We start from the raw sequence: 144,179 nt of genomic DNA on the forward strand, positions 1-144,179 counted from the left end.
AGCAATGGAAAGGAAAACAGCAATCAGACTGAGAAATTAAAATTGGTTGAGGTATGACATGCTTTACCGATACTTAATGTCACATCACAAAATGAGACCTACATAATTACTTAGCACAGTGCTTGATGTAGAGTGGACACTCACCAAAAACCACCTCCCACTGCTGCCCCTCCTCCACACACCCTTAACCTCCATACGTGTTTCGCTGTTTGCCCTCTCTTATGGAGTATGCTTCTAGGATTATGAGTGCCAATTATGAACGCTGAAATTAACAAGTCTGAAAAACCTGTTTGGAATATGGCATACATTGCCTGGATTATATGCACACTTAGAGTGACAATTTAGCCACTAATTTCTAATTACATTTTAAGGCTGATCAACTTAGATATTTTGAAAATAAGTTGACATTTGTCAAATAAGTCCTAATGACAAGTGAAGCATGTTTTTGTATACTGTGTTAGAAAGCAATAGAAACACTAAATTCTTGAATGATCATTAAATTAATTAGATGGATTATGAGTACTTTATGTTTTGTTCAAACTAATTCATTCTATAAAAAGGCTACAAAACATGGATTCAATACCCTACTGAAAAGAAGAGAAGCTTGAGAGTAATGGAAGCTCTGAGCACCTTTCTACAAATAGCCCAAGAAAAAAATAAATAGATTTATCAAATTGCTGCTTATTTGTGGATAATGAGAATTTTTAAAAAAATACAGATTCTAAAATACCTTGGAATCCAACTTACAAGGGATGTGAAGGAACTCTTCAAAGAGAACTACAAACCATTACTCAAGGAAATAAGAGAGGACACAAGCAAATGGAAAAACATGTGATCCTCATGGATAGGAAGAATCAATATTGTGAAAATGGCCATACTGCCCAAAGTAATTTATGGATTCAATGCCATTCACATCAAGCTATCATTGACTTTCTTTACAGAATTGGAAAAAAAAACTACTTCAAATTTCATATGGAACCAAAAAAGAGCCCGCATAGACAAGACAATCCTAAGCAAAAATAACAAAGCTGGAGGCATCATATTACCTGACTTCAAACTACACTACAAGGCTACAGTAACAAAAACAGCATGGTACTGGTACCAAAACAGATATATAGACCAATGGAACAGAACAGGGGCCTCAGAAATAACACCACACATCTACAACCATCTCATCTTTGACAAACCTGACAAAAAGAAGCAATGGGGAAAGGATTCCCTATTTAATAAATGGTGTTGGGAAAACTGTCTAGCCATAGGCAGAAAGCTGAAACTGGATCCCTTCCTTATACCTTATATAAAAGTTAACTCAAGACAGATTAAAGACTTAAATGTAAGACCTAAAACCATAAAAACCCTAGAAGAAAACCTACACAATACCATTCAGGACACAGGCACGGGCAGACTTCATGACTATAACACCAAAAGCAATGGCAACAAAAGCCAAAATAGATAAGTGGGATCTAATTAAACTACAGAGCTTCTGCACAGAAAAAGAAACTGTCATCAGAGTGAGCAGGCAACCTACAGAATGGGAGAAAATTTTTGCAATCTATCCATCTGAGAAAGGGCTAATATCAAGAATCTACAAAGAACTTAAACAAATCTACAAGAAAAAACAAACAACCCCATCAAAAAGTGGGTGAAGGATATGAACAGACACTTCTCAAAAGAAGACATTTATGCAGCCAACAAACATATGAAAAAATGCTCATCATCACTGGTCATTAGAGAAATGCAAATCAAAACCACAATGAGATACCATCTCACGCCAGTTAGAATGGCAATCATTAAAAAGTCAGGAAACAACAGATGCTGGGAAGGATGTGGAGAAATAGGAATGTTTTTACACTGTTGGTGGGAGTGAAAATTAGTTCAACCATTGTGGAAGACAGTGTGGTGGTTTTTCAAGGATCTAGAACTAGAAATACCATTTGACCCAGCAATCCCATTACCAGGTATATACCCAAAGGATTATAAATCATTCTACTGTAAAGATACATGCACACATATGTTTATTGCAGCACTATTCACCATAGCAAAGACTTGGAACCAACCCAAATGCCCATCAATAATAGACTGGATAAAGAAAATGTGGCCCATATATACTATGGAATACTATGCAGCCATAAAAAAGGATGAGTTCATGTCCTTTTCAGGGACATGGATGAAGCTGGAAACCATCATTCTCAGCAAACTAACAAAAGAACAGAAAATCAAGCACCGTAAGTTCTCACTCATAAGTGGGAGTTGAACAATGAGAACACATGGACACAGGAAGGAGAACATCACACACCGGGGCCTGTCAGAGGGTGGGGGGAGGGATAGCATTAGGAGAAATAGAGAAATACCTAATGTAGATGATGGGTTGATGGGTGCAGCAAACCACCATGGCATGTGCATACATATGTAACAAACCTGCACGTTCTGTACATGTACCCCACAACTTAAAGTATAATTTAAAAATACAGATTCTCTGAAGTAATTTTCTAAAATGTATTACTTGAAATTTCCAAAAACTTCTTAAAGATGAATATTGTATAACCATCAATAACAAAACTAGGAATTCTAAACTGTATGGTTATCAGACTTATATGTAAATTATGTTATCTCCTAAACTAACCAACATTACTGAAGTGCTTTAGGCATATCATTACAAAATGTAATGCACTTTTATTAAAAGTCCCTGGACTTAATTGAAAGGTGAAAAATGTGGTAAATCTGTCTTTAAAAAAAAAAAGTATTCTATTCTTCAACCTCATAACTTAGCAGTAAGTTCTGGGTATCCAAAATTGGGGGAGTTTGGCTTATTAATCAAAAAGGGCAAGTTCTGAATTCATTTTTGTCTTATCTACAATGTTCTCTCATTTCCAAAGGAATAAATAATATTTTTATTATACTTAAAACAGCTTTATTTTAACTATTCTTAGCATTTCGGAGGGGGTGAGGCTCTCCCCATTTATATGAATAATGTTAGATATATAAATTTCCTGATGTAAAGGTTTGAAGAGGACCAGCTTTCTAAAATGTACTTGAAAGCAGCAAATGTTCAAATAATGTACTTTTCTAAGAGGAATGCATTAGAAGTGCTCTACCTTTTAAACAAGATGCAACAGACAGTATCATTATCACCTGTTAGTCTAGAATTTATAATGGAAGAACTAATAAAAGGTAACTTAGTGAAGAGGGAGGAAAAATCAAGTATGAGTTTGTTTATTTTCTCCTACTAGAAATAAGGACTTTCTACAAATCTCATGGAACACTGGAAAGTGGTTTTCAACTTGGAAACATAGAAAGTAAAATAGGTCAATATCCACTGCATCTATTTTCAATTACTGAGACATACAGTCCTTAAGCAGCCAGAGTCAGCCAGAATTGTCTAAGACCTGGGCATCATAATGAAAATATCTTATAGTAAAATGTATTCCCCATAGGTTAAAACGCAAAATGAGAACCCAACTTTTTATTACTCGTTAAATGAAATGTGCAGTCTTTTTCCCCTTTTAAGGTCAAGTATGCAATATTTTGGAAAACAAACCATAAAAACATGATTAGAGAGAACAGAGGAAGTCATTATTTTCTCCAGTCATAAACAATGTAGCATCATTCTATCAATCTAATGTATCTTTGTAACGGCAGTGGCAGCACGCAGCAGTGCTTAAATTGCAAATACAGTATTTAAGAAAAAGCGTGGATTAAAAGAGCACTCAGATGAGCTGGAAAATAGCCACACGGATTATAATATTTTTATAAATTCCATTTCCTTTTCAAAGCACCACTTAACATTATATATTGCTATATTATCTACCTACACAGAAATAATATACTCATCGGGCCAAAATTCATAAAGTAAATCCAAGTGTACATAATTAATGGCTAATGAAGATACAGCCCATATTGTGATATATGGTGAATGTAAAATCAGTGCAGAAATATTGAACCTGAATCAATACATGTATATAAATAACATCCCTTGATTTGGTTTGCCTTTTTGAAAACACTTATAACACAAAATTTGAAGATAGTAAGATGCGCCTTCTCAATGTTAACATCAGGACAGAATTCACACAAAAGCTTACCACAAAGGCAAACATTTCAGAGCATGTGGCTTTTACAAAGCACAACTTTATTGCTGAGACAATTCCAACCCAGTGTCAGTTTTTCAGCAACAGTTGCTATCTATCTGTCATATTTAGGGCAGTTATACTTTCAATATGCTCCACTAGAGGCAGCTGGATAAACTTGAAAGCACTTTTAAAAACATGTTTAGGAAAGTAAAGGAAATGACCTGTAACATGGTAAACACACCATATTGTACATGAGATTCTCACTAGTCTAGCTTAATCAAGTCAGGATATCTAGGATGGAATGAATGTTTAAGCCAACACTCATGCTCAGGATTTCACGTTTCAGGACTTAGTGATGGCTTCCATTTCCAGTCGGTCTTCTTTTAAATGCTATTTGGCATTTTATGTGGGCTTTGGTTGTCAATAAAATAAAATAAATAAGAAGGTAAATTCTACTAACAGCTTAATTGTCTGCAATGTAAGATGAGCAAAATCTAAGCAGACACTCTGACTGAGAGAGGGCATAAGACAACTTGGAGATTCTGCCAAATCCATAGGAGAGGACTTTTTGTTTGGTTGGTTGGTGGGCTGATTTTCAGCTTTTTAAATATTTTTAATAGAGTGGAGATGTTGTAACCCTGTCTTATAAGCTAATAGAATTAGGAAAGCTGCCTCCATCCACAGCAGTTTGTTTTTCATCCCAGTGGTTTGTCAACATAATGAACTAGATAAACAATCTGCACAAGAAATAAAACTGTCCTTACAGATAGGCTAGGGAAATGTCAGGCCTCACTTGTTACTGAAAACTCAGCAGAAACTTACAAAGACACAAGAACAATTGGGAGGATGCCAAACACACAAGCCAAATAAACTGAAGATTCTCCTTCAGGCTTCAGTTTCTTTGCTTTTCCTACACACATCTCACCCAGCATTTGTCTAGGCACTCCTAACTAAGAATGTTGAGGTCATCAGAAAAATTGGCCTAAAAGAAATCAAGATTTATGATCTTTAAAAGCAGCCCTTTTGTTTAACACCCTTAAACTGATGTTCACTACACTCAAAGTTGGTTGTCAGACTGAAAACCAGAATATTTTATGTCTTCAGCTTTTAAAAAAAAAAAATGCTCCTTTTCATTTGGCATTTTAGAATTATTTTTAAACAGAATAAATCCTACCTCAAAGCAAATTGGGAAGATGATAGTGCCAACTCTTCCTCTGAGTCCTTCTTGGTTCATACATGAGCCATTCATTTTCAAAGGGAGATGCTAATGAGCAGACAGACACCAACTAAGGTGTCCTGGTCCATAAAAATGCATCTGTGCAAATGCTAAGGACTCTACACTGCCCACCCCACATCTCCCACACCAGCTTGAAGTGAAGTAGTCAAGGGGCTAAAATATTCATGTAAATGAGCCAGTCTTGGTAATAATATTACATACGAAGTGAATCAGTGCTTTCATTTTGCATGAGATCATATTCCGACATACAAAATCTTGGTAGGTTCAGTACACAGTTATTATGTTAGACATTCTGTTGACCTAAATGATAATAATAATTATTATTCTCATGTATTCCCTGCACTGCTGGATTCTGATTTTTCATGTTAATTTGATATTGCAGTTAAATGAAATGTACCTTCAAGAGGTCAAATGTGCTGGTTGAATATGCTGGGTGACTGATGTACACAAGGCTAAAAGCTGATGAAAAGAAGAGTCCAACAGACATGCACTTAATCATTCATTCAACAAATATTTTTGAGCACTTGGCACGGTTAAAATTGTTAGGTATATACAGCACTTAGGAAATATTTAAAAAAAAAACTTTGCCATCATGGAAATTACGTTCTAGAAAGAAGAAAAAGAAAATGAACAAGACTGATAAGTAAAATAAGTAGAATATAAGTAAACGTATAAAATACACAGAATAAAATCTCTCAGCATTTGCTTGTCTGTAAAGGATTTTATTTCTCCTTCACTTATGAAGCTTAGTTTGGCTGGATATGAAATTCTGAGTTGAAAATTCTTTTCTTTAAGAATGTGGAATATTGGCCCCCACTCTCTTCTGGCTTGTAGACTTTCTGCCGAGAGATCAGCTGTTAGTCTGATGGGCTTCCCTTTGTGGGTAACCACCCTTTCTCTCTGGCTGCCCTTAACATTTTTTCCTTCATTTCAACTTTGGTGAATCTGACAATTATGTATCTTGGAGTTGCTCTTCTCGAGGAGTATTTTTGTGGCATTCTCTGTATTTCCTGAATTTGATTGTTGGCCTGCCTTGCTAAGTTGGGGAAGTTCTCCTGGATAATACCCTGAAGAGTGTTTTGCAACTTGGTTCCATTCTCCCTGTCACTTTCAGATACACCAATCAGACGTATATTTGGTCTTTTCACATAGTCCCATATTTCTTGGAGGCTTTGTTTCTTTTTACTCTTTTTTCTCTAAACTTCTCTTCTCACTTTATTTCATTCATTTGATCTTCAATCACTGATACCCTTTCTTCCACTTGATTGAATTGGCTACTGAAGCTTGTGCATGTGTCACGTAGTTCTCATGCCACGGTTTTCAGCTCCATCAGGTCATTTAAGGTCTTCTCTATGCCGTTTATTCTAGTTAGCCATTCATCTAATCTTTTTTCAAGATTTTTAGCTTCTTTGCAATGGGTTCAAACATCCTCCTTTAGCTTAGAGAAGTTTGTTATTACCAATCATCTGAAGCCTTCTTCTCTCAACTTGTCAAAGTCATTCTCTGTCCAGCTTTGTTCCGTTGCTGGCAAGGAGCTGCTTTCCTTTGGAGGAGAAGAGGCAGTCTGATTTTCAGAATTTTCAGCTTTTCTGCTCTGGTTTCTCCCCATTTTTGTGGTTTTATCTACCTTTGGTCTTTGATGATTGTGACGTACAGATGGGGTTTTGATGTGGATGTCCTTTCTGTTTGTTAGTTTTCCTTCCAACAGTCAGGACCCTCAGCTGCAGGTCTGTTGGAGGTTGCTGGAGGTCCACTCCAGACCCTGTTTGCCTGGGTATCACCAGCAGAGGCTGCAGAACAGTAAATATTGCAGAACAGCAAATGCTGCTGCCTGATCCTTCCTCTGGAAGCTTCATCTCAGAGGGGCACCAGGCTGTAGAAGGTGTCAGTCGGCCCCTACTGGGAGGTGTCTCCCAGTTAGGCTACTCAGGGGTCAGGGATCCACTTGAGGAGGCAGTCTGTCCATACTCAGATCTTAATCTCTGTGCTGGGAGAACCACTACTCTCTTCAAAGCTGTCAGATGGGACGTTTAAGTCTGCAGAGGTTTCTGCTGCCTTTTGTTCAGCTATGCCCTGCCCCCCGAGGTGGAGTCTACAGAGGCAGACAGGCCTCCTTGAGCTATGGTGGGCTCCACTCAGTTTGAGCTTCCCAGCTGCTTTATTTACCTACTCAAGCCTCAGCAATTGCGAGCACCCCTCCCCCAGCCTCGCTGCCACCTTGCAGTTTGATTTCAGACTGCTGTGCTAGCAGTGAGCGAGGCTCCGTGGGCATGGGACCCTCCGAGCCGGGTGTGATATATAATCTCCTGGTGTGCCATTTGCTAAGACAGTTGGAAAAGCACAGTATTAGGGTTAGAGTGTCCCGATTTTCCAGGTACCATCTGTCATGGCTTCCCTTGGCTAGGAAAGGGAATTCCCTGACCCCTTGCACTTCCCAGGTGAGGCAATGCCCTGCCCTGCTTTGGCTCACACTCTGTGGGCTGCACCCACTGTCCGACAAGCCCCAGTGAGATGAACCTGGTACCTCAGTTGGAAATGCAGAAATCATCCATCTTCTGCATCGCTCACACTGGGAGCTGTAGATTGGAGCTGTTCCTATTCGGCCATCTTGGAACCTCTCCCCCAATATTTATATAGTTTCATAGTACTTCCCTACAAAATCCTTATTAATTACAAAGGGATAAAGAGAATCTTCACAGTGGAAAAACCTGACTGTACCACTTTAATAATGGTCATGATTACCAGCAGTGGGACAAATCAACACTGAGTCCCAGCTGATAGGATTCAGTGAGAATACGGTATCACTTCTATAATACTCCTATCAAAATGCATAACCTGAATCAAGCCATAAGAAAATATCAAAGATACAAAAAGTAAGGAACATTCAACAAAATAACTGGTCTGTCGTCTTTAAAAGTTGCAACACGAAAGTCAAGGAAGACTGAGGAACATTCTAAGCTGAGGGAGACGGCAGAGACATGATAGCTACAGGTGATGCATGATCCTTTACTAGATCCTTTTCTCTAAAGGACATGATTGAGACAATTGGCCAAACTTAAATTGAGACTGATGAGATGGTAGTAATTTATCAGTGTTGACTTCCTAGTTTAGATGTTGGAGAATTTCCTTATCTGTAAGAATTACACACTGAAATAGTTGGAAGTGACAGGGATTTACATTAGCTACTTACTCTTAAGTGTGTCAAGGGAAAAAAAAAGTTTTTTATGCTACTCTACGGTCTTTCTCCTGGTTTGAAATTATTTCATATTAAAAAATAAAACTCATGTGCCAAACAGTAGTGCAGACACAGTTGAGTGAATTATTTGGAACCTAGAACAGAAACTGTTTTAAAACAAATGGAATGAAAATATTGGACAAAGACAAAGAAAGTGAATGGAGGACTTCAGAGTTAAGGATTTCAAAGGGCCTTACATTGTTTCAGAGCAAGATAGATGTGCTATTTAACTTCATAATTTAAGAAGTCACATAAAAATTTAAAGGTAATATAGAGTAGAAAAAGAATGAAAAATTTTCAGGCTCATAGAGGAGAAAATGAGTAATAACAAAAACATGATCCATGTTCTAGAAAGCTGCATGGAAGAAGAAAACCATAGAAATTGAAAAAGTATGTAAGTGTGCTTAAAAAAATAAAAGTTGGCAACACTATAATAAACATCCTTGGATATAAACCTCTCTGTCTTTCTCTCCTTCTCTCTCTCTCTCCATACATATATATATTTAATGTACTTAAAATTATATAATATTTGATATTAATATAGTTTCAAAGTATAAATGTCCTTAGACATTATATAAGTGTTCCATGTTTTATAAAATGTCCTCAGAATCCCTGGAAATAGAATTGCTATGTTAAAATTACAGACACATTAATGTCTCAATACATTAACAAGTAAACAAAGGTTTTACTTAACAAACTATAACTTTTCTATTTAAAAAATGTAACTACATTTACTGTGCTCCACCCTATCAATGAGGCTACACCACACTATCCATCTACCTACTCTCACAACAGGCCAACTTCTTTCTTGCCCTAGGGCCTTTGTAAATGCTGTTCCTTGCGTCTGGATTGGTCTCCCATTTTCCCCCATCCTCCCTTCCCTTCATAAACTCACTCCTTTTGGTCTTCCCATAAATGCCACCTCCGCGGTGAAGTCCTCACTGACATTCCTGGGAGATCACCTCCTATGCACCCCATAGCCACACTTTGTGCAAAAAAACGTTCAACAATTCTCTCCTAAAATTGAGGAGTTTAGTGTCATCTTCTTATGTTAATTTTTATAGAGCAGTCTTTCTCTTGTGACACACTATATTCAATTTTTTTCTTTCATAAGTCAAGCTGCTAAGTGCTAATAAAACACGTAATAAAAAGGTAAATGGCCTCTGTATTAATCTTAAGTACTGCTGCCTGTAATATGATTTTTAAAGCTATATTCTCAAATTACATAAATCCCATGGGGCTGATTGTCAATGTCTTTCATACATAAGAAAGCCTCACTGTGGCTGTCATATAACTTATGCCAAATCTGTTTTCTTCTCCTTAAAAAAAAATGTTTTTAAAAACTTTCTGTAAATATTTTCATGAAGTTAGTGCTGGTCAAAGGAGCCACACTAAAGCACTCATAACCTCAGCTTAACCACGGGAAAAGCAATTTCTTATAGCATTGATCAACCTCACATTTATTTCAGAAAATCCACAGTTTTCTTATAAACAAGCATCTAACGCTGGTGAAAATTGTTGCCATTTCCAGCAGGAAGTGACCTAGGACTCCTAGAAAGCAACTGCTTTTAAGGGTCTGGTGATGACCACTGGGCATGAGCTGGTGAGTGATTAACATTGTTAGATTTGTCCGTAGTATTTAAGATGTTCAGAGTGTTTTACAATCCCTTTTCTTAGTCATAACTCATAGGCTTGTGAAGGAGGCAGCTCCTGTCATTATTGCTTTGCTATTTGGATGCTGATCCACAGAAAGGTTAAATACCGTTTCCAAGGTCACGGAGAGTTTTCCTGACAGAGCCTACTTAAGCATTCATTGCCGCTGACACAGGGCTCTAGGGAAAAGGAAATAGAGGAGGCGAGGAAAAGCCCTAGGCTACGATGAGAACACAACATCATAAGCACATCACTGGGGATAGCCTTTCTCATGTGCTACTAAAGACCACTATGTCAGCAAACATCCAATTATGTCTGATTCTTGCTAATATTAAATAACATTCTCAGGATTGCTGGGAAACAGCAAAACTATACACTGACATAGAATGGGAGGGGGATGAAAGTACATTGACTTTTTCATACCTACCCAGATGTACTGTTTATTTTCTATTTATAGTATGCTAATACTAACACGTGTAAGCTTATATTTTAAAATGCTAATGGAATCCTGTCATATGTGCTGAAAACAGTAGGCATCATTTAGTTTTTCTATCTAAGGGTCACAAGTAGGCTTTTATTGTCAAAGGAAGACTCTCACTTCTCAGAGTACAAGTTGAATATCCCTTATTCAAAATTCTTGGGACCAGAACTCTTTCAGGTTTCCATTTTTTTTTTAAATTTTGGAATACTTGCATATAAACGGTGAGATATCTTGGGGTATCTAAAGTCAAAACACAAAATTCATTTATGTATCATATACACCTTATATACATATCCTGAAGGTAATTTTACACAATATTTTTAATAATTTTATGCATGAAACAAAGTTCTGACTGCATTTTGGCTGATATCCGTCACATGAGGTCAGGTGTGGAAATTTCCACTTGTGACATCATGTCAATGCTCAAAGTTTCAGATTTTGGAGTATTTCACATTTCAGATTTTTTGATGAGAGACGCTCAACCTTTAGCACACTATGTTCAGAAAGGTTAACATCACACAGCTATTCAGTGCACCTTTCCACCAGCTCAGTGCTCCTCCGTCCCAAGCGGTGTGTCTCCCTGTGGCCATCCCCTGCTGGGCATTACTGATACATGTAAATATGTGAACAACAACATCCATAAGGAAAGGTTAATTTGGAGAAAGCCTAAGTGGAGGAATCTATCAGCAACAAGAGTTAATAATCAACTGCAGGTGATTTGGGTAAATGTGAAAATAGCCTGAGATCACATAGTCCTTATGACATCACCTTTAAGGACAGGAACTCATCATTGCTCAGTAGTCACCAATCTCAGTTTACTTCTTATCCTGAAAACATGGACAAAGGGGAGATTGGAAACCCAGACTGGCCCTGGAGGCCGGCCAGCTGTGAATCCCATTCTAGGCTCTTAGTCCTTATAATCATTTGTTTAATGAGACTGCCTTCTGCACATGAAGGGGGAGTAATGGCTATTCCTCACTTAGAAAGCAAAGTAATAGAGTACAGATCAGCTCTCTAGTCTTCGTTCCAGATACTGACTTATTTTCCGTACATTGTGGTTCAAGAACACATCGATCATAAAAACGTGGCAGCTTTAATGAGTTAATGTTGTCTAAACTGGAGTAGAAAGAATGCCAAGACAGAGCCTAGGGCTTCTGAGTAGATTTGGACCTTCCGTAAATTTCTTTCAGTCACCCCGTATTCCAGACAGAGGCCAAGAATGGCCCTTTGATTCCTGTCTTCAGCAGCAAACCAAAGACGTTTTCAATGTGGGGTTTTGGGGTTTGGTTTGTTTTCCCTAAACCCTGTGACCATGACTTTCCTAGCATGTGAGAGCTCATTGTCTTTCTGCTGAGCTCTCCAATTGGTCCCCACAGAACACATTTGGCACCCACGGCAACAAAGGCAGACCACAAAGTCTCCAGAATGAGGAAATGTTGGAAGCAAATAATATATTCAGCTGAGCATTCTTCCTGGCAGTGGGAGCAGGAGCCTGATTTGGACCTTAAAACCTTAGTGGCAACAACAAATAAGCATTGGCCTGGAAAATCCACCTCCCATCAGGCTAAACAAGGCAGGTAATATGAAAATAAGTTTGATGTACTTACAAAGTCTCTCTAAATTTTCTTTTTACTGGTCGCACTCTCAGGCCACTTTCATGGAATCATTCAGTTCTGCATCCCTTGTGTGGGATCCAGAGCTCTTTGTATCTTTGACTGCCTCCCAGCACCTGAGGGTCAAGTATCCCACTGAGAGCTTGGAAACAGAAGCCAAGAAGATTTGGAGCTGGTGCGGGTGACTGTCGAGCGCAGATGGCCAGTTATCGATGTAATCTGTGTATCTGGGAGGCATGTGCTATAAGAAGGCAGCTGCTAAACCAAATGAATCAAGCCACAGTTTTTAAGAAGGAAAAGTGTAGATTGGAAAAGGATAAAAGTTTTGAATTTATGCAGCTGTGCAGGGCTATGATCAATGCTTTAAAAATTAGGATTATATGCACTGATGGAGGGTTTTCCCAAAGTGCAACTCTAAGTGAGGTCAGAGTGATAATCCATTTCACTTCACTGGCAGAGCTGGGAGAGGGCATGTAACAAGGTCAGCTTTAATACTGTTTTCCTTGTATGCTGAATGTGGTTTGTTACTGTTGATGCTCTGTGTTTTGGAATAAGGTTGTAAGTCTAGGTTTAAAAGAAGGTATTGACCTGTCATTTTCCTATAAAAGTGGAGCAGAAATTGCTTTTATTCCATGTATTGATCACTTAGATGTGTGACTTAATCTGTATGGCTGGATAAATTCTGGATTTTCTGTCTATCCATGGTTTAACCCATAATGTTACTGGAAAAGGAGCCAACATTACTTTGTTCTGGCTGTGTGCACAGCATTGAATTCTAATTGTGTTTCTCAATCTAAGCCCCAGAATGAAAACTGCCAAGATCAATTCATTTTGATAAATTAACTGTTTCTGATGGCTACCTATACTGAACTGCAGCTGCTGTGTTTTTTTTTCCTTAACAAAATGATTATGAAGTAAATGTGCTCCAACTATTGCTCACATTGTTTTATTGAACTAATGAATTGCCCTGGGGAGCTCTGTGAAGACTTTTGATCAATTATTGTGTGCAAATTGTTTAAAAGGAAATACATCATAATTAGGCTAACAAATCTGCATGATGCTGCCTCTCCTGATGAATAAATTTTGTGTAGATAGAGGGGTAGACACATAGGGGTACTTTGCATTTTTCTCTTTATTGATTTTCATACATTATAATATGATGGATTAACCAACATTGGCTCACAATTGTTCTTTGTCCGAAGTTTAATGGAGGAAAAAATAATACCTTTTAATCCCTTTTAAAAATCTCCTATAAGTGTGAGACAGATAAGCATATGGTCATCAAGCAATACTACTGAGAACATTCACCTAGATCAAAATGAGGAAATGTATTTCAGCTGTCACTGCCATGTCATTATAGCCCCCCCTTAACTGCATTTATGTTGCCAAGAGGAATCCTCACCAGATCAAAATGATTGGAATGAGGCCCAAGACAGCTGTGGCCTAGATAAAGAAAACCAAATGATTTTCAGTCTCCTGGATACCAAGAAACAGGATATGTCATTGATGGCCAGTTAGTGATCTTGTTCTACACTCAGTACTGCTCATCTGAGTGTGACACTTTCTGTATCGTCATTGGACTACTGTCACTCATTACAGTTTAAAGAGAAAATTATTCCATTTTCTTTAAAGCCTTCTACTGCAAAGTTTGGGACTCAGACACCAAGTAATACAGTCAGAGAAGACTTCAGGTGTCTATACAAAGCATCATTAATTCAATCAATGACAATGCCCATTGTTCTAATAATTTAATTGTTCAAAAACTAAAGATAAATTGGCATGGAAACACATACTAGACTAGAGACTACCAAATAACATAGAGAGTACGTGTGTATGGATATATATATAGAGAGAGAGAGAGAGTACGGATTTATTAAAATTTGACCTTATATAAGAGGGGGAAAATGACTACATGAAGATAAAGGTTTTAGTCAAGCCTCTCACAGGAAGTTTTGGGCATTGATAAGAAATTAGCCCTTTGTAGCTACCTATCTTTAAAAACACTGTTAGTGTTATGCTCTATGAGATGAAACTTCATGAATTAAAAAATATGTGGTGCCAGCCACAGTGGCTCACACCTATAATCTCAGAACTTTGGGAGGGTGAGGCAGGCACATCACTTGAGGCCAGGAGTTCCAGAACAGCCTGGCCAACATGGTGAAATCCTATCTCTACGAAAATATATATATACACATACATACATATGTATGTGTATATATATATATACACATACGCAAAAATTAGCCACAGTTGGGGGTGCATGCCTGTAATCCCAGCTACTCAGGAGGCTGAGGCACAAAACTGCTTGAACCTGGGAGGCAAAGGTTGCAATGAGCCAAGATCACACCACTGCACTCCAGCTTGGGTGACAGAGCAAGACTCTGTATGCAAAAAAAAAAACAAACAAAAACAAACAAACAAACAAAAAAAACGATGTGGGTTTGATGAGTGTTGGCATGATCAAAGTCATTGGGACTCTATGTCCAAACAAATAAAAGGGAGTCTCTGAGACTTGGGGATAGTATGTTTCTTAGGAAAAATCTGTGTAACATCATCTCCTGTCCCCAAAAAAAAGGTTGGCGGGGGCTGGGCATGGTGGTTCACACCTGTAATCCCAACATTTTAGGCAGCCAGGATGGAAGGATTGCTTGAGGCCAGGAGTTCAAGAGCAGCCTGGGCAACACAATGAGACTCCATCTCTATAAAAATATAAATTTTTTAAATTAGCCAGATGTGGTGGTGCACACCTGTAGTCCCAGCTACTTGGGAGGCTGAGGTGGGAGGATCACTTGAGCTCTGGAGATTTATGCTACAGTGAGTTATAATCACACCACTGCACTCCAGCCTGGGTGACAGGGAGATCCTGTCTCAAACAAAAAAGCCAAAAAGAGTTCCTTTAAGTGAACTTCATTTTCCCTGGCCAGTGAGTGATCTTGTTCTTTTCAAAAGGGCTTTCCCTAAGGAACTCTCAAGCCTCCTGGACTTTCTTATAAGAAAGTCCTAGAGTTTCTTATTCCTCTAAGTTCTTCTCCTTCTCTGTAATAAAGCGTCTCTCTCCCTAAAAGATATCATATATGCAATAACTTTTTTAATGTGGTGTCTTTAGAAGACCAATATTTTAAAAGTCAAACCACTAGTAACCTAACAGTTTGCCTAAGCTTTCTTTTGTCATAGAACACATGAAGTTTATGTTTGCACAGACAAGTTGGCTTGAGGTCAGGGCCTCAGGGCCTCCCCCACTGAGGACCGAGAGCATAAATACCTCAGACACACTGTAAGCCATTCATGTGGGAAGGGTTGCTGTCCAGTAGAGGTTGCTTTTTTTGTCATACTATCTGTTGACATCTATTAACCCCTTCTCAGAATATTTTTAAATGCATGAAATAAAATTTATAGGATAGGAAACTGATTATATTGAAATACAGTTAGCAAACACTTTAAAACAAATGTATAATAATACAGGTACTTCTTTTTGAAGCATCAATTAAGATCAGTGGCAACTTCAAAGTAGTTGTAAGTATAAGTAATTTTCCATGTATTTGCAACCATTGCATTGTAATATGAAAATATTTTTTGTTTCTATTAGAGACCCAGTCATGGGTGTTGCTAATACTACAGAAGTTTGTAGCCTATATTTATAGTTGAGGGAGATGACAAATTTTGAGCGAAAGTAAGGATGCAATTTTTTCAAATGCCAACTCATGGACCCCTAAGATTTTTTCCCCTAAGAAAACCCTGCTTTAGAAGAGGAAAGCTACAGGAAAATGTTTCTATTGCACTCTCTTCTTCCCTGTCCCCAGACTTTTCCTGAATCACTCATAATCCCTTTACCTATATTCTTTTTTCCTTCAGTTTTATCTATATTTGTTCTCTTTGAATTCGTCTTTTTTCATTATTCTCTTCCAAATTCCTTCCCTTCTTTTCCTTCACTTCATTTCTTTTCCTCCCTTTCCACAATTCATTTCTCAATACACTTAGCACATGAGCAGCTCCATCAGGGCAAGCCCTTGAATGAGTCTGTCCATAGCACACAGTAGAAGTTTGAGCAAAGAGGGAAATGCACCAAGAAATGCAGCCAAGGTATAGGAGGGATTCACCTTGCTCCAAGCCAGGCCCTTTGTCATAAGTAAAAAAAAAGAAAGCAGTTTTTACAGCTCAGGATAAAAGTGGGCAATTGTCTGTTTACCTTAGCCAATATAATACAGTCAGTAAAATTACCTAATCATCAAAGTAGAATATTTGCAGTCATTTTTATCACATAAATATCAAGTTCTTCCTGTAGATTAAGGTTCCATTAGTTAATCTCATATCTTAATAGAAGTTATTATCATCAACAAAACCCTAAAAATATTTATAGACAGTCAAGATTATAAGAAAGTGCAAGCATTTAAAATTGTTCTCCACATACCTCAAATATACAACCATACATTGGCATTGAAAAATGTCATAACACCACACTCATTTACCACCCTCCTGCTCAAATAATATTCTAGATAAAACTTGTATTAGGCCGGGTGTGGTGGCTCATGCCTGTAGTCCCAGCACTTTGGGAGGCCGAGGTGGGTGGATCACGAGGTCAGGAGTTCAAGACCAGCCTGGCCAAGATGGTGAAACCCCATTTCTACTAAAAATTAAAAAAAATTAGCCGGGTGTGGTGGCAGGTGCCTGTAATCCCAGTTACTCAGGAGGCTGAGGCAGGAGAATCGCTTGAACTTGGGAGGCGGAGGTTGCAGTGAGCCAAGATCGCGCCACTGCACTCCAGCCTGGGAGAAAGAGTGAGACTCTGTCTCAAAACAAACAAACAAACAAACTTGTATGATTATGCTCTTAGAGGCCATGAATTATCTGCTTGATCTCTTGGGGCTGCCACTGAGTAATCCAGAAGACCATTAAATTCCCCAGTAAGGGCCAGACAAATCCCAGCACTTTGGGAGGCCGAGGCAGGCAGATTGCCTGAGGTCGGGAGGTCAAGACCAGTCTGGCCAACATGGTGAAACCCCGTCACTACTAAAAATACAAAAAAATTAGTCAAGCGTGGTGGCATGCACCTGTAATCCCAGCTACTCGGGAGGCTGAGGCAGGGGAATTGCTTGAACCAGGGAGGCAGAGGTTGCAGTGAGCCAAGATCATGCCACTGCACTCCAGCCTGGGTGACAGAGCAAGACTCCGTCTCTAAAACATAAAAATAAAATAAATTTCCCAGTAAGTAGATGAAGAAAAATACTGAATAAATATGGAAACAATAGAAAAACAAAAGATTCATAAATGAAATTTATTTTTAAATTGTGCTGGATTAGCCTTACCAATAAGGAAAGGGAATTCATTAAATGTTAAGTCTTTCATTTCAGTAAAGCCAATGTAACAACATCTAATATAATTGTGTGTACGACCATGTGAGCTAATTTTGCCACAAAAAACAGCCACCTGGGTAATAAACTGTCTGAAAAAAATAATGATAATTTATAAAAATGCCAATTGGGGAAAAGCACTTAATATTATGCTGTCTAGCCAAAGAAAATGAGATCCACCCCAATTATTTCAATACTCTGACATGAAGCATTTTGTGTTACTTTGATAGTCATAATTTATCGTGAGGAAGGGCTGATCAGGAAGTGTACAGAAGCATCTGTATGGAAGCCACACCTCAGTTCACAGGCTTTTTCAGGTGACTCACCTGTTTCCAAGCTACCTAGCTCTCCCTGCTGATTGTTTCAAGTGCAAATAAACATGCCGTATGATGCAAATCTTGGCTTCGCTAACCAAATGTGTGACCATAAGCAGTCATTATATTTTTCTCTAAGCCTCAGTTTCTTCAAATGTAATATGGGGTAATTCATAGAGCAATCATGAAAACCAAGTTAGACAACACATGTTAAGTTGCTAGTACCCAGCCTGACACAGAGTAAGTTCTCAATCAATAATATGGTGATGGCCTTTAGCTGATCCAAGCAACTGGCCAGATAATACTTTGAACTCTAAGAAGAAAATATGGTTGAATTTTATATGATGTGTAATGCCTTTTACCTGTTTAGAAACCTATTTTTTCTTCTTCTATTTGGTGCAATACATACCAATGATGAGCTAATGCTGTGGTATTTTTCACACACCATAGTGGAAGTATTACTTTAATGTCAAGTGTAAGCAGCTCATGTTATGCTTAAGACATGACATCTGCCTTGATATAGCGTAAAGAAAAATCACATCCACCTGGAGAACATGAAGATAGCTATAGCATTGTTTCTATAGGGGGAATAAATTAAAATTTTGTGATTTCTTTACGTTAAAATTTGAAGTACATTGACTTAGCCTGGGGATTTCCAAAATAACTTTTTAAGAAGTAATAGGGATCTTTAAAACAAAATGATTAAAAATCCATCTATTTTATTTGGCTCATTCAAATATAATATCTATAAAAGCTTTGTGTTGTGGTAATAATCCCTTACTATTTCCCTCTCTCCTTGGTCTTTTCATTTATTCATTTCCCATTAATCGTAAAACTGAAATAAAAAGAGAATGAATTTTTTAAAGTCACTTTCCATTCTACAGCTTTGTTAATTTCTTCTAAGTGCACTTTAGTGCTGTTTAATTTGTATCTAGGGGGCAGCGCATTGTTGCTGCACTATTTGCTTATTCCTCCAGACAGAAGCAGTTCACTGGGCTAGCCAAATCCTCCACCTGGCCACCATCAGCATATGCACAGCACCAGGAGGAAACAGGCAGCTGAGTGTACCTTTGGGCCTGTTTCCTTTGGTATTCAAATTCTCCACTTTCTCCAGTGGGCCCACAGTAGTGGGGGCACGTTTATGGAACTCAGATCATCTCTGATCCTAATCCTGGCAGACAATGAACATAGCTGTGTTTCCATTCTGATATTTTAGTACTAAACAAAGCTCTATCTATTTAAATCTATTGCACTGACAGATAAGGAGTCTCTAATGTGCACTTCCGAATTTAACATTAGTTGTTACTGGCAACTCACTGTTTTGTTAATGTTATATAAGAAAAGTCTAGAAAGAAACAGGAGTGATCTTGCTGTAGCTCAACCAGGATTATGGATGTCCACACTTTGGAAAATGTATAGATGTTAGACTGTGGTGATATGTTTTTTAGGGTCACTGGACAACTCCATACCCCTTAGAGCTAGAATTTGGTATGTTAAGTGTAACTTGGTAATACATACATTAAAAATGGCTTTTATCTTGGATGATAACATCACTAGTTTCTAGGCATAGCATTTTTCTAATGTGTAAGAAGTTTCACTCCATGGATGTCACCTGATGATTGATCATTTTGATGTAGAAAAGTTTGAATTTAAACACCAAATCATGCTTTATCTGAGAATCTGTTACCCAAGAGGGCAGATATTTTTAACTAAGGATGTATCATGCTACATTGAACTGAAACAAACACTAAGCACGTTGTACAAGATCAGTAGTGGCAGTAAATGTGCACAAATGACTAGGATACAGCACAGTATTTTTATTCCAAATGAAGTACTTGCAATTAGCTTTGTGTTTTTTGAACGATATTTCTATAGATTTCTTTATGTTAAATTTCAACAAAACATGTAGGATCCAGAAGACCTCATCTTGGAGGTCTTGGGATTTTCACCTTACAGAATGATTCTTCTTGTCCTTGGTCATATTTTTCTTGGTCTTAGAACCTGCTAAATACCAAACCCACAGATGATTCAGAAAAAAAAAAAAGAAAAGGCCAACCAAGCTATTCTATCAAAGAGCTGAAGAAAAGCCCTAATGATCTTTAAATCCAGTAACCAAAAGTTGCCAGCTACTTCTTCTAAAACAAATTAACATTTTTTTTAATTAGTTGGGAAAACCATCTGCTACATACCTTCTTTCTTTGCTGTGTACAACTTGAACTGCTGTTCACACCCATAATCTACATGCCTAGCTTAGCGCCTGGCACATGAAAGGTATCACATAAATATATTTAGAATTCGTAAGAGTCTAGTTTAGTGAATTGAATGAATGAATGAGTGAATGAAGACCATATTCTAAGTCTTAATCCTTATCACTACTAATTTAGCAGAAATGTCCTGAGAAGTGCTGATTTTCACATTCCTCCTCATCACATTTTTCCTATTGATACTGTTAAAAGTGGCAAATGTAGAACTCCACTCCAGATTTCTCCAGTGTAGGAAACCAGGGAGCAGAGCAAATCAAAGCAAGGGAAGTCTTTCAATCTTTTAGCATCTCTGGTAAATTAGTAAGGTATCCTCCTGCACGTTGCTCTGGGTTTGAAAAGGTTTTAAAACAAATTACTTTTTTCTCTTGGCCTCTCTCAGGAGCAACCTAAATCCTACTTTTCAAAGGTTGAAATGCCCTTAAAAGGGAGGGGTTGAAATGATATATTCAAAGAATCAGTTTTAAAGAATTAGATTGCTAGCTCTCCTCACAGCAGATAGTCTGGAAATGACAATTGCTAGGCTTTTTGGTGGTATTAGCAGAGTAGTAAATATAATGTATATGTCATTTTTATTCCAGATGGAAAGACTAGTAGTTACTAGTGAATGACAGTAAATTGTACCAGATGCCAAGTAAATTTTAACAATTTTATAGATGCTTTTCTCATATTCATATAGTCATTAGTATTTCAATGTTTAGGTACATAACTAAAGGTTTCAATATTACACCATGTAAAAAGAAAATTACAAAAGTGTCTACAGAACAACATTCCACTCTTCAGACACAAATCCATAGTTTGGTCAAGAAATTATTCTATATCAACCCAAGAGAAATGAAAATATATATCCCACAAATACCGATATGTGAATGCTCATAACAGCGGTATTCATAAGAACCAAAATGTAAAAATTATCCAGATGCACGTGAACTGGTAAATGGATAAAAAATATGTGGTTGCTCCAGACAATGGAATATTATTAAGCAATAAAAAGGAATGAACTACTCATAAATGCTACAATATGAAAGAACCTCAAAAACACTGTGCTAAATGAAATAAGCCACATACGAAAGATCACACATTATATTATTCCACATATATGAAATGTCCAGAAAATAAAAATCTATAGTAATAAAAAAGCAGGTCTGGAGCTCAGAATGGGAGCAGGAATTGTCTGCAAAGAAGCATGAGGAATATTTTCAGGGTGAGAGAAAGAGTCTAAAATTGGATTTTGGTGACAGTTACACAAGTTGTAAATTTACTTAAAAACTATTAAACTGTACACTTAAAGTGAGTAAATTTTATGATATATAAACAATAAAGCTGTTAATAAATGTGAGACCAAACACTTTTGTTACAGATGAAAAGCTTGATTAAAATGCTTACCTATGCAAAAAAAATCACCTGTGAAATATAAAATACTTTTACTAATATGTAAAGCAATTGTCAATGAGAAGTGGTCTTTTTCTCTAAACAATATGATAGAAATATAAGAACAGACATTCCCTAAATTGCCCTACATTCCAATATGTTCTCTCAACAATGTCACTGGGTAGATACTTACTGGGCGCCTCCTGTGTGTCAAGTATCATGTTAAGTTCTTAAAAGTGAAAAAGATTGAGACAACTTTAATCAAGGCCTCCTTTTTTTAATTAATGTATTTATTTATTTATTTTTGGCTTTCCAGCCATAGACCTTCTTTACCCTCACTGATCTAGAGACTGTCTCAAAAGGCATGGACAAGCACACTTGTAGATTTATTGTTCCAGTTCCAACATCGGCTGAGCCATCTATGTGAATCAGTATATGCCCTAACCCTTTGCCCAGATTTCACTTTCCTCACACTCCCTTCCAGCCACATCGCTCCATTGTCTGCAAATAACCTTGCCTCTTACTTCAAAGAGAAAATTGAAGCCACCCTGCAGAAAATGCCTCTTTCCACTCACCCACTGTCAATTCCTCTCACCTCCCAACCCTTCAGCCCCTCCTATTCCCTCAGGGGTCAATATTCAACTCTCTCTAGTATATTTAACCTCTTCTTAATTGGTACTTTTACCTTAAGTTACAAACGTGTTCAAGATCTTTCACTATTTTGAAAGTATTCTTAAAACTTACAAACTCCTCTAGCGACTTTCCTCTTTCCCTCTATGCCTTCATTGCCTTGAAAGATCTGGCTAAAATTCCTGCTTCCTCTTCTTGAGGCCTGTCTAAGATCAGCAATGACGTGCCAGTTGCTATATCACTGTTTCTTCATCAATATTTAGTTTACTTGCTGTTTCAGTAGCATGCTTTTGGGCCTTAGAGTTGATCCTGGAAAGGACTGAGACTTTGGAGAATGATGGAATGGAGTGAATATATTTTATACCTTCACCTCTCCAAAGACCCAGATCATCATTTCCAACTGCTTATTGTACATTTCCACTTGGATAACACATTGACTTGCAGATTCATATACTGTATTTCATCAGATCTAAATTTTCATCAATTATAACATAACCCATTATTTTATATACCACTAAGAAAAAAATGCCACTAATTTGATGATGCTATGCTATTCATTGTGAGAATCATAGCAAATTGAGAGATGTTAAAAATTGGCATCTAATTAAACTAAAGAGCTTCTGCACAGCAAAAGAAACCACCATCAGAGTGAACAGGCAACCTACAGAATGGGAAAAAATTCTTGCAATCTACTCATCTGACAAAGGGTTAATAGAATCTACAAAGAACTCAAACAAATTTACAAGAAAAAAACAACCCCATCAAAAAGTGAGTGAAGGATATGGACACTTCTCAAAAGAAGACATTTATGCAGCCAACAGACACATGAAAAAATACTCATCATCTCTGGCCATCAGAGAAATGCAAATCAAAACCACAATGAGATACCATCTCACACCAGTTAGAATGGCCATCATTAAAAAGTCAGGAAACAACAGGTGCTGGAGAGGATGTAGAGAAATAGGAACACTTTTACACTGTTGGTGGGACTGTAAACTAGTTCAACCATTGTGGAAGTCAGTGTGGCGATTCCTCAAGGATCTAGAACTAGAAATACCATTTGACCCAGCCATGCCATTACTGGGTACATACCCAAAGGATTATAAATCATGCTGCTATAAAGACACATGCATACATATGTTTATTGCAGCACTATTCACAATAGCAAAGACTTGGAACCAACACAAATATCCATCAATGATAGATTGGATTAAGAAAATGTGGCACAGATACATCATGGAATACTATGCAGCCATAAAAAATGATGAGTTCATGTCCTTTGTAAGGACATGGATGAAGCTGGAAACCATCATTCTGAGCAAACTATCACAAGGACAGAAAACAAAACAGCACATGTTCTCACTCATAGGTGGGAATTGAACAATGAGAACACTTGGACACAGGAAGGGGAACATCACACACAGGGGCCTGTCATGGGGTGGGGGTAGGGGGGAGGGACAGCATTAGGAGATATACCTAATGTAAATGACGAGTTAATGGGTGCAGCACACCAACATGGCACATGTATACATATGTAACAAACCTGCACGTTGTGCACATGTACCCTAAAACTTAAAGTATAATAAATAAAAAAAATTGGCGGGGGATAGGAGGAGACAGGGACCAATGAAGTGAAGGAAGGATTCAATGAAGTGAAGGATTCAAGGAAGTGAAGAATTTAATCAGCAAGGAAGTAGAGGATTCATCTTCAGAAAGAAAGATGTTTCAAGCAGCTGGGAGAGCATGAGCAAAGTCACAGCTGTTTAAAAATGCCTGGTCTATTTGGAAAACTATGGCATCTGGAAAGACCAAGGCCAACATGTGACAGTCTGTTATCAAAAATATCTCAGTAATTAAGCAGATTTTAAACTGTAGGGAAAGGAATAATAACCCCCATACGTTCTTAGTTGGAACAGACTCATTACAACAGACAGATTAACAAGAGAAAAACAAACAGAAGTTTGTTAACATGTATATTTCATATATAAATGGGCGACACCCAGGGAATAAGTTCTCAAAGTGTAGCTTTGAATTCCAGCTTATGTAACATCTTCAACAAAGAACAGCAAATTTTTAGAAAAGTAAAAAGACAAAGGAAAAGGACTTGGAGTCTCTAGGGACAGCAGCTTCGGGAAGACTAACAGAGAAAGTTTAGTTAGTAAAGCTTGTTAATGTGGATTTCTCTGGCATCACCCCTAAGCCTATAAATTGTGTGTATTAGAGGGAAAATAACACCTTTTGTCTTCGTAAATCTATGTCCTGCTTTTAAGCAAATAGAGAGAAGACAGAGAGCTTTCCTGTATCTCCTTCTTAATTGCCTTCAGCTCAACAATTCTTTATATTTTGGGGTGATGTATTCTGGTCTTTCATAGTCCCGCCATTGAAACTTTATTTATATAAAACTTCACAAAATAAAAGTAGGGTTGGTAGCTATGGAAAGATTTGGGTTGCAAGTTGCAAGATCAAAGATGGGCAAAAGACAGAAAAACATAAATTGAAACAAGCAGAAAAAAAAAAAAATACACTGGAGTACACTGTCCCACACCTTATTGAATCAGTCACTTAGTACTAAGAATAAGTCAGTTCAGGTAAACTTGTGTCTCATTTCAGGAGGTGGTAGTACAAGTGGGCTCCCACCAAAGTTAGGCCTACATAGTGCAAGCACACTGTTATTTAATAAGAGGTATTTATATGAAAACAAGAGAAAAACAAAGATTACTCGTTAGAGCAAATTTTAAACCAGTTACTGAATTCAGAGGGTGGCTGGTCAGAAAGAATTCTAAATGTTGGACTCAAGCATCTTTTGCAGTTTTCATGACTCCAGTGATGTCTGAGTGGCCCACAGGCAAGAGGAATGAAGGACGGCCACATGTGAACTATTATGGTTATTTCTCTTAAGTTTATGTTAAGTTGTCCAGTAACAACTTGCGGGGTTTTGGGAAAATGGTAGATTTTGTTCTTAGTGATGCCAAGTCAGAAAGGTGAGAGAATATTGGAAATGTTAATTTGGAGACCCACAGCCAAATATTGGAGGAAACTAGAAAAATTCAGAATCCAGCTCAGTTTACAGGTAGATAATAAAACCTCAAAAACAATGAATAGGACTAGAATCTAATAATAGGTGCACTGTACTTTTATTCTGAAATATTTTTTTCTCTGTAATCACCCCTATTTTTACCAAAGAAAATCACAGTAAGGCTAATTTATTTTCAAAATAAGTCTAGTGTTATTACACTTCAATTGATTATTTACATAAGTGCAGCAAAAACAGTGATTGATCACATAGGCTCTTTTTAAGTCTGCTTTGCTGGAACTTTTGATAAGAAATTTCAGATTAGACTTTTAAAAGGCTTTGATTCAAGGCCAAGGATTTGCTAGAAGACTTCGACCACAATACCTATAGATTTGAGTAAATTCTTCTCTTCTTAAGGTTCCTGAAATATTTTGAGGTTCCTGATTCTGCCAGGAAGTGACATTCCATACTCACCTATAAGGTTTGCAACACTTTTAATTAGGTACTAGGCCAGGTTGTTTGAGGGGAGGCTTTATTGGTTCCATAAAGCCAGCCTTAGTTTCTTAAAACTGTCTGGTCATATCTGATTCTATGCACATTTTCAAGCATGACATTCCAGTCAAAAGCCTTGGCAATATATATAATGAATGTTTCCAATTGCATTCTGTTATAAAGTGAATAAATTCTTATTGAACTTATTAAAATAACTATTGCCATAAAACAAAAATACTTGTAATAGCTTCTGAATTCTCAGGAGATCAGGCAAGGGGAAAAAAATAAATGTTTACAAAATTCTGTTTACAAAAAGTATACTTTATCAAATTAATGTAGGCTATAGATAGTTTAAGAGAAAAAAAATAAAAGATTTCCTTAATCTGAAAAACAAAGCATTAAAAAAAACAGTAAAGTTTCAAACAAAGAGGCCATGAAAATTGTACCCTCATTACTGCATTCAGTCCCATGAAATTGATTCTTGTTCTGTTTGATCTTGGTTAGCAATTTTATGAACCCATCAGTTCCTTTATTGGAGTTCTGGAAATTCTAGCCCAGTCCAATGGTATGATCTTATAGTTAGCAGAAATATTTACTCGTCAGAGTCTTTTCCATGAATCACCTTGAAGATGAAACACTTCAAGATTATAGTTGCTTTCAGAAACTTCCAGAAAAGTACCAGAGTAAAACAATTAATTATCTGTGAATGACAATATTTTCAATGGCCATAGTTAAAGATCTGATGAGAGTTCATTATAATGATGCAATTGACAAGAAAATTTATTTGTTTCTGTGACAGCATTTTAAGATAACTAGGATTATGTCAGATAATGTTATACAAACTTCTAGGAATCATATTTCTAGGAATTTCATACAGTTTCTGGAACACATATTAATAACAAATCCATATAATTCGAAGAAGGTTAAACATCATTTATTTCTTTTTGTATTTTTCCAGAGATACAGACAGCCTGTCACCCAGGCTGGTGTACAGTGGCTCAATCACAGCTCACTGCAGCCTCAAACCCCTGAGGGGATCTTCTCACTTCAGCCTCCCAAGTAGATAGGACTACAGGCACATGCCACCACACCTGGCTAATTTTTATTTTTCATTTTTTGTAGAGATGGGGTCTTACTATGTTGCTCAGGCTGGCCTTGAATTTCTGGTCTAAAGTGATCCTCCTGCCTTGGCCTCCCCAAGTTCTGGGATTATAGGCATGAGCCACTGCACCCAGCCCATTTCTTATTTGACAATGCTTCCTATGCAGATTTAGCATATCAAATAAGCCTAATTAATTTAATATGTCTCTTATTATAAAGAGAGAGAGTAAATTTTTTGAGATAGTCAAGGGGCTCATCTGAAAAATCCTGAAGTTAATTCTAGGTTAAAAAATACTTAATTTAGAATTTGATTTAGGGCGTTGTTAAAAATGCCAAAATGTTTAAATCACTTGAATCCATAGGCTCACAGATCACTGTGAAATAATAGTCATTCAATTAACCAGAATGAGAATTAAAAGACTTCAAAGGTGGGCCGGGCACGGTGGCTCACGCCTATAATCCCAGCACTTTGGGAGGCCGAGGCAGGTGGATCACAAGGTCAGGAGATCAAGACCATCCTGGCTAACATGGTGAAACCCTGTCTCTACTAAATACAAAAAATTAGCCGGGCGTGGCGGTGGGCGCCTACAGTCCCAGCTACTCAGGAGGCTGAGGCAGGAGAATGGCGTGAACCCGGGAGGCGGAGCTTGCGGTGAGCCAAGATTGCACTCCAGCCTAGGTGACAGAGCGAGACTCCATCTCAAAAAAAAAAAAAAAAAAAAAAAAAAAAAGGCAAATACAGAAAGTTACATAGTTGCAGGAAAAAAAAAAAAACAAAACAACTTTGCTCTTTTAATACAAAGGACTCAGTTGTCTTAAGTAATCAAAGACCTAACAGTAGAAAACATAAAGCACAGAAAATTATTTTGATAAGATACAAAATCTTTGTTTTCTAGTCAGGGCCCTCTAAAGGTAAAACTCTTTCAGTGTCTCTTATCAAGAGCAGATTTAATGTTCCAAGAACATTTTGCTTTTTTAACAGAGAGAAAAACAGCTTCTAGTTTTACACTAATAACTTGTTGATAGTAAGACTCATTTTTAAAACCCATATAATACATTTATTCAATTTTAGCTAGCTTCAGCACAAAAGATAGTCTCTCTCTCTTTGACCCCTCTTCTCCTCCCCCACATAACTTTCTATATCCTTTCAGTTTTCTCCTTCATTTTCCTTTTTTATTCTAAAATAACCATTCCTTTCACTTTAGTATAGAATTAATTACTTTCTTTTTCCTTTAACAAAACAGATCCTCATACCTTATAACGTTCCTTAACAAAAGCACATCTTATTTTTCTTGTATACTTTGCACTCAGAGTTGTTTCCCTTATTATTTCTAGTAGTTTTAATTATATATGTTAATCCAAATTTTTAACTCTAAGTAACTTTAATTTCTAGAAACATTTCCTCATAGTATAGTTTTGTAACGTGACACAAGACATGTTTAATAACAGACCCAAATATCTTCAGCTTCTCTATACTATATGAAAACAAAATGCCAAAAGTATACAAACTTAAACTTATGCTTAGTAATTAGTGCATCAGTATTTTCTCTTATTTGGAAATGATCTAGATATTGAATAAGTATCTATTTTTTAACTTAGCAAAACTTAAGGGTGTAAGTTACCAAAGAGATTTACAAAACTGTTTTTAAGTAGATATATTATAAAACATAATTATTGTTTGAAAACATATTTATAAATTCTTACCCCACTTACACCTATTTAATTCACTTATTCTTCACAATTGTGCTTGGATTACCCATGAAATCTTCAGGGACCTCAGACAAAGCTAAGCATCATTTCGAGTTATTTCCCCATTAAGTATTTTCACTGCACATGCATGTTAGGCAGACATCACCAAAACAACAACTTAAAGTTAAATACATCGGATTTTTTGTTTGTTTGTTATTATTAAACTAACAATATTAAAGTAGTCTTATCTACCAAAGATTTATCCAAGTCATGTGAACTTGAAAAGCATTTGGGTTAATTCCTATACTTCTGGCAGTTTTAGGAATAATTTACATAAGCACTCATTTTTCTTTAAGCCAATTAAATAGAGCTCTTTTACATATTAATTTTGGCAATGCTATCCAGAGTTAGAAAAATACCACATATGCTAACATACATACAAAGACATATATAGACATGTAGAAAGTAGCAGATCTTATAGCTTTCGTTCTAAAACTTTAGCCATGTTCCAGATACTATAATACAAAACTCACTAGTTTATAAAAGAATAAGCAGAATCCAAATTGTTTCTGACAAATGGGACAAGCCAGGGTTACCTGCTCAGATGGCCAAACCTTTCTACTAGTATTTTTGGAAAAGACTTAGATTTTTTTATTTGCCCAACTTCCAAATAGCTTTTTTTCCTTCTGATGAGTCATCTCCCTGAAGTTTGCATTTCAAAAGGGATGGTTCTCAGGTAAGACAGGGTAGAACATTTATATCTCAAAGGTACAGAAAAAGAATGTAAGTTTCTCTCCAAGAAGGAGCCTTGGGGCACATTTTTCTATCATCAGAACTCAATCCTGTGGAGGCTGTTGCCTAAATTTTAAGTGCCAGTATGTTTCCAATTAACCTTTGTAGTCTCAGATACATGCTTTGGGGGAATCCTGAGATCCGTGAGAGCAGGATTCCAAAGCTCAAGTCACTGAGAGGCTAAAGTGGGAGGGAAAAGGTCCGTCAAAGAAGGACAGAGGGACGGAGGAGGCAGAGGCTGGAAGGAGACATATCAACAACGTAAGGGAACTGATGGAAGATTTAAGGCAACAAAAGAAAAAAGGAGAAACAGAAGCAATGAGAAGGAAGAAGCCAACTTGGGGAGATCTTAAGTTTTTAAGAAGCTAATGAAGTTCCATATTACCCTTAACAAAATTTATGCCAACAAGAAAGAAACCTGAAAGTGGCGGCAGAACCTACAGTTAGCAAGGGTTTGAGAAGAAGCGCTTCCCATGGAGGAATTCCTATGGGAGGAGCAGGATCAACTGGAGAGAACAGAGTGGCCTTTAAAAAGTTGCTCCTATCAGGCTATGAATATCAGAAACCAAACTTTTTTAACCGAAGGTATTATCTACTAAGCAACTCAGGATCAAAACCAATAAACCTTTTATGGCTTAACCACAGATACACCAGCCATCTCCAGAGGTGCAAAGATACCACCTCCATGATTTAAAAGTTCACTTTCAGAGATAGCCGAAAAAAATCAAAGAACTTTGTTGCCACAGGCGGTTAAGGATAGTGTGTGTGTAAAAATGTGTCCCAGGGAATGTGGGATGCCTCCAATCACAGCCCTGCTAATTTGAAATACCATGCATGCATTTTACTGGGATGGAATTTTCCCTGCACTAACCAAAAGCAAAGAATGTTGAGATGATGAAAGCCCCCTGTGGACCGGGACCTATTATTAAGACAAACTCCCCTGAGAGTTGGCACAAAGAACACTTCGTTTCTCATGTTCCCAACCCGACTAGCTTCCAGACAGAAATTGACACCTGCAACCCCACCCCGACACCAGCAAGGACCAGAGAAAATATTTTTACCAGTCATAAAGCCAAGCTCTCAGGACATAAACAAGACAAACAGGAAAACGATGGTTGTCCATTGAATGAAAAGGATAATAACAAGTGGGTACCCCAAGATAGAGAATCACATTTCAAACTAAATCATACAAATGTTTTCCTCCAGCTAAAATGAATTTGGAAAGGAAGGGACAAGGAGAAATTTTTACTTTCTTCTCTTAAATGGGCACTATAGATAGAGATCAGGAAGAGCTGACTTTGATGTAAATTCTTACCCTTTTGCCTGCTTCTGCCATTTCCCCAGGATCCCATCTGTGGGCTCTGACGCAAATGAGTGTCCCAGAAAAATCCCACCTCCTCGTCACCAGAAATTCAGGGAAAGGAATAAGAACCTCCCTAGGTTCTTAGTTGGAACAGACCCATTACAAAAGACAGGTTAACAAGAGAGAAACAAACAGAAGTTTGTTAACAGGTATATTTCACATATACATGGGAGACACCCAGAGAATGAGTAGTTGAGTAGCTCTCAAAGATGTGGCTTTGAATTTCAGCTTATATCGCAGATTTAACAAAGAAAAGTAAATTTTTAGAGAAGTGACATGACAAAGGAAAAGAACTGGGACTCTCTAGGAACAGCAACTTGGGAAAGACAAATAACCAACAAAAAAATGGTTAAGTAAGTAAAGCTTGTTAACTGTAGATTCCTCCAGCAACATCCCCAGGACTCTACGTTTTTAAAGCTGCCTTCAGTGGTTGTTGTTCTTGGTAGAGCAGGGGCAAGATACCTTTTGTCTTTGTAAATCTTCATTCTGCTTGTAGGCAAGTAGAGGGAGGGTAGAGAGTTTTCCTGTTATCTACTTATTCTTAATTGCCTTCAGCTCAACAATTGTTTATATTTTGGAGTGGCATATTCTAGTCCCCCACACAATAAGTCTATAATTCCTTGCCTCTGAAATTTATTTCAGCCCCATATTCAAACTCTCAGAGAAGTTCTGTCTCATTTTAAATAAAGATGCATCATTCACTTCAGTCTTGAAACTACCCTATTTTAAATCACCCAGTGAGCATTTACACATTTTTAAGAATTCTGTAACTTAGAAATCAGCTAATGATATTTGCTCTTAAGAATGAGAAAGAAACAATTTTCTTTGAAATATGTGTTAAACGTGAAAGAAAAGAAAACATAAGTAAGGAAGAATGTTTAGTGCTTGCTCAGATTTTTCCTACTTTTATTAGGTAGTCCAAAGTCTACCTAATAAAAGTAGGTATATGGGAAAATGTATTAAGGTGTATGGGAAAATGTCAAGTATACCAAGAAAACATTTAATTAGATCATAGACAATAACCAGCAAGAAACAGTTTCCCTCTTCTCAGCTTCCCTTTGAGGATATAACTAAAACAGGAAGAAAACAGAAATAAGTTCATAGCACCTAGTTGCCCCTGCCCAGCATGTCTTCACCTGGAAAGAACAGAGAGAATTGAGCCAAAGAGAGGTAAGAAATAGGAAGAAAGCATCCAGTCCCATTAACTATGGTCACAGCTTCTAGGCCCAGCTGGACTGTGCAGGGAACTGTTTTTCTGGGAGACTGGCAGCGCCTGCAGATGTCAGAAGGAACAAGTGCCAAGGAATTTCAAAGAAATCAAGTTACATCCATTCAAGAAAAGCCTCCTACTCAGTAATTGCTGCCCTCTTAATAGGCCAACGGCTCTTGCCTTCCAGCTTGCCACATCTCAACCTCAACTCCTCAGATCATGCTTCAGGGCTTTTTTTTGCCCTGGGTACCATTATTCCACTTCATCTCACAAATCCATAGCTGCCTCCAAGGCCACCAACCTCTGCTTTGCACAGTTCCAGAGAAGAATCTATTGCAGCAAGCAATGTGTTCATGCTGGCATTTAAGTGCCTCATTGTCTCTGGTATTGTCCTGTTATTTAATGCCTTAATAGGTTCTTACAGATGCTGCTGGAGCCATTCAAAAGCCATGGACAATGTCTAAGCTAAACATTCTACATATATACCTTTCTCCCTGATTTGTGTCTCCATCTGTGTCCACAATCATACTGAAGTTCATGTAAGCCGTACCTTGATTTGGAAACAGATAATCATGTCAGTAAACCAGTGAACCAGTGATTCTCAATAAGGAGAATAAGATTTAGCCCTGAGGGAACATTTGGCAATGTCTGAAGACATTATTGGTTATCACAGTGACATCACAATGATATGATTTGGCTGTGTCCCCTCTGAGAACAGGGCTACCATCTTCCAGTTAAATTGGACTTTAACTAGAAGTCCAATTAAACCTCTTTTTGTTCCTAGTTTCAGGTATGTCTTTATCGGCAGCATGAATATGAACTAATATAGTAAATTGGTACCAGTAGGGTGGGACATTGCCGAAAAGATACCCCAAAATGTGGAAGCGACTTTGGAACTGGGTAACAGGCAGAGGTTGGAACAGTTTGGAGGGCTCAGAAGAAGACAGGAAAATGTGGAAGAGTTTGGAACCTCCTAGAGACTTGTTGAATGGCTTTGACAAAAATACTGATAGTGATATGAACAACAAGGTTCAGGCTGAGGTGGTCTCAGATGGAGATGAGGAACTTGTTGGGAACTGAAGCAAAAGTGACTCTTTTTATGTTTTACTAAAGAGACTAGCAGCATTTTGCTCCTGTCCTAGAGATTTGTGGAATTTTGAACTTGAGAGAGATGATTTAGTGTATGTGGTGAAAGAAATTTTTAAGCAGCAAAGCATTCAAAAGGTGACTTGGGTGCTGTTAAAAGCATTCCGCTTTAAAAGGGAATCAAAGCACAAAAGTTCAGAAAATTTGCAGCCTGAAGATGCAGTAGAAAACAAAAACCCATTTTTGAGGAGAAATTCAAGTCAGCTGCAGAAATTTGCATATGTAGCAAGAAGCCTAACGTTAATCCCCAAGGCCATGGGAAAATGTCTCCAGGCCATGTCAGAGACCTTCAGTGCAGCCCCTCCCATTACGGGCCCAGAAGCCCAGGAGGAAAAAGTGGTTCTGTGGGCCAGGCCCAGGGTCCCTGTGCTGTGTGCAGCCTAGGGACTTGGTGCCCTGTGTCCCAGCTGCTCCAGTCATGGCTGAAAGGGGCCAACATAGAGCTTGGGCTGTAGCTTCAAAGGATGGAAGCCTCAAGCCTCGCAGCTTCCATGTGGTGTTAAGCCTGTGGGTACACAGAAGTCAAGAGCTGAGGTTTGGGAGCCTCCACCTAGATTTCAGAAGATGTATTGAAATGCCTGGATGCCCAGGCCAAAGTTTGCTGCAGGGGTGGAGCCCTCATGGAGAACCTCTGCTAGGGCAGTGCTGAAGAGAAATGTGGGGTTGGAGCCCCTACACAGAGTCCCTACTGAGGCACTGCCTAGGGGAGCTGTGAGAGGAGGGCTGCCATCCTCCAGACCCCAGAAGGGCAGACCCACTGACAGGTTGCACCATGAGCCTGGAAAAGCCACAGACACTCAAAGCCAGCCCATGAAAACAGCCAGGAGGGAGGCTGTAGCCTGCAAAGCCACAGGGGTGGGGCTGCCCAAGACCATAGGAACCCACTTCTTGCATTAGTGTGACCTGGATGTGAGACACAGAGTCAAAGGAGATCATTCTGGAGCTTTAAAATTTGACTGCCCCACTGGATTTCGGACATGCATGGGCCCTGTAACCCCTTTGTTTCGGCCAATTTCTCCCATTTAGAACAGGAGTATTTACCCAATACCTGTACCCACATTGTATCTAGGAAGTAACTAACTTGCTTTTGATTTTACAGGCTCATAGGAAGGAATTTGCCTTGTCTCAGGTGAGACTTTGGACTGCGGACTTTTTGGTTAATGCTGAAATAAGACTTTGGGGGACCGTTGGGAAGGCATGGTTGGTTTTGAAATGTGAGGACATGAGATTTGGAGGGGCCAGGGGTGGAATGATAGGGTTTGGCTGTGTCCCCACCCAAACCTCAATTTGAATTATATCCCCCAGAATTCCCACATATTGTGGGAGGGACCCAGGGGTAGGTAACTGAATCATGGGGACCGATCTTTCCCAGGCTATTCCCATGATAGTGAATAAGTCTCATGAGATCTGATGGGTTTATCAGGGGTTTCTGCTTTTGCTCCTTCCTCATTTTTCTCTTGCTTCTGCCACGTAAGAAGTACCTTTCACCTCCTGCCATGATTCTGAGGCTTCCCCAGCCATGTGGAACTGTAAATCCAATTAAACTTCTTTTTATTCCCAGTTTCTGGTATGTCTTCATCATCAGCATGAAAATGAACTAATACATACAACTTGAGCAGGTGGTTGGGTGGTGCTATTGGCATCTAACCGGTGGAGTCCAAGAATGCTCCAAAATATCCTACAATGCACAGGGCAGTCCCCAACAACAAAGAATGATCCAGCCCAAAATATCAACAGTGCTAAGATTAAGAAACCCTGTAGTAATCTAACAAAATATTACTTATTCAGTAATTATGATCTCATTTCTCATGTCATACATTCTTGGTGAATAGAATTGCAGCACCTAACTTCAAAGATTTAACAATGAAAAGAACGAGAATATGAGCCTGTTCTGCATACCTGCCATGCATACATTTAAAGCATATGCAGAGTTCAGCAGTATCAGATAAACAAAATGTCAAAAACATTGTCTAATCATTTTTTTGTTTGTTTGTTTTGAGACAGAGTCTCTCTCTGTCGCCCAGGCCGGAGTGCAGTGGCGCGATCTCTGCTCACTGCAACCTCCGCCTCCCGGGTTCAAGCGATTCTCCTGCCTCAGCCTCCTGAGTAGCTGGGATTATGGGTGCCCACCACCATGCCTGGCTAATTTTTGTATTTTTAGTACAGATAGGGTTTCACCATGTTGGCCAGGCTGGTCTCAAACTCCTGACCTCAGGTGATCCACCCACCTCGGCCTCCCAAAGTGCTGGGATTACAGGCGTGAGCCACCACGCCTGGCCTGACTTATATTTTGTTTAATTTCCAAAATGCATGTAAGCTATTGATATGCATAATTCATTTCATAAATGCATAAAAGAGTAAAGTCACTAAGAGTTACTATCCATCTGTCTCCAGAGTGGTTTCTCAGCCTCACTAAAACCTTTCCTTCATTGAACATAATATCCCTCACTGTAACCAGGAAGAATGTATGAAGTTCCTCTTTCATATCAGGGATCTGAGCTACACACCTGACCCTGTGTGGCCAGAATGGACAATATTCTGGATCCTCCTGGTATCCTTTATGATGCTCCTACACTGAAGTATTGATTTTTGTGAATATTTATTAGAAAAAAAATGCTAAGAGGAAAGATGAGCAAACAAATGGTTTCAAAAATGGGTATAATGCACGAATGAGCAAGTGGAGAAGGAAGAAGACTGAGAACACAAAGAGAGCGAGAGAGATTTTTTTTAATCCTTTTTTTAATGCTTGTGTGAGAGATGTTGGGGGTAATTGCTTCAGCTGTGTTCTTCGCACTGCCTCTGAAGCCCTGCCATGGCCGACAATTTATGACTTGGTCCATATTTCTCTTGATAACCTGTCACTCTGTCAGTTAAAATTTGCCATCAAACACAACTTTTACCAACTGCTACCCTTATGCCCATTGGACTTACACCAGCTACACTTCCCAACATTTTACACTCTGAACTAAATTGTGTGTGAAAATTACATTTTATTGACTTTAGTGAGTGCCTTATACAAACAACTGAGGGCTGATTTCAACTGCCCACTGCCAAAATAGCCCTCTGTCCCATCTGTTGGATGCACATATCATTAAGACTTTTATTAGCCTCAGAAATAGAGAACTTGTTTTATGGTGTTAGCTAAAAAACCTGCAAAAGTCCTTGAAATGCAGCACTACTAGTCCCTGGTAACCACTGTGTCTGAGCAAATGATGTTAAAAAACCAGGTTGGCATCAATATTAAAAGATAAAACCGCCTCCAAACAAGAGCACCAAAACGTAATTTTATGTCTGTAAATTCATACTTTACATTAGACTACTCAAGGAAAATATACCTCAAGGAAGATATACCTATTGCCCTTCCAAGAAATGAAGAGTTTTAAAAATGTAGGTGTCAAAAAGAATAAGAAAATGTCTTACTCTGTTTATACTGATTTGGTAAGAAAAATACTTGTCAAAGGACACAAAATTTCAGTTAGACAGAAAAAAATAAGTTTGAGAGATCTGTTGTACATCATAATGATAACAGTTAATAGCAATATACTGAATATTTGAAAATTGTTGAGAGTACATTTTTAATGTTTTCATCACCAAAAAAAAGACTAGTATGTGAGGTAATGCCTGTGTTAAATATCTTAGCCATTCCACAATGTACATACTATATCAAAACAAGTAATACACCAATATATTTAATTTTTATTTGTAGTTATTTCTAATTTACAAATAAAAATTACCTAAAAGAAATAAAGGGAAATTTCCTCAGAAGCACTAGGAAAACATAAATTCTTAATGAAACCACTGGGGAGTAAAGACATGGTATAAGAGTTACCATCAGAAGAAATCAAGAACTTTCTTAGAAAAGTAGTAAGAGGTTTAACCATTAGGGACCCAGGGAGAAGTAATGATCTTTTACCAGAAGAAGAGAATAAAATCATGGAAGCCTAATATGGCTTTTTACAGTTCTGCTTACAATTACGCATTAAACAATTTACCCCTTGCAGATGAGTTCCTAAAGCCTGCTGAGATGTTGCACTTGGAGAAACGAGTCCATGCTGTTTTTTCTTCTGTTGTGGTTTATTTTTATTAAAACAAAAAACTTACAACAACTAAAAAAAAAAATTCACTTTTGCTGAATTTTACTCTTTCCAAGAAGACCAACAGCTTGGATGAACATTTGTCCAATGTTTGTAGTAAGTCTGACCATAAAAGACAATGGCTTAGACATTCATGCCCAGTCAATGTCCTATGGGCTGGAATTCATAAAATAAAGGCAGCAGATGGCATACCTAAATTTAATTTGCTATTTGATTTATCCTTGTGTTACCACTCTGGAATGCAGATACCGAATGTTTATCTAATAACGCTGTTAGAAAACACAAGACCATGCTTCAAGCAAGTTTATCATGGAATCTGATGCTAGACCATCAATCCTGAGAATGAAAACTGTAGCCCATCCACAGAGGCATTTTCCTCTGACTAAGTAGGACCTGTCAACAGCCAACACTCCATGGATCAGGGAAGGCATTTCATGTGGTTTAGAATCACTATTCTGGCTGTAATGCAATACCAGAGACCATCAAGAGGAAGAATACGCCTTTGATTCTGTTATTTCCATTTGAAATTAGAGGGGATATTTTTGTGTGCTTGGGTTTATCTCCTAATGTTTACTGAGAAAACTGATGCTTTGTTTAATTGTTGTGATCACTTTTCCTTGTGAGTTCTTCTCTTGAACGTTATGCTACTGTCTGATTGTCCATTGGCATGTATACATTACACCAATATTCTGAACACCACATACTAAAATGAAAACTTTTTGAGTCTGTGTTACTGCTCTGGCAGCTGTCAAAATAATTCTTGCTGACATCATGTTGAACAGACTTGCCTCCGAGTCAGATCAATGTTGGGGAGCATCATGCAGTGCTGCGAAATTAGGTCATTAATTGTGAAGCAAGCACAACCCTTCTTGCATTTGGAGATCAAAATTATGACATAAAAGAAAATTGAACAATCAAAAACTCTGGAATCATCTTTTAAATCTCAAACAAGTTGTCAATTTAGCCATTTAATTCTCAGAGTTCTTTGGAAAGATTTTCATTACATAGAAGTATGGTAATATAATACCTAATTTTCCAAAGGAACTATGAAACATCCCAACATTAAAATATTTCACTCTTAAAGGGTAAAAATCCATGTCCTAATATGGACATGCACCGATCATATTTCTGAGCACTCAAATGCCAACTTTTTCAAATGACTCCAGGAGAACTTATTGTCAACCTGTTTCTCTCAAGTATCAACCATGCTGATTAAAGGTTTGCTTATAAAATTACCTCGTGGTAATATAGTAGGAAGAAACTAGAGTCTCAATGATTTAGAATCGGAAACAGAAAAAAAAAAAAAAGAACAAATCTGGTGGTTAGAACTGGATTGCCAAATGACAGCATCACCGGCATTATCTGTGTGCCTGGGGCTTGCCCTTCTAAACTAATTTTTAAAATAAATTGAAATTGAACTGGAGCCATGCAAAGTAGAACAAAGACCTTTTTGAAGATTCATATCAGGTAAACAGTAAACAGGTTGTCAGAAAATATTGACATTTGAATTGACTTTATGCTTTTATTTCCTACCCAATATGGCATTTTATATTATTAACATTTATTTATTAAAACCCTGCCCTTTCCTCAAAAGGTTTTAAAGAGCTTTAATGTTCTGTTACAGCATTTTAATAAAAATAGTTTCCCCTTACCTTATAAACTGAAATAAAACAAATATTTCTCATATTTGAATTGAAAGTAGAAATGTACCTCTTCTTATAAGTTTGTTTCCAAGAAATATTAATATGAAAATATAACATGTAATTTAATAATTCAAAATACCTAGGAAATTTTTCTAAAATTTATTACCTATTACATGAATCAAAGATCAGACTCTTAAGATGGCCTATGAGAATTAACAAAGATAAATGTAGGAACAAAAACAGGTTGATTTATTTGGCAGCATTCCAGTTTACCTCCCCACTCTTCTGTCCTGATTAATTGCCCTCAGTGAGGAGCTGGAGCCTAGTTATGCTGTTTTCTTAATTCCTGTTGATGGAGTGTTGATATAAGAATAGAAAGAGAACCAACTGCCTTTTAACTAGTCCATTCTTCATGCACTAATCAATCATAACTTGTCCATTTTAATTATCTCCCAAATTCCAAATAGAGATAGGCTTGGAGTTTCCAAATATTTGCATGATTAAATATGTTTTCCTTATTTCATTAAGGAACCTCAAATTGATGACTCAGTTGGTAAGATTTATGGAATGAAGCAATTGTGTTTATCTCTCAGCTTTCAAAATACTGGTCTGCAATTCAGTAACAAACAACATTCCCACCAGAGATATGCAGACTATGCCTATTAATGATGATGATCATGTTTGGAAATAAAAATAAAACCATATAACAACATTAGTAGATGCCAAAAAGGAACCCCAGCCAAGAAAATGTTTACTTGCCTCTCTTTCCATAACCATAAAAAGACAGTTTATTCAAATATTAAGTATAATTATACAAAACTAACTGGGCATAGGTGCACCTGTACAACATTTTCAGGTTGTTTTTACCCTCCTTGGAGCAATAGCAGCAGATCAGGTCATCAATCAGTTATACCCATCAAGTTACAGGGTAATTCTGGCTGCCTCACAAACAACTGGACAATTCAGTTAAGAAAGGTGTATAAAAGGAGAATTTTTACCGAATTGACTGAACGAATCAGTTGTTTTGATTGGATGCAAACAAACAAAAGCTAACTTTTCTGAAATAACTCCCCATTTAGGAGCTTGCCTCTTCTATAATATAAAATCCTATTGCCTTTTTAACATCAGAATTGAAGCAACAAGGTTCTATTTTCATAGTAAGTGGTCTAGGAATTGATGATAGAATATGATGATGACGAAGAAGGAGGAGGAGGAAATAATGACAATAATAATGTGAGAGGAAAAATAATTTTTCCTCTTTCAATTGGGATGGATCCCTGTAACAAAAGATAAACAAGAGAAAAACAAGCAGAAGTTTATTAACATGTATACATCATGTATACATGGGAGCCACCCAAAGCAAAATGAGTAAATATCAAGAATATACATCTAAGAAGGTAGACTAAATGCCATCATCCACTGAAACAGAGAAAGGTTTACTATGCAGGTTTCGGTCAATACTTCTCTATTAATAATACTTTCTAGTGATTTAGAGTCATCCTCTTCCTGGTACAAAGTGGAGATACTCATACAAAAGGAACATTTTTTAAAAGATGTAACTTTTTTACAAATGGTAACTTCTACTCTATTTTTAGAGTTTCTCCTGTGTCTCTTGTTTCCCGTAATAATTAACTCAAAATAATCCTTAGGCTTAAGAGGCATATTTTCAGGTGGCATATTCTGTTCTTCTAAAGTCATATTTTGGAGTAGCATTTTCTGAACTTCATCAATGATAATGATAAAATGCAAGATTTCTTTCTTCAATTTTAGATTCTTGGTGTACATGTGCAGGTTTGTTACACAGGTACAGTGCATGATGCTGAGGTTTGGGCTTCTGATGATCTTGTCACTCAAGTAGTGAACATAGTACCCAATAGGTAACTTTTCAACCATTGTCCCCCTCTACCCTTCCCTTTTTGGAGTCCCCAGTGTTTATTGTTCCCATATTTGTGTCCATACGTACCCAATGTTTAGCTCCCACTTACAAGTGCGAACATGCAGTATTTGGCTTTCTGTTACTGCATTAATTCGCTTAGAATAATGACCTCCAGTTGCAATGAATTTTGCTGCAAAAGACATAATTTCATTCTTTTTTATGGCTGTGTAGTATTGCATGGTGTGTATATACAACATTTTCTTTATCCAATCCACCACCGATGGACACTTGGGTTGAGCTCATGATTTTGCTATTCTGAATAGCACTGCAACACACATACAAATGCAGGTGTCTTTCATTAGAATGATTTATTTTCCTTTGGGTATATCCCCAGTAAGGGGATTGCTGGGTCAAATGGCAGTTCTATTTTCAGTTCTTCAAGAAGTCTCCAAACTGCTTTCCACAAGGGCTGAATTAGTTTGCATTCCCACCAACAGTGTACAAGCACCCCTTTTCCTCTACAACATCCCCAACATCTGTTATTTCTTGACTTTTTAACAATAGTCATTCGGACTTGTGTGAGATGGTATCTTATTGTGATTTTAATTTGGAAATGATGCAGGATTTCTGCAAGAATAATTTTCAGATAAAAATGATCCTGGTTGTTTATAGGCAAATTCAATTTAACAGAGTTTAATTGAGCAAAGAATAATTCGTAAATCGGGCAGTCTCCTGAGCCAGAGTAGGCTCAGAGACTCTAGTGCAGCCACATGGTAGATTTATGGACAGAAAAAGAAAAGTGGCATATAGAAAATGGAGGTGAGGTACAGAAACAGCCAGACTGGTTACAGCTCAGCATTTACCTTATTTCAACATGGTTTGAACAGTTAGCCCCTTTTGATTGGCCAAAACTCAGTTATTGGCACAAGTGTGGGTTACATCTGTATACACCTCTATTTAGTTTGTACTTCAGTATATACAGGGAAATCTATAGGCCAAACTTAAAATGTGCAAGTAGTCAGCTTTAGGCTTAACTTGATTTAGCATACTCAATATCTAACAGACACAAATACATGTACAAAGTACTTAAACTTCTCCAAGTAATTGGAACTGTTTCCTCTGACTTAACAGGAATTACTCATCTCTGATTTCTCTCTCTTCCCTGGTATCACCTGGCCATTTTAACAGAGAGGAAGTCAGCCTTCTGTTTACTCCTTACTCATCAGTTCTAGGTAGCACTCAGGTTGAGAGAGAATGGTTTTTCCAGAATCATCGTTTGGCCCAGTTGTTAAATTCACACCCTAAAAGGAAAAAAAGAGTCAAGAGAACTACTCCTTTAGTTTTTGTGCCTGTTTGCCTGCCTGGCACTACAGGTCTTAAAGAACACAATTAAGCCCTTTTCATCTCTGAATACCCCATAACACTTAGCTCAAGAACCTTAACATTGAAATCACAATATATTCTTTGGTTTTGAACAAAAGAGACCATGAATCCACAGGGCCAGATGTTTAAGTTTACATAATTGTAATTATGTACTCTTTCTAAAGATCTCAAAATGTATTCCCAAAATAACTGGTCTGAATTGATGCTTTTGAAGAAAATACTCCACAGCCAAATGCACTGAAATCACAGGAGTGGTCGTAAGTCTTCCAATTTTAGCTGGACTCGGTTATCCCAACCCTCTACTGTGAGACATGCTTGGGAAATAGCTGTATGGCAGAGTCCCTTTTAGATGATTTGTAATGCATATTAAAGACTCCAAGAAACCTTACACTAAAGGAGCTTGTTTGTTTTAGTTTAAAGCAAACATATTTGACCTCAGAACTCTTTTCTACTTAATATTACGGAATGCTTGGGGAAATCCTTCTCCAGAAATTGAGACATCACATAGGATAAATTATCACACCATGGACAGTTTAGAGAGTCTCCAAAATCTCACGCAGTTACATGAAACACAAACAGACACAAAGGTGCCGCTTGCCTTATTAATCACCAAAGCTTTAAGTAAAAAAGAAATTTAAAACATGTACGTGAGACGGAAAGCAGAAATTTCAAAATCTATGGAAAAATTATTGCATGTCTGTAGAGGCCAAGGAAAAACTTCCCCTTCACCCTCCGAAGTTTTGCTGAAAAATCAACTCACAAAATGCACATTACCCGGAGAAAAGAAAAACAAATGTATTGATGTGCACACAGGGAAGAACTACAGACTGATTACTCTCCACCTTCCAATGGGGTTCAGAAGGTCAAATGCCATCTTGAGGTAACAGAAAGAATGAGGGCTTGGACTATGACAAAACAGGTTATGGGAGGGGAAGAAGAAGAGGCAAGGCTAGCAAAAGTGGCCTTGTTATGCAGATGAAACCTCACAGGTAGCAGCCCTCAGAAGGAAGAGAGAGTAAATGTTTCTTTCAGACCTTTAAAGGGGTCAGACTCTTCAATTAACCTTTCCTAGATCTGGACAGATGAGAGAAGGAAGGCCTCATAGAAAAACCGACTGCATCAGTGTGGATTCTCCACAGATGCAAACCTTCCCCCTGAAAGACTTTGCAGGGCTGCTTCTGTTTGCAGGACTTCTGAACAGACAACTCAAAATATGTCAAAGAAGTATATTTGGGGGAAAGATATTTTGATTTCCCTCACACCTAACAGAAAAAAATTTAATTACTAACTGTATATTTTAATTGCCCTCCACTTGGAATCACAGTGTATGGATTGAGATAAACTTTCCAGTGTGTTTACAGTTCCAAGTACAGCACACCACAAGCCATCCACAAAAAATTATGTCCTCCTTTAGTGGATATTGGTCACTCTTTTTAGCTGTCCAGATCTGAACCCCACACCCTAAGACTGGAGAATGCTCTAGCTAAGGAGCCATAGGAGGCAGAGACACTTCCTACCATCAAAGTTAAAGTCAGACTCTCACTTTCCCAGCCTCCTAGTAGCAAGGGCACTGACCTATGACTTTCACTTTGACTTGGAAGCTGGTGACAAACAGAAGTGAGGATTGCTCAAGATCTCTTCTGGAAAGGGTGGCAACAGCAGCAGCAGTAGTAGCTGCATTAAGTATTTTGCATGGAGTTTATGCAGAGTTCTAGGGATGATCCCGTTATCCTGGCCTGGCAAACCAGCACATCCCACCATCCTGACCATAAGAATTGGTTCCAGATAGAGAGGCACATGTCTCAGATTGGTCCACTGAGATTCAATCTAAATATTTGGTTTAGAATTTGGGGGAAAAGACCGAGTGCGGTGGCTCACACCTGTAATCCCAGCACTTTGGGAGGCTGAGGCGGGCAGATCACAAGGTCAGGCGATTGAGACCATCCTGGCTAACACGGTGAAATCCCATCTCTACTAAAAATACAAAAAAAAAAAAAAAAAAAAGTAGCCAGGCGTGGTGGCAGGCGCCTGTAGTCCCAGCTACTTGGGAGGCTGAGGCAGGAGAATGGCATGAACCCGGGAGGTGGAGCTTGCAGTGAGCGGAGATTGCGCCACTGCACTCCAGCCTGGGTGACAGAGCAAGACTCGGTCTCAAAAAAAAAAAAAAAAAAAATAGAATTTGGGGGGAAAAAGAAATTATCTTTTCAATAGGGTTACCAATCCACTAGGATGCAAAACTGTACTTATTAGTGGCCGTCCTGTAACTACATGACACAGGTGACCAAAAATAGAGGCCTAGGCTTAACAAACATTGTAACTGCCCAATGGGTTCATTTTGCTCAGTGCCCAGATAGAGTCAATTTATCAAGACAGGGGAATTGCAATAAAGAGTTTAATTCACCCAGAGCTGGCTGAATGGGAGACCAGAGTTTTATTGTTACTCAAATCAATCTCCCTGAAAATTTGGAGACTGGGTTTTTGTTTTTTTTTTTTAAGGATAATTTTTTGGGTAGGGGGTCAGGAAGCAGAGAGTGCTGATTGGTTGGGTCAGAGATGAAATCTAGGGAGTCAAAACTATTTTCTTATGCTGAATCAGTTCCTAGAGAGAGCCACAGGATCAGATGAGCCAGTTTATTTATCTGGGTGGCACTAGCTGATCCATTGAGTACAGGGTCTGAAAAATATCTTAAGCAACAATCTTAGGTTTTACAATAGTCATATTATCCCTAGTAGCAATTAAAGAGGTTTAGAATCTTGTGGCCTCTGGCTGTTTGGTTCCTAAGCCATAATTCCTAATCTTGTGACTAATTTGTTAGTCACAGTCTGGTCCCCAGGCAGTCTGGTCCCCAGGCAAGGAGGGGGTTTATTTCGGGAAAGGGATATTATCATATTTGTTTCAAACTTCAACTATAAACTAAATTCCTCACAAAGTTAGTTCACCCTACACTCAGGAATCAGGAATAAACAAGAACAGCTTGGAGGTTAGATGCAAAATGGAGTTGGTTAGGTCAGATTTTTTTTCACTGTCATAATTTTCTTGCTGTTATAATTTTTGCAAAGGCGGTTTCAATATCATCAACTAAACCTGTGATGTCAACACTATTGCTAAACTTTTTAGTTATATAAATAACAAGTTCTCTCATTTAGCTAGTTTACTTTTAGTTTTGGTTGCAAACAAGGGGAAATTAGGGAAGTGAAGTGAAGAAAGAACCCAAATTGGGGTTGATGGATTGCAAAAGTTGAAGCTAGGAAGACATTAACAAAAGCCAAATCCAAAAGGCAAGGTCAGTGGGGAGGAAAATACATAAAGCAGAACAGTGAGCAATGAGGTTAGAATCTGGAAGAATCAGCAACAGAATAAAATGTGGTGTACGAAGCAGATTACGTTAGGATAATTTAGAACAAATCCATGAATAATAAGCAAATGTGATGTATCATTTTTGTGGTACCCAAAGCATAGTATAAAAAAGACATCCCATGTGTCTATGACCACACTACCCTGAATGCACCCAGTCAACTGATCTCAGGAAAAAACATTTTATATGTACACCACTCGATCACTAATTCTGAAAATAGAGAAGATTCTAAGAAGCTAAAAGGAAACTGTCAATTATGACTTCAGATAAGTTTATAATTTTTATTTATGTAAATTTTCATAACCAAAAGGGAATTCTGGAAGGTATGTTTGCTATTAACCCAAGGGAAGAATAAAATTTGACCTTCCTAGGAAAGCAATATTTGTCTTAATATTATTCTCCCTACAATGTCGTTATTGAACAATGCCAAAATAATTTGGCTTTCTTGTGAAAATGTCAGATTGTCATTATTTCCATATCCTTCCACTCAACAAAGTACCTTGCACCTGCTAAAAAACAAATTAAAGTGAATGAGACAGTTTGATATCTCAAGGAGCTTGTAATCTCAGGGAAAGCAGAAAGCTTCACAAATATTCAACTAGAATACAAAAATAAAGAAACAATATGAAGAAATAAAAGCAAAACACCATGAGACTATACAGAAAAGGAAATAATTAACACCCACAAAAGAAGCAGACTTGTCAAAGTCAACCAATTGCCTAAATTTTCAACTTTTTAATCAGTTGTGTTGATAGAGTATCAATATATAGACCATTTATATCCTTTATATCCAGAAGTTTGTGCAATTGGGCTTTAATTTGTTTAATAAAAACATTTTCATCGAAGCATTCAGAACATCAACAAAACAGCTGTAACTTTTTTTTGCAATTATAGTGTTGTATTCAGTTAACTGAACAACAATTACTTTATATAAACTGCATCAGAGACAAATGAAGATGAAAAAACTATCATCCTCATATATAACTAATTTGGGCTGTGCACTGACAAGAACCTACTTTAAATTTCCACACCCATTTACAACCCCAATACTGTAGCAGGCAACGTTAGTGTCTATTGAAAATACCACCAGGACAGGACAATCAGAAGATACACTTAGTAGTGTGTTAACCATACAGAAAAAGATAGTATACAGTTTAAAAACATATCTTAGGCAGCCTTACCTTTCAATTTTTTCTTTAAAAGGAGTGAGGGTTTACAGGGGATTTAAATGCTTTATAGACAAGGGGAACAACTTGTACTAGAGCCAACTTATTATCTTCTTCATCTTCATTTTTTAATCTTTCTCCTCCTCATCCTTTTCATCTTCATCTTCCTCTTCCTTCTTTTTCTTGCTTTTTTCAGACTTAATGACTCCCTTTTATGCTACATTAGGCTTTCCTTAGCCCAGAGTGCAACAATATCCTTTTCATATTATTCTTTCAGCTTCACAGCCTTCTTTTCGTAAGGCTGCTTGTCATCTGCAGCAGTGTTATTTCCTATCTCTCCCAGTTTCTTTATAACATCACTGATGGATAGGCCGAGATGTTCTGCTTTGATTTGGGGGCAATACTCAGAACAGAACAGGAAAAAGGCTGAAAGTGTCCTCTTGGGCGCATTAGGATCCTTGAACTTTTTTCCCCCTCTTAGGAAGGATGTAGGTTTTCATTTCCTTTTCACAACAGGCCCTGTCTGCCATTGCCATGTATTCATATTTTCCTTTCTCTTTAGCAGAGATAGTCTTCCACTTCTCTGAGTGCTTCTTAGAAAACTCTGAGAAATTGACTGAAACATCTGTGTGCTCCTCCTGGCAAATTTGCACAAAGAATACATATGATGACATTTTGTCTCTGGGCTTCTGAGGATTTCCTTTGCCTATGTTTGGTTATTTTTCCTCAGTGAGGCATGGAGTCATCTAGTGCCTGACCAGCTCTCACTTGTTCTAGCACTTTCTCTATGGATCTCAAATTATGGTAATGGCTCTTTTACTTTTTTTAAAAAAATTGCTGTACGCAGATTATTGCCTCAGGTGAAGTTTCAGTCAATACTGAAATTTAAGGAAAAAGCTGCCTGTCTGTCTAAGGCAGACATTGATGGTTAACTATTGTTAACAATATTAACTATTGCACAAACTCTACCATGGCCTGCAAGGAGGAAGTCTAGGGTAATTCTGCCATCCATAACAACCCTGGCCAGTGAGTTGGGACTGTCCTTAATGCCTCCCAGGGCTAACGTGGTATTTAGTGCATTTTGTGTATGTGTATGAATTAGGATCCCATCTAGGATGTCTCTTTAGTCTTCTTTAATCTGGACTAGTAGTACTCCAGCCTTTATTTTTCATAATATTGACATTTCTAGAGGGCAAAAGTCAATTTTTGTGGAGGATGTCCCTCATTTTGGTTTGTCTCCTTGTTTCTCATGATAAATACATTTTTTAAAAGGTTAAAGAACCATTACCATACATTGAGATCCATAGAGAAAGTGCTAGAACATGTGAGAAAAGCCTTTTCAACAAATAATAATGGATCTACTGAATATCCATATTTTAAAAATGAATGATTCATATCTTACACTAAAGACTCATATCTTACATAAAGACCCCAAACTACAAATCTCTTATAAGAAAAAAATAAGTGAAGGTATTTGAGACCTTGAGATAGGAAAAATTCCTTTGAAAAAATGTAAAGGCACTAATTATAAAAGAAAAATGTTGGTAAACAAACTTTTATCAAAATTAAAAACATCTGTTCATCAAAACATAACATTGAGAAAATAAAAATGCAAGCCACATACTGGGAAAAATATTTGGAACATATATTTCTAACACAGGGCTTGTATCCATACTATATAAAGAACGGCTACAACACAAGAATAAGAGACAACCAAATTTCTTTAAAAACGCAAAAGACTTCAATAGATGCTTCACAAAAGAAGATTTACAAATGATCAATAAACACATGAAAAGATGTTCACCACTACTAATCATCAGGGCAATACAAGTTAAAATTAGAATTAGATACCACTTTACACTCATTAGAAACACCAAAATTAAATACGAAAAATAATAAGGTGTTGGAGAGAACATAAAGCCACTAGATACTGATGGAAGCTTAAAACGGTACAAACCACTATGGAAAAAATGTTTAGCAGAATCTTATTGTGTTAAACCTAGATTTACACTATTGCTTAACAATTCCACTCACATGTCCACCCCCTTAAATGAAAACATATGCCAAGAAACGAACTTGTACAAAAATATTTATTGCAGCCTTATTAACAATAACACAAAATTGGAAACAATATAAGTATATATCAACAGTAAATAGCTAAACAAATTATTACATATCCTTACAATGGAATATCACTTACTAATAAAAAGGAATAAACCAGTAATACCAACAAAGCCAAGCACAGTGGCTCATGCCTGTAATCCCAGCACTCTGGGAGGCCAAGGCAGGCAGATCACTTGATGCCAGGAGTTCAAGGCCAGCCTGGCCAACACAGCGAAACTGCATCTCTACTAAAAATACAAAAATGAGCCAAGCATGGTGGTGCATTCCAGTAATCCCAGCTACTTGGGAGTCTGAGGCACAAGAATCACTTGAACCCGGGAGGTAGAGGTTGCAGTGAGCTGAGATCTCATGCCACTGCACTCCCACCTGGGTGACAGAGCGACATTCTGTCTCAAAAATAATATCAATAGTAATAATGGTAATACAAACAAAAACACTGACAAATCTCAAAAACATTATCTTGAATGAAAGAAGCCAGAAACAAAGGAATATATGTTGTATAATCTCATTTACATTAAGTTTAATACAGGCAAAATTAATGTATAAAGCTAGAAATCAGAGTAACATTTGCCTGAGAGGAGTACAGAAATAGACTGGAAAAGTGCTCAAGGGAACTTGTTAGAGTGATAAAAATGTTCTATATCTTGTTTGGGATGTTTATTACATGGGTTTACACATTTGTCAAAACTCATCAAACTTTACACTAAAATCTGTAGAATTTATTGTATGTAATTCTCAATTCAAAACAGAAAAAAATACAAAATAGATTGTATTTAAATCTAATTTACTCCCAGACTATTCAAGTTCTGATCCAAATTAAATAAGTTGAATTTGAGAGTATTTACTCTATTTCCACAGGTGTTGAGAGAGATACCCTCTCAGACCTTACCCAGCTACCAAGGCAAAAATGCCAGGAAAACTATTAATCAAGATACGCTAGTTCCTGTTTGCAACCAGGAGAAGAAAGCAGAGAACACTCAGGATTATAAAAGCAGATAAGACCTACCCACTAGACCTGGTCAGACACAATGTTGGCGCTCTTGGTTCTGGCGACTGTGGCCCTGGCATCTGCTCATCATGGTGGTGAGCACTTTGAAGGGTAAGTAAGCCATCTTTAAGGAGCAAGTACTTCTTCCTTGCTAGCCCCAAAATTTGGACACATTACTCAATTCAAATTTTCTGTGCTTCTATTATCTCACTATTCAGCGAGAAGGTGTTCCGTGTTAACGTTGAAGATGAAAATCACATTAACATAATCCACGAGTTGGCCAGCACGACTCAGGTAACAATTTTGATTTACTTCGCATCTAATTTAAAATCTTAGATCGCACTGTGATTCCAACGATGGAAAAAAAACCGTGAAATATTAACTATAGCACTTTTGGTAGCAAGAAATAAAAACTTGGAAAACATTTAGTGCCATAATGTCTTCTTTTTCTGCCTAAATTAGATTGCCATAAGCCCTGTAGTATTATAAATCCATGGTAACTTTTAAAAGAGCTGACAGTGTGACAACTGGATGAGTTGGAACTGTCAGGAAGGTCACAGAACATCTAATGTGCAGTCACTTTCCTTCTAAGGCAAATGAGAAAAATGATCAACTTGGATATTACTGAAAAACTGGGCTTTTTTCCAACTTCAAATTCATTTCCACATCCCATGTATCATCTGTCCTCTTTGATTTTCTTTCATTCCAAATCAAACAGCTTGGGTTTTCATGACCTTGATTCAGGTCCCCTTAAGGATATGACATGAGGGGGAAAAAGAAGGTAAAAAGCCTTGAGAGATTTTCATACTTTTTTTGCTTTCAAAAAACTGACATCTCTGTGCTAATTTTTTAATCCACTATATATGAGGTGAGAACTGACATTTTAAACTGTATATATAATGTGGCAGGAAGCTATTGCTGACCACAAATACAGTAGTTCCACTTTGGCCAATGCCGTTTCTTCATAAATATATAAACTAAAATAATCTGCTAGCTTATACACACACACACATATTCATATATACACATGTATAGTCATTTTGTAGCTTTTAAGGCATAGAGGAAGGAAGAAGAAGGTGGAGAGTGTCATAATCACAGGCTCAGAAGTTCAGAATTGAAAGAAATATAAACTCATCTATTCCAGCAATCCACTCAAATCTGGAATTTCCTTCTGGGAAACAGCATCCCCAGTTACTACCCCTGGTAAAACCTGTTTGAGTACTTCCAGGAATAGTTCGTATACTACTTTTTGGAATAGCCCACTTGCCTTACAAATCATTCCAACTGTTTTCTTCCTTATTCTGAACCGAAAGCTTCCTTCTCTAACTTTGACCTGTTGGGCTTAGCTGGGCCAAATATCATGTTACCTCTAAGGTTTATATTTTTCAAGCTTTCCATAATTTTTCTTAGCACTGGTTTACAGACTCTTGATCATTCTGCTCACATCTAGATACAGCTCAGTCTTTCTCTCTATATTTCTTTTTTTAAATGTAGTTACCACAATTGACAATGGGCCTCCAGGTGTGCTCTGATTAATATATACTACAGGGCCATTGCTTCCCTTCATTTGTAAAGCAGACATTTATTAATGGTGCCTAAGATTCTTTTTAGCATCTTAAGTAGTCATAGAACACTGAGCTTATATTAACCTATGTTCAATCAAAACCATTAGGTAATTTTTTTTTCCTCACATGAATCACCCTCAAACAGGATATCCCTCCTTGTGTGCTTACCTAATTGACTTTTTTCACCTAAATGTAGGATTTTAGATTTACACTTTTAAGATTTATCTTGACAGCCTGTTTTCAGCATGTTGAGATCTTTTAGAAAACTAATTCAGTCATCCAGGGCAATAATTCTTCCCCCTAACTTTGTATCTCCAGCAAGTTTGATAATCATGTCTTTTCGAATTTTATCCTTGTCACTGATAAAAGTAAATATTAAGTAGGTCAGGAGTCATAGAATTAGAGGCCTTCTTCATGTTTCACTCATTCAGTACATATTTATCATGAATCTCCAATGTGCCAGACATAGAGTTAAGCACTGAAGTGATTCATTAACCTATTCTGCTTGCATAAGTTTACTCAACTACCCAAGCTAGTGGGGTGTTACCTAGGGGTAACTCTGCCTGGTGCTTTCTGGTTTATAAAGAAAGATATCAAGGCAAAGACTTCATCAAATGCTCTACTAAGATCAAGATTCGACATTCTACCAGGTTAGTGCTCTCATCCAAAACTAAGGTGAAGTTAATTGGGCCTGACTTATTCTTGCTTTAAACCATACTGGCTCCCAGAGACCACAGCTTCCTTTTCTCAGCATTCACAATCCATCTGCTTCCAGTTTACTCTGCAGCTTTGCCAGAATCCATGCCAGGCTCCAGCAGCTCCTGCTTCTGAGCTTCACCTGTTTTCTTGTTTATAAAATCTAAAACTTGCCCCCTCTACTCCCCAGTGAGCCCTTCAAGCTCTGATTCTTCCAAGATTGCTGAGAAAGTTCTGCAATCACATCTGCAGTATTTTTTTAGTTATCTAAAATTCAGCATTTCATAGTGGTCAAGAGCAGAGAGTCTGGACTTAGACTGCCTGGGTTCAATTCCTAGCCTTACTACTTAGTCAAACTCGGACACCTCTCTGGGTCTCAACTTCCTCATTTGTAAAATGAAGATGATAATACTATTTACCTAGGGGATTGTTGTGAGATGTAAATGAATTAATATTGGTAAAGCACTTAGAAAGAACTTAAATACTAAGAATTATATGTGTTTGCTGTTGTTACTATCATTAGGTCTGGGATTTTGAATACAATTTATATGGCAGGTATAATCAATCACCTATGTCCTCATCTACCTTGGGCCTCAATGTTTTCTAAAGAAAGTATTTCTGTTTAGATCATAACATGAAAAAATCTTTACTTATCCCTGTGGTAATTTCATCTCTCAGCAGTAATAGAATAAACAAGGGATAGTGTAATTCTCTCTTGGAAAAGACAGAAGCCAAAAAAACAGTTAAATAGGGCTTCTTTCTTTCCTCTGGCTGCAAACATCATGCTTTAGCTCCAAGCAGTGGGACACATATTTATTCTTTATTCTTTTATTTTCAACATGATTGAAATGAGATTTTCATTCTCCTTAGCAGTTGTGGGAACAGCATATTCTGGGCTGTAGCCTTCCTGATAAGATCATTACAAGGGCATCCAGTGTTTGTATTCATCCTTGGCTATGTGTCCTTCCTCTCAGCTTTTGAACATGTCCTTTTAAATGCTGAATATATTGGGCAGATCCGTGACCACACTGTACTCCAGCAGCCCCTCTTTTCTCATCTATAATTGAATAGTAAGGATTTTATTTCATCTCCTCACAATCAGGGTTGTGCTTGTTCCTTTATTGAAGGCATTCACCGTAAAACCTATTCACTTTTCTCTAGACTGTCTTGAAGTCTGTGTTTCTCCAATTTAAGGTGCATTTTTCTCTACGCCTAGAGTAACATGGTTACTGTCTTCCAATGTTCTTATCATTCCTACTGTACCAATAAGTTCCTCCCTGCTGTCTGGAATTGGGCCTTGAGTAGAAGTTGCTTTCTTTTCCAACAAAAAAGGAAAATTTCACCAAGATAAATGAAAAGTCTATCAGATGTTTGACTTATAGTCAAATGCAATGTGAAGAAACAAATTCATGCAAATTTCTGAAGAAACAAAGATCCCCAACACCAATATTTATTTTTTTATTTGCCAATCTTATTCCTGGAAAAATTTCAGGTTGGCATGCTACTTTATATTCCTTTTAGGCTAGTTTTCCGAGATATTTTAGGAAGGATTCTTTAGTTGTTAGGCAGCTGGCTGATTAAATTGATATTCTTATAATGCCATCATTTAAAAATATCTCTTGATCATCCAATAAATGTTCTGTATGGTTCTTTGTCACATTTATATTTTATAACTTCAGTTTTCTAAATTCATAATGTATAGTTTAATTTCCTACATCTACATCCTATATTTCACTCCATGTTTATATTTCAGACATACATCTCATTCACAAGGTCTTGGTAATTTCTGAAATTTATATTTATCACCTTATGTTATTACTTTGACTTTATTACCTATATTCATATTTGGTTCATTGGTAAACAGCTGTGAGGTTATAGCATTGCTCCTGATTTCCAGCCATGTTTCTCCTAGGAAGTACCAGAGACTAACTCCAGTATAGTGGGTCTGTGTCACACATGCAACACTCCAGAGTGTTGTATGTTGACAGATTCGCTAACTAGTTTTCTCCATGTCAAACTGAAATTTTTAAGCAACCTCAGGTTAGGTCTGTAAGTTTCTGTCAAACATATTTATGAGATTTATTTGCCCCCTCTTAAAGAATCCATAATGCTCACACTGTAATCTTAAAAGTAACACTTGCTCTACATATATATACTCTTCTAATGTTTGGCAGAGCTAGGACCAATGGGTAAGAGCTTAGGAGGATATAGATGGCAATTTTCAGTTTAATATTAGAAAGAAAACCATTTATAAGCAATTAAGCTGTTCTGAAGTAGCACTAGAAATACACAAGGTTCTGCTAGAACCACCACCAAGAACATCATGCAAGCATTTGATGCTTTGAGTGGAAAGCTAGCATCTTAATACAGGCTCTTCCAAAGCGGATCCTGAGACAAAGATTCAAGGGAAAGAATTTTATCTGGGAAGTGCAGGGAGCCCTGGTAAAGAAGTGGGGAGTGCTAAATAGAAGTAAAGGCAGCCAACAAAGGAAACGGTGTTAAGCCAGCTACCACAGAGGACAACTGGAGGTAAACCCACAGGGAAACTCTAGGAATGTGTACAAACAACACACTTCAGAATTATCCCACCTGAGAAGTGAAGGAGTTGGAGTAGTTCAACATTCGCTTTTCAGGATTATTGGTTGAACCACAAAGAGTAATTTCCTTGGTACCTCCTGTCTACCTGGAGCTGAAAATTTGGCTTTTCCCAGTTCTAGAGGAAAGAGCCCTCAGGTACAGAGAGGCAGATCTTGGCAAGGGGAGTACACTGAGCACACTAAAAGGTCCCAGCAATTATGTACCAGCGGGACACTGTCAGGTCAGCTACAGATACATGGAGGACTTTATGTGCTTTCCCAATTCTCAACCTTGTCGTCTATAATAAAGACATACCCGTCTCTCCCACCATACCATAGAATGACAGGTGTTTATCAGGAACACAAATTCAGAGCTAAGTTTCAAAAATATGCTTTCTTTTATAATGTGCTTATCTTCATTGCCCTTCTCTCCACAATGTTGGCTAACTAGAAGTTGTCACTAGCCCCTTGCTTTCTCTGTCCTTATCTTAGCATGTCTTTATACTTACTCACTTCATTTAACCTCTCATCCTTAACTCACTAGGTCATCTTCTACAGCCAATCCTTATCCAAACATTGATACTCTATCCTTTCAATCCCTTTATGACAACCTCACTCACGCTTTTTTCTTCTGGAATGCCAGTATCCCTGCCTCCCATTGCCCTGACATTCCTTATGGGCCTGATTTGTGACTCACCACCTTTAGATTTCTACAGTGGTTTGAAGCTTGCCAAGACAGAATATAGGTTAGTGGGAGCCCCACAAATGTATCTGAAACTGAGATGTCTTATAGTATTACCTTGTCAGTTTCTGCTGCACCATCTCTAAGTCTGCCCAAACTCCCTTCCAAGTTTCCAAGCAGTGGTCCTAAATATCACCATCAGACACATCTCTAGCCCTAAAGCAGTGCGCAAACATCCGAACAGAGATTGGCTGAGACACAGGGACAAAGAAAGACCCAATGTCAGGCTGACCTCAGACTTCTAGGCTTCCACTCAGCACAAGCAAGGAAGAGAAAAACAGACACCTATAAGACACAGTATGTTTTAGTTAATATTTTTCCACTGAAAAGTGATACTTAAAACCACACATCCACAGACTAAAAAAAATGCTGTTTGGGGCTTCATTTTCTCTAATGTCTCCCCTATAAAGACAAAGGCCATGTTTGATTTGCCCACTAATGTATTCCTAGTCTCAGACACAGAGCCTAGCATATCATAGGTTCTCACAATAGTTGATGAGTAACTGAATAAATGAAAATGTCAGTACATGACTGGATCCCCAAGAGCAATTTTTCTCCAGCCACGGTGCCAATATACCCATTGTGAAAAGATACCATTTTTCTTCCTGATGTCTCCATCGCAGCTCAGGGATGCTCCTGGTTCCACATATTACTGTGATTTCCAAGATAAACTCATAAAATAAGTCCATTAAAAAGTAAAACAGCTTCATATTTCTCCATTACATTTTGTAGTTCTAGTTAATTCATCATTCATCTGGCACATAGATCCATTACCACAACACTGCTATTCCAACAAGTCAGTGATCCAGAAAATCAATAAATAGAAAAGAACAGTTACAGAATACAACTGACTAGCATTATGGGAAATGATTATATGTTTTTTCATGTTCATTGATAATCAATCAAGGTTATGTATATATTTGTAAACACTTTTATCAACATCTAACTGCTTGGTTCCAACCCTTGTTCACTCAAAGGAAATATTTTCAACAGATTTCATGGATGATTTGATTTTAAAAATAATTCAGTAGAGCAATAATGTGCTCACAGATTATCATTCACCCATTGAGTTATAGGTATCCAATATAGTTTATCTTGCCCTTTATTCAGATTGACTTCTGGAAGCCAGATTCTGTCACACAAATCAAACCTCACAGTACAGTTGACTTCCATGTTAAAGCAGAAGATATTGTCACTGTGGAGAATGTTCTAAAGCAGAATGAACTACCATACAAGTAAGTTTATGTTTTATAAATATTAAAATTCTCTCCCATGCATGCTTTCATCTGAGCCTTTGAATAACTCTGGGAAGGAAGAAATGAGACCAAAACCATGCCTTCCCCAGGACCCCACAAATACGTAACGGCAGAGCTGGCCCTGGATTCCAAGTCGTAAGACTTCAGTTCTGATGGATTTTGTGTTTAGTTATTGCTCTAATGAACATGGTTTTTATTCTTGAACCCCAAGTCTTCTGCCTGATATCTGACTTGGTCCATTTTACAAGCAATGTATAGAGTACAGGCCTAACCAATGGATACTCTATTCTCAACTAGACATAGTTTTAACCCCAAATCTTATCAGCTCTGCTTTCCAAGGGATCAGCCAGACCTATTGTGAGTTATGAGGGCTATTTATGCTTTTTTTAGCAGAAGGATAAGTCTAGAGTCAGTCTGAATGGCCCGGCCCTTCTGTCCCTTTTTCTCTAAAGTCCCACCACTATCTCTAATGGTGGGAGAAGGCATGGAGAGAAAGATGCAAAGAAAGGACTAGAGTAAGTGGCTAAGCTGATCCTGTCTCCCTCACTGAATACCACTTTCGTTCATCTAGGTCTTTCACGACAAGAATGTCTTCCTAAGTAAAGGCAATTGTCCATTGGGTGATCCAACAAATCAATATTGAATGTCTACACGTATCAAGTTCCAGTAAGGACAGATATGGCCTCACGTCCTTTAGGGGAAAACAGACTTTAAATAAGGAATTGCAGTAGTATTTAATAGATGGAAAGAAGAGTAAAGAGCTGGAGTTCAGAAGAATAGACCAAGTCTAGAGGTCAGGGAGGGCTGTCCTAGGAAATGATTCTTCAGCTGAGAACTGAAAGATGAGTAGGAGTTGATTAGCCAGACAAAGACAAGGAAAAACCATACTTTAGGCAGAGAACAGACCATATGCTAAGGCTTAGAAGTGGGAGAGACCATGCTAACCCAGGACATTTGCATAAGAGGGAAGGAAGAAATAAGGTCTCTAGTACAAAACAGAGGTCCTCCTCCAGGGGGTAGATTAGGGAGGAACAAAGACAAAGTGTCGGGCTCGGGTCCTGAACATTCAAATGTTTACCCAGCAATCCCCCATCACAAGCTCAAGTCTTCGTTATGTTTTGGAAAAATGTAACCTATGTAATTTTAACAGAAATTTCTCTTGTTTTTCCACATCTTAAAAATGTAAAAGTATAGTATCTGTGCCAGTGAAGATGTCAGAATTGCCACCTATAAAATCTGTACCTCCATCAGGAGAAGTGTGTAACATAGTGCAACAAGTAAAGGCTTTGGGGAAAAAGCAGACTAGATTCTAATCCTGGCTTTGCACATTGCTGTGTGGTTGTGGGGAATTTGCTCAACCTTTCTGAGCTTCAGCTTTCTTATCCATAAAATGAAGATATAATGCCTCTCTCAAAGGGCTGTTGTAAAAATAAATAAATAAATATATATATATATATATAAAAATTACAACTGGTATTATATTGCTGAGAATGCTGCTATGGTTTACTGTTATACAAAGAAGGAGATTATACATTTTTTTTAAGAGTCAACAGAAACTGCTATGTTTAACCACATTATCATGCCTCACAAAGCTTAGCTATGTGCCTTCTGCCTGAAGGAAGTGTCAAAATGTGACCTTAAGAATTGACTGTCTTTTTAAAACAAAGATATAACCTGCTAAGTCTCAAAATGTGATTAAGATTCATGTCTATAACATTTTGCTCTTTTTATTATACTGAAAAGGACATCTAAAATTCTAGTCCTTGGAGCCTTCAGTAGCATTCAAAAAGATGAGTTTCTTTGTAATTCTTTAAGAAAAACAAAGATCAGCGACCATAGATTAACCCTAGCTACCTGAATGATGTCTTAATTCTACCCTTATCACAAAACAGTAAAATGGTTTCCGATAGAATTTCAATCTCTATTTACAATCAGATAGAAAATTCACTTTCTTTTTTAGTGGTGAACTTTTTGGGAATTGTGTATGAATACTGTCTCATCTAGAACATAGGACATCCCCTGAGGGCTAAGAGCTTGTTAATTTTTGCTTCTCTGTTCACTGCTTAGCATATTTATAGCATATAATTTTCTAAATATTAAATAATAAGTCCCTGGAAATCCTGGAGAAGCATACCAGCAATATCCTTGCTGGGGTTGCAAGCAGTCCCTGTGCATCCCATTATTACCTCGTATGGTAACTAACTTGTATTTAGACGATTTCCTGCTGGCAAAAATTTGCAGTAGTATTTGTATATAACAAGAGCCATCCACTGCACACAAGTTCTACCAAAATAACTTTTCAGATTTTTTCAGTGTTTCCAACTCTCTTCACCAAGACCTGTGTTATTTGGCAGCTTTAATCAGATCCTGAATTATCATAGGAAAAAAACCAAAATGTGTGCAAAAAGAAAGATAACTGTAGTTTTAAATGACAAAGTTTCACTCTTAGTAACAGAAAGACTAGGAATCAGAGACCGTAAATCTCCAACTTATGGTTACGAAGCTAAGTTGACAGAACCTTTAGGTGGCCTGCCCTCCATGGAATTCCTTGCTACAGACTGTAGAAAGATTGCTTTGCCCTACTTGATTCAGGGAGACTGATTGTTGCTTACACGTATATCAGCATTTTTCTGCATATTTCAGAGGCATACAGGAAGGTGTCCTAGGATGGCAATAGGCACGTAGTAATGTTCTTCAATAGCAGTGGGCACAAAGTCCAGGTACCGATCAAATATTCTATTTTCCAGAAATCTGAAAGGGGGATAAAACTGAGTCACGTCTTTCTTTACTTCTCAGACATTGTGTTCCTTGCTTTTTTGGGAGTCCCAGTTATCTAATTTGCTTGTGTGTTAAAAAAAAAAAAAAAAAAAAAAAAAAAAAGAAGTTGGATGGCACTATAAAACAAGCATATAAAAGTATAAAATACTATACATGCTTCTCTATTTTGGAGCTGTGAGGCATTGTTTTAATCTTCTAGAATGGAAGCTCATTATTTAGTAATAATATTTTGTAATATAGCTAAAGTAGTACTTGGTCCTAAATCTAATAAAATCAGATAACCACAGGGCTGGGAAGGATCATTTGAGGTCAGTCTCCCGCCTTCAAGCAAAAGTCAGCAACACATTTCAACCTCACTCTGATGCTCTTTTGCAAGTTACTAGAGGATATTTTTATTCTTGGGTGTCATCTTCGATTTAACTAACTGGATTTTTATGCTTCTTTGTCCTGGATATTGATGAAAATGTTTAATATTTAACGTAGTAATAACTCTAACAGAATGTCTTTTAGTACCAAACAAAATGCCAGCCCCCACACAGTCACTGATCCTCCTAAATAATTTAAACTCGGCCAGGCGCGGTGGCTCACACCTATAATCCCAGCACCTTGGGAGGCCTAGGCAGGTGGATCACGAGGTCAGGAGATCAAGACCATCCTAGCTAACACGGTCAAACCCTGTCTCTACTAAAAATACAAAAAATTAGCCAGGCATGGTGGCGGGCACCTGTAGTCCCAGCTACTCCGGAGGCTGAGGCAGGAGAATGGTGTGAACTCAGGAGGCGGAGCTTGCAGTGAGCCAAGATCACACCACTGCACTCCAGCCTGGGTGACAGAGCGAGACTCCGTCTCAAAAATAAATAAATTAACAATAATAATAATAATAATTTGAACTCAAGGGTTGGGTGCAGGTAAGAGGATAGCAATATGTTCTGGAAGCTTTGAAATGAAAGAGGATGTCATTTTCTGGTCCTCTTGGGTTTGTTTTTTTTTTTTCATTCCGAGAAGCTCGTCCTTATTAGGTAAGATTTGTTCTTTCACATTATGATATCGAGACATAATTGTCCTCTTAGCAGTTTCTGTCGGTTGATTTTTTTGTTTGTTTGTTTCCAGGTTTTTGTCTTGCTTGACTTGCTTTGTTTTGGTTTGGTTAGTCTGTTTTTAGTTTTTTGTTATCCTTGAATATCATTTTCCTGAACTATTTTTTAGTTTTCCTCCACGTTTTCCTGAGTTATGACAGTGGTAACTGGCAAATTTTTATTTTTTTCATAAACTTGGAAGACATGTATGTAAATGACTGAGGCTTATGGATTGGAATCAAGCCACTGCATTTTAGAATTGAAAAGGATGTTGAATATTTACTAATCAAATGACCCCCCTCTAAAACTTAGGACATTAAGGTCCAGGGATTAGATGACTTTTCTAAAGCCAGTTTATGAGTTAGGCAAAACTATGACCTTGATCTTCTGATTCCTCATTCATGATTCCTTCTACTTCCACCCTATTCCTTAACAATTCAACTGGGATAGTGAACATAATTATAGTGCTGACTAAACTCATTGTTCCTAACTATAGCAGACAGACTGATGGTCCCCAAAAAACTCTATATCCTAATCCCCAGAACATGTGAATATGTCATGTTTATCACAAAGAAGAATTTAGGTTATAGATGGAATTAAGGTTCCTAATCAGCTGATGTTAAAATAGAGAGATTATTCTGGATTGTCCTATATGTCCACTGTAATAATGAGTCTTTAAAGTGAAAGAGAGAGGGAGAAGAGGTCACAGTGATTAGATGTGAGGCCTTTATCTGCTATTGAAGCCTTGAAGGTGGAGAAAAAGGATATGGCCAAGGAATGCAGGTGACCTCTCAGAACTAGAAAGGGCAAGGAATTAGATTCTCCCCTAGAGCTTTCCTGTTGATAACTTTTTTAGCCACACCTCATTTTTATCCCAGTGAGACTTGTGTTGGAATTCTAACCTACAGAACTATAAAATAATAAATTCACTTTGCTTTAAGCCACTGACAGCAGCCATAGAAAACTAATACACTCACAAAGCATTGGCAGCTGCCCAATAGAAAATATTTCTCCATGGAATAACTTTTAAAATCTGCATTTTTTTCTTTTTAAATACTACCTCTTAAGATAGTTAAGACCCTAAGAAAGTGTTTGTCTTTTGCTAAGAAACAGATCCCAGTAAGTATTAATTTATTACACTTTCCAAAAACGGACACAAGTTCATACCCAATTTCGCCAATCGAAGGAGTGACCAGGAGGAAGGTTCAGAGGATGTCCCTGACATACTTCATCAGAATGTCCTTGGGGCAGCCAGAGGAGAAGCAGACTTTTGATGTGTGTCTGCAATTCTCTGTATGTCAGATAAAATCATTTCAAGGTTTAACTGTGGATAATAGCAATTTCTGCAAAGTGGCCTCTGTCTGTAATATCCACAGTACTGTGATCAAGGATACTAATGATCATAAACTTTTCTCTCTTCCAAACATACTTTTCACTCAAAGTAGAAAGGGAAGTGAAGTCACACACACACACACACACACACACACACACACCCCTTCAGACTAGCCTCATAATAGAAACTATCACCTGAACAATTCATTTCTCTAAACAGGTAGGCCTCAAAGGTTTCCGTTACCACTTTTCATATTACCTTGCTACAGAACCATTATTAGATTACTTAAACCACCCAAAAGACAAGCAAATAGAAACCAGTTTTTTAAACCCATTCTTCTTTTACCTAGTAAATCTTCAGCTTGTTAATATTTCTGAATTTCCAGACAAGATATGTTTCTCAGAACCTAGAGACAGGTCCAAATTGACAACTCCTCCCATTTACCCAGGACTGAGTAGCTTCCTGGAACACAAGACTTTTAGTTCTAAATTCAGAAAAGTCCTGAGGAAGAAAGATCAAAGATAGGCTTCGAGTACATACTGTTGTGTGGAAGCCCAAGGCCCTGACCCAAAATGTCCCAGGTACCAGGAGCAACCATTTTCCAAGTTTAAGGTTCACAGATAGTCAAATACCTGAGGTTTGGGCTGAGGAAGATCCTACCTTGCTTGCACTCTCCAGTATCCTTCTCAGTGACTTACTCACTCTTTATGGTCAGTAACAGAATCTCCCTGGAGCAGCTGAAGGTCATCAGGAAGAACCAGAGGACAACATGAGAATTTACGGAGAGTGCAATGTGCCATCTACTAAAGCAGTGGCTCTGGGGTTTTATGTGTGTTCACTGGGGAAAAATACACTTATGTTCATAGGAACACCCACTTTGGTTCGTTGCAGGGTACTGATAAGCAACCTGAGAAATGTGGTGGAGGCTCAGTTTGATAGCCGGGTTCGTGCAACAGGACACAGTTATGAGAAGTACAACAAGTGGGAAACGGTATGATGTGCACATGATTTAGACAGATATTACTTTGGGAATTGAACCAAGAATGCCACATTGATCTACAAATGATTCCATTTGGTAGATAGAGGCTTGGACTCAACAAGTCGCCACTGAGAATCCAGCCCTCATCTCCCGCAGTGTTATCGGAACCACATTTGAGGGACGCGCTATTTACCTTCTCAAGGTAATCATTTTTAACCATGACCTTGCCATGTCTGAGGGCTTTAAATCAATGAATTCTAACACATGAACATCTGTTTCACAGACATCCTTATCCCAAACATTGTTATAACTCTTTCCTGCCTACATCCCCGAGGAAACCAGATTCCCCAGCTTCTTTTATCATGTGTGGATTTTTAAATCATTATTTTGATTTATTCAAAAGGAAAAATGCAATAAAATAAGAGAAGACCTATAAATTTAACCACATTCCTGTAAGCAATGTAAATGATTATCTACCTTGATGAAATTCTTCTTTCCCAGCTGTCGTTTGCAAATCCATTTGCTAAAGAGGCTCATAAACTTCATGTCTATCAGACAACATTACAAACACATCAACAATTTGTTTCTGTCATTTTCTAACACCATTTTTGTCATGTAATTCTAATGAAGGAGGTAAAAAGACAAGGAATAAGTGAGAGAGTAGTAAAAATTCTTACAAGATTAGCAACAATCATGATTACTTCTAATTACTCATCCAGTTGTCTTGGTCATGTCACCTAATAACAGCAGCTGAAAATAACCTCCACATGAGTACAATTAAGCAGGGTAATCAAGCATCATCTGAAAATATGAGCTTGTCAAGCTTAATAAAAATAATAAACAGCCATATAAGCTTTCAGCTCAAACACTGTGAGTCTAGAAGCGAGAACATACTGTGTTAGCATTATATTTTAATTTAATCATGGGATCCAGCTCTTGCTGCTGTCGGGTTTCACTTGTTGAGTCTCAAGCCCAGATGGGCAGTGGAGGTTAACCCCTGAATGTCCTATGATGAATCATGGTTTCCCTTTTCCTTTTGTTTGCAATAGGTTGGCAAAGCTGGACAAAACAAGCCTGCCATTTTCATGGACTGTGGTTTCCATGCCAGAGAGTGGATTTCTCCTGCATTCTGCCAGTGGTTTGTAAGAGAGGTCAGTGTGTAGAGCGGTTTTTGGCAAAGAGAAATGTATGTTTTAATTTTCAATTAATTCCTTAAAACCTAGAGAGAATAATAACACAGAAAAAAATCCACAGTTACAAGTTCCCAATTTTGGAAATCAGTTTCAACTTCCACCAACAGACCTTTATAAGGCAAGATTTTAAACAGAAAAATTATATTTATGGGCCAGGTGCAGTGGCTCATGCCTATAATCCTTGCACTTTGGGAGGCCGAAACAGGTGGATTGCTTGGGCCTAGGAATTGGAGACCAGCCTGGGCAACATGGTGAAACCTCATCTCTTTAAAAAAAAAATTGTATTTATTTGAATTTCACTCATCTGAACTTTCTCACCCATATTTGGTAGAGAGTCCAACAACTAGCATAGTGATTGGTCATGTAAAAGCTAATGGTTGTGGTTAAACCAATTTGATCATTATCTCTTGGCTAATAATCATTGTATACTTCAGAATAAAAGAAAAGTGTGCATAGTAGTCATTACTCTAAATGATACTGTTTTTCATTCCTTATCATTCTAATGATAAGATATATGTAAAAGCTTTTTAAAAACAAGTTTTAAAATATGCATGAGTCTATGTTGATATGCATAGATAATTCAATAAATAAAAGAGAGGCAAAGAACAACTCCTTCCTGCAGAAGCATTACAACTAATATATGTACAAAGAATGAGCAAAACATAAAATCATCACTAGAACATCACAGCAATAATCATGTCAGGCAAATCCACAGATGGATGTAAAATTAGTGGGTAAAAGTTTAGGGAGAAACAGGATATTTGCAGAGTCTAAAAGTTATCTCCTCCCAAAAATGTATTCATTATAAAGGGAAAACTTAGAGTGATAAACCTAGCAGAAGGAATCACCTTAACTAAGTGATCAAGGTTAACATCATCAGTAATAAATAAGACATATCAATATCATGTACCTTCAGATATTATGCAGTGAAAAGACATATCACCTTTGTGATATTCTTCCTTGAAATGAATGACCTCCCTTTAATCATAAACAAAATTTAATTTTGAAAAATAATTTAGACAAACTCAAAGTAAGGGACATTCTGCAAAATAAACCGACCAGCACTCTTCAACAGTGTTAAAGTCATAAAACACAAAAAGACTGAAGACCTGTCACAGATCAGAGAAGACTATGGATACTTGACAAATACAGGCAATGTAGGATCCTAGATTGGAACCTAGAATGGAAAAAGGACATTAGTGGATAAACTTGTGAAATCTGAATAAAGTCTATAGTTTAGTTTATAGTATTGTATCCATGTTAATTTCTTCACTTTAATAATTATACCATGGTTATGCAAGATGGTAACATTCAGGAAGCTGGATGAAGGGTATATGGGAACTATTTTTGCAATTCTTCTGTACGTCTAAAATTATTTCAAATTTAAAAGTTGAAAACATTGAAGTGCTTTAAATATATAAGAATATTATTATATACAACATAATTTTTGTGTGAAGCACTTCCATATATATTTGTTATGTAGTCTTGGTTTCTAGACATTATATATCAGATTGGCATCACTTAGCTTCACTATGTAGCTCACCATCTGCCTTTTAGAAGAGGATAGCTGGATGTTAGAATTAAATTTTATTATTTTCCAATTTGTAGACCATTAAAAGAACATGATTATATAGCTCCTCTAACCTAAAAAGCACATGCTTTATCATGTAATATTGTAATTAATATATATAATTACAAAGAGTATATAAAAATTGTTCACACATAGAAGTATAATCTATTTTAAAGTTTGTTCAAGCAAGCCTAGGGAAGGGTTGTATTTAAGTTTAATATGATGCTGGGGAGCAGAGGGACTGTGACTAAGAGAACGTATTAAATGGCACGATGTCCTTCATTCATAGATAAGTGTCTACATCACTTAACAGGGACAACAGGATTGTCCCTTCTCGAGAAAGACAACAAAGGAGACTCCCGTCACTATGCAGCTTGGAGTGTTGGTGAGAGCCTCCCCAAAATCCATGAGTGTGAGCTTATTATGAGAGGCATTCTCATTAACTTGTTATATCGGACATTCCCTCTAGTGAGATCATCTACAGGAGGTTTCATAGAAAAGAAATGCATTTCTAAATGACATTATTAGGAAAATGCATAGCTATCCACAGACACTTCTTACTTACTAGAACTAGGTCTTACACTTATACCCTAACTTTGAAAAAAGCTATTGTAGTTTTATCTTAAAAGAAATGAGTATATATGTTCTTTAGAAGTCTTTAATTAAATAAGTTTCTCATTAAAGTAAAAAGTTAAAATAAAAAGGATGTAATAGAACTATCCTGGAAGCAGAGAAGAATTAGAAATAACAATTATAAATAAAAATATCAAGTATTGGTAGTAATTTGCTGATTGCTTTTTAAATATTAATATTGTCCACTTCAATAGGAAATACTGCTTTTATTACCAAAATTAACATTCATCAGTCTTTGTAAATTTTAACAGCATCAAACACTCCATTTTTCCATGAAATTCCTCTTCATAATTCACATACAGGCTGTTCGTACCTATGGACAAGAGATCCAAATGACAGAGCTTCTTGACAAGTTAGACTTTTATGTCCTGCCTGTGCTCAATATCGATGGCTACGTCTACACCTGGACGAAGGTATATGCACCAATACTGAGAGAGGCTGATGAAATTAAAACCAACCTCTCTCTATTATATTTGTCCTAACCATATAGTCCACTTTCAGAGCCGATTGTGGAGAAAGACTCGCTCCACCCATGCTGGATCTAGCTGCATTGGCACAGACCCCAACAGAAATTTTGATGCTGGTTGGTGCGGTAAGTATCTGGGTACCCATTTTGCAAGTATCCGTTGAAAAACATAAGAGAAAAAATAAGAAAACACAACAGTGTCTAAAATAAGAAAAACTGCAAAGTTTTATATTTTAAGTTCTAACTTTCTAAAAGCGCCAAAAAAAAAAAAAACAGTTTAATTCATTTGACCAAAACATATTGAGAACTCTGTTGTGTTCCCAGCTGTGCTAGATGCTGAAAATACAAGACTGAACAAACCAGACATAATCCTACTACTCATGGAATGTATAGTCTAGAGGGGGAGACAGCCATTAAATAAATAATTATTTACATAAAATTGTAATGCAATTAAGAATGATCATAGTAATAATTTTTTCATAGATATTAGTTTGTTCCCTACTTACGAATTTTCTTACACTATATTGATATCATTGTGTAGTACTACACGGAGACACATTGGTGATTCCACGTGCAACTTTTTACCAGGTTAGCTTAAAAAATACCATCCTAATCCTGTGATTAAATGGATATTTTACTATATAATATAAACATAATAGGGACAAATTTAAGGACTCCTTGATAAGGACTCCTATGAAAACAACTCCCTAATTTGAAAGTTTAAAACATCCTCACAAGAACTTCACTAGGTGATCCTTGCCATTAACATCATATGTTTTGCCAGAAATTGGAGCCTCTCAAAACCCCTGTGCCGAAACTTACTGTGGACCTGCTGCAGAGTCTGAAAAGGAGACTAAGGCCCTGGCTGATTTCATCCGCAACAACCTCTCTTCCATCAAGGCATATCTCACAATCCACTCGTACTCCCAAATGATGATCTACCCTTACTCATATGCTTACAAACTCGGTGAGAACAATGCTGAGTTGGTAAGTAGCAAAGTAGTAGGTATGACATTTTACTGTTGAGATTTTTTAAATTCTAATCCTGAAAAAAAAAATCATTATAAGAACACTTTCTGGAAGTCCCTTTATTGATTTTTTTGGTAGTAGAATTGAAAAACTTATTACAGATTTATAAGGAATCTGGAGTTGGCTAAAAGAAATACAATTTTCATGCAGGAAATTGTTCCCCACATGTGATTTATTGACTAATCTTCAAAATGGCAATAGTTCCATTTCCTCTGGCTTCACCACAATGCTGACTTACATGATGATTTCAGATGTATATGAGATAATCAACAAAGTTGCTTGATCACACACATATTTTTTTTTTCAGTCAGTTTTGTCAAGCTGCCCTGAGCTGAATTTAACACAGATCCAGAGCATAGCAGAGCACAGCAGATGTCATTAGGAATTTGTCACATTTGGGTGATATCAAGTTTAGTCATTAAATACTAAAATTGTTTATTTCACTTTTTGATTGGGTGAGACTCAAAAGTAAATCAATCAATGAACAAATAATGTGAATGAGTCTTTACCACATACAGGGAATAAAGCAAAGAAATGTAAGAATCTCTGACATCAAAAAAACTAGCAATCTTATTGAACAATCAAGACATAATCACTTGAGCAGCTAAATAATGAGTTTTCTCATTGAGAAATATCACATGTCAATGAATAATTTTTTGAATAAGCATGTTTGAATCTTTCAAACAATATTTCTTTAATTTATGAAACATCTGGCTGCCAGAAATTGGCACCAATAAACTAAAAGAGCAAATATAAGATTTAAAGCATTTGAGCTACGCCAAAAAAAAAAAATGTATTCCACTTAGACAATGATATGGATATTTGGCTTACCTAAATGCATAAATCTGAAGACCTAGTAACTTTAAAACTGAAAATTGTTGTTTTATACTTTCAGATTCAGTCTTTCAGAGACCAAATAAAATATGTAATGCCCTAAATATTTTGAGAACAAATCAGAAAAATAACCCAGTCTCCTAGAAAATTGATAGCTAATAGTTGGATGGGCCCTTTTCTTTAAAAAAAAATACAATTTTTCAAAAAGCTTTTCATTTTTCCCCATCCATGGCCAAAAAAAATATACATATATATGTATATATGTGTATATATATATATACATACACACACACACACATATGTTAGCACCTCTAAGCATTTCAGTTTTTCACTTAAGCTCGGTCTGTATGTGTTCCCAATGGGTGCTCACAGTCTTGCTCTCCCAGAGATGGGTGTGGTTGGCTCCTCATTTCTGTCCAAAATTTCTGGCCACCAGAAAAGAGGAGGTGGGGGTATGTAGTTTGTATAACTCATGTAAATATATTTAAATTGTGCCATATCACAAGAGAAAAAGTCAAAGTCATAACTACATACTAATGAGTTAATTAAAACATAAAAATTAAAATTACAAAACACATTAAGGGTAGCAATAACATATATATATCCAGTTTGCTTCAATATCAACTAGTTTTAGACATAACTACTAAAAGACTAACACTAACAGAATAAAGCTTAAAGTGTTCCTGGAAGCTGAGCTGCCAAAGTTTTCTTATTCAGTACATTTTCTTATTGGAGGAATAAGTTTAAGCCCCTTTAGTGATGAGACAGCTTTGTTGCCACTAGTTGTATACAATAACAACCAGAATCTGGGCTACCCTAAAAGTCTCCAAATCATTCTTAAAAAAAAAAAAAAAAAAAAAGGCAAGTAAGTCCTGCCTTTAGAATATTATGAATAATTTTTGCTACTTCCTAAGGGAATTTTCTCCAGTAAAAGAACCAAGCCTCAGAGTTAGCAAGTTTAATGGGACAATTCACATGTGTGCCAAATGGTGTAAAAATGTTACAGCAGAACATGAGTCACTGATACTCTTCCCTAAGAGTCACTTCTTTATTTAAAGTCAAGGAGAGGTAATAGTAAGAGAGATACTATTCAAAATCCTGTCCTCCAAAATTGTTCAATTCTAATTGCCAAAGAATATAATAAGTAGAATTCTACCAAAGTAAAATGTTCATAATCTATTCTCAAAAGGAGAAAAAGCACAAGCCACAACATAATCTTATCTTGGATGTTTGTTTCTACACATACAAAACTAAAAAGTTCAAATAAAAGTACATGCCACTTTTATCTTTACCAGAGTACAAGACAGGTGACTCAAATCCAAAAACTTAATTTGATGTATCATACTCATTGATTTAAAAGTTATTTTTAAATCAATTTTCTCTATTGATTAAGTTTTTCTCTAGTATCTTAAAAGAAATATTTAAATGCCATTAGTAAGCGGCATGCTACTTAAGGTGACTGTTATTTGATTATCTGATTCATTTGGTGTCTGAATTTAGTTTAGCACACCAAAGCAACTTTAATATTTTGAGTAGCTGGAGATCCTTCCAACTTTTTCTTGTATTGTAGAATTCTAGTTTACTTACTTCCAGAGCACATTTTGCTAAAACAAGCTCATTAACTATAGTGCAATTACAAATATATGTATAGACAAAAAAGAATGTGAGTCTCTCAAAAATATCAGTATTAACATTTTTACAGTTTTTATTTACAATGAGGATTTCGTGGGGGAAAAAATAAGTCTTGATCTAGAAAAGTTAATTTTCCACCTAAATCTAGTGCCTCCATATTAATTCTTACATAGAGAAATGTGACTCTGCTGCAGAAAACAAAAGGTAGTAAAACATTAGGAAGATGAATTCTTGCATCATACCACATTAAAATTTAAAGGAAACAATGAGGACTTATACAGCATTCTGCCAAGTCATTGGTGTACAAGAGATTTCTATTTTTCTTTATACCTATAAAATTATTATTTTATTTATAGCAAAAAATATATATGTTTCAAGGAGAATAAGACTAAAGGAAATTATTTTCTGCTTATGTTAGCATTTTTAGCCCAAACTTAGGACATCCTATAAGCAGCAGTCCTTTGATATCTGAGTCATGATAAAAATGTATGTGGCTTCATTTCTGAATGATTTTACATGTAGCTTGCCTAATAATTGCTCATATCATGAGACAACCTTCAGAAGAAAGAAAGGCAGAGATAAGAATGCAAAAGACCAATGAAGTAAAGAACAGGAAAAGTATTATATGGATTGCAGAGAAGACTACTAGAAAAGATATGTTTAGCAGAGCAGTAGAAAGTAGATGGAATAACAAGAATATCTTGCACATATAATGCTTTCCCATTTGCAAACTGCTTTTACTCATACTATATTGTTTCAAGCAAGAATACAAAGTGCACTCTGAGCTTCTAATGGCCTCATAAACTATCCAGTCTCTCAGTGTAGACCTCTTTAATATATAAAGTTGCCACCTTCGTCAAAGGAAGTTTTAAGACTTAGAAGAAAAACAATGAATTTCGATTTCCAAAATTCTAAAGGACAATGAAATATTGAATTCTGTGACCTTGTTATTGTCAGAGAAATTAAAACTGGGAGAAAAGGCTCTCAAACCTAGTCATATGGCAGCACTTATTGGGCAGGAAGAAGCTCCCAATCTTTGGTACACCTTCCCCTGCAAAGATGTCTACATGACACTGTTAATGATAATACAACTTCAAAGTGAAAAATGGGAAGCCAGAAGAATATCCAGCCAACAAGTATCTTGTCCCCCTCCACAGATTAACAAAATGGAAAGCAGAGCGCACTACACAAAGGTGCCAATCCAGGGCATGAGTCTTGCACCATTTCTCTGCATTAGAATGTTATGCCTAGAAAAGCACAGAATGTTATGCCTAGAAAAGTCTTAGAAATTCTCTGGTCTGTTTCTCATTTTCCAGCTGAGACATGGAAGGCTTGGCGAAGCCAACACTAGTAGTCAGGGTAGCCCTGGGTCTAAGGCTACTGGCTCCTGAAGAATCTTCTAGGCTGCCTCAATTTCCAAAGACACACAGACACATATTTAAGCGGCCACATTCTATGGTGGTACCCCATATAACTGCTTTGCAGAAGACCATTCATCAGAAAGTCTTTAATCCCACACAGTACATCATAATTACCTCTGCCTCTGGACATTAATAAAGATGTACTCTGGTTAGCTAAGATGACTAACTTCTCATGGCCTAGTCTTTATGATTCTGGCCCATTCTTTCGAGAGACATATATATTCATTAACCAGGAAAAAGATAACAGTAACCAGAAGAAGAAATATGACAGACTTTCTGCAAAATTATTAAATGTGAACAAAAGATAGAAAGCTACTTCTAAATTCTAACACCTTCCAGTCCAGTGGCAACTCACTCACTGCCTCTTGATTGAAGATTTTTTTTTTTTTGAGATGGAGTCTCGCTCTATCACCCAGGCTGGAGTGCAGTGGCGCAATCTCAGCTCACTGCAAGCTCCGCCTCCCAGGTTCATGCCATTCTCCTGCCTCAGCGTCCCGAGTAGCTGGGACTACAGGCGCCTGCCACCACACCCGGCTAATTTTTTTGTATTTTTAGTAGAGACAGGGTTTCACCGTGTTAGCCAGGATGATCTCGATCTCCTGACCTCGTGATCCTCCCAAAGTGCTGGGATTACAGGCGTGAGCCACCACCCCTGGCTTAATTGAAGTTTTAATTAAGGCATTACTAAGATAGAAGTCCACTGCTCTCCTCAAGAATGTGAGTATAATGCAAGATTATGATTAAAGATAAACATAAAAATCGGAGGGAAGAAATATTGTGATTAGAAGGCAGACAGTTGCAGGGCCATGCACACACCCATGCACATCACTCATCACAGCTGCACCATGTCCCTGCATAATAGCAAGAGTAGCAAGCCACAATTCTGCTTTCAGGCAGGCTTAGGTGAACAGGGCTTTAGGCACAAAACATCTGCTGCAGGAATTGTCTCCAACTTTATACTCTCACTTAAAAGACAAAAATTTTAAATGGCAAACTCAGAATTCATTTAATAAACTAGTTGCTTATTCACCATTATGCTCTTTAAGTGACTTCTTGGCCTGATAATTCTCCTACCAGGCCTGGTCAGCACATGGCTTATCAATCATCAAAAACTTCATGGCCAAGCCTGGTGGCTCATGCCTGTAATCCCAGCTCTTTGGGAGGCCGAGGCAGGAGGATCACTATGGTCAGGAGTTTGAGACCAGCCTGGCCAACATAGTGAAACCTCTTCCCTACTAAAAATACAAAAATTTGGCTGGATGTGGTGGCACATGCCTGTAGTTCCAGCTCCTCGAAAGGCTGAGGCATGAGAATCATTTGAACCCAGGAGGCAGAGGTTGCAGTGAGCCAAGATCTTGCCACTGCACTCCAGCCTGGGTGACAGAGCAAGACCCTGTCTCAAAAAAAAAAAAAAAAGAAAGAAAAAGAGAGAAAGAGAGAAAAGAAAGAAAGAAGAAGAAAGAAAGAAAGGAAAGAGAAAGAGAAAGAAATTTCATTGAGCACCTATTAAGTGTTCATCATAAAGTATGTTTCCTGCCACTGAGAACTTAAATCCTACTGAAATGATAAGACTTGGGTACCAGAAACCATACGAAAGGAGAACAGAATTGGGAGTTTCCAATTAGTGCAATAGTAAGAATTCAGGAGAAGGAAAATAGCAATGTTTGCTGAAGCTACTCAGTGAAGATTATAGAGAGGGGATGCAATTTGTTCTGAGCTTTGAAGTCTGGGCAGGATTTGAGTGGTAGAGAAAGGAATAGGGTGTTTTAGGCAGAGAAAAGAGCCAACAAATGGGCAATGGAGAAACTGAAAGATGAAGTTGAGGAAGGAAGTAGAAGGGGGTCATCCTGTATCGAGTGTTCTCCTTACTGAAGAGTGGGGGCAAGGGCCAATCAATGAGGTAACCAGGTTGTGTAGGCACTTGAATGCCAGGATGAATCCTGTGTCACAGTGGGCCCTGGAGCCAGGGACCTGGAAAATAGGATTGCAGGTCCATTACAGGACTTCCAGTAGAATCTGGATTCAAACAACAAACAATTTTTATTGTAACCATGTCCAAATATTTCATGGGACAGACTTATACTGAAAAATTATTGTTCATCTGAAATTTAAATTTAACTGGTCAGTCTGTATTTTTTGCTAAGCCTGAAAGTTCTGGGAATAAAGTGATGTTTTAGCAAGTGACCTAGCAGAGAGCTTTAAAAGATACCTGTAATGTCATCAACAGAGAAAAAAAAGCATTCTCATAGCACCTTTAAAATCAGTTGTCTTTCTTTTTAATCTTTTTCCTAAAATAAATTCTAATTTACCATAACTAAATATTTTATATGACTTCCATTTCAACGAATTTTGCCCCCCACTCCCACTCCCACCCCCAGACGACATTTGGCAGTGTTTGGGAGACAACTTTGGTTGTCGTAACTGTCGAGCTCTACTGGCATCTAGTGGGTAGAGGCCAAGGGATGCTGATAAACATCCTACAATGCACAGAACAGCCCTCCCATCCCCAACAAATTATCCAGCCCAAAATGTCAACAGTGCCAAGGTTGAGAAACTTGCTTTAAATAAAGATAAGAACAAAGTCACATTCCTGGACAAAGACTCTTGCCTTTCACAGGATCTTATACTTTCTTCACAAAACTTTACAATGTTCTGCAAATTTCAAGTGCAAGAGAACCTACAAATCCCCCATTAGACAGTATTTATTTATTTGGGAGACACTCCACTTCCACCAGAAAAAATAAACAAATAAATAAATATATAAATACATTCTCTAGACTTTGCAATTTCAGCTGACTCACACTTCACATTTCCCTTGAATTTCAAAGAGCTTAAAAATATGTATGCAGATCAGCCAAATAAAAAGTTTGGTTTTCATCAGTGAAAGCATTCCCACACTCCCCGTGGGCTCTGTGGAAATCGGCAGGCTTGGTTCTCCTAAGCCGAACTTTTTCCTAACTCCTTGCCCTTCTCTAATCTCAGGGCCTCCTTTTTCTCAAAACATATTTGCTTTTTCAGGTCTCAAATGCTTTCTCCTTGGTTCCTGTTTGTAGACCGTAAGGGCTTCTTCTTTTGCACCAAAATTATAAAAGTTTCTTATTGGTCCCTTGGTGTAATTTACCCATTATCGCAGGACAGAAGGAAGGAAACTGCAGTTAAGGATTATTTTGATGTTTCTCTTATCACAAATATTCACCCATAGGGATGGCTAAACTCAGAACTTTCCGTTAGAAACAAACTTCTACAGAAAATTTTCTTTAAATTGTGTTATACCTTATAGTTGGTTTGGAGCTTTTGTTTTCTTATACTGTAATAATGGGCCACTGGAAGATTAGAAGAGGCAGTCCCCTGTCATGATGCTGGCCTTGTACAAGAGATTGGAATGAGGGCTATGTGCACAGTCACGAAAGGGGAGTTCTTTATCATATATTCGATGGGAATGTAGGTCAGTGGAAAAGAATATCCTCTCCTTATTCATCTCACCAGGTCCTTGGAACTCAACGCCTGGAGAAACATTACACTAGCTTTTACTTTGTCTCTTGGGCTGTGAGCTAGATGTGACATTTTGGACTCTCTCTGTCTTTTGCTCTAGGACCAAGGCCTCGTTTTGAGGAAACAGATGACAAAAGAGAACATGCATAAGATGTGAAAATTCATAGCTAAGGATTAATAAAGGCTGACCATGTTTGGCCTTGACTGAAAGCAAAGTTTTCTCTCAGGCTGGTTTATATTTAGCTTCCTTCTGTTCTTTACAATTGGTAAAACCAGCTCCAGCAACACTTCTTTTGAAGTATTCCAAGGCCACAAGGAGAAGTGAAAAAGAGCAGAGGATTTAAAGAAAGAAGAACCTAGCTCAAGTCAGCCACTTACGGGGCTGTGTGCCCTTGAGCAAGTTCTTTTATCCTCTGTGAGTGTTAGTTCTTTTATCTGTAAAATGGGGATAAAAATATCTAGCTCTTATCAAGAGCTCTTTGTAAAGCTTAAGTTTTTATGTAAATGTTAGTTCTGATTTTGAATCCACTGAGAAACAATGTAAGATGTCCCTCAAAAGGCAAGTTTTATAGAAATCATCACTAATTGGAGTTTCAAGATATGGACTGAGCTCTCTGCTGTGTCGTTGCTTCTTGGCTCTTCCATCATCTGCCCTCATCTCTTTTTACAGAAACATGAGGGGAAAAGAGTTACCACTCTAAATTGTAGCAAATGCAAGAATTACCTTTCTCTCTACCATTCTTGGCAGGGGTCAGTCATTTGGGTTGATTGGAACATTCCCACTGAGCTTGCTGCCCCAGATGGCATTCCATTCTGCTAGAAAATTCTGTGTCGGTGAAATGTGGACAGATAATGTTGAGAAGATAAATGAGTAACATTTGTGAAATTATTTGAACTCTTCTAAAGAAAAGACCCACACTGATTCCAGGGATTTTTGTTAACGTAATTGGAATTTAAAATATGATATTTTACTTGATTAATGTCTGTTCCGACTTTTTTCGCCTTTTGGCCTTGGAGGGGCTAAGAGAAAGGATTCATAGACTTTTTTTTTAATTAATAGAAATAAGTAAAATGCACAGAAGATGTCAATGTCTAAATGTGGCATCCCATCAACCATCAATAAATGGTACCACTGCCCTCCCCCAGAAGCATCCCCAATCTCCACTCAGGTGGGTTCAGCCTCTGCAAAGCTCAGCACTCTGCACCTCCACCCAAATCTTGATTATTCATAATGCCCCTAAGCCAGAGTGTTAGACTCAGTCGACTAATCATGTGCTAGGTGCTGTGCAATCTGCTGAGGATACAAAATGAATAGCCAACAATTCCTTCCTTCAAGGAGCTCACCTGGTGAGGAAATACATGCAAAAACAACTGACTATAGCATACAGTGAACCCTGATAAAAGTGTGGGCCCCCAAACAGGAGAGGTGCTCGATGCTTCCTAAGAGAGTAAGGGCAGCTTCACAAAGAAGATAACACTAAAACTGAATCTGGAAAAACAATAGCAATTATCCATATTAGCAAAGAGAGAAAGAGGATTCCAGTGAAGAGAAAAGGCTACCCACAGTCATGGAGGTCAGGAGAAGCAGGAAAGTGTGTACAGGGAAGTAATTCAGGAAAATCTACCTCAGAAGGAACACGGGAACGCATAACAAATGATGTAGCCTGAGAGACAAGGCCGGACCTGCTTTGCAACAACTGTTTTTGCCAAAAGAGGTTTGACATGATAGAGCCATCGAAGACGTGGTGATGAGGTGATCAGAAGATGAGAGATGAGGTGGATATCAAAATGAGAGAGCAACTGAGGACAAGAGCTGAGAACTTAGGCATAAACTAAATGTTCCTCCAGTGTGCACCTGTGACAGGAATAAAATAACAACCTTTTTAAGCTCACATCAACCTCAGATATTGCTTCAGCATCAAAAAAAAAATAGAGCAACTGTGTCCAAAAGATGCCGATGGTGGTGTAGAGAGAACTCGGATGTCACTTCATATACCCAGAGTGTGGTTTGAGGAAAGGACAACTAAACATTTTTCTGTGGCCTTAATGGAAATCATGACTAAATTGATATAATAAGTCAAAAGAGATAACAGATCACAAGTAGCCCCCTTTGGTTTTGTCTGAAAACTGTATTACTACATTGCACCAGTAAATATATTGAGAGACTTGAAAGACAATCAATCAACACACGAGTCCAATAGATAATGACAATGACTATTAAATCTTCTCTAGGCTTCATAACTTTATATGTTTGGAACTAATCTTGAAGAATCATATTTCTACTAACTAAAAATAATAATTCAAGGCTTAAGGAAAAATTGAAGTAAAGCCTGAAGAAGGCAACCAGGGAAGGAATAAGAATTCTTTAAGATCAGAGGTTCTGCCTTTCAGATAAATAACTAACTAGAGATTTCCTTTGATAAATGGCAAGTTAAAGAAATTGTAGAATGGTAGAAAATATCATGTTTACCTACAAAAAGAACTATTGCCTCACCATGTTTCATATCTCTAGAAGATGGTTTTAAATCTATTATGAGCATTATGTAATGTTTAACTGGTTCTGGTTTCAATTGGCAGTGGAACCTAAGGGTTTAAACAAAGGGTTAAAAAAATCTAAATCTAGTGTCTTTGTTACAATAAGATTAAACAAGAGGAGCAATATATTTAGGCCACAACAGTAAAGATTGCATGCAGTTAGAGAAAGCATTTCTTAGTTTATCAGTTTAGAAATAGGAAAATGGAACCCTAAAATTTCCAAGTACTGACCCAAAACTCTGAGAACAATGTTAGTTCCAGGAAGCTGATTGCATCATTTCAGTGGACCAGAACAGAAAATAACGAGTTACATTTTATAAATCTTTTTTAAGTTTTCTAATTTACCACCTGGCTGATGTAGTATTAATGCTATAGGAATTGGAATCCTTGAAGTCTTACGGCCATGCCCTCATCAGTTTGAAGTAAGATTCTACTAAACTGGTTTCAACATTAGAATAAGGGAAGGAAAATTCCTACTTTGTAAAAATCATATTATTCTGATTTCATCACCAACCTCACAGTTTTCCAGGCATATGTAGAAGAAGTCATTATAATGCCAAAGTATGAAATATAGCCGGTTTCATAACCGGAATGAATTATGGCTAATTCTCCTGCAGTAAACAATTTGTTTTTCAAATCTGTATTCCCCAGACAGCTGAGCCAGGCCTTGCTTCTCAAGTGTTTTATTTAAATAGGCAGTATGTCAGTAGAGTTTTACCACAGAGTTTCTGAGTGCAGAGAACCTTTCCCTAGGAGTGGGGTGCAGGGAACTGGAGGGCAATGGTTCTTATGAGAAGGTGATGATGCCTCTAAGAAAAAAGATTACACGTAAGTTAATACTTAACAATCTTTTTTTAAATTCTGAAATCCAAATGTTCTGCATTTTGAAATAGAATGAATATTCTCTAACTTTTTAGTCTAAAAAATTTCCAGGCTGGAGCTACCACTCATCCTTGGAACTGCCAATTCCTAAGCATTTTCATGCTGGCACTGAATGTTGCATTGACTAGCCATACCTATGTGCAGTTTCTAATGCTCCTGCCCTAATTCGCACAACCCTATTGCAACTTAATCCGGCTTTATAACCTGCCACATTGCCAAGTGTTTTGGGTTTTTTTGCTTTGTTTTCTGAGTTTTTGCGTGCATGTGTTTTGGTTTGTTTGCCTGCAAACGGGTAAACAACTTCTTTGCACAACCATAAAGACTTCCTTGTCTCCTGCTTTTCTCTTACAAACTCTTACAAGACAAGATAAATAGAGGCTCAGAGTGAATGCTTGGGGAGGGTATTAGGGAAGACATTCTTGCACAAGAATTACTTGGATCATATCACTAGGTTAAGTAGAAAAATGAAAATGGGTCCTGAATAAGCATGTAATACGATCCAAATTGTTACTTACATGCTTTGAATGCTTTAAAAATAATGTATAGGGCATTTGTTTGGCAGTGTGCTTTTATTTATTTCCTTACTTATTGCTGTTTCTTTTGCAGAATGCCCTGGCTAAAGCTACTGTGAAAGAACTTGCCTCACTGCACGGCACCAAGTACACATATGGCCCGGGAGCTACAACAATCTGTGAGTCTTGGCTTCAGAACTGCGCAAAGAACCATGTGCCTAAAAAGCCAATAAATGGTTCCTGGGGCCTTTCTTTTCTGATAGTTTAAAGCATGTGGCTTTTGCCTCACAGCGAATTTTTCTAAAATATGTAATCAGTTTTCTGTTCAAAACAAAAAAGGAGGGAAAGCCTGGACAACATAGCAACCTTTTCTCTAAAAAAAAAAAAACACTAATTAGCTGGTCATGCACATCTGTAATCCCAGCTACTCAGGAGGCTGAAGTGGGAGAGTCACTTGAGCCCAGGAGTTCAAGGTTACAGTGAGCTATAATTGTACCATTGCACTCCAGCCTGGGTGACAGAGCAGGACCCTATCTCAAAATAAAAAGGAAGGAGGAGAAAAATATCCTTTTCAACCCACAGAGACATTTGCTCTCTGTAAGCATCTACTGAGCACTTACTATGTGCCAGGGCCTTACTAGGCACAAAGAGAACAAGAAAGTAAGAATAGAGAGAAGAAAAGATGAAAAGAGAAAAGGAAGGAGGGAGATCAGGGCAGTCTTTAAAGAACTAGCAGTAGGGAAGCAGCAAAACTAAGCAGTCTTTTGTGATACAGGGGCTAAGTGCTGTGACATTAGGATGCACAAGGAAAGAACACACCCAAAGACCAACCAACCCCACAGTATCAGAATTAACTTCCCAAGATGATGACACGAAAGTTTTATCTGAAAGGATTGTTGCTGGAGGAAAATATAAGGCAGAGTGTTTTCGGCCGGGCGCAGTGGCTCATGTCTATAATCCCAGCACTTTGGAAGGCCGAGGCGAGCAGATCCCGAGGTCAGGAGTTCGAGACCAGCCTGCCCAACATAGTGAAACCCCATCTCTACTAAAAATACAAAAAATTAGCCAGGCGTGGTGACGGGCACCTGTAATCCCAGCTGCTCAGGAGGCTGAGGCAGGAGAATCGTTTGAACCTGGGAGGCGGAGGTTGCAGTGAGCTGAGATCCTGCCACTGCACTCTAGCCTGGGCGACGAGAGCAAAACTCCATCTCAAAAAAAAAAAAGAGTGTTTTTTTTTGGCTAAACAGATGACAAATACCAGGGCTACCTGAGGCACAAGTCACCTTCAAGAGGTAGATACCAGTCCCTCTAATTAGTCACTCAGTGTATGCAAGCAAGTGGCTAGAGTGGTAGGGGCTAGACCCCAGAGCTGTGGGTGCTGCAGCTTAAGATTTATCTGGAAGGCACATTCCACAGGCCTCATTTTCAATTTCTACGTACATCTTCCTTTGCCTTCAAATGATTTCTTTCTGCCTGAGGTTGGAAAGAAATTGAAACACACACATGATAAAAGACCCGGTCTCATCATCAAGTGGCCTCCAGTGCAGTTGGAGAGGCTCCAGTCCTGAGTTGTTGGGATTTATTTTAAACCTTTATGCAGAATACAGTTTTCTTTATTTTTATTATTTTTAAAAAAACTGCTCTAAATCATACGCAGCATACTGTTTTCTTAAGGGGTTTGTAGCAGAGATAGCCCACCTATTTATATATTGTGAACTTGGTGCATGTTTTGTTCAGTTCAACTAGGTTTCTTTTTCCATTACACTGTAAGACCTTGGAGGGCAGAGCCAACATCTCTCCTTTGTTCTGGCATCTTCAGAGTTGCGCCCATAGCCTGCTGTTCAGTGGGGGCTATACAATTGTTGATTGAAAAAACAGATGAGTGAATAAATGAACAAATGAATTAATTAATACATATTCTATGTGTTAGTGACAACATGATTGTTATTGAATAAATTAATAACAAATACCTTATCTACACCAGGCCCTGTGCTAGATAAACACTAAAAATACGAAAATAAAGGCAAAGCCCTGCCCTCAGCTTCTTCCATCTTATCATTTGGCACAGTTTCAGCCGGGTTTAGAGTCCTCTCCTCTTGCCAATCATCATACAGCTTTCCTTATTTTCCTGAGAGATACACATCCTTTCACATATAAAGTGTAGTTTACCATAGCGTACAAGCACACTGGGAATTTTGCATTACAGATTACATACTTTCTGAAGTATTAAACACATCATTTCTACAAAGTGAAGTGGTGATACGTTTAATAAGATTGGAGTAATTTTTTAAAACAGCCCCCATAACATTTATGATCCAGTTTACTAGAAAATTGGCCTACTCAAAATATTTTGCACAGTGAAACATTTGTAATGATAAAAAGAAACTGGCAATTTTTCAAAGCTTCTTCCTAGATTTAAAGTTTTTTTCCACTGCTGTTTGCACATTTCAGATCCCGCTGCTGGGGGCTCTGACGACTGGGCTTATGACCAAGGAATCAGATATTCCTTCACCTTTGAACTCCGAGATACAGGCAGATATGGCTTTCTCCTTCCAGAATCCCAGATCCGGGCTACCTGCGAGGAGACCTTGCTGGCAATCAAGTATGTTGCCAGCTACGTCCTGGAACACCTGTACTAGTTGAGAAAGCTGATGGCCTTGTTTCAAAATTCTCATTTTTCATTTCTTTTCTTTCTTGAATTCTTATTTGGTTTTCCTGGATGTTTTACAGATCCCAATCTTTCTTTTAAGCCTCTGCGTCTATTAAACTCGGAAATCTTTTCATATTGATCATAATAAAAGTGAATCATTACCATTGGAAAGCCTGACATATGGTCTACTTCTTTGGGGAAAAACTGATGTGAATAAATGACTAAGCAAGCCGTGCACAGTGAGGATCCGGTCAGCTGTATAGGAGTTAACATCCTGGGGTGCTGGCCGAGACCATCAGGGTGCAGATGCACTGATTACAGTGGGAGGCTTATGAGCTAAGAAGAAATGTAAAGGGAAATTTAGGACTATTAAACCTGGCATACATGAAAAGACACCATCTTTCTTGGTCTAGCTTTCGTCTCAGCTCATTGGAGTTATTTTATCAGCTGTCTACTACATGCCATGCACTTTGCTAAGCAATTGAAGATGGACCAATGAAAAAGAAAGATAACATTTCTGACCTTAATGGGTGTGTAGGCCCTTTGGAAAGACAGACATTACACAAATAATTAACTCATTAATTAACAATTTATTAATTAGTAATCTAATTTACATTAATCAAATAAGTGCTGGATGAACTACACAAAAAGAACATACAAAGTCTACCTGCTTGATGTAGGGGAGAAGCCTCCCTCAGAAAGTGCTGTAACCTGAGAAATAAGTCACAGAAATAGCTAGACAAAGGGAGCACCCCTTCCAGGCCTGTGGCTATCCCAAAAGTGTAAGAAGAAAGCCAGTGAGGGTGAAATTTAGAGAGCTGAGGAAAGAGGAGCATGTGTACAGGCTGGGCAGTGGGGGAGGGTGGAAGGAACCATGTCAGGCAGAGCTTAGAGGTCACGTTAAGGACTGGGGACACCGGTCTAAGAACAATGAAAATCCATTGAAGATATTAAGTCATCAATGACATGGTCACAGTGTTTTTGGAACACCAACTAGGCTAGGGTGTGGAAAGTAGATCAGAAGTGAGACAAGAGGATGCCAGGGACACTGACTGGACCACTTGGACCAATGAAAGTGGCAAAAATCACTCCAGGACTTGTTTTCCAGGATTGGAATTGAACATGCTAATGTTGGGAAGTATTGTGCCAAGTTCAAATTTTAAAATAGAATGAGATGTATTAAAGTTACAATTTAGGGGCATTTCTTACTTAAAAATAATAGACTATTAACCCATTACTTTCTATATAGACTTTCTGTAGTCTACTTTCATAGACTATTAACTCATTACTTTCTATGTGGCTTCAAGAAAAATGAGCCTCCATATTGGGCTTGATATGTTAAAGTATCTATAACAGTGTTCTATTCGTAAACAGAATCCATTGAAGTAGCAACGGTTTGTGAAAGTTGTCAAGCCAAAGAATAATTAATTGCATTAATTGTCCACTAGATGGTAGCAGTGCAGCTGCTACAATGTGTTACACAATCATCTTCAAACTCATTTAGTGATACATCATTTAAATAGACCCATACATGAAAAAAAAAATCCCATTAATTTGTCACCAACATTGGTGGTAATTTAAAAATAGATATAATTTACCTAAATATTCTTCCTCTTAAAGTTATATCCACTTTGTATATTGGAGGACTAACATAGCCCTAGTTACCTGAATGAGGTAATCTTGCTGGAGGCGTATCATTAAACTCATGTTCCACAGGATACTCCCTTGTGCTATCTCTGGCAAGTAACACCAATCCCTGATTAAGGGATGCTGTGGCCCAAAGTATGGAAATCTTGGCAAACCACAAAGAACTCTCCTAATTCCCTAAATTGAATGCTTTAAAATAGAAATTAGAAATATATGTGGGCTGCTTTTCTAAAATTCTAAGGAATTTTTAAGGGTAAGAACAAAGAATAGGAAAGCAAATATACAAATATTCTTATTTGAAATCCCATGTATCTGAGATGTCCTGCACCTGAGAAATTTTTACTATGACCACTGTCTACTGAAAGTTAACAGGAAGCTGGCTAGAATTTCCACTTGCCTGGGCAAAACCAAGGAAAACAGAAAGAGAAATCTGCCCTAGTCCTCACTGTAGTAGTATCTGACCAGCTAATCAGAGACTGTTGTGAGTGCACCCAGCCTTGCCCACCTGAGAGCCCCAGGTTGGGGGATACCTCTTCTTCTCCCTCCTTTATCCCACTCCCACCCTGAGATCCCAGAGCAGGCTCTGAGCCTTTCCTTCAGCTCCAAGCTCTCAGCTCCCAAAGCAACAGTGAACCAACAGCACAAGAGTAGCCCCTGAATCTTTCTTTCTCAAATGGTGTGGGTAGAAAATAGCAAGACTGATTTTCTCATCTGGATTATGGAATTCCTACATACCTAGAATCATATGCCATTTGTTCATCTTATTCTGCAAGCTGACCTATATGAATTGGTCAAAAAGAGAATTTCTAGAAGGAAAAGAAGGCAGACCATAGCAAGTTAACATGTTAATCTGGGAGCAAAAAAGGGTTCTACTGAGTGATAACGATTAAAATATATAGAGAAAAGCATAGCTAAACTATATGGTGATATTTTAAATCATGGCTAGACGTACACTACTACAAATACCCTAGAAAGTGCAGAGCTCAAGAAAGATGGAAAATTATGGCTGCATGAAGTATTCACCTCTAAGTTACTTTTTAAAGAGGTTGATTTAATCTGCGAAACATCAGTCTTACATAGTCCATTCTAAAATGATACGGTGTTTGACAATTATTCATCCTACCCACACATATGCCAAGACCTTTTATAAATCTTGATGCAGTAATATAAGGCAGCACCGATCTATGCTTGCCAAGAAATAACACTTGTTCTAAGAAAAAGCTCTAGAACCTTATTGAAATCCATCTATTGTATTTTTCTTCAGAGGCTAAATAGATTGGAGAGGCAGTGGGAGTCTCAAACGCATCACATGTTTATATCGTATTCCAGAAAGAAGAAATTGCCAATATGTAATTTATTAAGAAGCCAAAGATGTACTTTTATTTATTAACGAAGTCTTATCCTGAGAAATACCAAGGTCCTCAAAGCACTCACCTAAATTCCCCAAATAAAATAAAAGTGTTCTTCCTACTTGACCTGAAAAACTGACACAGAAGCTTTCTCTACACGATTTTAAAACCAGTCACAGAGGAAACGGCTTCAAGAAAATATAACAGAATTCTAAAATTAAGAGGATTTCTGTCTTTCCTCTTTCAACTTTCCTATATTTTCCAGAATCGTTTCCAATGGGCATTTATAATTTTTAGAATCAGAAAATAAAACTCTAAAAAGCAAAGCTATAACATTAAAAAAAATTCTTGAAGTAGTCCACATTAAAACAGAGAGTTATTTTATCCCTAAAGGTCATGGCCACCACTTTAATCTACCACATGATCTATTTCGATACCAGTTCTGCAGGCTGGCAGTGGCCAACTGTAAGTCTCTGTTAACAGCACATGAACGTTTTATCAACTGTCTAGAGAGCATGGACATGTTTTTTAGCACCTACCATGACGTCCCTGACATATGCTGTCTCACTAAGCCTCACAGCCACTTGTTAGAGTCACATTAGCATTCCCATTTTACAAATGAGGAAACCAAGGCCCAGAATAACTAGGCAGCTGGCTCAAGGTGATGTAGCTAGTGTGTGGGAGCCACATGGAAGTGCTGTCTGTCTAAACCCAAAGTCAAGGTCGTTCTTTTTCACTGTTCCCTGGTCAAAGGTATCTTTAGTCAAAAGCAATGGAGCAAGCATTTGCTTTGGGAGTTCTCAGCGCTGATGAGCTTGCCCGGTGTCAAGAACATGAAGGCATTTGTAAAACCCTCCTCTTCCTTACTTGCAAGGCTGGAGCCGGAAAATTCATTTGGGGAAATAAAAAAAAGTCTTCAGTGCTACCACACACCCATCAAATAGAGAAGAATGGAATTACTGCTGCTGTACTTATAACAGGGGCATGTCTGCAACCACACTATTTTGATAATACATAAGCATGACCCTGAGAAGTTTTATATACAGTCAACTGTACGTTTGTCAATGTGAAGAGGTGGTTTTCAAAAAGGAAATTCTAATAACTTATCTGATTAGATAAATTCACTTACTCTTTTAGGTTACCTATGATTCTAGGTAAAGGTGTTATTCTCCTATAATTAACCAAGTTGTGTTCAAGACTAAAGATCCTTCCAGAGATGGTTTTAAATGGTCTATAGGTGGCTTTCATTAATTCAACTTTCAAAAGGCATTATTTGGCAATTACAGCATCCAGGCTCTGAAGACAGTGTCCAATTAATAAACATTATAGCACTGATATTTTCTTGCTGTCAAGGAGTCCTCAAGCTGCCTTAGAAATAGGGGTCACCTCTGAGGACAGAGAGAAGAGAAGGGCAAAGAGGGCAGTGCTTTAGGTCTTTAGTGTTTATTTATTTACCAAGAGAAGTACAAGACAAATATAACAAAAATGTTATCATTGTAAAATCTAAACGGTGAACACTTCAATGCTTGCCATAGTACTTACAGCATTTTTAGTACATTTATATTTTGTAATTTAAATGTTTTTTTGTTTTGTTTTGTTTTGGCCTCTCAAGTTGCTGGGATTAAGGCGCCTGCCACCACGCCTGGCTAATTTTTGTATTTTTTAGTAGAGACAGGGTTTCAACCATGTTGGCCAGGCTACTTTCGAACTCCTGACCTCAGATGATCCGCCCGCCGTGGCCTTCCAAAGTGCTGAGATTACAGGTGTGAGCCACTGCGCCCAGTCAATTTCAATGTTTTTAATTTCACAACTTACATTCTAGCTTCAAAAATATATTTTACATTATTACGAACCACTCACCAAGATTTTATGGCCAGATACCCAAATTCATCTCAGTCTCCAAGTGCAAATTTTAAAACTGATTTCTTCCATCATTCAATTCAAGCAGAATGGTAGAGTAGTATTTTAGAACAGACAGAACTAGTAAATCCCAGCTCTGTGAACATACTTTCTCTGTTACCTTGGCCAAGTTATTTGCTAAAGGCATTTGCTTCCCATCCTGTATCTGTAAAATGGGTATTTCCTATTGTAAAAGGTAGATAAGTAGCATGGGCTTGGTGGGTTAGTGTTTTTCCCTCTCCAGCTGGAAAAAAAAAAAAAAAAAAAACCTGGTGTGGGGGAAGAAGGGGAACAGTTTGTGCAACAGAACTCTAAGAGGAAATCAGCTGCTCATCAAGATAAGGGCTGAGGCATAAAACTGCCAGAGGGTCTCAAGGCAGGCAAAGAAGAACCATGAGGCTCATCCTGCCCGTGGGTTTGATTGCTACCACTCTTGCAATTGCTCCTGTCCGCTTTGACAGGTAAATCTTACTTCCTGTGTTCCAGTCTCTGTGTGGGAAGAGAATTAAAGGTTGTTTCCTTACAGCTCACTTTCTTTTTCATTTGCCTCCGTTAAGGGAGAAAGTGTTCCGCGTGAAGCCCCAGGATGAAAAACAAGCAGACATCATAAAGGACTTGGCCAAAACCAATGAGGTAAGCATTTAGAGGGATATTTTATCTTTTCTTACTGTTCTCTAAAAGATGCTTCTTCTTATTTTACTGTTAATGCCCACAGGACTACAAAAGACTATGGAACATAGGGGAAAGCAGGAGCTATCTGGATAATTCAGCCAATGGCCAATACTTCACCTGTTCTGGTTTTGGTCTTGGTTTCCAAGACTACCACTTCTGTTTTTCCTCCCAAAAGCTTTGCAAACACCAGCTTTTTCAAGGTAAAACTGTGAAATCAGGAGCTGTTCTTGGCCTCCTTATCAGGGCGTCTTTCTCTTGCCTACTGGTGCCATTCCCTCTCCATTCTCCCCACTCCGACCCTCATCTCCTCTGGTGCCATAATTTCTCTTAGAGTACTAACTGAAAACGTTGAGGCACTGGCTAATATCAAGATGTGACCCTTTCCAAGAGCAGGTACATTTTCAAATAAGACTTTTAAAGTTAGATCAATCCTTTAAAATCCAACAGTCTAATATAATTTTATCACATATTCAGCTCCTCCTATTTATGTTGCACCAGCCACCTTATATATGTCATTTCAAATTCTCCAACAGATTCTCAATGTCAGGGTTATAATGTAACTCATTTGAAACAGAAGAGCTAAAGTGCGAAGACAATAAATTAAATGACCAAGATTACACATCAGATTTAAACCCAGAACTGGGTCTGGGATTTATTCCACTCGAACACACTGTTATCTCCACATCAAATCAATCAAAGGTCCTGCCTATTCTAACTCCCAAACGTTTCTCAAATCCACACATTGCCCTCCATTCCACTGCCACTGCCAAGTTCATGTTCACTCTACCTCTTGCAAGGAGAATTTCCGTAGTCCCTTAGCTAGCAATCAGGGTTCTAGTTTTCACTCCCACAAAGCCAACTCTGCATTGCAACCTGATTGCTCACTCTGAAACTTGACAATTGCATTCCTCCATTTGAGGGTCATTACTAAGAAGCAGCCTAGTATGGAAAAAGCATTTTCTTCAAAGTCAAATGCTTGCATTCAAATCCAAGCTCTACGCTAGCTCTGTAGCCTTAGGCAAGTTACTCAACATCTCTGGGTCTCAATTTCTTCTGCTATAAAATGGAGATAATAGTCATGGCTACTTCCTAGGGTTGCTACAAAGACTAAGTAAGCGTTTGATAGCACTTAGAAGCAGGCTTGCCATATTAAGCACCATAGAAGCGTTTTTTGTTATTGTTTTTGTTTTGAGACAGAGTCTCACTCTGTCACCCAGGCTGCAGTGCAGTGGCGCAATCTCTGCAGCCTCCGACTCCCAGGTTCAAGCGATTCACCTGCCTCAGCCTCTCTATTAGCTGGGATTACAGGTGCCCACCACCATCCCTGGCTAATTTTTGTGTTTTTAGTAAAGATGGCATTTTGCCATGTTGCCCAGCTGGTCTCAAACTCCTGACCTCGTGATCCGCCCGCCTCGGCCTCTCAAAATGCTGGGATTACAGGCGTGAGCCACCATGCCCGGTCAGAAGCATTTTCTGTTGGTATTGGTATAGCATTCAAAGCCTTTTATGATCTTCCAAACTACCAGCCTCTTCAGCATCCTGCTCCTCCACCTTCTTCCACACACTTCAAGCCCCATAAACACCAAAATCTCACCCACGTTGACCCTGTACATCTTTTCTCATGAGAATGTGTTTCTCTCCGTTTTGAGCTGGGTAAGTCCTACTTATTTCTCAAGATCCAACTCAGGCAGTGTCTCCTGCAGGACGTCTCTTCTGTTCATCAACTCTCATGCCTCAGTTTTGGCTGCTCCTTGTGCTCCTGGAACACCCGGTTCCTTCCTCTGGCATTGGTTAACATGTGGGAAACATGCATGTATGACTCCGTGTTCCACACCAAACCTTTCATATCTCATAAGTCCCCTATTAGTCTCTACAACTGTGGCACCCAGCTCTTTGCCTCGTGCTTAATAAATGAAAGTTCACTAAGCCTTAAGCTCCTGCGGCACATTACCCTGCTAGAACACAGAAATGTCTATTGTGATAAGATGGCTCTGCCTAACTTGCCTTTGCATCACACTACATCTCTCATATGTCCAACTCATGATGTAGCTTTTTGATCAAAATAAACAAACATTGGTTGGTTCATAGCAGCCTCATATTGTCACTTGATTGACCTCGAGGTAGAGGGGAACTCAACCAAGAAACAGCCAGGCAGACCTGAACACATGCACAAGCAGGAGTGGAAATTGAGCTTTTCCTTCACATTTCCCAGTCTGGGGACTTGTACTTCATTTAGTTTAACAATTGAGTATGATTTTGAAGAACCACAAGAACTGGAATCTTTTCAATGTTTGCTTTTGTTTTTGTTTTGTTTTGTTTTGAGACAGAGTTTTGCTCTTGCTGCCCAGGCTGGAGTGCAATGGCGAGATCTTGGCTCACCACAACCTCCACCTCCCAGGTTCAAGCAATTATCCTGCCTCAGCCTCCTGAGTAGCTGAGATTACAGGCATGGGCCACCACGCCTGGCTAATTCTGCATTTTTAATAGAAATGGGATTTCTCCATGTTGGTCAGGCTGGTCTCGAACTCCCGACCTCAGGTGATCCGCACCTCAGCCTCCCAAAGTGCTGGATTACAGTCGTGAGCCACAACACCCAGCCTCGAAGTTATTTTGATCTGAATGCTATACTTCTGAGCTCATATACCAAATTTTTGAAATTGTCAGCTAGAGGAAGAGAAAGGAAAAAAAAATCTGCACCTGTTAACTGTCTTCTTGCCCCAGACCTCAGACCTATTTCACAATCTTCACAACACTTCCCAGTGGACCCTCATTTGCCCCATTATTTTAGGAGAGAGGAGTAAAATTTAGAGTCCTACTAACTTGCCCAAGGACATATTGCTAGAAAAATCACATTTCTGGGGGACTATACCGACTGTTGGATACAATATCTTGTATCAGGATTTCCAGAGTTTATAGGGACATCAGGTTTTGAGGACTCACTAACCAGATATTTAACTTAAATTTCCAATTAGAGCCAGATTCTCTGGCTAGATGAACTGTGATCCCATTCAACCCCAAAATTGTGGAAGAAAAAAATTAACCAAAAGAGCTGCCCGTCCTTTTTAACTTGATAGACCTGAAGTCCTAAAAAAAAAAAAAAAAAAAAAGTGATCAGGTACTAGGAAGGTTTCTTTCCTCCTCCCTAATATTCAACAGTTCTTAAATAAATTTGCAAAAATCCCATAAACTTATTAAAAGAAGGGTCTGTATCTTAGTTATGCTGAGCCCCAAATTCCTTTCATAGTGTATGAGACATGATCATTTCTTAATCAATATGTGTTGGGTAAGCAAATAAACTCTGACTAACATTGAGTTTATCTCTGCAGCTTGACTTCTGGTATCCAGGTGCCACCCACCATGTAGCTGCTAATATGACGGTGGATTTCCGAGTTAGTGAGAAGGAATCCCAAGCCATCCAGTCTGCCTTGGATCAAAATAAAATGCACTATGAGTAAGTCCTTGGCAAATATTGAAATTTGTTGGATATTCAAAGTTTTGGGAGCCTTGAAGTAGAGGAAAGTATTACAATGGAACTCTTTTTAATTGGGCCCCCCAAAACGAAAGCTCTTTCTGTAAGATACAGATCACAGTTACTTCCAAACACATTATCGAAGCCTGTTTACAGAGGTGATAGAATAAAAACTTGGCAGTTCAACATCTACCTTACATTTGCTCTTAGATATAAGAATAACAATTACCTATATCTACCATCTCCAAAACCAGCCCCTCATAAGCACAGAGCCCACATGAGCAGGCATGAATGGTTTAGCCACACATCATCACTACTGACAGGTAATCGGCCCAGAGCTCATGAGCTACTGGCGCTGGCCTTCTTTTACGTATTTGAATTTTCCTGACACATAAAAGGAGACCAAAAAAAAAGTCATTGGTATGTCAGAAATACAGCAATTGGTATGTCATTGGTATGTCAGAAGTACAGCAATTAAAAATATACAATAAATAATTCTTTATGAAAAAAATTCTTCCTCAGAGAAAGCACAAGCAGAGCAGTTAGAATAAGGTTCAAATCAAAGAGAAAAGAATCTCAAATAGCCAAAGATGCAGAAATGAGTCATTCTGGCCCCACAGAGAAATAAGAGAAAATTTGAATATATTGAGCAGCAACCATGGGCCATGTACAGTCTGGGCCCTGGGCAGTGAACAAGAAGGGAGCCCAGCAATGAATATAATAAATCAATGCATAATTTAGAAAATAAAATGTGTCAGCTGGGCGCGGTGGTTCACACCTGTAATCCTGGCACTTTGGGAGGCCAAGGCAGGTGGATCACGAGGTCAGGAGTTAGAGACCAGCCTGGCCAATATGGTGACACCCCATCTCTACTAAAAATACAAAAATTACCAGGCATGGTGGCATGTGCCTGTAGTTGCAGCTACTCGGGAGGCTGAGGCAGAAGAATTGCTTGAACCCAGCAGGCAGAGGTTGCAGTGAGCCGAGATCGTGCCACTGCACTCCAGCATGGGGGATAGAGCAAGACTCCATCTCAAAAAATAAAAAAAAAAAAAAGAAAATGTGCTTTTATACTTTCAAACATTTCATAGTTTGATGTACAGAGGGATCCAATTTTAACTTCCCCAGGCCATGTCATGCCAGGATTCCCCTTTATTGAGACCCTCATTGTCAAAACACTGCTAAACACTAGTTCATTTTTTTTTTTTTTTGAACTTGCCATTTTATACCTCCATTACCTGACTTGGTGCTTTAACTCAAAAGGTCTGCTTCTGGCTGAGATGAAGAAAGATCCTATTGATGTCAGTGATGTTATATTGCAGAGCAGGATTTACTACTGCTCACCATTAACTTGATTTTATTTATGATATTGCCACAATATCTCAAATAAATATAAAATCCATTGAAATTTAAAAATCATGTACATAAGACAAGTAAGCAAAAAACATTCATGGCTTTAAAGGTAACATTCTATTATTTGTGATGGTTATTGATGACTTTTTTGGTTTTGTTACTGTTTCAAGAAGGTTGTGGCACAAACGTAAAAGTTAACAAATTGAAAACATATAATTCACGTTGTGCACATGTACCCTAGAATTTAAAGTATAATAAAAATATATATATATAAATTAATTGATACCAGCTTTTAACCCTTTTAACTTAATATACTGATGTTTTTCTGTGTTTTTATAAATCACATCATTAAAATTAGACACTTCAAAAATATAACTACAAGATTGCAGAAATTTGTATTACATTATCTGCTTACATTAAAGTTCAGATAATGTATTGACTCTTGCATCTAAAAGAAATCAACACTCTATCTTAAATAACACCTGGTTACTGTGTCTCTTTTTTTGTTTTGTTTTGTTTTGTGTTTTTTGAGATGGAGTCTCGCCCTGTCACCCAGACTGGAGTGCAGTGGCACAGTCTCGGTTCACTGCAAGCTCTGCCTCCAGGGTTCACGCCATTCTCCTGCTTCAGCCTCCTGAGTAGCTTATACTACAGGCACCCGCCACCATATCCAGCTAATTTTTTGTATTTTTAGTAGAGACGGGGTTTCACCATGTCAGCCAGGATAGTCTCGATCTCCTGACCTCGTGATCCACTCGCCTTGGACTCCGAAAGTGCTGGGATTACAGGCATGAGCCACCGCACCCAGCCTACTGTGTCTCTTGATTCACTTCATTGCCAACTTTCTAGTATACATGCCTAAATTATTACACTCTTCACTTTACTTCAGTAATATAGACATGGTCCGGATTCCTATGATAAACTAATTCTTACAAAGCATTCAGCCCAAGCTAAAATAAAGTAGTGGTGTGGCCAAATTTTATATAATTTGGCTTGAACAGCAAGGTCAAGAATTAGGTATTATGTTTTCCTTAATAGCCCTATAATGCAGTTACAATGTAGAAAATGTATCTAGAAAAGCTAGTTGCTTGGCATGAGCATGGATAGTGGAGTAAATCACTGTAAGACACCTAGGCAGGCAGCTAGCATCCTTCCAATTTATCAAATAGCTCACATCAGCCTTTTTTCTCCTTTGGTCCTCTAGGCCTCTTCTATCCTGAAATGATTCTGATTCAACTAGATGTCTAAATCCAGATCCTCAAATTAGTGTGTTTTTTCACTTTATCTTATGACAAAGGAGTATCTTGCTATCTACATCAAGAACCAAAGTGTTAAATTACCTATAAAAATTGGTTTTATCAAATTAAAACATGAATTCTACAAAGTGGCCCAAATCAGCCACAGTTATGAGAAAGCCAAATAATTAATTACCTCCCTCAGAAATATAAATATGTAAAGTGATATGTGCAGACAAGAACTACTTAAAATCTTGTCTCCAAGTACTAATTATATAGATAATTTTATTTGCATATTAATTATATGAATTACTTGGTGTCAGTCAGTAACAGAAAAGAGTTCTAAGAACAGAAACATCTGGTCGGACCCAGGCACCAGGCTGAATTAAACCATATTAAGAGGCTGGTTTGACACAAAGATTTACTTAGACACCCTTCATTAGACCGTGTATATCAACCACTATTTAGTTGAAAGCATCTGTGTGATTTTTCTTTAATTTTTAGAAAATTTAGTAAGCCAGATTTTATTTTTAAATGACATACTTGTTTCCTTTTTTATTTACAAAATCACAAAAGGCCAAGTTCAAAAAGCAAACAACACGGATATACTAACAAACCCAAACAGACTGGCAAACAAATATCAAAGGGGAAGCACGTCCATTGGACTGAGCCTCTGGGGCAGACACTGTACTTGGATTCAGCAGTTAAAAATCCTAGTGTTTTTAACATTGTTCACATTTTAGACAGTCAGTTTTTAACATTGTCTTTTCTTTGATCAAAGGTTAAAAGTAGAAAATAAAGTTGTTAATGAAAGGTAACTCAGAAAACAACTATTAATATAATAAGAAAACTCAAATGGTACAATTAAGTAAAATCTTACTAGGATCCATATAAGATTATGTGAGAAATGCAAAAGAGATCTATGCCAAACTGACACAGTGGTAACACCTCATATTAATGTCTAACTGCCTAATAATAATGTTCAGTCAGATACAAATTCATGTTCCAGGGATATACACAGTCCTATCAAGTGTTTCAATCAAATCATTCTAATGTGTTATTCCATTCATTTCTTCTGCTTCACATTTTTACATATTACTTACCTAAGAGTATAACATGCATGTTATACTACAACATGCTACATGCTACAAACGTTGAAGTTACAATTGGTCATGTGACAAACAGGCGTGTGGAAGGTAGGAAAGTGGGTTCTGAAGCAACGCTGTCTGGGTCCAGTCCCATTGAAGCCATGCATTAGGTATTTAACATTGGCAATTTATTTAACTTTGCTTTACCTCACACCTCATCTATAAAATGGGAATAATAATGGAACTTATTTCATAGGGGTTTCATGAAGATTGACTGGGATCATAAAGTTGCTGTCTGCCTGGTCCTTTACTTCTATGAATACACACGCACACACACACACACACACACACACACACACGCACTGAAACAGGGAATAACTAGAGGCTATCACCAGATGTTCCATTTTCCTCCCAGTGAATAGATGAGTAATATTCCTCAAACTTTGAGAAGTCCATGTCAGTAAGTGTAGAATCTGATGTGTGGTAACCAAATTAGGGAGTTACCAGGGGAATACTGAATCTTAGGGAAACCTGAAACCATGCTTTTTGAATAGCACCGTATCCTGATGTAATGTGGGCATCAGGAGAATCCAGTCCCATTTATAAGTCACCCTGACAGTGACTCTGCCTTCCTGAAACATCTTTCCCCAGTGCATGCGCGCACACACACACACACACAAACACACACACCAGAGCCTACAATAGTCACATACCTTGGCCCATAGTTCTCCAGTCCTTTGTTGCTTTTTAAAAGCAGCAAAGGATGGGAGCCTTGAAACTGTCAAAGTAGAATTTATCTCATCTCTTCTCTGAACCACTTACTTGCTGCCTAATCCTGGGACATAGACTTCCATGAGAGTTGGTTGATTGGGCCAACTGTGCACCAACCTCCGAAGACTAAGGAGAGTACAGGTCTGATGGCAATACCCAAGGATTTCACTCTCCTGATGAAGGCACTATTGTACAATGGCTTACAGCTATGGTGCTGATGTCAGACCCTCCAGGTTCAAATTCCAACTTCTGTATTTTAATAGTTGTGTCCATTTTGGAAATTGGCCAAACCTTCATAAAAAGAAGGGCTGATAATGGTACCCAGTTAATCATGTTGAGTGATAAAATGTAAATACAGTGCTGAGAAAAGTGTCTGGCACATAAGAAAGGTTCAGTAAACACAAAACATTTGTATTATTCAATACCCAGTGATAATTATTTATCCTTTCACCGATATTTAGAAATTTTCTTAAACAAATTAAGCAAATTTTGGAGCAAAAAATAATATTTGAGAAAAAGTAATTTGGTTTCATTTGTTTATGCCTGGCTGCTGGTTAGTAGAAGGGTTTGTGAAAATAACATCTGGCCCCAGTTCTTAATTTCCAGCCTTAGGCTTAATTTCTAGTCCCTATCAGCAACGATCTGGCACCATTCTGATGCTCTCATGCAGCTGCATCATTTGTGGAAAGAGTGTACTTCCACTCACACTGTTTTTTTGCTTTGTTTTGTTTGGTTTTGTTTTGCTGCTGTTATAAGAGCTAAATTGATATGTATAAGTCTAAAAATATTCTTAGATATAAGCTTCCTGTGACTAATTAATACTGCCTTATGTTACAAATCAACCTCTGGGACCATAGAATTTCTCTTCTGCCTGGTTCCTCCACTTCTATTAATGCAGGTGGAGCAAAAGCCACGTGCCCTCTTTAGAGCTTAAAGCAATTAATATGTCTGTAATGACCACCCAAAATATAATTTCAAACCTTCCCAGACTTTGTGTGAGTTTCAGTGCAACATGCTCCACCTGATTCCAAAATTGCTGTCAAAAGTTTGTTTTCTCAGAAATCCTAGATTCATCATAAGTCAAAAGCAAAGCATACAGTGAGTTAGATATGATGTACATAATGATGTGCTTGTCAGTGCTGCTAATAGGAATCAATATTCATTAGCAGTACTTGGTGCCATGTGCTAAATAAACTCTAATTAGGGGAATACAGCGTTTGCGTTCCACATCAGAACTCAGATCAGTCAATCAGCAAGGAGAAACCAACAAGTAGAGTGGAGCTCAGCAGTGTCAGTGTCATAGCTCATTATTATAAGAAATTGAAGAAATCAAAGAGTCAAACATCTACATACCATCAAAGCCTGCTTTAAAAACGTGTTATGATTGTAAAATAATCGTCAATTTTGTGACCCAACTTCACTATTATTCTGAAGTTCAATGGGAGCCTGAGGCCACCAAGCACTTAGGTTTTACTTCATTTCATCCTCACCACATGCCTGGTCACCACAATTATAAAAGTTGGAAAACTGAGGTTCAGAGGGTAACTAAGCCGCCCAAGATCACATTTCGTATTATGTAGCCGAACTGGGGTTGGAACCCAAGAAGGTCTGAACACAGGTCACTCACTGCTTCCTTATTTGATAAGATTTATGGTGACGGAAAGAGCACATGATATTGTCCCAAAGACTAGAGTGAATGTTAAAAAATAGACTTCTTCCTGCATCCAGGACTCAATGCTAACAGCAGAAAAAAAATACATGTGCATTTCATTACCAAAAGGTGAGTAATTCCTTTATTTATATAGAGTCAATGAGAAATGAGCTAAGCCAAATAAGAAAATTGTTCAGATAAGTACAACTTCAAGAAATCCTTTCTTTTTAACATTTTTATTGAAACATTTCCATTATAAATGATAATTTTCTGCCCTACAAAATAGAGTATATTGAATATGGTTTACCTTTGGGTAAAGAATTGTCATTATCAATGTGCATTTTCATACTGTGCTATGAGACCACTGACCCATGTTTTCGAAGCCCTTCTGTCTAGGGAGTTTTTTTTACTTTTCTCTTTCTTTTTGCTGTCAGCTATCACCTACTGATAAGAGCGTGTTCTCTGCTTGCTTTCAGCAAGTCATTTTCCCTAGATCCAATGCATTCCTTCTAGGTTAAACAAGATTTTTAGAACAGTATCTAAAATAAGACAAACGAGATTTTTTGTGAGGGTATTTGTAAATCTCCTACAGCTGTAAAATAATATTTAACAAATTAAGGAATCTAATAATAGGTTTTAATGCAACCATACATCAATGGACAATAATTTGATCATATAAATTGATACTGCCATATTAATCTCAAAGTGGCATTCAACATCATTCTTAATGGTGAAAGATAAGTTTTCCTGTAAAAAGCAGAAAAAAAGAATGCCGTCTATGGCTACTATTATTTATCATAGTTCAGAGAGTTTTCCAATGCAAAACAGCAAGGAAAAAAAGAAATAGTTATTAAGAAAATTAGAAAGTATAGATATTGGCAGAAGAAATAACACAGAAAATACCCTAAAAACGTAACTAAAATTCCTAAAAGTAAAAAGATGGTTTTTTAATCTAATAAAATAGCTAAGTGCAATCAAAGTAAATTTTTTTAATATATGAATACTGTAATAACCAATTCAAAAATGTAGTGAGAAAAAAAGTCACAAAACTGGTAAAAAATATATATATAAATAGGCAATCAAAATACTTAACATTTTACTGAAGAATCAAGATACAATTATATTATGATCCATCATTAATAAGAAAATTCTTATATTTATTTATAATTTAACGTCTATCAAAAAATCCCATTTTTTCTGATGATTCTAATTCCTAAAATGATTCTGATAAGACTTTTTTTTTTTTTTTTGAGACAGAGTGTCCTCTGTCACCCAGGCTGGAGTGCAGTGGCACAATCTCAGCTCACTGCAACCTCCACCTCCTGGGTTCAAGCAATTCTTATGCCTCAGCCACCCGAGTAGCTGAGACTACAGGTGCCCACTACCACACCTGGCTAACTTTTGTATTTTTAGTAGAGACAGGGTTTCACCGTGTTGCCCAGGCTGGTCTCAAACTTCTGGCCTCATGTGATCCAACTGCCTCAGCTTCCCAAAGTGCTGGGATTACAGGTGTGAACCACCATGCCCAGCCAAGACATTTATTTAAAATAGGTGAAATTACTCAAAATTTTTGGAAAAACAGAATAAGATACATTATCCAGTATTAAATTTTACTGTGATTAAATATGATTTGGTTTCTATTAAGGCATTAGAAAAAAGATTAATGAAGCAAATAGAAAATCCCCAGACAAAATAAATAAAATACTTGCATATATGATGAAGATGACATTTTTTAAAAATAAATCTTGAAATGAGGCAGTTTGTATTCAAATTCCCAACTCCATCTCATACAAACTGTGAGTATTTAAACCTTCTGAGCACTAACTTCCCCATCTGTAAAGTGATAATACTGACAAGGTCAATTAAATAATGTGTATAAAGCTGTACCTGGCCTGTATTACACATATGGATATCTGAATCCAAGTGAAAATGTCAGGTAGACAGTTGGATGTGTAAGCCTAGAGTTCAGAGGAGAATCCATACCTGGAGATTCAAGTATGAGTGACCATCAGGTGACCATTACAGCCATTGGACTCCATAAAATGATGACATGAGATGGCTCAGAAAGAGATGAAAATAGGAAGATGAGGCCGGGAGCAGTGGCTCACGCCTGTAATCCCAGCACTTCAGGAGGCTGAGACAGGCAGATCACCTGAGGTCAGGAGTTCGAGGCCAGCCTGATCAACATGGAGGAACCCCGTCTCTACTCAAAATACAAAATTAGCTGGCGCAGTGGCACATGCCTGTAATCCCAGCTACTCAGGAGGCTAAAGCAGGAGAATTGCTTGAACCTGGGAGGTGGAGGTTGTAGTGAGCCAAGATCACGCTATTGCACTCCAGCCTGGGCAACAAGAGTGAAACTCCATCTAAAAAAAAAAAAAAAAAAAAGAAAAAAAAAAGAAAAGAAAGAAAAAGGAAATAGGAAGATAAGGTGTAAGCCTGTTGACCCTCAACATTAGTCTCCCAGTGATTTTTCCCACCTCTTATTTCACCCCCTCCAAATCATGTTAGCCATTTCCTAGATCCATCACTATAGGCACGTTGTTTCAACACTTTGTACCTCATTTTTCTCATCTGTAAGATAAGCATAATAATCTCATGTGAAGATTAAATGAATTAATAATGTACATATGGAAGTCAGTGCGATGCCTGGCACAAGGTAAGTGCTAAGTACCTGCTTACTATTATAATTATCATTATTATTCAAGTTTCTCCCAGCTCAGAAGGTGTGAAATTACAAGGTATGGTCTGTAGATGTGCGCATGAAAGTATCCCTTGTTGCCTGTGTTAATGTGGATGTAGATGTGTGTGTGTTTTGGAGAAGGATGGGGAGTACGATAGCAGTACAATATGAGCCACACGCATAATTTTAAAATTGCAGTAGCCACATTAAAAAAGTAAAAAGCAACAGGTAAAATTAACTGTAGCAATACATTTTATTTAGCCCAATATATCTGAAATTTTTATTCTACACAATATAAAACTTATTAGTGAGATAGTTTATATAATTTTTATACTATCTTCAAAATCTGGTGTATATTTTACACATACAGCAATCTACTCTTGGACAAGCCCCACTCCACATGTCCTGTATGCACTTGGGGCTAGAGACGATCACACTGGACAGCACAGCTCTAGATAAATGGGGAGATCAGAAGCCAGACACACGACATGTCTAAAGGAGATAGCTAGAGGAGAATAATGAAGAAACAGAGCAAACTTGATTAAAGATACAGGAGAAGGAAGAGAAATTTTCTGCAAATGAAAGATAACTGTGTTTTCCTTTCTCATGATAAAACATGCATTTTATCATTCCCCTGTCAAACAGAATCTTGATTCATGATCTACAAGAAGAGATTGAGAAACAGTTTGATGTTAAAGAAGATATCTCAGGCAGGCACAGCTACGCAAAATACAATAACTGGGAAAAGGTACAGTATAAAATGCCTGTACTTTTTTTAAGTTACCCTTAATATTTATTGTCATTTTGTTTTCTTTTATTCTAATTTCTCAAAATTGATTTTGCTCTTAAGATTGTGGCTTGGACTGAAAAGATGATGGATAAGCATCCTGAAATGGTCTCTCGTATTAAAATTGGATCTACTGTTGAAGATAATCCACTATATGTTCTGAAGGTAAAAATAATTCAAGAACCACTAATTCTTATTACTGTTGAAAAACGTGAATTTAAAGGTTACTTTGTAACACAACGGAGCTAATTTTGAGACAATACATATTATCTCTGAAAGAATATTTAAGCTTATTAATAATTCTTTAATATCCATTAAAGAATAGAAGTGACAGGTGGTTTTGGTGGAACCAAGAAATTGTCTGGATAAACATCTGTCAGAGATTGCACAGTGGACAAACCCAAATGAATACTTCATCCCACAGCTTTATTACAAGAGTCTGTGATGTCTCTGGTATAAAAAAAACCCTCACCCCTTAAAATGCAGTGAAACTGATGAATGAATGTCATGAAGGGAGTTTAAATATCATAGCATCATAGGACTGTAGAACAGTATGTTAGGCATTTCAACCCTGTATTGCTTGACTCTGTAACAGAGTCAACAATTTCCATTCCATTGCTGCTGGATTTTTGCGCATCCAAAGATAATGCTCCCTGAAGCAGCCACTTAACAAGCGAGAAGCCCATCCACATCCCGAACCCCGATTCATTCATTATTTCCAACTACTCAAAACAAATCTGCACTCTTCAAAATGACAGCCATTCAAGTATCCAGTACTATTTCCCTTCTCCACTCCAACACAAGATCTTCTCCACTCCAGGGTAAATAGCCCCAGTTTACAAAACCAGAAAAACAAAAGGAAATGGCAGAAACAAAAGTGACTTTATAATCAGTTTCTCAGAACACAGGATGTTAGAATAAAATAAAAACAATGGGCTATGAATTTTTTTCAAAATCCTACCAGCTGCCCTGACACTAGAAAAATTTTTTGAAACATATATATTGTAATAGATTATGAATTACGTATAGACATTTAAAGATATGTCCCATGGTCCCTTCTCAGAACAATATGTGCATACACGGTTCTCATTCAACAATAGACAGGGGAAAGAATTGCTTTGAGAATATGAATGAGTTATTGGTCAACAAGGGATCAATGTGTGAGTTTGTTCAAAACAATATCTCAAGTTTATTTCTAAATAGGTTGGGAAAAAGAATGAAAGAAGAAAGGCTATTTTTATGGATTGTGGCATTCACGCACGAGAATGGGTCTCCCCAGCATTCTGCCAGTGGTTTGTCTATCAGGTAAGTGAATCAGAAGACTCTCCCAATTCTCCTTTGACTTCCGAGTCTCCAGCACTTCACTGAGTGGCAACATCCTTTCCAAACACACAATTCCACTTAGCTAGAAGAGCCCACACTCGGTGCTGTCAGGGAAGAAATGCTCTGAATTTTACTCATCATTACAGTTTTTATGAAACTGACACCTTCCCTTCAAACAATTCTTAAACTCAAGCTAAGAGTTTATGAAACTCAGACTTTTCTTGGGCTATCATATGAAAGTTTTTCTTGTAGTCAAGTATGGAAAATCTGAAACAACCTGCACATAACCTACAAATGTAACTTTTCTTCAATGAGCTCAAAACATAGATATTTAATTTTAATTCCTGTTTAGATAATACGTTGGTCACACATGTACTTGGAATTTTAATATTTAAGTGTCCTTTCTGAGTGAAAAATAACTCACCTTTTTTTTTTTTTTTTTTGAGACAGAGTCTCACTCTGTCACGTAGGCTGGAATGCAGTGGTGCAATCTTGGCTCACTGCAACCTCCGCCTCCTGGGTTCAAGCGATTCTACTGCCTCAGCCTCCAAAGTAGCTGGAACCACAGGCATGCACCACCACGCCCGGCTAATTTTTATATTTTTAGTAGAAACGGGGTTTTGCCATGTTGGCCAGGCTGTTCTCAAACTCCTGATCTCAAGTAATCCGCCCCCCTCGTCCTCCCAAAGTGCTGGGATAACGGGCATGAGCCACCACACCCAGCCTATAATTCACTTTTTTGAAAGGTTAATCTAGTTTATATATTCAATATTCCTCTCACTCTATTGCCAATGTATTTGGACTCCTACCATATTTTAATTTTCTCTTTCTGTCAGCTTTTGCACATGGCTCACTGGTGAAATATGTATAACAATGGTTTTCTGGGCATAGATACTTTTTCTAGAAAAGAATCCACCAGGAAGTGACCTGTAGTTACTTTTGCTCTCCCAACTGAGGGCCAAGAGCTCCCCCTACTCAACACATAAAGGAACGCACATCACAGGTCTACAAATCAGATGTACCTGGAAGGACTTCCCAAGAGTGGTGAGAGAGATTTTAGGTAGCTACAGAAAGTGCATGTGATTAGAGAAATTTCAGTCAGATATAGGAAAAAAAAAGTTGTTCAACCTCTGAATTCTTGGGTATTTTATTAATACAAATTTTGTTATTTAATCCTGCATATAACTATCTCACAAATTCTCTCCAATATTTTCATAATCCTGTGCTTACAGACTCAATCTGTATTTGAGATGCAGATTGAGGATGTGAGAGAATCAATTAAAAATAAGTTGTATTACAAATTTTCCATTTGGCTTCCAATCTTTCTATGAAACATAACTCTCATGCTACATTTGGAATGCTACAAGTCTCGATAATTAAATGCTCCTTTAAAGACTGTTCATTTCCATTAATGTCACTAGTCTAAATAAGTTAGGTTTTTTTCCCCTGTAATCTACATGGATTATTTTTGTTAATTTTAGGGAAACTATGTTTGAAAGCATGTGATCTTGGGAAGTGACTCAAGTTATTACTATTATAACCACAGCTTTCCACATAATAGCTAAACTTCATACCAATAGCTTATTTTTTTTTTCCTCCTACAGGCAACCAAAACTTATGGGAGAAACAAAATTATGACCAAACTATTGGACCGAATGAATTTTTACATTCTTCCTGTGTTCAATGTTGATGGATATATTTGGTCATGGACAAAGGTACTGCTCTCTACTCTCTTGTTTGCATTTAGATATTATTTACAGGCTTTAATACACATTGTTATGCATTCAGCTTAGGGTTTAGGTAACTAGTTAATTCTAAGGCAGAAAAGTAAAAATCTCAGTTTCAAATTAAGTATGATTTCTTGGTTGCATAGGTATCCTTAAAATAATATAAAATTTTTGCTACTAAAGCTAGTTATGTGGAAAAATGAAATAAAGTAGTAATTATAGAGGAAATGTATGATTGCATTATATGATATGGCATATCTAGCAAAGAATAAAGCCAATTAATTGATTTTAAAACAAAAACCTTTGTATTTCATCAATTTTGAATAGAATTTGAGGTAGAATCACTGTATCAAAAAAATAAAAGAGAGATACAGATACCTATTTGTCTTTTTACAGTGTATTTTATTATCCTGCTTTCACTAAATAAGAACTCTCAGACAGATACTGTTACATCAAGTTATTTTCTGCAAATAATGCTCCAACAGTAAAAATTTGACCTGCATTATATCTGAATCTATATATGGTGAGAAAGTTAATGAAGTTATAATTTAAATTATGGTTAATTTCAGAACACCATTAGTCATCTTCTAATACTGAGAACTAATCAACAGTGTTTAAAATTAACTGAATTATTTCATCAAAGCCTAAGGATATAATATTAAAAACCATGATTCTGAAAATACTACAAATTATAAGAAAACAATATTTTTTCTTTTTTATAATAAAGGGCCTCAAGATAACTAGATAGATTTCAAAGAAAGTTGCAGACACCTGCAGAGAGAATTTGAAATAATCAAATTGAAAAATGCAAACTGATCTTGTGTAAACACTTACATCATTCAATCTGGCAGAACCGCATGTGGAGAAAAAATCGTTCCAAGAACCAAAACTCCAAATGCATCGGCACTGACCTCAACAGAAATTTTAATGCTTCATGGAACTGTGAGTAGCAGACTTGCTATCAAGGAGAATTGCTATAAGGAATATTTAGGCCCCAAACTTAACTAAAACACCTACTTGCTCAGTAAAAATAGTTATGCTTTGAGTGAGTGTTAACTTTTGTATCTATAACATGAAAGACAATCATCACTACCATTAAGGGATGTTTTGCTGTGTGGAAGGAAATAAGGAGGAAGGGACTGTTTATCAAACCATCTCTTACTTACTGTATCTAGTTTGCTAAAAAATTAAGCACAATCCAAATGCATAAAAATTCAGATAATCTGAATAAAGACCTCAGTTTCCTCTGCTTCCTGATGTAAGAAATATCAGTGGTTAAAAGCAACATACAGATAGTTTTTCAGATATTTAGTGAAAAGAGTCATCTGGAGCAAAGAAAGTGAAACAGTTTAACGGAAATACGATGATAAGCAGAGGCCTGCTACATCAGACGATGCTTTAGTTGCTATACAACTATGACTTTATCACTGCACACTTTCAAGGAGAAATTACCATTGCCCCAATTTATATATTTCTTCTGTGCCTAATTTTGTTGAAAACATCACCTGAGCTTTTAACTGTATTCTACCATAATGAACATGATAATAGCAGCAGCTATCCCTAATTGAGAGCTTTCTGCTGAAAAAGCCTGAAGAAACTTGTGCCCAGAGAAGGTAATTCACACCAGCCCCCAGCACATTAGAGCTGGGGTTGAATTAGAACTGGAGTCTATCTGGCTCCATGTCATGGGCTGCTTCTGATTTATTATTCCTGTGGCCTTGGGAAAGGACAAGGAAGTAAACAAGGCTTAGAATATTCCAGTGGGCTAAGTCTGTTACAATCTGGCATGTGTGTGCAATGTTAATCTGTAGTGACTATGATACAAGAGGCATTGAAGCAGCCCTGTAAACATGAGAGGCAAAAACATTTAAAACATTCTGTGAATCTATAATACATTAGAAGAGGCAGGAGCTATATGCATAGGGAGCAGACTGTGGTCTCATCCACCTATATCTTCTGCAGCCATTCCTAACACCAATGACCCATGTGCAGATGACTACCGGGGCTCTGCACCAGAGTCCGAGAAAGAGACGAAAGCTGTCACTGATTTCATTAGAAGCCACCTGAATGAAATCAAGGTTTACATCACCTTCCATTCCTACTCCCAGATGCTATTGTTTCCCTATGGATATACATCAAAACTGCCACCTAACCACGAGGACTTGGTACGTAGACAAAAGTTTGTGTTTCATGCATCGACACCACCATTGACTTTCAGTCTGTTCTTCATTAACTTGGGTATGTTGAAAGAATTTCACATTTTAATGTCAAAGAAAAGAACTAATGAAATTTGCCTTAAAGTTAAAATCATGATCTTTAATTTTTCATTGATAAAAGTGTATAGATAATAAATTCTTTTGATGTGATTCTCAGGAGGAAAAAATATCGGGAAAAAATGTCTAGGCAAGGCACAATAGAAGTCTATTACAACACAGCTCATCGTGGGGTTTAACATTTACCATGGGTCATACGGTAAAACCATGCACGGAAAAAGCCTAATAGAATAGCAAAGACATTCACTAGTCCTGCCCCCCGGATATCAGATTTAAGAAGATACATTGTATTTTTATCCTGATCAACTTGGAAATCATATTCTTTTACTATCTAAAGAAGATTATAAATGTTTGTGAAGCTTCCTAAGAATATGTTATCTTTCCAAAACTATGATCCATTAAGCACCTTTTTTTAATAAAAACTGGTTTGATAATGTGAGCTTTAAAAAAAAAATTCTGCATATGGGTTCCAATGAATCACAGGAAGTGACAGAGTGAATGGTTGCATAGAGGGATAAATATTTTGAATTGCTATAGAAGAAAATAAATAAAACAGATAAAATTTAAAAAATTAAAAAATAAAAATAAAAAATAAAATAAAAATAGTGGTCCAGATCCCATGGTGATTGGCAAATATAGCACTTCCAGTAATAGCTGTGGTCCAAATACTGCCTCATAAAATATTTTAAAAATTTTAAGAGGTTACAATTTTCATTCTGACCTCAGTCCATTGTATTTAGCACAACAGCATTTAATGTTAATTGGAGCACAGACTTGAATCAGTCATTAAAATCATCTCCATATATACAACAAAGAAAACATACCAGCAATATATGGCCCATAGTCATTTATTATCCAATCTAGGTGATAATCTGAGTGCGTGAGTTCGATTAATGCATACCAATGTACAGCACCGTGATTTCAATCCACTGTTAGGAAAATGACATTATGGGTTAAAAAAATACATATCCACGGCCGGGCACGGTGGCTCGTGCTTGTAATCCCAGCACTTTGGGAGGCTGAGGCGGGTGGATCACGAGGTCAGGAGATCAAGACCACGGTGAAACCCCGTCTCTACTAAAAATACAAAAAAATTAGCCGGGCGTGGTGGCGGGCGCCTGTAGTCCCAGCTACTCAGAGAGGCTGAGGCAGGAGAATGGCGTGAACCTGGGAGGCGGAGCTTGCAGTGAGCCGAGATTGCGCCACTGCACTCCAGCCTGGGGGACAGAGCGAGACTCCGTCTCAAAAAAAAAAAAAAAAAAATACATATCCACAAAAAAAAAAAACACTTTGAGTAAAATGAGAGTTCTTGCATAGCAACTAAATTGATTAAGAAAAAAATTATTTCTTGATTATATACATTATACATATAGTCTTTTAAAAATCTTTATTTGTGAGTGCAAATATGTTAGTAACTATATTCCATTAAAATTCATTCTGACAATCACTCTCATAGCACAAAACACTAACGTGTTTTAAAAGGTCATGACAAAATGCCACTCTGAAAGAGACACCCTAATTAACAACTATTTTAAAGAGCAGTCAAATGCCCTTCTTCCCTTGGTATGCTGAAGTCAGATGAGTAGAGAAGATCCTGTAGCAATATGAGCCTGTTAGGGACCAAGGAATGTAAAACATGGAAGAAACTGGAGAAACTGTCAGAAGAGACAATTATCTGAAGCCAAAAAAACTGACAGGAAAAATAATATATATTTTATATTTTAAAAGAAAGGAATGAGGAGAGAGAGAAAGAAAAGGAAGAGTAGAAACACAAAATGAGATATGACATTACTGTATATAATTGACTGCATATTTAAGTCTTTATTTTTTTATTTTTATTTTTTTTAGATGGAGTCTCGCTCTGTCACCAGGCTGGAGTGTAGTGGCACAATCTCGGCTCACTACAACCTCCGACTCCCTGGTTCAAGCGATTCTTCTGCCTCAGCCTCCCAAGTAGCTGGGACTACAGGCACATGGCACCACGCCCAGCTAATTTTTTGTATTTTTAATAAAGACGGGGTTTCACCATGCTAGCCAGGATGGTCTCGATCTCCTGACCTCGTGATCTGCCCACCTTGGCCTCCGCAGGTGCTGGGATTACAGGCGTGAGCCACCGTGCCCAGCCAAGTCTTTATACTTACCACATATATTACTGAAAATAAGTTTCTCATTTAACCATTTATTTTATTTTGATCTTCAAATGCCAAATAAATGGTAAATTTGACTTTTTTTCATCCCTAGTAATTTACATATTTACGTATATATGTATGTATGGGTTTCGGTTTTGTTAAAACCAGGAACTGAATTCCAGTTTCACCAGTTGCAAGTAACCAGGAAATAGTACTGTCCATCTCATAGGGTTGTTATGAGTCTTGAAACTAAAAATCAAGGGCTAAGCACAGTGCCTAACCTGTAAGACTCCGTTAAAAAATTGCATACATACATAATTACTTATTCCTTGGTATTTACACAGTATTCTATTATTTCATTCTAACTTTCTTTTGTCTCCAGGCCAAAGTTGCAAAGATTGGCACTGATGTTCTATCAACTCGATATGAAACCCGCTACATCTATGGCCCAACAGAATCAACAATTTGTAAGTCATTCCTCTTATTTACTGAGCCCTTTTCCCTAGTTATTTTTTATAAATATTAAAGAAAATTATGGAATTTGCAATTTAGGTTAGAGCATCTGGAATTGCTAATTTAAATTCTACTTTTTACAGGATATTCTGAATTATATGTGAAACTAGGGGATAGATTCTGACCTTTTCTTGGGATAAGATTTTTCTAGAAACAAATTATACTGAACTTTTACAGGGTTACAAGGTCAACGGAAGCTATTAAGTCAAAACAGATTTACAGTTTACATCATCTACCTTCCCGTTTCCCACCTCTACCACCAACAAGGTTGTACCCTTCCAGGAACTAATGAGAATTCACTGGAGCGAGAAAAAAAAAATTAGCCAGGCATGGTGACCTATGCCTGTAGTTCCAGTTTCACTGGAGGCTGGGGTGGGAAGATCATTTGGGCCTGGGAGGTCAAAACTGCAGTGAGCTGTGATGGCGCCACTGCATTCCAACCTGGGCAACAGAGCAAGACCTCATCTAGAAAAATCACACACAAAAAATTAGATGAAGTAGAGTCTACATTTTTTTTAACCATTTAACTTTAACTGGACTCCTTCTTACTTGCCTTGTCTACATGTAAGTATGGTCTTTTCCCTAGCTGAAAAACAGCTAGGATAGGAAAACAGATAGAAAATCAGTTTCAGCCCCCCGGTCATGTAAAACAAGTTATCTCTCCTTCTCGCTTGCTCCTTCTCACTATGTTCAACTGAAATCTGTATGGTGAACTAGAAGGGAGATCACAAGACTCTAGTTTTGTCACTTTTGTTTTATATTCTCAGCACCATTTCTTAGTCTTCACTATTTTTAAATTTATGTTGTCTTTGTGTGTTTTTAAGTTATTGACTTGGATTTCTTGGCCTTGATTTTCTTGTCTCTTATTCTATATACAAGGAATCAGTAATTTTTTTTTCTGTTAAGGGCCAGATGGTAAATAGCTTTGGCTTTGTGGAGGTACGGTCTCTGTTGCAGGTACTCAACTGGAGCATCATAGCTCAAAAACGGCCGTAGACAATAAGTCAGCAAATGGGTGACTATGTGCCAATAAAACCTCATTCACAGAAACAGGAGGCTGGCCAGGATTTGCCAACTCCCATACTTTATACTAAATAATATCTGCAAATTTTTATGGCGTCTTTACAAGTTAGGCACTGTGCTTACCCCTTGATTTTCACAATCTCAAGCTTCACAACAACCCTATGAGGTGGGGAGTACTATTTCCCGGTTATTAGTAACCGGCGAAGCTGGAACTCAATCTCAGATTTTAACAAACAAAAGCCCTGATCTTGCCCACTGCACATACTGTTGGCGCATTTGGATTTTGTAGCTGCAATATCCAGGATTTTCTATTTTCAATGAACAGCCAAAAAATCCATTTGAGTATCACCGAAGACAATTAACTCAGATCCTGGGAAGTGAGACCACTTTCTGCTCTTATAGCAACTCCCACTAAGCTTAGTTTGGGAATTATTTAGTAAAAACTACCTTTTCTCCAAACTAAGTTCAACCTTCAGTTCTTAGTCTCAAAATTTATACAAAATTCCCCATGAAACTTCTCAAAAGCAAGAATTATGCTTCGGATTTCCTCTTAGGCCCTGTAACTGTATATGGTAACATATAGTACAGTGCAAGGCACGGAACAACAGCAGAATTAGTTTCCATAAACTTGCTCAATGATAATGGTGCCCTGGCTTATTCGAAAGAAGTGAATGTGAGTTGAAACCACAACAGGACTGGACTTGATTAAGCCTGCATCACTCTCTAGACCAAATATCCAACATTGTTCAGCATTAAGACTGCCTTTCTAACTTTTAAAAATTTCATGAACAACCCTTCCACCACCAAAGATACACTCATATTTTTATTACACTTTTAGAATCTGTGCATTAAAAAAATACATATGTGCATATGAATTCAGGATTCCTTGCAACAATTTTACCTGACCACAGTTTTTAAGTCACTTCCGTGTTCCAAGCTAAAAGTATAAACTTTGAACTGAAAGTCCATCCTCAGCAATTGCAATGGAATTTGAAAATGCTAGAATCAACATATACAGTTTCTAGGACTTACTTATTAGAGGCTTCTTTGGCAGAACTGGAAAATAACTAAAAAATGGACAAGTCCCTTTCCTCGAGCACATTCATTAACAATCACCTATCAACCAGTCGCTGTTAAAGTACTGAAGAAAAAGTGTAGTGATACGGATGATCCCCAGCATCCACATAGATCTTGCTACAACCTAGCCATGCTGAGGGCTTATTACACATACAGGTGGATGACCACAAGATTTCAAAATACATGTTATGTACCCAGCTATGTGAGTGAAAAAAAGTAAGCAAAGTAAAGAACAAGAAGACAGACTAGAACATCAGTTTAAAATGGCAGCCCATTTAGTAGATACTAATAAATAGCAGGGCCAGACTGGCCACCCAGACACCACGTAAGAACAAGAAAAACACACAGATAGTCTTAGAGGCAAAGAACAAAGCATTCCAAACAGGAACAAACTTTGCAAAAGGCAATTGAAGCATCAAATAATTATCCGTATATGTATATCTACAAAAGTATGAGAATACAGAGCTGTGCATAGCATTGCATTAAGATCTCTTAATGAACAAAAATATATAGTGTACCTAGCTAGCAGGCTAGCACTTTGGAGCTTTCAGAGATAGATGAGAGGACTTAGGACACAATAAACTACTCTTAAGGAAGTCACATTCTAACTGGAAGGAGCGGAGAGCCAAAACTACCATAGCTCCATGCCATCACGTGTCACTTTCAAAATGGAAAGATACAGTCAAGAGAGATTACTATTCTGTTTAACTGTGCAGCATTATTTAAAATTTTTATATTATACTAAAACATTTTAAAGGCATTGAGATTTAGAAAGAATTGCCTTTGTCACGCAGTGCTGCAGCAGCTTGATAAATGATCAAGATTTCTAGAACAGACTGCTTTAGTAAAGCCTCTGATAGAATGTTAATCAAACATTCATGAGAAACAGGGTAGCAAAGTAGTTGACTTGGTAAGAATAAAAAATAAAAATGTGATTAAAGTTTAGTCATTCCAATAACCTGATTGTCACTTAACATGTCCCCAGATTTAGGAACAGCATCTAGCATTTGTCAGTGATTTCCTGTCTTTGACTTGATGAACACAGAAAAAAAAGGACTGGGGGAGCATTTTTTAAGCTCAACTTATGGAGGATCTCTGGCCTTTAGAAAAAAAAACATACATTTGCTATTTGAACATGAGAGGCAAACATATCAGATAAGTTAAAATCATAAATTTTGAAACCAGGGAAAAACATAGGCAATGATCTATTCCACGGTTCTCAAGCCTGACTTCCCATTAGAATCATCAGGAAGCTGGCCAGGCGTGGTGGCTTGCTTTTGTAATCCTAGCACTTTGGGAGGCTGAGGCGGGCGGATCACAAGGTCAGGAGTTTGAGACCAGTCTGGCCAACATAGTGAAATCCCATCTCTACTAAAAATACAAAAATTAGCTGGGCGTAATGGTGGGCACCTGTAATCCCAGCTACTCAGGAGGCAGAGGCAGGAGAATCACTTGAAACCGGAAGGCAGAGGTTGCAGTGAGCCAAGATCATGCCACTGCACTCCAGCCTGGGTGAAAGAGCAGAACTCCATCTCAAAAAAAAAAGAATCATCAGGAAGCTTTTAAAATACATGAATGATTATACCCCCAGCCCCCAGAGATTCTGATTTCATCAGTCTGAGGAGGAGCTCAGGCACTCAATTTTTTTTAAGTGTCTTAAGTGACTCTAAGATGAAACTAGGGTTGAGAATCGCTGATCTAAGCAAAACCTCTCATTTATAGACTGAAATTCAGATACAGAAATATTTCATCACTTTAGGGCAGAACAAAAACAAAAATCAGCATTCAAGACCAGAGTTAAAATGGTATACCTACCACTTTGCCCCAAAGCAGCAATATTGAGATGGCACAAAAAAGTAAATAGTAATGTTTAATGTGAAATGATTATATTTGCATATAAACAGCATATCCAATCCTTCATCATCTTAGAAATAACTAAACATAGTACCTAGTGAGCAAGAATAGTTATTTGAGTTTATAAGAACCAAGAAGATTGCATTAGTAATAAAATTCATCTGTGAGTCACATCATGAATTAAAAAGTTAATTTCAAAGTACATTTCTTGTAGCTTCCTTTGTGCACCAAAATTGCTAGATCTACCACTGATTCTCAACCCAGTGCTCTTTTTTCATATTCTACATGTTCTACTTTTTCAGAATTTACATTCTGAAAAAGACAAAGTTAAGACTTGTAGTTCATAACACCACATCTCTACTTACTAAGAGACATTCAAACTGATATTACAGAGAAAATATTTCAGTGTATGCCCATGTATCTCTGGCTTCAGCTATTGCTTCTAATATAATTTTTGCTTATATTAATATAAAAGTACAGATTATATTGAATAAATTTAAATAATACTTTTTAAAATGATACAATTTTTTAGAAAACACTGTATCAAGTAAGCAATAAATGCAGCACACATTAAGTCACCAGCATCACTTCATATGGATCCCTTTGGGCTGAAATCAGATTTCTAGTTTGGTACAGTTTCATTTTGATTTGTTCTGATTGAATATGTTGCAACCAATACTGTGCCTTGAAATAAGTGGGAAATATTTTCTTAATGTTGAACATACTCAGAATATGCTGTCAACAAAAACAAAATTATCTTATAGAACTGAGTAAAGACTTGTTATTGACTAGAATATAGAGTGGCACATAGGTAGCACAGTACAATGATTAACAACATGAACTCTGAAGACACCGCCTGGGCTTGAATCCTGATTCAACCATCTACTAGCTATGTGTTTTTCAGCAAGTTGCTTAATCTCTCTGAGCCTAAGTTTCTTCTTCGGTAAAATGGTAATTCCTACATTTGGGATAGGAATTAATTAAATGAGTTAACATGCATAAAGCACATAGAAGGGTACTTGGTATTTAGCAAGTGATTATTATTATATTTTATAAATGCATACACATGTTTTAGTAGGTACACATGGAGATAAAGAAAAGGCTAAGTATCATGTTAAACAAATTAAGTTCTGGCCAGGCACGATGATGCACACCTGTAGTCCCAGCTACTCAGGAGGCTGAGGTGGAAGGATCACTTCAGCCTGGGACGTCAAGGGTACAGTGAGCCATGATCATGCCACCACACTCCAGCCAAGGTAACAGAGCAAGACCCTGTCACACACACACACACACACACACACACACACACACACACACACACACACAAATTCTATATTTTTTTCTCAAAGTAAAAACTTGCAATATTGTGTTTACTTATGCCTTAATATAGTTTTGTTTGCAAATTTAAGATCTAGAAGATACGAAATGTATTCTACTTCAGAGCATCATATAATTATGAAAAATCAAATTCCATATATTCTCAATCACCACTATTAATCTCAATGACAAACTTCACATAAAGTAAATCTCTCAAAATAGAATAGCCATGCCCTTTAACCCTTGGAAATCACAGCAGTTTACTCAACTGCAAATAGAGAGCTATTGCAACTAGGAACTGGCCAAGTTTATTAAAATGTCTAACATATCCTAAATTACAAGACATAATTCCTACTTTACCTCCTTTGCTACCAAGCTTGCATCTTAGCGTGATTTCTTTCTCATGAACTTAAATCCAACTAGCTAAAAGTGGCAATCTTTTTGATCACTGAAGCCAGTCTCTATATTTCAGCTCACATGCTCCATAAATTATATGCAATATTTGACCCTGTTAATAACTCTTCTTCTTGCCATTCCTTTGGCTTCCTTGACTTTGAACTCTACTGGTTTTCTTCCTCCTCCTCCTTTTTTTCTACTCTCTCGCTGACTGCCTCTAAAAGTAGACATTTTCCAAAAAATAGGGTACAATATATGGATACTTCCTCAGGTTCTCTCCTCAAGTCCCTCCTCTTATTTCTGACTCTCCTCATCAAGAAATGACCTCTATCCCCACAGGCTGCAATCCCTCATTTGTTACCTAGGGCACCAGGCAATCACCTTTTACCCACTAAGTGAACCAACCAGACCAAAATAGCAATGCAAAGGCTTTGAAAACTATATTGTCAGCTGAGCATGGTGCCTCATGCCTGTAATCTTAGCACTTTGGGAGGCCAAGGTAGGAGGATCACCTGAGAACAGGAGTCCGAGACCAGCCTGGCCAACATGGTGAAACCCCGTCTCTACTAAAAATACAAAAATTAGCTAGGTGTGGTGGTACGCACCTGTAGTCCCAGCTACTCAGGAGGCTGAGGCAGGAGAATTGCTTGAACCTGGAAGGCAGAGGTTGCAGTGAGCTGAGATCGTACCACTCCACTTCAGCCTAGGCAACAAAGTGAGACTCCATCCCAAAAAACAAACAAACAAACAAAAAACAAAGCAAAACTGTCTGGGTGTGGTGGCACATGCCTGTAATCCCAGCACTTTGGGAGGCCGAGGTGGGCAGATTGCCTGATGTCAGGAGTTCAAGACCAGCCTGACCAATATGGTGAAACCCCGTCTCTACTAAAAATACAAAAGTTAGCCAGGTGTGGTGGTGGGCGCCTGTAGTTCCGGCTACTTGGGAGGCTGAGACAGGAGAAGCACTTGGACCTGGGGGGCAGAGGTTGCAGTGAGCCAAGATTGTGCCATTGCATTCTAGCCTGGGTGACAGAGCGAGACTCCATCTCAAAAGGAAAAAAAAAAAAATACTATATTGTCATCAGTATCACAAGACACAAAAGTAGGCCAGGGCCTGTTTACTAAACCTAAACAGGATGACGACCTGATAAATTGAAGATTTAAGTTACAATTTATTATTTAATGTAACAGCTAAAATCTCCAGAATATAATCAAAAATCGCTTGTAATACTAAAAACAAGAAAACTTACAGCTTGAATACAAAAAGACAATCCATAGATGCCAACACTGAGATGACTGGAATTTCAAACATTGGAAAAGAATTTCAAAGTTGCCATCATTAAAAAAAATGCCTCAACAATTACAGATGGCCTTGAAACAAATGAAGAAATGGAAAATATCATCAAAGAAATATAAGATATAAAAAGGAACCAAATGGAAACCATAGAACTAGAAAATGTAATAACTTGAACAACAAAAAAACTGGAAAGGCTTAATAGCAGAATAAATATGACAGAGGGAAGAATCAGTGAACTTAAAGACAGAACAATAGAATTCACTCACTCTGAAGACAGAAAATAAACAAAAATAAATAAATAAACAAAGCCTCAGGAAAAAATGGCATAATAAAATACCCAACATTCATGTCATCGGTCCAAGGAAAAGATAGATAAAGGGAACAGGGGCTGGGGAAAAAATGTTTGAAGAAATAAAAGCTGAAATATCCTACATTTGACAAGGACATAAACTAACATAGTCAAGTATCTGAGTGAAACCCAAACAGGAATAACCCAGAGAAACTCACATCAAAGTACATCATAATTAAACTTCTGAAAACTAGACAAAGAAAAAAATCATAAAATGAATCAGAGAGAAATGATCTAGAGTTAAAAACAATTCCAGTGACAGCAGATTTTTCATGTGAAACCATGAAAGTCAAAAGGAAGTGACATTTTCTCAAGTGCTGAATGAAAACACCTATCAACTCTAAATTCAATAAATTCAATATCCAGCAAAAATATTCAGAAATGAAGGAGGGAATAAAGACATTCTCATACAAAGGAAAATCAGGAGATGTGTCCCCCTCACACCTACTCTTAATGGCTAAAAGAACCCCCTGAACAAGAAGGAAATAATCACAGCAAAAGGCTTGGAACTACAGAGAGGAAGGAAGAAAAATGGATTCAGTATAAATAAATAAATTAAATAATAGACTATCTTTCTCCACATGATGATAGAATCAAAAATTGTAAGTCTATTTGATGTGATGTTCAATGTATGTAGAGAAGTACTCAAGACAATTGTACTTTAAAAGTGGGAAGGGAAAAAGGATCTAAAAGGAAGTAAACTTTCTACACCTCACTTGACATAGTAAAATGTCAACACCATTAGACTGTGGTAAGTTATGTAAGTGTATTATAGTACCTGGAGCAACCACTAAAAAAACTAAGCAAGTGACATTATAAATCAATCAAATGGAATCCTAAAAATGTCATGTAACCAAGAGGAAGGTGTAAAGAAAGAAAAAAAAGATAAAGGGATAAAAACTAAAAACAGAAAGAACAAAAAAATGAAATAATGGTGTGTTTAAGTCATATCAATAATTTACCTACATGCACTAATTAAAGACACATGGGCAGAATGAATTTTTTAAATTATAATTCAACAATATGCTGTCTATAAGAAACTCGTTTCCAATATAACAACATAGATAAGTTGAAATGAGAATGATGGAAAAGATATACTATGCCATTAGGAAGAATAGCTACATTAAGTATCAGATAAAGTGAATTTTAGAGCAAAGAAATTTGCTAGTGACAGAGACATTAACAATGATAAAAGGATCCATCCCACCAAGAAAATAATGATCCTAAATGTGTGCACACCAATTTCACCTATGATGTCTATGCCATAATTTAAACATTCATTTTTCCAAGCTCTTTCTTGAATGTCTGATTGATGTTAAATGTATCACTTTGTCTTCCTTTGCCTTTTCTTTTTCCCATCGCAGTGCTCTCTGAGTCCCCATTTCTTTTAACAGTATGTTTTTTCCAGCTACCCAGATTGAAACATCAATCATTTTTATCAAATCACAATGTTTCTTATATAGAATCCCTCAGTTCTGTTTCTAATGTGGTGACTCTACCCTAGTCAGGCTTTCATTTCACACTACCTCATAACTGGTTTCTATTCTTTTCAATCCAGATTAACAATCCTAAAGTACTAAAAGGCCTCCAAAAGAAAATCTAAACACCTAGTCCCGATTCACAAGGTTTTCCAAGCTTTACTCACAAACTCTCACTGCTCCCTTTGCTCTGGTCCAGCTGGATCTCATTGGTTTCTAACAATGCCTCCATGCTTTTCTATCCTTGTAGTTCACTGGCCAGAATTCCTTTCTTCCATCTCCAGCTGAAAACACACTAGCCTTTCTTCAAGGCTCTCCTCCAATACCATCTCCTCCATCATGAAGGCAGTATTTGAGCTGGCACTGGGCATGAAAGGCCATACTCCTCATCAAGAATAATCTCTTTTTTCTTTTAAATCTTGATAAAATATTGTACCTTTTCTATGGTACTTAGCATATTCTGCTCTGCCTCTATTGACTTACACCTTGACTTCTGCCTCCTAAATTGTAAGTTACTGAAGACACCAGTGGCATCTTCTGCATTTTTGTACCCTGCAACAATTACTCTCCCCAGTGCCAAGAAATGTGTCTTGTAAATATTAAAGGTTTAATAAATATTTGGTGACCAATTTAAAAGCCAACACTATCTCTTCATCAAAATATCCCTTCTCTCTTTCATCACAGCTTTGAATTCTTGTCTTTCAAATTTTTCAAACCTTTCAAACTGTTATTATTAGTTTAAACTCATTACTTGTCCTAGAACATAAATGACTTCCCATACAAAAAAAACCTTTTATATCACATAAAGCAAAATATGAGCACATAAATGCAATTATGATATGTATATGCACTTGTATATGTATATAGCCTCTAGATGTGTGTTATATGTATATAACCTTTAAATGTGTGTTTATATTTCCAATCTTTTTACCAAAAAATAGAACCTTGAGTTAAATTTCATAAAGGTTGACATGGAAATTTTGAATTAGGAGATTAAATATGTCTTTAAAATAACTAAATTACATTTTCTTGGTCTTTTGACTATGAAATCGTTTACCCTAGCAACATGAAAAACAAGAGACCTAAGCTATTAGAAGAAATGCAGTTCTATGTATCTTGTGTGTATAGTTTTTCCCTGGTGGTTTTCAATGACCAGTGACTCCTTAACTGGTTTCCTCAGCTGCTAACACTTGCTCTGGGTACTTGCCCTGAACATGTCCATCTGCAACAATGTGTGCCTAGGAAATAAACTCAACTTAGTACTCACCCGACCAAAATGTAATTTTTTAAATGCATCACACACTTGGTGGATTCCAAAGTCATGATTATGCTTTACTATGCACTCTGTACTATTCAGACCACTACTCTCATTCATTACTGCAATTAACTGTACACATAATTATTTTTTATTGCTAATTATACACTACTGATTTCCACTTTAAAAAAAATTAGCATTTGTCTCTAATTAAATATTTACTGCTTGTGTTTTACAGACCAGACATCAGGTTCATCTTTAGACTGGGCTTATGACCTGGGCATCAAACACACATTTGCCTTTGAGCTCCGAGATAAAGGCAAATTTGGTTTTCTCCTTCCAGAATCCCGGATAAAGCCAACCTGCAAAGAGACCATGCTAGCTGCCAAATTTATTGCCAAGTATATCCTCAAGCATACTTCCTAAAGAATTGCTCTCTGTTTGGAATAAGCCAATTAATCCTTTTTTGTGCCTTTCATCAGAAAGTCAATCTTCAGTTATCCCCAAATGCAGCTTCTATATCACCTGAATCCTTCTCTTGCTCATTTAAGTCCCATGTTATAGCTGTTTGCTTTCACTTACTTTCAGTAGCACCATAAAGAAGTAGCGTTAAGTGAAACCTTTTAACTACCTTTCTTTGCTCCAAGTGAAGTTTGGACCCAGCAGAAAGCATTATTTTGAGTATTTTGAAAGGTGATATACAGTGGGGCACAGAAAACAAATGAAAACCTTCAGTTTCTCACAGATTTTCACCATGTGGCTTCATCAATTTATGTGCTAATACAATAAAATAAAATGCATTTAATGCTTTAAAATGCATCTTTTTATGATAAATTATATTCTCTGTATTTCTCCATAGCATTAATAATCAATATTACTGCCAATCATTCAGTCTGTTAATAAGAAATAATATCTTCCATTTTCAAAAACATAATTTGCTATTTTTTTCTGATAGAAGTAGACATTGTTTATATCTTCAAAAAAGCAAAAGGATGTCCTAGCAGGAAATAAAGTGGTTCATATAGAGATGAATCTCAGTCCTTTAAATGACCGATCCAGTTCTCATCAGCATAATGTACATTAAATTCAAAATAGTTTAATTTAACCTGCCATAATCAGAAGAAACCACCTGCCAAAACATCTCTTTGCTGGTACAGACACAGACAAGACAGTCTGGTCAGCTGTGACCCCTGCCCTCCTAATGGATAGAAAGGAAACCTGGAAATGTACTATAAGTTGAGGAGAGAAAGTCATGTTGACCAAAGGCAATCAGAGTAACTTGCTGCATTTGTACCATTTATACTCCTATTATTTAAGATGGTATTATTGGATAGCTTCTCCCCAACACCAATACCTCGTTGTGTGATCAAGTGGCAACAGTGGTAGTGTCTACATTCCCAAAATCCAGACACAGATGCCCACCACAGGACTGACTATAATTTGAGGGACAAGTAGAGAGTTCCTTGACTTCCAGTAAACTTACTTCTCAGAACACCCTAGACAGTTTTCAACGACTGGGAAAGGTCCTGAGAAGTCAAGTCAATAAACAATCTGGGACATGCCTCATGAATCCTTTAGGGACCCATAAAAGAAAGGACGGCATCAAAGCTACAAGATGATGGTGTGTTCTGATAATCATGAGGTAGATAAAAGTTTCCCATGCAAAATTGTACAGGAAAAACAAATGTAAACTAACAAAATTGCTTTACAAGGGGAGGAGGGGAAGGTGACACAGTCAAGAAAGTAAAAGACAAAAATATGGCTATGAGATTATGTTGTATCATTAAAAATATGGTATCTATGTCTAAATATTTAGCATTCCAAACTAGCTTCAGAACGTGGGAATGTAAATTTGTTTCATTATACATGCCATATGGGAATTATATACTCATTCACACTTACTTACTCAAATGAGAAAGGACTGAAATATATTCTAACCCTAAAATGCATATAAATACCTCTAATTCCATTGAGCCTTTAGATGGAGGAGAAAAAAGAGATAATCCCAATTGCAGAATATTGTCTCATGTCCATCCAGATTAAGTTTATAAAGACACAAAAGTTGTACACACTATCTGATTATGCAGCTTAATATTTTTTTCTCAATCAGAAAAAAAATTAGCCTGAGTGGCTAAAAATAAAAAATCCTAACAAGATCTCATCCTAATTAAATAGTTTTTGAATGGCATCTGAGGGCATTTACTTCTTTGACTGCATATGAATTGTGAAAATAAATATGTGAAGACAAATATCTACATTAAAGTTAAAAAACTAAAATTTTACCTTATTTATGAGAAAGTTTGAGTGGCAAGTGCTGTGATTCTTCCCTTTTCATTTCTCACCTATCAGTAAAAGGGCTTTGTACCCAAGTTACAAGTTGTGCTATCACATAACAATATTCTTGACAGAGGCCAGGCACAGTGGCTCATACCTGTAATCCCAACACTTTGGGAGGCCAAGGTGGGAGGATCACTTGAGCCCAGGAGTTCAAGACAAGTCTGGATGATAAAGTGAGACCCTATCTCTACAAAAAAATAAAAATAAAAAATTTGCCAGCTGTGATGGCACATACCTGTGGTCCCAGCTACTTGGGAAACTGAGGCGAAAGGATTGCTTGAGCACAGGAGGTCGAGGCTGCAGTGAGCCAAGATCACACCATTGCACTCCAACTTGGATGACAGAGCAAAACTCCGACTCAAATATACATATACACACATACACACACATGTATTATGTATATATACATATATACACAAAATATATGTGTGTGTATATATATACAAAATATATAATGTAAATATATATATCATCACTCATTTTCCAATTTTCTTATTATAAAACTCACTCAAGAGGCATTGTTTCACATTTTGAAAACGTGTTCTTTTATAGCAATATCTAATTGTTGAGGTGTACATCTGAGATGTACATCTCCATTATGAAAAAATGAAACATCTTATTTTTACTTATGCAAATAAATGTTTCCAGTAAGTCTTATGACCCCAAACTGATCTTTACATGTCATATCAGAGGTCCCTTCCCCACATCTGACACATTGGATATGTTCTTTGACCACAGAAGTGCTCACTGGCTAAGTGAACATTGGGCTTACTGACGAGTATCTGTTTCTCATTTAACACAAATATCTATCCCTGATTTTTGTCAGATGAAAAAATAAAGAAGTAACCCCCAAAGAAACTTAGAACATGTCACTGCAAAGACGCAAATTTTCTCTGTTCTCATGTTCTCCCCTAGCCTCCTTATCTCAAAAAAAAAAAAAAAAGTTTAAATTATTTTGACCTTTCTAAAGGGACGGATGTTGGGCTTTTCTGGACACGGGAAAAGGTCAAGGACAGAGAACTCTTCTTGGCCCCACCATGTGGTTCCCAGTGCTATAAAATAACCTTTTACCTTTAATATATAGGAAATGGTAATGGGAGGTTTTCTAAAAGAGAATGCATTGGTCCCCCAAATCTACAGTGAAGTATTGCAGTATTAAGTTAATGTTAAATTTCCCAGGATATAAATCATACAAAGCAGCAGCAGCAAGGAATCTTACTTAAATACTCATTTATTTGAGCATCTAAAAGAAGCAATGGAGTCTAGAAACTGTTCCCGACCACTGACCCTCAGAGACTGCATATTGTTCTCTAAAATCTCTCCTCTTTTCCTTGCCCTCTTTCTTCATTCTATTCTCCTTTATAATAGGTCTCCCAGTTTTGAACCAGGCACATGGCCATACAAATAAAGGTTCTATTTCCAAACTCCTTGCAAACAGAATCATAGGACTGACTACTCAAATTTTCTCATAAATAAAATAAAGTTTTAGTGTTTTAACTTTAATATAGATATTAGTCTTCACATATTTATTTTCACAATTCATATGAAGTCAAAGAAGGAAAACACTCTGGGATGCCATTCACAAACTATTCAGTTAGATTGAGGAATGGTCTTGTTAGGATTTTTTATTTTTAGTCACTCAGGTAATGTTTTTTCTCTGATTGTGAAAAGAAATATTAGGCTGGGTGCGGTGGCTCACGTCTGTAATCCCAGCACTTTGGGAGGCCGAGGCGGGCAGATCACAAGGTCAGGCAGATCACGAGATCGAGACCACCCTGGCTAACATGGTGAAGCCCTGTCTCTACTAAAAATACAAAAAAAAAATAGCCAGGCATGGTGGCGAGCGCCTGTAGTCCCAGCTACTCAGGAGGCTGAGGCAGCGGAATGGCATGAACCAGGGAGACGGAGCTTGCAGTGAGCCGAGATCGCGCCACCGCACTCCAGCCTGGGTGACAGAGGGAGACTCCGTCTAAAAAAAAAAAAAGAAATAAAAAAACAGAAATATTAAACTGCATACTAACTCAAGTAAAATGGTATAAAGCTTTTGTACCTTTTATAAACTAAATAATGGATGCACACAGGACAACATTCAATAATTGGACTATTCTGGTCTATGAGTTGTAAGAAGAAGCATCATATTGCAAAGTCGAGAAAGCTCACTTCAAAGACCTCTGGAACACTTTGGCTCTTTTTTCTCTCTCTTCTTTTTGGCTGCAATATAATTGTGATGGCTGATGCTGAGCAGTCATCTTGGACCACAGATGATCTTGAAAACTGAAGCAAAGAAAATGACAAAAGGAGCCTGGGCCTTTCAGGACTTCACCAAGCAGGGATGCTAATCAAGACTTGGACCACCTACCTTAGGATTTAAATATGAAAAAGAAATGAAGGTCCTCTTTAGTGAAACCACTGTTAATTTGGATCATTATTCTTTACAATCAAGCCTAATCCTAACTGATGTAGCAAGCCAGAAACAACTGGTACAACAGTTCCAGATGTGTCACAGATGGAAATCCTTGGAGGATAATGTGGTGTTATGCAAAATCAAAGAGCTAGAAATCAAGAGGTTTGGGCTTGAATCCTGACTCTATTACTGAATGATATCTAGCAAGACACTATCACCTTTTGCCTGCCCTGCTTATCTCATAGCTTTTTATTAAAATTTGAGATAATAGATGCTCACCAAGTTAACCCACTAATTTCCACTTTGTATTTGGGACAAAGTACACTTGTCTTAAAAGGAGTTGGCTCAAGTGGTTCCTAGTGGAGGTAAGTGTTACAGTATCAAAACAACGGGTGCAATTGCTGCTCTCAGGTGTGGTTCTTCACCAAGTTCCACTACAATGGGGTAGAAAGTAATGTGTGCATGTGCATGTGTACATTTTCCTGTGTGCAGAATTTTCATCGGATTCTTACAATATGGAAGTTATGGACCCTCAAAAGTTTAAGCATAATTGAATACAAAACCAAACATAATTTGAAATCATGTTTTCACACATTAAAGTAAAAATTAATTTTAACTTTGGAGTTTTTTTTGTATAGTCATTTGCTCCCTTTTTATTGTTGTTTCTTACTATTGATTTTTTCTTTGTTTTATGATGATCTTTTAAAAAAATATAAAATTTCTCTTAGATGGTTGGAAAATACAAAACAGTTTTACGGAACAAAACCAGGAAAATTAAATATCTCAAAATTGTACAAAATGATTAAATTCTGCCAACTTATTTGTAATAATATTGTGGTCCTTACAAATGATGTAATATTTTTAACTGTGCATGCTATGATATTTTGAGGGATCCTTACATGTTTCCCTCAAAAAACATTAACCCACCGAAATGGGAAAAGCAGTATTCTATTATTAGGGAAGAACAAACTTATGGAGAATTATGTAAAGTTCAGTTTACCTCTGGTTGCATAAGATGCCTCCTTTTCATTCAATTGGTGACATACAGAAAATTATGGGTGGAACTCAAATTAAGGGAAAGAAATACATGGCCCCTTCCAAACTAGAAGATTTTATTGCATGAAACCACTTTGAAAGCTACATTTTCTAAATAGGCTAATATGAATACATTGCAATATTTCAAAGATTATGGCTTTACACTGCTTTCTCCTCCTTTTTAACACAATTGTATTTCATGATTAAAATGCCAAGCCATTTTTCTATAATGAGTCATAATAGCATCTTGAAAATTTCGGCAGCATATATATAGGCTACTGTCAGAATTTTTCAGGCAAAGCTTTTGGGAGACTCTCTTGCATTTCATTGTCACAAGATCCATTATACCAGGACAGATCTCAGCCTGCCTGAGTAATATCTATCTGAGGGTTATAATTTTGTCATAAAAATTTACTCTCACATGAACTTAGCATAAAAGGTCTCCGTCCAGAAAACAGGAATTGAAATGGATATATTATCACTTAAACTGCCTTTTTGCTCACTTATCCTTCAATTACAAGCCTCAAGTTCACTGGTGTCAGGAGAGGTTAAACCAGAAAAATGTAAAACAATTTTTGAAATATGTGAGGGAAATTTGACACTTAACATTCCAAATGCATTATTATTGCCATGGTATCACTGAAGTGTGCTATTGCTTCATTTTACGTGGTGGATTAAAAGCTTAAAAGACTACTCATGAAACAAAAAAAAAAGACCTATATGTACCATTTCATATATAAAACAATTTGCAAGAACACTGATTTTTTTTCTTATTCAAAAAGCCTCTAATTTCTTTTTTTTTAATCTCTGCTTTGCAAAACTTAGATAATTAAATTTTCACAGGGCAAAGAGTGGGGAGGTGAGAAAGGCAAGTTTTGAGAATTGCAATCATCCTGGCAGTAATGTGCTTATGAAAAGTAACATTTGCATAGTACTGGTACTTTTTAAATTGCCTTTGCATGCACATCTGCATTTGATCACAAGTCTATGAGACTAAGTTGGGGGGAGGTTATATTATCCCCTTTTATATATCAGAAACTTATGACTCAAAGTACTTCAGTGGCTCGCATATATAAAGTTGCAACTTGAAAACTAGATCTTCCCACTTTAAAATTTAAATTCTTTCCATTACACTACACTGTCCAATGGTCATCACTTCTCTATAAGGCAGAGACAGCAAAATTGTCTAATTTATGAGTCATCAATTCAAATTCTAATTGTCAAGACATGCTAAAGGTACATCGTCATAATGACCCATCAGACACTCTTCTGAATCAGGGATTCTCACACTTGAGTATGCATTGGGAGGTTCACTAAAGCAGACTGCTGAGCCTTACTCACGGAGTTTCAAAAAACAGTAGGTCCTGGATGGGGCACATAAACCTGCATTTTTAACAAGTTCCCAGGTAATGCTGAAACTGCTAGTCCAAGAACCACACTTTGAGAACCACTGATGCAGAATAATTTTAAAATTTTCTCCTATTTTTTCAATTGTTATTTCTTCAATAATTTTGGTGATCTTTATTTATTTATTGCAGTTTATTGGCAAAAAAATAATTTACTCATAGTTTTTATCTTTAATTAAAATTATAGACAAATAAGAGAAGAAATTAGGATAACAGTTCCATTTCAATTCCTATCTTCTATTAAAATGTTTGTAAAAAAAACAAAACCAGGTGTGGGAACACAGGTTTACATATTTTAAACCCATTACACATTAAAATAGTTTAGAAATATACAGAAATAATTAAATATAATAGTCCTTGCTTTGAAATGTTGATTCTACAGATTTTATGATAACTGACAATAATTTTTATTATTCATATTCACATTTTATATTTTATGTATTAATGTATTGAATTTTAAGATGTTTTAAGTTTTATGTTAAATGTCATATCCAAATCCACTTTGGGAACATAAAAAAAATGTAACTTCTGCCCAGGGGTGGGTTCATTATGGCTACATCCAACTGAGAAAACTCTGGCTTCAAAATCATTATAAAAATTCCTTTGGTGGTAAGCAGTCACTTTCTTAATAGTAAAACTGGGAAAATTCTGTGAGAAATATTTGCAGAAGTATTTTTGGAGTTAATAGCATTTGTTTCATGAAGAGTAAGGAAAGATTCCAAATGATTTGATTCTTTGGCTGTCATAGAAACAGGGTAATGGGATAATCTGAGGACTTTCTTATGTGCAGGCATCCCCTGATGTTGCCACTTGACAAAGCTCAATTGTGTCTGCTCCAATTAATCTTTTACAAAGACTGAGAAATGAAGAAAAGGTAAGAAACAAGTCTAGGCTTTTTGGCAGAAGACTGGAAAGAGAAGAATCGGGAAGAAAAATTTAATACAGGGGCCGGGCGCAGCGGCTCAAGCCTGTATTCCCAGCACTTTGGGAGACTGAGGTGGGAGAATCACCTGAGGTTGGGAGTTTGAGATCAGCCTGACTAACATGGTGAAACCCTGTCTCTACTAAATACACAAAATTAGCTGAGTGTGGTGGTGCATGCCTGTAATCCCAGCTACTCGGGAGGCTGAGACAGGAGAATCGCTTGAACCTGGGAGGCAAAGGTTGCAGTGAGCCGGGATCACGCCACTGCACTCCAGCCTGGGTGATGGAGTGAGACCCCATCTCCAAAAAAAAAAAAAAAAAAAAAAAAAAGATTAATGTAATACAATCCTGTTCTGCTTAGCCCCCTGCCCAAACTTCCACTTTCTCCCAAAATTATCTAAATAGTCTACTTCCCAGTCTCATTGCAACCCAACTGTTCATTGTATTTGGTCCATAGAGAGCACGTCTGAGAAGAGTCGCCTTTCCTCAGGCCTTGGATTAGGGCAACCTTGGATTAGGGCAGCCTCGTGATTTGGCATGTCCAGTGTATTTCCTATTTAAGTATTAATTTTTTAATAAAGTAACTTTATAAGAGTTAAAGATCTTTTATCCCTTTATCTTATTCTAAACCAAATACGTTTCTGGTATACATTTTGGTTTTTGTTGTTGTTTTTGGGTTTTTTTTTTTTTTACATGGAGTTTTGCTCTTGTTGCCCAGGCTGGACTGCAATGGCATGATCTTGGCTCATTGCAACCTCCGCCACCCAGGTTCAAGCGATTCTCCTGCCTCAGCCTCCCGAGTACCTGGGATTACAGGCACCCACCACCATGCCCGGCTAATTTTTATATTGTTTAGTAGAAAAGGGGTTTCACTGTGTTGGCCAGGCTGGTCGTGAACTCCTGACCTCAAGTGATCTGCCCGCCTCAGCCTCCCAAAGTGCTGGTATTATAAGCGTAAGCCACCATGCCCAGCCTCTGATATAAATTTTGAAAGACTAAATAAGAATAAAGGAATGACTGTTGCATGTACAACAGATGTTGCATACAAAGACTTTGTAGACACCCAAAGGCAGGTTTGAATACAGGCTTCACCACTTACTAACCATGGCCCATCAACCCATCTGTGAAATTCAAATAATGGAACCTATGTCTAGAGATTATTATGAAGATTACAAAAGTCTATAAAACATGGATAACCAATTGTCCCAGTTTGCTCAGAAATAAAGGATTTCCCAGGATGCAACACTTTCGTGCTAAACCAAAGCAGTTCCAGGCAAACTGGAATGGTTAGTCACCAAGTAGCAGTGAAATGTTTCTCAAGCAAAAATAAATCAATGCTTTTTCTCCCCTTCTAATTTTCTAGAAGCTATTTTCATCAGAAAAAAATATAAACTATATTGATTAGCAGCCATTGCTTTGCTATCATGTATTAAATACCTTACACAAATTATATCAATTATTCTTTAAATAAGCCCTAGGAGTTAAATGCCATTTTAATCACTCCTATTGTGACAAATGCCAGTATGGAGGCATAGAGCAGCTAAATTTCCTCCTCAAAGTCACATAGGTAATACACAGTAAAACAGAAATTCAAGCCCAAGCAGTCAAGTTTAAAATTGTGTACTATTAACTAAACTCTTTATTCAGACCAACAAACTTAGCATCACCTGGAGCGTGCTGGAAATGCAGAATCTCATCACCGCACCCACCCAAGACTAACCGAAGCAGAATCCATGCTGAAACACAATGCTACATCACCTGGGACTTTTACAGTTGGAAATAATTTAGCATCTTGAGGTATAGAGAACATTAGTAAAGTCCCATTTCATGCCCCTGATTTGAGGTCACAAATCTAATGCCCAGAACCTCTAAAAACCACGCAAAAACTTCATGAAGGAAACTAAAGTTGAACAAAAGTAAAACTCACCTCTCTGAAAATCTAGCCAGAGCTTGGACCACGAAGTATACTTAAACACACTAAGAAAACCTGGAACTGAAACAAACCCAAAAAGTGGAAAGCACAGGGTGGTAGCTGTTGTTTTCCTCCAAAATATGCCTGCTTAACACATGACCAAAACTGTACCTTTTTACCTAAGCCAATGCATCAGGAAGCAGGGAGAGAAAGAGACCAAAACATTAAAGCATTTTGAAAAGAAACTTTGAGATGATCCACTGTTTGTGCTATTCAAGTTCATAGCTTTGACATAAAACTGAAAATATGAGGAAAATTCATAATTGGGAGACTTGCTTATGGTTAGCATGAATTTGGAGTTTAAAATATAAATATAAATTAACAAGTATTTAATGTTCTTTTCAAAAGCAAGATCTTAGTAACAATAATCTATCAAGCACTCTTACCAAAAGCTGAAAGCACAGCAATAAAATCTCATTCAGCACTGAAACCAGACACACAAAGTCAGAAGTGATGAAGTCGTTATCGTTTGCTAGATTAAAAACACTCCGTCTCAGTAACAACTCAGACCCAGTTCAGAGTAACAGCTTCAGTCTATCAGAGCAAATATTTTCTGTGCCCAAATACGTTGGGTACACAGTCTGCACCAAATTATGTGCTTAATTAGCTGCATTTCATCAGCTGCCTTTCTACCAAGGCTACCTCTTCTATATGACATATTTTTTCTATACAATGTGAATAAAATAGTCACTGAAAACAACTGCGTTTGGGAAATAAGACTATAATTCTACCTTCAAAATTCCTCAGCTAAATCTAAAAATTTTTTCTCATGGTTTTTCTTTTTTAAAATAGTGCATAAATATCTTATTTTTTCATTAAATTTAAGTTGAATTTTTAAGGTTTTAGTATCAGGAATCACAACTGACCTCCTAAGCTATATTAGAAGAGAACTGATGTTTCTAAAGTTTCGTGCCAGAGGCTTTACATCAGGATTTTATTGAATCTCCGAACAACGTTATGAGACAGATATAATTAGCCACAACTGATAAAGAGGAAACCAAGTGTCCATAAGAATCGAAGAGAAGCACTTGTGAGTTCACCTGGTGGCAACATTAGGATTTGAACCCAGGTCTAAGACCCAAGCACAATGCCTTCCAAAAGCGACCATGAGTCATTCAAGGCCCCTGGGGTTGAAAATAGTAAACTGTTGCCGGGCGCGGTGGCTCAAGCCTGTAATCCCAGCACTTTGGGAGGCCGAGGCAGGCAGATCACGAGGTCAGGAGATCGAGACCATCCTGGCTAACACGGTGAAACCCCGTCTCTACTAAAAATACAAAAAAATTAGCCGAGCATGTTGGCAGGCGCCTGTAGTCCCAGCTACTCGGGAGGCTGAGGCAAGAGAATGGCGTGAACCCGGGAGACGGAGCTTGCAGTGAGCCGAGATCGCGCCACTGCATTCCAGCCTGGGCGACAGAGTGAGACTCTGTCTCAAAGAAAAAAAAAAAAAGAAAATAGTAAACTGTTTTCCCTCTAACAAGTAGGAAATTACAGACAACATAGACTCACAAGGGATAAGTAAACAAAGAGAAGTTTTAATGCCCCTCCCAAACACCCTTAGACCCTTAACTCCATCCACCATAGCCCAAGGAAAAAAAAAATGGTTACAGCTCTCTCTTAATGATGAAGAAGAGAGGTCATGGTTCCACTCAGTGCAGGTCCACCCGAGAAAGCTGGTCAGCCTTATCCAACAAGGCAAGGGCAGCAATTTCCTAAACAAGTTCCCAAACATGCGACACAATGGCTTGGACCAGAATGCATAGACCATAGTACATCCAGCTGCCCCAGGGAGTGAGCCAGCAAGTTTTTCTCCTTTATAGAGTCCTCTGTATCTGGAGCCTTTATCCGAAGCATTCAGCCAAGCATTCAGAAATTGAGCTCCGCATGTCCAAATAACCCACCAAGCCTGTCCAAGGACATTGCTAAATGTCAGTCACCCTCTTACTAAGCAAACATAGCATTGGTACCTACAGGTTTCAACAGACTTACTGGATAGTTTCGTTATCAAAAAGGAATAAGATCATATTTTAAAATGACATTTTCTTGAAAGTCTCAGCCTCCAAAAAGTGTCTTATCAACACGACTCGCTTAATTCAAATTCTATCCATTCTTCAGGGCATGCTCAGACCTGGCCTCCTCGTGGGACTTTTCCAAAAGGTTCCGGTCCACCTATGCTCTCCTCTCTCAATTGCTCCCAGACTTTGAGTTGCTGTCTTTAGTAAACTGCCTCGTGCAGACTTATTCCCAAGCATGCTTCTAAACTCCTGGAAACTGGTCATTATCTCACAGATTTTTTTTAATTCCCCATAGCACCTAACACATCTTGGACATAGTAAGAACGGGACTGATTCTGGCAGACTGCTTCAGCAGGGTCTCCTGGAATGGCAACGCCTAGGTGGAGTGACCACAGTCCAGAACTGGTGTGCAGAAATGTGATCTGGAGTAACAGCCTCTTCCAAATAAATGCATGTTAACCAGACTCACTAGGGGCTGACTTCCACATGAGACTGCCAAATTATTAATAACTTACTATAGGCTGGCCAGGCGCGGTGGCTCACACCTGTAATCCCAGCACTTTGGGAGGCCAAGGAAGGTGGATCACTTGAGGTCAAGAGTTCGAGACCAGCCTGAGCAACATGGTGAAACCCTGCCTCTACCAAAAATACAAAAGTTAGCCAGTCATGCTGATGCTGGCCTGTAATCCCAGCTACTTGGGAGGCTGAGGCAGGAGAAGCGCTGGAACCTGGAAGGCAGAGGTTACAGTGAGCCAAGATCACGCCACTGCACTCCAGCCTGGGTGACAGAGCAAGACTCTGTCTCAAAAAAAAAAATAAAAAATAACTTACTATGGGCTGATAGGGTTTTGGAGTGAATCAGAGAATGTAGAGTAGATACATTTAAGATAGACAGAAAGCATTCATCCCAAGCAGTTGTTAAAGAGGCAGAAATGCATATGGGATGGGAAAGCATACGCTGTAAAATCATGCTGTCTCAACTTTATACATTTTGATCTGGCAAGTAACATGGAAAAAGAACAATACCAGCATAGTGCTTTCCAGTGCCATCTTTTTCTCTTCATCACTGTTCTTTGTATTCAAAAAATAAGGTCATCTTTGCTTTTCTACCTGGAAGAGCCTAGAAATGGTGGGTGGGGGACAGTAAATGCCCCCAGGGATGAAGTTAATCCCCCTAGAGGGTCACTGCTTCCAGTGATCATGTCCTAAATATGTCTTCACATCTTTGTCTCAGACTATGCTTTCAGTTGAATTAAGGAGGGAAATGAAGGCAGGGAAAATTATCAAATTAACCAGAAGAGATGAAAAGGAGGCTTGTGTGATTAATTCATGCCGTCATCCAGGCCCTAAGTATTAATTTGTCAGAAACTTTTTACTCACTATAAACAGAAGTTAGTTAATTTGCAGCAACATATGATTCAACTAAGAAAAATAATACAGCAGTTTGTTTGGTCGAATATAGGATGCTAAAGAAACTCCAGTGCTTATACTACCAGCGCTGAAGAGATCAAGATCATGACACAGATTACAAAAAACCAGCCTATACAGCCGGGTGCAGTGGCTCACTCCTGTAATCCCAGCACTTTGGGAGGCCGAGGCGGGTGGATCATGAGGTCAGGAGATGGAGATCATCCTGGCTAACACAGTGAAACCCCATCTCTACTAAAAATACAAAAAAATTAGCCGGGCATGGTAGCGGGTGCCTGTAGTCCCAGCTACTCAGGAGGCTGAGGCAGGAGAATGGCGTGAACCTGGGAGGTGGAGCTTACAGTGAGCCAAGATCACACCACTGCACTCCAGCCAGGGCAACAGAGCAAGACTCTGTCTCAAAAAATAAAAAATAAAAAAAAAATAGCCTATACATACAATGCTATGCATAATTGACATTAACAGTGTTGTTATATTTAATTTTTAACAGACTATCTTCTAGAGCAGTTTTAGGTTCACAGCAAAACTGAACACAAAGCAGAGCTCCCTTCCCCCACAACACACAATCTTATCCATCAACAATATCTTGCACCAGTAGTGTCATTATGACAATCAATAAACCAACATTGACACATCAATATCACCCACAATTGAGATTGGCTTCACTCTGGGTGTTGTACATTCTATGCATTTTATATTTAATTTCAGGTATTTACAAAATGGTACCCAAAAATGAGATATTTCCCCAAAGATATGCTCAAAACTAACAGACGGATTGCCACTGAGCTGACAGAAAATCTTCCAGAATAGATATTCAGGAGCCCTATACAACCACTAATTAGGTTTGTTCTTGGTGCTTCACAGGAACATGTATTAAGATGGGGAAAGAATAAGTTCACTGAGAAGTACAGAATCATTCCCATTGGTTTATCTAAACCATTGCAAATTCTCACAATTTGAATCAACAAACCATTTAAGAATTCTTTGAAGATGGATAAAATCAAGATAACACCAGCAAAACTTTCAGAATAGTTGTTAGCAGCTTGGAAGAAAAGGCAAGAGATAATGGTGGAGCACTCTTTTAAGAAATAATCCTTCACCAATGTTCCTGATGCCTCCTAAAGAGTGGGAAAATATAGATACTGATGCCTCTAACTGGAAAAAAAAAATTCACAAGAGCAAAATTCTACATGTGAAATAGCACATGTATTGTGCTCATATTTGCATTTATATGTATGTAAAATTCGGATATTGACTTTTGAAAACTTGTCTAAGTAGGTCTAAAAGAGCCTTTTAAGTATAGAATTAAAACCTTAAAGATAAATAATTTTAATCTTATTGGTAGCATTTTTTTCTTTCTTGACAGAATTGATGGCATCTTAAATTCAGTAAAATAATACAAATACTTACAAAATTATGGGATGATCTGTGGGAGCAAAGGTCTGGCTTCCAGAGGTCAGAAGGCTGAAGGAATCACAGCAAACCACCGCTGATGATGTCAGCTCCCTGCAGTACCAAAGCAAATGATTCACAAAGGAATGCCCAGGAGTCAAGGTAAACCTCATGACTACCATTTGCCACTTACCTGCCCACCTGCTGTCAGAGAGTAATACCTTCTCCTAATTTTCTACTTTTAATCTCCCAAGTAAGTGTTTCTCATTAACAGAATCTGAACCAGAATTCCTTCGGCAAGAGATTCTGGGAAATGTTGTTCCTAGGCTTCTCTTCTAAAATGTAATACTGTCAGCCCCTTTTATATAAAATAGGGGATGGGGATGATAGTGCATTAACAGTAGACAATCTGCACAGTTGCTTTGAGGATTCTGATGTACGGGATTATTGTTCTCAATTCTTCACTACTCCTTGATAGTTGGACACTCACAGTCTTTCCCATGTGATTTTGCAGTGCCTCCCACTGTGGGTGGAGCATATATCCCAGCCCACTGCTGTTGGGCTTGATCAGGTGACTTGCTTGGGCCAACAGAATGTTAGCAAATATGACACAAGCAGAGGTTTTAAACATGCCTATGTGGTTTGGCTTCCCTGCTTGCACATCTGTAATCTTCCATTAGAAGAGCATGCCCCCCGGGTGGCTCATGGCACTGGTAAAGCAGATGAAAACCCACCCCACAGCCTGGAGCCAAGGCCAGCCAATCCTGGAGCCCAGCTGAGCCCCCAGACAACCACAGACCCAAAAAAATTAATACAAGGATTAAATGTACAATATTTAAAAGAGTGCTTCACACATATTAATCATTTTTTCAAGAATCTTATAAATTATATCCTACTATAAAAATGTAACATATTCAGTCTTTGTTTAAAGACAATAGCAGATATGAAGTGCTGCGTGACCCTTAATATGTTAAAGAGTTGCCTTTTTAAATTTCTCTGAATCAAATTAAATCTAGTTTGAGCCCCAAGCATTAGGGTTGCAAGAAGTCTAATAACGGTCCTTTTTTCATTTCTGTTGCTTTCTTGCATGATAGAAACCCAGGGACTTGAATAGCTCCAGACAGAGGGGAAGGGCTGGACTTTCAGACAACTTATGGAAATAACTTCCATCAGTTCCATACTTTCAGACAACTTATGGAAATAACACAAATTTCAAAAAAATATTTTGTACCTTTCTGGGACAACTAATATTTCAAAATATATGATTACTCCATGTTCTCTGTATTGTCAGAATCTGAAGGAGTAAATGTCACCCATTGTCTTAATTTATATTTATATTCCTAATTACTTAAATTAGAATTAGAATTAAGAGGATTTTACAGGGCTATTTGGAAGTAATAGTGCTTTTAAAAAAAGGAGATGGTCTATCACCATTTTAATTTAATGTATCCTTAAAAAATGTAATCAGAGTAGTTTAAAAAGACAGAAGAAGATTTGTCTTAAGTGATATACATGCATATGCAATTAAGTATATATCAGAATAAGGGTACAGAAAACCATTCAAAGAGTAACATCATTCTTTGAAGGGTAATTTGGCAACACTTATCAAGAGCCATTAAGTGTTTATATCCATAGACCTTGAAATCTCATTCTTAGGAATAAATCTGAACCAATAAATCAGAAGAAAAAGAATATATGTATAAAGATGTTATACTCATCTCTAGTTATAAAAAGTAAAAATAATTTTTCTACAGTAAGAGAGTTTTGGTAGATTTGGGTATATAAATTTTTTAGAATGTTATGTATGCATTCTAAAAAATATGCATGTCTAAAAATATGTCTAAAAACACACACTGAGAACGATAAAAATAAAAAGGACAAACCAAAAGAAGTACAGTCAAAATAATGTAAAGTGAAAAAAACAGTAAAAAATATGATTGCAATATTTTACTAAAAACAGTAAAAAATGTGACTGCATGTAGTTAAAGACTGGAAATAGAATACAAAGAGCTTGGATGTAATATTTACATTTTACATGTATATTTATATTCTAAACACGTTTTGTAAAAATAAAGCCACACAAAACTATATGTTACTTTGTATTGAAAAAAATATATTGGCTCCTAAAAATAGTGCAAAGGTGTGGGTAGATCCATTTCTAGATCCTACTAGGAAGGTGAACAGGCACTATTATTGGCACTCACTCCCAACATCAACCAAAGAGAGAATGAAAGGTACGAGAAATCCCTAAGATAAAGGAAGAGGGTTTTTTTTTTTTTTTTTTTTTTTAACTGACGTGGGAGGGAAGGAATGGATTTGTCTAGCATAAGAGACAGACCAGTAGAATATAGAGAGGATAAAATAGAAAAGATGCTGTTGGGACAAACGGTACACACCCCACACCTGTAGCAACTCAGGTCTCTCATCCAAGTGATCTCAAAAATAAAGGAAAATCACTGACAGAAGCCACTCTGTGAAAAACGAAGTAATGACTTTGGGAAGTTGCTATGCTTAAGGAAGATCCCCACTTAAGTACTTTTTCCTGAGGAGGCAAAGATCAAAGTGCTTTGTTTAGTTGTTTTTTAGAGTCAGGAATAATTGACTCTGGTTCTTCACTGCCTGGGCCTCTCCACATTAGGGCTCATGCCTGCACCCCACTCACTTCCCCTGAGCTAATTGTGGTGACAGATGCAGAGACCCAGACTTTCTTTGTAGCATTGCTTGACAGAGTTGAAAATACCCTCAGGAAAGACAAGCCCCTACAAAACTAAGGATAAGATAATTGAGGAGCGCAACTATCTGAATTGAAGATTATATCCAAAGCAAAAATATCTAAATCAATAATTTTAAATCACTTTAACAAAATTTTTAAAAGGAAAGAATGTATTAATATGATTTTTAAATATGCACAAAATATTTTAAGAAGAAGTTTATAATAGTTAAAATAAAGAACACAAAGATAAGATACATTAATAAAAGCACACCACTGATGAAGGAAGAAGATTTTTTAAAAAAAGTAAATAGGTATAAGAATAGGACTCCAAGTGTTATAATTCAAATAGTAAGAATCACAAAAGAGAGGAAAATTTATAAGAGTAAATGTTTGGGCCGGGTGCAGTGGCTCCTGCCTGTAATCCCAGCACAATGGGAGGCCGAGGCAAGCAGATCACTTGAGGTCAGGAGTTCGAGACCAGCCTGGGCAACATGGTGAAACACTGTCTCTACTAAAAATACAAAACTTAGCCCGGTGTGGTGGCTGGTGCCTGTAATCCCAGCTACTCGGGAGGCTGAGGTACAAGAATCACTTGAACCCAGGAGGCAGAGGTTGCAGTGAACCGAGATCACACCACTGCACTCCAGTCTGGGCAAGAGCCAGACTCCCTCTCAAAAAAAAAAAAAAAAAAAAAAAAAATTTGAAGAAATAATGTAGATAGATGTCCCAGATTTTTAAAAATGTACAGGCTTAAAATTGAAAGAGTCTATAGAGTGCCAAAAAAGAGAAAGAAAGAAAAATCCACATCACATTACACTAGAATTTAAACATAAATATTGTCTTAAGAGACAAAGATAAAAATAAAATTCTAAAAGCCAACAAAAAGCATACTCTATGAAATAATAATTTAAAGAATTAAATAATTTAATTCTTTTTTCTGTGGTATGAAAATTAAATTGCTTAATTTTTAATTACATTTTACACCACGGGAATAAGAATTAAATTATTTAAAAGCAAAACCAACTTCAAGAAGACTGTGGAAGCAGAATTTCCAAACTACTGGGAAAAAAAGAACTTAGAATTTAGAATTTTGTATCCACCCCAAATATCAGTCAAATCTAAGGGCTTGATGAAAATCTCCTGAGGCATGTAAGACCTCAGAATATTTGCTATGCAATGACCTATGGTGAAAACATTGTGCGGATAAAATTCTCAAATAGAGGAACAAACAAACACAAGAGAGGTGGCAAGTGATATATAAATAAAAGAGATCAAATACCTTTGTGTGTTTGCTATCTTAGGAAGAGAAAGAAAGCTATTACAAAAGTAACAGAGGAATCGTATTTATAATAACTCCTAATTAAGAGAGTCAAAGGACAAGGAAAAAATAAATAAAAATGAAAAATATATTTATATTAAAAAAAAAAGTTTAGGTACTGTCAGTATGTTGAAGGTTGAGTTCTCACAAGAGATGTGAGAACATGCTAACACAGTATTTCTCAGACTGTAGTCCACCAAGCTGGCCTGTGAACTTTTCATCAGTTCTTGACAAGAGAAGGATCTTGCACCAGAATGCACATTAACTTGTTACTAAGCACACTGCTTAGTTCAGTTGACAGGATTTTCATGTAGAGATTTTCTCAATGAAGGGAGAAATGCTTTAATGTACATTCTGGTATAAAGTGCTTATCTCATTGTGAATCAATAACAGATAATTCCTGAATCAGCATTTTGGGCAGATACAATAGCAATTTAAAGCGGCAGGGAGGTGAAGTGGGTAAAAAGAAGTAGAAACAGAAGAGAAAAGGCCAGATGTGGTGGCTCACGCCTGTAATCCCAGCAATTTGGGAGGCCAAGGCAGGAGGATCATGAGGTCAGAAGTTCGAGACCAGCCTGGCCAACATAGTGAAACCCCGTATCTACTAAAAAATAAAAAAAAAAGTTAGCCAGGTATGGTGTCACACACCTGTGGTCCCAGCTACTCAGGAGGCTGAGGCAGGAGAATTGCTTGAACCCGGGAGGTGGAGGTTGCAGTGAGCCGAGACTGTGCCATTGCACTCCAGCCTGGGCAACAGAGTGAGACTCTGTCTCGAAAAAAAAAAAAAAAAAAAAAGGGGGAAAAAATAGAAATGATAAGCTATTTAAAACTGTTCCAAATATAGGAATTAGCATAAATGAATATAAACTAAAGGTAAAATTCACATTTTGGGTTTTAACAATATCTAAACTAAGCTGTTTATAAAAGACCAAAAGCATACGAAAACACAAAGGTTAAAAGTAAAAGGATAGAAAATGAAATATGAAACAAATACAACCAAAAGAAAGTTGTTGGCCAGGCATGGTGGCTCATGTCTGTAGTCCCAATACTTTGAGAGGCCGAGGCAGGTGGATCGCTTGAACTCAGGGTTTTTAGGCCATGCTTGGTGACATGGTGAAACCTCGTCTCTACAAAAAATAGAAAAATTTGCCAGGCATGGTGGCACACACTTGTAGTCCCAGCTACTTAGGAAGCTGAGGTGGGAGGATCCCTTGAGCCTGAAGGTGGAGGTTGCAGTGAGCCAAGATCATGTCACTGCAACAAAGCGAGACCCTGTTTCAACAACAAAAAAAAAAGAAGCTGTTGCAGCTATGTTAATAACATAAAATAAATGTTAAAGTAAAATATTATTAGAGGACAGAGAATTCAATTTACTATCTAATTCAATTCTCCAAGAAGAAAAAAAGTAATTTTAAATGTGTAGTTACCTAATAAAATTGCCTTAAACTATATGAAGTAAATTTTATTGAAACTTCAGGAACAGAGTAATAAATTCATCATTGTAATGCGAGATTTCAGCACACCTCTCTCAACTATTGACAATTTAAATAGGAAAAAAGCAAAGATATACAAGATCTGAACAACACAATTAAAAAATTAACCTAATGAACATATATTGAATTATATATCCAACAACTAAAATAATACATACTTTTTCAAGTATATATGAATATTTATAAGAATTTATTATGATTTAGGCCATAAAGAAATCCACAACAATTTTATAAAAACAAGCATGCAATGAAGTTGGACAATTATACAAATATAATTTATGTAATTCCTACTTATTTAAAAAATTTTTAAACATCTTGATAAATAACTCACAAGTTAAAAATGAAGTCATAATGGAAATGTTAAAACATCTAAAACTGGCTTGAAATTTTTTAACTACATATCAAAATTTATGTGATGAAGCAAAAGCAGTGACATAAGGGAAATTTATAGCTTTAAACATAAATATTAGGGGGGGGAAAAAACAAAGCCTCAAAATTAATGAATTGATTTCCCATCATCAGAGTTTAGAGGCCAGGCCTGGTGTCACACACCTGTAATTCCAGCACCTTAGGAGGCCGAAGCAGGAGGACCACTTGAGTCCAGGAATTTGAGACTAGCCTAGGAAACATAGTGAGACTCCTGTCTCTACAGTTTAAAAATGAGCCAGGTATGGTGGCATGTGCCTATAGTTCCAGCTCCTCTGGGAGCTGAGGTAGGAGAATCGCTTGATCAAGGCTGCAGCAAGCAGTGATCATACCACTGCACCCTAGTCTGGGCAACAGAACAAGATCCTGTCTCAAAAAAAAGAAAAACAAAATTTTAGAAAAAGAACGATAGGATAAAACTAAAGAGAATACAGGAATGAGGTAAAATAAAACAACGATAAAATAGAGAAGACTAACAAAGCCAGAAAATTAGCTATTTGAAAACTTAACAAAATGAACAAACTTTGACAAAATTATCACAATAAAAACAGAGAAGGCTCAAATGATTTCAGAAATTTAAAAAAACAGGAAAAAATTACAGAAAAGTTAGAAGTTATAAAATGAGTTCTGCTTTCAAACAAACTGAAGAATCAAGGCCCAGATTGACCCTCCTACCAGAAACAACCAAAAATAGGAAAGTCACAATATGTGAAACAGTAGTTTTCAGATATTGATCATCAGGCATAATTGACAGTGATTCCTCTTGAGAAAGGAGGAACAAATGAGGGAAGCCTCACAGTCACCTCAGCCTACTGTCTGTGGAGAGTTTTCAGGCTGCAGCTTAGGCAGGATCTGTAGTATCTTGATGACATTACTAGTGGGAATGTAAATGAGTGCAACACTGTGGAAAATAATTTAGCACTATATTGTATAGTTGAAGACATATGTAGCTTGTAGTCTAGCAATTCCACTCCTAGGTATATATCAAGAGAAACTCTTTAACATATAAAACATGATGCATGTACAAGATTGTTCACAATAGCAAAAACATGGAAACATCACAAATCTCCACCCACAGAAGAGTGCATGAATAAACCATGTTATATATCTACAGCAGTCAAAACTAATAAATTATACAGAGACATGCTGCCATATGGATGAATTCTAGCAATATGATACTAATGCAATAAAAGAAATTCCCCAAAGAATACTTTCAGCATGATACTATTTTTGTAATGATAAAAATAAGTAAAGCGATATAGGAACAAATAAAAATGTAATTAATCTATATAAAAAAGAAAGCAGCTTCCACTTCCAGGAAGATAAAGTATATGTACTTTTCCTCATCCCTCTCACCAAGCACAATTAAAAACCCTGGATATAACATATAAAACAAATATCAAAAGACTCTGAAAGGGAGAGAAACTAAAGGAGCCTTGCTTGGAATGTTGGGCTCAAGGAAAACAAGTGGTGGGTACCATGAATGTTTTTTTCTACCAGACAGAAAACTGAAGAAGCCAGCAACACAGAAACACCAATGGGCACAGAGGGGGGGGGAAAAAAACCCTAACAAAAGAATACTCTCCCTAGCCAACAACAACAACAAAAAAAACAGGAGACAGCCTAGCAAGACAGAAAACCTGTAGGCAATAATTACTCTACTTTAGCAAAACGCCACAGAAAAACTATGGCTTGCCCCATGCCAGCAAAGGCTGAGTGAGGAAGTCTAGATTTCCACCCCAATAGGAATCCGCTTACCAAACCAGACAGTACAAAATGAAACCGACTGACCAAAATCCCTCATGAATATAGATGTAAAAATCCTCAACAAAATATTAGCAAATAGAATTCAACAATGTATAAAAAAAGAATGATGTATCATGGACAAGTTGGACTTTAACAAACTACGAAAGAAAACTTCCATTATTGTATCAATAGATGCAGAAAAATCATTTGACAAAATTCAACGCTCATTCATGACGAAAACTCTTAGCAAAATAGTACTAGAGAGAAACTTCCTCAGCTTAGTAAAGAGTATCTACTACCAAAAAAATCCTTACAGCTAACATTATACTTAATGGTGAAAGACTGAATGTTTTTCCCCAAAGACTGGGAACAAGGCAAGGATGTCTGCTCTCACTGCTCTTATTCTACATAGTGCTGGAAGGTCTAGCCAGTGCAATAATGCAAGATAAAGAAATAAAAGCATGCAAATCAGAAAAGAAGGTACAAAAATGTCCCTATTACAGATGACATGATTGTCTACATAGAAAATCCCAAGGAATTTCAAAGAAAAAAAAAATTTACAAATAAAGAGTAAATTCAGTAAGGTTGCAGAATATAAGAAAAATATACAAATATGAGTTATATTTATACACTACCAATGAACACTTGTGGACACTGAAATTAAAAAGTATAATATTTACTATTACACAAAAAATTAAAATACTTAGGTGCTAAATCTAACAAAACATGTACACTACTTGTATGCTGAAAACTACAAAACACGATGAAATAAATAAACCTAAATAAATGGAAAGACATATTATGTTTATGGATTGAAAGAATCAACTTAGTAAAACTATCAGTTCTCCCCAAATTGACATACAAGTTTAATACAATTTCTGTCAAAATCCAAGCAATAATTTTTATGGATGTAGGCAGGATTATTCTAAAGTTTATATGTAAGTGCTCAGGAACCAGAATAGCTAAAACACAACAATTTAGAGGTGATCGTCAGCAAGATGGCAGAATAGAAAGCACTGGATCCTCCTTTCCTCCATAACACACCAATTCAACAACAATTCACAGAACAATCCCTTTGTGAGAAATCCAGAAACCAGTTGAGAGACTCCTGCATCCTGGGCAAGCAAGAAACCAGCCACACAGAAGCCAATAGGAATAGTCAAGATACTGTCTAGCTGTAGCCCTACAGCTGGCATAGCACCATATGACTGGGAGAAAACCCTCAGCTCCTAACTTCTTCCTGGGGGAAGAAAAATATTCTGATCCTTCTGGGAGCTACCCACAGCACTAACTTCTATTTTACCTGTCTCACAATACTGACAGGAACCAGCATTCTCTAGTCACTGGAAGCCACTGGGAAAAAAAGACTACAGCTTGAGTTAGCAAACTAGCACATGCTGCAGCTCCACTCTCTGGCTCAGTGCAAAGCAAGCAGGTAAAAAAAACTCAGCTTCCAGCTTCTCCCTGGAGAGGGAAGGAAATAACCATACATTCAATGTTCTTATTTTTCTGTAGTCTACCCAAGGCACTGCCTTCTGTCTCAGGCTACTGAATGGACACAGCAAACTCTAGATGCCTGGGGACCATTGGGAGAAAAGACAATGATTTAAACTATTTAGAATGAAGGCTTGAGAGACCCACAGTACTTCTGGCTGGGCTGATTGGTCAGGGTCTTCTGTATCAGACCAGTCCCTGAAGACTGATAAAGGCTGTGTGTGAAAAGCCTGTAGCTAATCTCATACTTGGCAGTGAAAAGTGAAAACTTGTCCTCCAAGGAATAATTCAAGGATGCCCACTCTCACCACTTCCATTCAACATAGTACTGGACGTCCTAGCCAGAGCAATTAGGCAAGAAAAAAGAATAAAAGTCATCCAAATGGAAAAGGAAGAAGTAAAATTATCTGTCTGCATGATTTTTTTCTTTTTTTGCCTTGAGACAGAGTCCTGCTCTGTCACCCAGGCCAGAGTGCAATGACACAATCTCGGCTCACTGCAATGTCCACCTCCCCAGTTCAAGTGATTCTCCTGCCTCAGCCTCCTGAGTAGCTGGGATTGCAGGCACCTGCCACCACGCCCAGCTAATTTTTGCATTTTTAGTAGAGACGGGGTTTCACCATGTTGGCCAGGCTGGTCTCAAACTCCTGACCTCAGGTGATCTGCCTACCTCAATCTCCCAAAGTGCTGGGATTACAGGCATGAGCCACTGCACCCGGCCTGTTTGCATGATGTTATATGTAAAAGCCTTAAAGATTTCACACAACAAAAAGCCTTAGAACTTACAAATAAGTTTGGTAAAGTTGCAGAATACAAAATTAACATACAAAAATTAGTTGTGTTTCTATACACTAACAACAAAGTATATGAAAATGTTATTAGCAAAGCAATCTTATTTACAATAGCACCAAAAAAGAAAATATTTAGGAATGGACTTAACTAGCAAGGTGAATTACTTCTTCATTGAAATCTATAAAACATTCATGAAAGAAATTTTGAAAGACACAAACAAATGGAAAGATATCCATATTTATGGATTGGAAGACTTAATAATGTTAAAATATCTATTCTGTGTTCTCACTCATAGGTGGGAATTGAACGATGAGAACACTTGGACACAGGAAGGGGAACACACACCAGGGCCTGTTGTGGGGTGGGGAGAGCGGGGAGGGATAGCATTAGGAGATATACCTAATGTAAATGACGAGTTAATGGGTGCAGCACACCAAAATGGCACACGTATACATATGTAACAAAACTGCACATTGTGCACGTGTTCCCTAGAACTTAAAGTATAATAAAATATATATATAAAATCTATGCTATCCAAAGAGATTTACAGATTCATTGCAATCTCTATCAAAATTCCAATGACATTTTAAATATGAAAAAAAATACTAAAATTCATATGGAACCACAAAAGACCCCAAGTAGCCAAAACAATCTTGAGAAAGAAGAACAAAGCTGGAGGCACAACACTTCTTGTTTTCAAAACTTATTACAGAACTACAGTAATTAAAAGAGTGTGTTACTGTCATAAAGACGGACATATAAACCAAGGAACAGAATAAAGAACCGAGAAATCAATCCACACATATATAAACAACTGATCTTAAAGATGGATGCCAAGAATAAACAACAAAGAATAGTCTCTTCAACAAATGGTGTCAGAAAAACAGGATAGTGACATGTAAAAAAATGAAATTGGACCCTTATACCATACACGAAAGTCAACTCAAAATTGATTAAAGACTCAAACATAAAACCTGAAGCTATAACACTAAGAATATATATAGAAGGAAAACTTCATAACACTGGTCTTAATAATGATTTCTTGGATATGACACCAAAAGCACAGTCAACAAAAGCAAAAATAATCAAGTGGGATTGTATCAAAGTGAAAAACTGTACAAAGGCAACCTACAGAATGTTAGAGTCAAGGCAACCTACAGAATGGGAGAAAATATT

General features: G+C 37.4%; 2 protein-coding genes and 1 pseudogene across 2 annotated transcripts; 2 read left to right on the forward strand and 1 right to left on the reverse strand.

Annotated features, from left to right (window-relative positions):
• The first annotated feature begins 12,116 nt into the window (after window positions 1-12,116).
• On the forward strand, window positions 12,117-81,673 carry CPB1 (carboxypeptidase B1). Its single transcript, XM_003256244.3, has 12 exons — window positions 12,117-12,250; window positions 49,517-49,757; window positions 49,865-49,940; window positions 56,336-56,460; window positions 62,560-62,659; window positions 62,748-62,849; window positions 63,697-63,798; window positions 66,346-66,456; window positions 66,545-66,635; window positions 67,294-67,496; window positions 78,941-79,025; window positions 81,298-81,673. Exons 2-12 carry the CDS (start codon window positions 49,687-49,689, stop codon window positions 81,483-81,485), a joined length of 1,254 nt encoding a protein of 417 aa, XP_003256292.1. The 5' UTR covers window positions 12,117-12,250; window positions 49,517-49,686; the 3' UTR covers window positions 81,486-81,673.
• LOC115837289 lies at window positions 46,565-47,829 on the reverse strand (annotated as a pseudogene).
• Window positions 81,674-86,776: 5,103 nt separating the features above from the next.
• CPA3 (carboxypeptidase A3) lies at window positions 86,777-118,920 on the forward strand. Its single transcript, XM_003256243.4, has 11 exons — window positions 86,777-86,852; window positions 86,949-87,024; window positions 90,390-90,514; window positions 99,959-100,061; window positions 100,164-100,265; window positions 101,304-101,405; window positions 103,028-103,138; window positions 104,002-104,092; window positions 105,113-105,315; window positions 107,935-108,019; window positions 118,350-118,920. The coding sequence occupies exons 1-11, from the start codon at window positions 86,785-86,787 to the stop codon at window positions 118,535-118,537; spliced, it is 1,254 nt and encodes a 417-aa protein (XP_003256291.2). The 5' UTR covers window positions 86,777-86,784; the 3' UTR covers window positions 118,538-118,920.
• Window positions 118,921-144,179: the final 25,259 nt, after the last annotated feature.

The sequence above is a fragment of the Nomascus leucogenys genome, chromosome 11 (assembly GCF_006542625.1).
Source record: "Nomascus leucogenys isolate Asia chromosome 11, Asia_NLE_v1, whole genome shotgun sequence".
NCBI classification, from domain to species: Eukaryota; Metazoa; Chordata; class Mammalia; order Primates; family Hylobatidae; genus Nomascus; species Nomascus leucogenys.

What these genes read in the sequence shown, in the direction of transcription:
- CPB1 (XM_003256244.3), top strand. Translation starts at nt 49,687, where the DNA reads ATGTTGGCGCTCTTGGTTCTGGCGACTGTGGCCCTGGCATCTGCTCAT. An exon ending in TTTTGATGCTGGTTGGTGCG is followed by an intron (nt 66,636 to 67,293) that starts GTAAGTATCTGG and finishes ATGTTTTGCCAG; the next exon opens with AAATTGGAGCCTCTCAAAAC. An exon ending in GTGAGAACAATGCTGAGTTG is followed by an intron (nt 67,497 to 78,940) that starts GTAAGTAGCAAA and finishes TTTCTTTTGCAG; the next exon opens with AATGCCCTGGCTAAAGCTAC.
- CPA3 (XM_003256243.4), top strand. Translation starts at nt 86,785, where the DNA reads ATGAGGCTCATCCTGCCCGTGGGTTTGATTGCTACCACTCTTGCAATT. An exon ending in CAAAATAAAATGCACTATGA is followed by an intron (nt 90,515 to 99,958) that starts GTAAGTCCTTGG and finishes CCTGTCAAACAG; the next exon opens with AATCTTGATTCATGATCTAC. An exon ending in AATACAATAACTGGGAAAAG is followed by an intron (nt 100,062 to 100,163) that starts GTACAGTATAAA and finishes TTTGCTCTTAAG; the next exon opens with ATTGTGGCTTGGACTGAAAA.